At 44.7% G+C, this 144,179-nt stretch overlaps 2 protein-coding genes and 1 long non-coding RNA gene across 3 annotated transcripts in view; 1 reads left to right on the forward strand and 2 right to left on the reverse strand.

Annotated features, from left to right (window-relative positions):
- Positions 1–3,657: 3,657 nt before the first annotated feature.
- LOC138648570 (uro-adherence factor A-like) lies at positions 3,658–95,878 on the reverse strand. The gene is made up of 19 exons (XM_069738349.1): positions 95,151–95,878; positions 53,292–53,349; positions 48,175–48,270; positions 46,443–46,496; positions 40,865–41,043; positions 38,553–38,692; positions 35,950–36,009; positions 35,611–35,743; positions 25,389–30,885; positions 21,936–22,081; positions 20,453–20,501; positions 19,564–20,370; positions 19,407–19,470; positions 17,426–17,508; positions 16,749–16,869; positions 16,419–16,518; positions 15,698–15,771; positions 7,241–7,355; positions 3,658–7,141 (listed from the first exon to the last, which is right to left on the reverse strand). Exons 1-19 carry the CDS (start codon positions 95,252–95,254, stop codon positions 7,054–7,056), a joined length of 7,968 nt encoding a protein of 2,655 aa, XP_069594450.1. The 5' UTR covers positions 95,255–95,878; the 3' UTR covers positions 3,658–7,053.
- A 13,380-nt stretch (positions 95,879–109,258) lies between these two features.
- ZNRD2 (zinc ribbon domain containing 2) lies at positions 109,259–122,963 on the reverse strand. The gene is made up of 5 exons (XM_069740273.1): positions 122,828–122,963; positions 119,684–119,750; positions 118,518–118,663; positions 118,338–118,422; positions 109,259–109,814 (listed from the first exon to the last, which is right to left on the reverse strand). Exons 2-5 carry the CDS (start codon positions 119,694–119,696, stop codon positions 109,507–109,509), a joined length of 552 nt encoding a protein of 183 aa, XP_069596374.1. The 5' UTR covers positions 119,697–119,750; positions 122,828–122,963; the 3' UTR covers positions 109,259–109,506.
- A 14,524-nt stretch (positions 122,964–137,487) lies between these two features.
- Positions 137,488–144,179, forward strand: part of LOC138649832 (uncharacterized) — a 7,397-nt gene continuing 705 nt past the window's right edge. Inside the window, exons 1-2 of the long non-coding RNA XR_011315370.1 lie at positions 137,488–137,995; positions 139,689–139,854. This is a non-coding gene — a long non-coding RNA (uncharacterized lncRNA). The remainder of the gene's footprint in view (positions 137,996–139,688; positions 139,855–144,179) is intronic.

Below are 144,179 nucleotides of genomic sequence, written 5' to 3' on the forward strand. Positions count from 1 at the left end.
TTTTGACCGAAGACAACAGCAGGGTTTTAAATGCTAAAACTCCTTAATATTTGCAGAAAATTTGCAACCTAAATACAACAGCCAATCAGCAATTTCCTTTTACCTTGGAATGAAAAACCTATCATACCAACAGAGAGGCTGATTGGCCGAGCTCTGTTCCAATCCCTTTCCACAGTGAAATCGATGCTAACATGGCACTCCACTGATTTACAGTCATGGCCGAGTGTGTTGGCACCCTTGAAATTGTTCCAGAAAATTATCTACATGTTTTGTTATACACATGTTTACTTCCTTTGTGTGTGTTGGAACAACACAAAAAAAAAAAACAGAGAAAAAAAAGCAAGTTGGACTTCATTTCACACTAAACCCAAAAATGGGCCAGACAAAATTGTTGACACCTTTTCAAAATTGTGGGTAAACAACTTTGTTTCAAGCACGTGGTGCCCGTTCCAACTCACCTGTGGCAAGTAACAGGTGTGGGCAATATGAAAATCACACCTGAAACCAGATAAAAAGATGGAGAAGTCTTTGCATTGTGTGTCTGTGTGTGCCACACCAAATACGGAGAACAGAAAGGAGAAGAGAAATATCTGAGGACTTCAGAACCAAAATTGCTGAACAATATCAATAATCTCAAGGTTACAAGTCCATCTCCAGAGATCTTGATATTCCTAATCAAGAAGTTTACAATCCATGGCACTGTAGCTAATCTCCCTGGACGTGGATGGTAGAGAACAATTGATCAAAGGTTGCAATGCAAGATAGTCTGGATAGTGGATAAGCAGTTAAATCAATTTCCCCAAAAATTCAGGCTATCTTGCAGGCTCAGGGTGCATCAGTGTCAGCACAAACTATCCGTCGACATTTCAATAAAATGAAACGCTATGGCAGGAGACCCAGGCAGACCCTACTGCTGACACAGAGACATAAAAAAGCTAGACTGCAGTTTGCCAAAATGTATGTGAGTAACCCAAAATCCTTCTGGGAATGCGTCTCGTGGACAGATGAGACCAAGACAGAGCTTTTTTTACTAAAACACATCATTCTACTGCTTACTGAAAATGGAATGAGGCCTACAAAGAAAAGAACACAATACCTACAGTCAAATATGGAGAAGGCTCAAAGATGTTTTGGGGCTGTTTTGCTGCCTCTGGCACTGGGTGCCTTGACTGTGTGCAAAATGTCATAAAATCTGAACATTGCTCAAAAGATTTTGGGGCACAATGTAGGGCCCAGTGTCATAAAGCTGGGTTTGCATCCTACGTCATTGGTCTTCCAGCAGGACAATGACCCAAGACATACTTCAAGAAGCCCCCAGAAATGGATGGAAACAAAGTGTTGGGAGAAGGCACTATCAAATATGAGCGACCTGGAGCATTGTGCAAAAGAAGAGCGCTCCAAAATTCCAGTTGAGAAGTGTAAGAAGCTTGTTGATGGTTATAGGAAGCGATTGATTGCAGTTATTTATTCCAAAGGGTGTGCAACCAAATATTAAGTTGAGGATGCCAACAGTTTTGTCTGGCCCATTTTGAGGGTTTGTGTGAAATGATGTCCAATTTTGCCTTTTTTCTCCGCTATTTTGTGTTGTTCTAATACAGTAACCCAACATAGTATGATGAAGCTCAGCCCTTCACACACAGTATGATGCTGTGACAACTCCCCCACACAGTATGATGTCCTCACAGACCTTCCACACAATATGATGTCCTCATAGTGGAACGCCCGCCAGGGCCGTGTGGTACTCGGTACCGGGTCCGGTACTTAAAGGGATGTGTCACGGCGGCAGCGACCCGGTCCTTAGCCTTGGGCGCCCAAGTAAAAGGGGATTTGAAATGAGGATTAAAGTTTGAGTTTGTGACGCCACCTGTGCTATTCGGTCAGGGATGACTGACTTTGCTTAAAGGGGTCTCCTGGGGTGATGTTGTGGCAGCAGGGATGGTATGGCTTCCCACAGGTGAAGCTGGGTCCCCAGGGCTCCCGGTGTATAAAGATGGTAGATGGTGTAGCAAGAAACGGAGGACACAGGATTGCAGTCTCTTTACCTTTTTACTGTCGAATTCAGGCAGCCACAGTCCAGGGTATCAGATCATAGGTGCAGATGTGGACCGGCTGGTTTGGAAGTGAGTTGGAAGTCCCCCTTACCAGGTGGGGTTGGAAGCCTTCCCTCTAGTGCTGTGGTGTAGTCCCTTGCTGCCTTAGGCCTCTCCCAAGATCCTCACGTGTTTTCTCTGTCCTCCTTCCAGGTAGGACACTAACCCGTATGACAGGTGGCTTGAGCCTTTTTACAGGATCTCTATCACGACTCGGGCTCTCTGTGCCACTGTCTTCAGGTGTAAGGGTGGACAGGCAACTTGCAATCCAGCTGTCCTGCCAGTTTCTGCTGTCTGTGAGACGTAGAGTACTTCACAACCTCGGTCTTCCGGCTACCGGTATCTATGCTCAGCAAGGAGGTAGCCCAGTCGCAGCTAACCCCCTAGCTCTCCTATGCTTCTTTTCTCCTTCACTATCTCTACAAACTGTTCTGTTCTTGTACTTTCTAGGAGCTGCAGCACCTTTTGTGGCTGCACAGCCCCCTCCTTCTCTCTCAGACTCTCACCATCTGCTTCCTCTCTGCTCTGTCCCTCTGACAGACTGTCTAACTTTCCCTCCAAGCCAGAATATATATTGGGGAGCCACCCACAAACTAGATAAGAGCTCCCCCTTCTGGCCTGGAGTATGAACATGTTGCATGCCTGTGTATACCTGATAAGAGATCCTTCCTCGCTTCCAAGCGTGACATCACTCTCCCCGTGAGGAAAGCGATGCCACTGTAACAACCAGGACCCTGGGTTGTTAAAATAGCTCCCCACACAAAGTATGATGCCCCAACTGCTCCCCCAACACAGCTTGGAACACTCCCCTCACACATTAAGATACTCCCCACACAGTATGATGCCCCCACAGCTCCTACCACACAGTATGATGTGTCCAAAGTATCATCCCTTCACTTCACAACTCTGCACTTATGCACTGTCCAGGAAAGCGCCTTTGATTTAACTGCCCATACATAGTTATTAATGTCAACTAGAGCAGACAAGATTGGGGGGGATATATTTCTTTTGGCCTCTGTAATGTTACCCTAAGGCCATGGTTATGAATAGATCTGCAACGTTCCATCTTCCCACAATAAAGCAAAAATTCTTGAGCATATCACATCAGCTAAAGTCCTGAAATCCTCTACCTTACGCTCATACACAATAGTCAATGAATCTATCAGTGTGTTTTTGAAGTGTGGAACACCTGGAGGAAATCCACACAAACATGTTTCCCTGCAGAGAGTCCCAGGGAAGCATCTGCCTAGGATCAATCATGACAAATGAAAAATATTGTGCACATTTCTGCAGAATTTGTTGGTGTTATGAAAGCAAAAAGAAATATTAAGCTTTCAACCACCAACAGGAAGGAAGTCCTTTCTATAGTCAAGAAGAACCCATTAAAAATGCACGATCCCAGGCAGCCAACGTCCCTCTCCGTGAGAAAGAGCAATATGCTCTCATTCTAGAACCACATTGTGTCTATTCCACCTGTGCAGCTTTTACCTCCGTGAGTATTCCACGGGAAATTAGGCGACGCCACTTTCTTCAGGGCAGTTCTTACCATCAATTACAAGATGGAATATAAACATTAAAATCTTTTTATTGCATTTATTTAACACATCAAGCAACGCAGCAATCTGAAGAAGACTTTCAGTATTCCATCGTACCGTGACAATACCATTTACCACTGAATGCGGTGCAAAGCTGTGCCGATAAAAGTGAAGAAAATGTGGTAGGAAATGACCCGCCGGCATCATTTGTAATGACCGTTTATACACAGACAACCAGGACGTATCTGTACAATTATAATGTAGCACTGTCGGGTATTAATGATATCCGTCTCATAGGTGATCAGCGATGACTTTTCTTATAATATAAATATAGCTTACTAAATTATCCCTGATTTGATTGACTAATACATTAGCCATGTATTAAAAGGGTATTCTCAAGTTTGGATAACTTTCCAATCGCTGGGGGTCTCAACGCTGTGACCGTCACTGATCTCGAGAACCTGGAGCTCTGGAGAGCCCTATGTGAGTGGAGCAGTCTCGACTCATTCTTATGGGAGTGTAGAAGACCAGATCTATGGTGGTCCCATTAAGAATGAGTAGCCCATCAAGAATGAGTAGCGTGGCGGCGCACATGATTGACCACGGCTTCATTCACATGGCGCTCTTCAGAGTCACACTTCTCGGGATTGGTGGAGATCCTAGAGTTCAGACCATTAGCGGTCAAGAAGATAATAAGGTCGTCCCATTAAGAATAAATGGCGTAGAGGTGCACATGAGAGAACACGGCTTCATTCACATGGCGCTCTTCAGAGCCACACTTCTCGAGAATGGTGGAGGTCCTAGAGGTCAGACCATCAGTGATCAAGAAGATAATACGGTGGTCCCATTAAGAATGAATGGCATGGCGGTGCACATGATCGACCACAGCTTCATTCATATGGCGCTCTTCAAAGTCACACTTCTCGGGATTGGTGGAGGTCCTAGAGGTCAGACTATCAGTGATATAGAAGATAATATGGTCATCCCATTAGGACTGAATGGCGTGGCGGTGCACATGATCGACCATGGCTTCATTCACATGGCGCTCTTTGGAGTCACACTTTTCGAGAATGGTGGAGGTCCTAGAGGTCAGGCCATCAGTGATCAAGAAGATAAAGAACTTGAGAATACCCTTTTAAGTAATGATGCTCTGAAATAACATTTATACTGTATATCTTTGTGTCTACTTCTGACACATCTGCTATTACACCATATTTTCCAACTCTTTGTAAAGTTCTAGAGGCTACCTGAGAAACAAAGGTCTCATGGACTACAAAAGGAGTTGCCAAGTCACATGTGCGTCACAACGCCAAAAATAACGTGGTACCAGGCCAGCTAATCAAAAGAAGAGGCACGGACGTTGGCAGGCATATTCGTAGGACTACTGACAAAACGATTTGCGTCATCTCTAGTTGGTACATATTTTCATGTTGTGTGTAACGAAAGATACACTCGTTATATAATACTGATAAAAAAGGTTCATGTAAAAAATTTCCATCTGTGCTTTTATGCAAGTCATGAAAAAATAAATAATCCGAGGATATAGCCTGTATATTTAATTATTTCGTTTTTTGAAGTGTTTAAGGCGGCAGAATAGATGTGAAGTTATATCAGAAGTAGTAAATGTAATCGATAATTATGGGTCGTTTACAGCTGATTTATAAGCAAGGAATTCAATTTGGAGGTCTCGTGATTCGCATGTGTGTACGCTATTTGTATTAAGTAACTAATTTTATCGGAAAGCACAAATATCAAGAAGAAAGCAGAAGAAGGTTGAAATTATTCAACTGAGAAATAAATATCTTCAATGTAAAAGAGCAAATGTATCTAGGGCGGAACAGAGATACAAAAATAAGAATCGTGGCAATGGGTCAGCTTTCAAAAATACTTTGTACATGTCCACAGGTGAAAAGTTCTTCATTTTTTGGCATAATCACTGAATTATTAATCTCAGAGGCAGTCGTCCACAAGTTTAACGAGCCCTCGAGGAAGTACATACCAGTGAGGCAGAAGATATCGCTATGTTGGAACTTTTAGAGAGAATGGGCATGGCCTTCTTGAACATGTGACTTTTCTACCAGTAGAGAAAGTCCATAAAGGACTATTCTATCCAAACAAGATTAAGTTAGTAAAGATTTATAGAAAACCTTTCTTTGTATATCTTTCATTTAATCTGAGGACTTCCTCCAATTGGCACTGTTTCACTGATTCTAGACAGTGTTTCTTTTTCTTTTGTGCCCATCCATTCCAAAGTTATGCCCCCCACTAATAATAAAGAAATTTTTTTTCATTTCAACCAACTAGGCGTACACCACAGAGCTTCTCTGTTGGCGTGGCCATATTTTGATTGGCCAGTGTCAGAAGAAAATAAGCAAACGCTCTCACAGAAGTTCTGTGGTACCCGCCTAGTTGGCTGAAGGGATAGTTTGCACCATTATTCTCAGGGGGCATAACTTTGGAAAGCAGTGGCACAGAAGAAAAAGAAAAACTGTTCCAGAATCAGTGGAGCATTCCGCAATTGGAGGAGGAAATGAGATTAAATAAAAAAAAAAAAAATCCAATGAAAGGTTCTGGATGAAGGAATTAACCAGATGGCTATTGAAAAACTGTGAATGGTAAAACATAGACCAGGCATTTCTTCCCATTGTGTCAAAAGTCTTCACTATAATCAAGAGGCCATTTTGATGTTTTCTTATAGGCCAAACTCTTCCGGTAAGTCACTGTTACGCAGGCATTATCCTGAGCTTGTAAATTGTAAACCAAACTTTCCATAAGTTACAGTCTCAAAACTCCTTGAGAGGGTGTGTAAAGTCTTCGTTATTCCGTAAGGCACTTCGTAAAAGTCAGTAGAGGAGCCCTTGTGTTGACGAACACCTACCATGAAGATAATTGGGATCTAATCTGCTGAGCGCCATAGAAACCTGGCCAAGTAAGACCATGCGAAAATCTGGATTATGAGTGACAGTCCAAATCCATTGTTAATGTTCCATGGTTCCTTAGCTCTTGAGTGGACTTTCGTCCTCTTGATGGAACTCAACTGTTCTAACAATATGTCCAAGTTGTCCTCCATCATTACCCCAGATAATTTTACACACAAAAACAATAGTCACCTCACAGCTACTCCTATTAATTATTAATGCTAATGTAGGACAGCGAATATAAAATCTTTCCACACAGTTAAATATCATTCTCTATAGATCTCTAGCAGCAAATAGAAATATACAGGAACAAGGAAGGTGGATAGTGCTTGGAAGGGATCTCAGCATCTTGAGCCATGGGTCCTTCTTGAGCCTGTTGACATGCATCGAATATATATACACATATTTATGTTCATATGTGTCCGGTGTGAAGTTTTCTATAACACTGAAGAGTTTGTGATAAGCATTGGAAGAACAGCAGGATGTCCAGATTATCTTGGCCCCATCACTTCAACTGATCTTACACTTCTCCTTTTTGCTCAGCTTCCTCCTTCTCTGCTCTAAACTTCTTTCTATGAGTTCATCTTCCTCTACAGCCCTGGGGAAAAAAAAAATATTACGAAACCCAACGTCACCTGGATTGAAATAGTTGCGTTATGAGATTGGTGAGATAATATTTAAAGGTACTGATACATACTTTCTCTCCTTGATATGGAGATCTCTCACCAGACCATCTCGTTGGTCTACAAGAGATACAAGCTCTTCGAGTAAGAGCTTTTCTCTTCGCTTCTGAGCTTCACTCTTTAGGCATTCTGTAGAAAAAATATAAAAATTTTTTATAAACCATCTACTCATTCATCAACAGTGTAGATTTCCAGCAGGATCCATGTAAGAATAATTCTGCCACATGTGGAGCCATGTTATATATTTTCCTCCGGGGGTAGAAGTGATTGTATAAATCGAGGGTATCCACATTAAAATTGGATGAAGGGTTTAGGAGTTTCAGCTCCATAACATGTGCCACCCTGTTTTTAACCCCTTCATGACCCAGCCTATTTTGACCTTAAAGACCTTGCCGTTTTTTGCAATTCTGACCAGTGTCCCTTTATGAGGTAATAACTCAGGAACGCTTCAACGGATCCTAGCGGTTCTGAGATTGTTTTTTCGTGACATATTGGGCTTCATGTTAGTGGTAAATTTAGGTCAATAAATTCTGCGTTTATTTGTGATAAAAACGGAAATTTGGCGAAAATTTTGAAAATTTCGCAATTTTCACATTTTGAATTTTTATTCTGTTAAACCAGAGAGATATGTGACACAAAATAGTTAATAAATAACATTTCCCACATGTTTACTTTACATCAGCACAATTTTGGAAACAAAGTTTTTTTTTGTTAGGAAGTTATAAGGGTTAAAATTTGACCAGCGATTTGTCATTTTTACAACGAAATTTACAAAACCATTTTTTTTAGGGACCACCTCACATTTGAAGTCAGTTTGAGGGGTCTATATGGCTGAAAATACCCCAAAGTGACACCATTCTAAAAACTGCACCCCTCAAGTTGCTCAAAACCACATTCAAGAAGTTTATTAACCCTTCAGGTGCTTCACAGCAGCAGAAGCAACATGGAAGGAAAAAATTAACATTTAACTTTTTAGTCACAAAAATTATCTTTTAGCAACAATTTTTTTATTTTCCCAATGGTAAAAGGAGAAACTGAACCACGAAAGTTGTTGTCCAATTTGTCCTGAGTACGCTGATACCTCATATGTGGGGGTAAACCACTGTTTGGGCGCACGGCACGGCTTGGAAGGGAAGGAGCGCCATTTGACTTTTTGAATCAAAAATTGGCTGCACTCTTTAGCGGACACCATGTCACGTTTGGAGAGCCCCCGTGTGCCTAAAAATTGGAGCTCCCCCACAAGTGACCCCATTTTGGAAACTAGACGCCCCAAGGAACGTATCTAGATGCATAGTGAGCACTTTGAACCCCCAGGTGCTTCACAAATTGATCCGTAAAAATGAAAAAGTACTTTTTTTTCACAAAAAAATTCTTTTAGCCTCAATTTTTTCATTTTCACATGGGCAACAGGATAAAATGGATCCTAAAATGTGTTGGGCAATTTCTCCTGAGTACGCCGATACCTCATATGTGGGGGTAAACCACTGTTTGGGCACATGGTAAGGCTCGGAAGGGAAGGAGCGCCATTTGACTTTTTGAATGAAAAATTATTTCCATCGTTAGCGGACACCATGTCGCGTTTGGAGAGCTCCTGTGTGCCTAAACATTGGCGCTCCCCCACAAGTGACCCCATTTTGGAAACTAGACCCCCCAAGGAACTTATCTAGATGCATAGTGAGCACTTTAAACCCTCAGGTGCTTCACAAATTGATCTGTAAAAATGAAAAAGTACTTTTTTTTCACAAAAAAATTCTTTTCGCCTCAATTTTTTCATTTTCACATGGGCAGTAGGATAAAATGGATCATAAAATTTGTTGGGCAATTTCTCCCGAGTACGCCGATACCTCATATGTGGGGGTAAACCACTGTTTGGGCACACGGCAGGGCTCGGAAGGGAAGGCGCGCCATTTGACTTTTTGAATGGAAAATTAGCTCCAATTGTTAGCGGACACCATGTCGCGTTTGGAGAGCCCCTGTGTGCCTATGCATTGGAGCTCCCCCACAAGTGACCCCATTTTGGAAACTAGACCCCCCAAGGAACTTATCTAGATGCATATTGAGCACTTTAAACCCCCAGGTGCTTCACAGAAGTTTATAACGCAGAGCCATGAAAATAAAAAATAATTTTTCTTTCCTCAAAAATGATTTTTTAGCCTGGAATTTCCTATTTTGCCAAGGATAATAGGAGAAATTGGACCCCAAATATTGTTGTCCAGTTTGTCCTGAGTACGCTGATACCCCATATGTGGGGGTAAACCACTGTTTGGGCGCACGGCAGGGCTCGGAAGGGATGGCACGCCATTTGGCTTTTTAAATGGAAAATTAGCTCCAATCATTAGCGGACACCATGTCACGTTTGGAGAGCCCCTGTGTGCCTAAACATTGGAGATCCCCCAGAAATGACCCCATTTTGGAAACTAGACCCCCAAAGGAACTAATCTAGATGTGTGGTGAGGACTTTGAACCCCCAAGTGCTTCACAGAAGTTTATAACGCAGAGCCATGAAAATAAAAAAAAATAATTATTTTCTCAAAAATGATCTTTTAGCCTGCAATTTTTTATTTTACAAAGGGTAACAGGAGAAATTTGACCCCAAAAGTTGTTGTCCAGTTTCTCCTGAGTACGCTGATACCCCATATTTGGGGGTAAACCACTGTTTGGGCACATGCCGGGGCTCGGAAGTGAAGTAGTGACATTTTGAAATGCAGACTTTGATGGAATGCTCTGTGGGCGTCACGTTGCGTTTGCAGAGCCCCTGATGTGGCTTAACAGTAGAAACCCCCCACAAGTGACCCCATTTTGGAAACTTGACCCTGAAAGGAACTTATCTAGATGTGTGGTGAGCACTTTGAACCCCCAAGTGCTTCATAGAAGTTTATAATGCAGAGCCGTGAAAATAATAAATACGTTTTCTTTCCTCAAAAATAATTATTTAGCCCAGAATTTTTTATTTTCCCAAGGGTAACAGGAGAAATTGGATCCCAAAAGTTGTTGTCCAGTTTCTCCTGAGTACGCTGATACCCCATATGTGGGGGTAAACCACTGTTTGGGCACATGCCGAGGCTCGGAAGTGAAGTAGTGACGTTTTGAAATGCAGACTTTGATGGAATGCTCTGTGGGCGTCACGTTGCGTTTGCAGAGCCCCTGATGTGGCTTAACAGTAGAAACCCCCCACAAGTGACCCCATTTTGGAAACTAGACCCCGAAAGGAACTTATCTAGATGTGTGGTGAGCACTTTGAACCCCCAAGTGCTTCATAGAAGTTTATAATGCAGAGCCGTGAAAATAATAAATACGTTTTCTTTCCTCAAAAATAATTATTTAGCCCAGAATTTTTTAATTTTCCCAAGGGTAACAGGAGAAATTTGACCCCAATATTTGTTGTCCAGTTTCTCCTGAGTACGCTGATACCCCATGTGTGGGGGTAAACCACTGTTTGGGCACACGTCGGGGCTCAGAAGGGAAGTAGTGACTTTTGAAATGCAGACTTTGATGGAATGGTCTGCGGGCGTCACATTGCGTTTGCAGAGCCCCTGGTGTGCCTAAACAGTAGAAACCCCCCACAAGTGACCCCATTTTAGAAACTAGACCCCCCAAGGAACTTATCTAGATATGTGGTGAGCACTTTGAACCCCCAAGTGCTTCACAGACGTTTACAACGCAGAGCCGTGAAAATAAAAAATCATTTTTCTTTCCTCAAAAATGATGTTTTAGCAAGCAATTTTTTATTTTATCAAGGGTAACAGGAGAAATTGGACCCCAGTAATTGTTGCGCAGTTTGTCCTGAGTATGCTGGTACCCCATATGTGGGGGTAAACCACTGTTTGGGTGCACGTCGGGGCTCGGAAGTGAGGGAGCACCATTTGACTTTTTGAATACAAGATTGGCTGGAATCAATGGTGGCGCCATGTTGCGTTTGGAGACCCCCTGATGTGCCTAAACAGTGGAAACCCCTCAATTCTAACTCCAGCACACCCCTAACCCTTATCCCAACTGTAGCCGTAACCCTAATCACAACCCTAACCCCATCACACCCGTAACCACAACCCTAACCCCAACACACCCCTAACCCTAACCACAACCCTAATTCCAACCCTAACCCTAAGGCTATGTGCCAACGTTGCGGATTCGTATGAGATTTTTCAGCACCATTTTTGAAAAATCCGTGGGTAAAAGGCACTGCGTTTTACCTGCGGATTTACCGCGGATTGCCAGTGTTTTTTGTCCGGATTTCACCTGCGGATTCCTATTGAGGAACAGGTGTAAAACGCTGCGGAATCCGCACAAAGAATTGACATGCTGCGGAAAATACAACGCAGCGTTCCCGCGCGGTATTTTCCGCACCATGGGCACAGCGGATTTGGCTTTCCATATGTTTACATGGTACTGTAAACCTGATGGAACACTGCTGCGGATCCGCAGCCAAATCCGCACCGTGTGCACATAGCCTAATTCTAAAGGTATGTGCACACGCTGCGGAAAACGCTGCGGATCCGCAGCAGTTTCCCATGAGTTTACAGTTCAATGCAAACCTATGGAAAACAAAAATCGCTGTGCCCATGCTGCGGAAAAACTGCACGGAAACGCAGCGGTTTACATTCCGCAGCATGTCACTTCTTTCTGCGGATTCCGCAGCGGTTTTACAACTGCTCAAATAGAAAATCGCTGTTGTAAAACCGCATTGAAATGCGCAGAAAAAACATGGTAAATCCGCCATAAATCCGCAGCGGTTTAGCACTGCGGATTTATCAAATCCGCAGCGGAAAGATCCGCAGAGGACCAGAATACGTGTGCACATACCGAAACCCTAACCCTACCCTAACCTTTATACCAAGGAAGGTGACGGGCACAAGGGGGCATTCTTTGCGTCTGGAGGAGAGAAGGTTTTTCCACCAACATAGAAGAGGATTCTTTACTGTTAGGGCAGTGAGAATCTGGAATTGCTTGCCTGAGGAGGTGGTGATGGCGAACTCAGTCGAGGGGTTCAAGAGAGGCCTGGATGTCTTCCTGGAGGAGAACAATATTGTATCATACAATTATTAGGTTCTGTAGAAGGACGTAGATCTGGGGATTTATTATGATGGAATATAGGCTGAACTGGATGGACAAATGTCTTTTTTCGGCCTTACTAACTATGTTACTATGTTACTATGTTACCCCTAACCCTACCCCTAACCCTACCCCTACCCCTAACCCTACCCCTAACCCTACCCCTAACCCTACCCCTAGTTCTTACCCCAACCTTAGTGGAAAAAAAAAAAATATTTTTTTTATTGTCCCTACCTATGGGGGTGACAAAGGGGGGGGGGGGGGTCATTTACTTTTTTTTTTTATTTTGATCACTGAGATATAACCTATCTCAGTGATCAAAATTCACTCTGGAATGAATCTGCCGGCCGGCAGATTCGGCGGGCGCACTGCATATGCGCCCGCCATTTTGGAAGATGGCGGCGCCCAGGAAAGAAGACGGATGGTCCCCGGGAGGCCAGGTAAGTATAAGGGGGGGAGATCAGGGCATGGGGGGGGGGGGCGTCGGAGCACGGGGGGTGGTTGGAACACGGGGGGGTGGATTGGAGCACGGAGTGGGGGATCGCTGTGCGGGCGGGTGGATCGGAGCACGGGGGGGATCGCTGTGCAGGGGGGGGGATCGCTGTGCGGGGGGATGGATCGGAGTGCGGGGGGTTTGTTTGGAGCACGGGGGTGTGATTGGAGCACGGGGGGAGCGGACAGGAGGACGGGAGAGCGGAGCACAGGACCGAGGGGAGCGGACCACAGATCGGGGGGCTGGGGGGCCATCGGAGGGGTGGGGTGGGTGCACATTAGTGTGTCCAGCCATGGCCGATGATATTGCAGCATCGGCCATGGCTGGATTGTAATATTTCACCATTTTTTTAGGTGAAATATTACAAATCGCTCTGATTGGCAGTTTCACTTTCAACAGCCAATCAGAGCGATCGTAGCCACGAGGGGGTGAAGCCACCCCCCCTGGGCTAAACTACCACTCCCCCTGTCCCTGCAGATCGGGTGAAATGGGAGTTAACCCTTTCACCCGGCCTGCAGGGACGCGATCTTTCCATGACGCATATGCTGCGTCATGGGTCGGAATGGCACCGACTTTCATGACGCAGCGTATGCGTCAAAGGTCGGGAAGGGGTTAAAGGGACCAAAAGTAATTGGACAATTGACTTCAAGGCTATTTCATGGACAGGTGTGGGCAATCCCTTCATTATGTCATTCTCAATTAAGCAGATAAAAGGCCTGGAGTTGATTTGAGGTGTGGTGCTTGCATTTGGAAGGTTTTGCTGTGAAGTAAACATGCGGTCAAAGGAGCTCTCCATGCAGGTGAAACAAGCCATCCTTAAGCAGCGAAAACAGAAAAAACCCATCCGAGAAACTGCTACAATATTAGGAGTGGCAAAATCTACAGTTTGGTACATCCTCAGAAAGAAAGAAAGCACTGGTGAACTCATCAATGCAAAAAGACCTGGGCGCCCACGGAAGACAACAGTGGTGGATGATCGCAGAATAATCTCCATGGTGAAGAGAAACCCCTTCACAACAGCCAACCAAGTGACCAACACTCTCCAGGAGGGAGGCGTATCAATATCCAAATCTACCATAAAGAGAAGACTGCATGAAAGTAAATACAGAGGGTTCACTGCACGGTGCAGCCACTCATAAGCATCAAGAAGAAAAAGGCTAGACTGGACTTTGCTAAAAAACATCTAAAAAAGCCAACACAGTCTGGAAGAACATTCTTTGGACAGATGAAACCAAGATCAACCTCTACCAGAATGATGGAAAGAGAAAAGTATGGCGAAGGCGTGGTACAGCTCATGATCCAAAGCATACCACATCATCTGTAAAACACGGCGGAGGCAGTGTGATGGCCTGGGCATGCATGGCTGCCGGTGGCACTGGGTCACTAGTGTTTATTGATGATGTGACACAGGACAGAAGCAGCCGAATGAATTCTGAGGTATTCAGAGCCATACTGTGTGCTCAGATCCAGCCAAATGCAGCCAAACTGATTGGTCGTCGTTTCATACTACAGATGGACAATGACCCAAAACATAAAGCCAAAACAACCCAGGAGTTTATTAAAGCAAAGAAGTGGAATATTCTTGAATGGCCAAGTCAGTCACCTGATGTCAACCCAATTGAGCAGCATTTCACTTGTTAAAGACTAAACTTCAGACAGAAAGGCCACAAACAAACAGCAACTGAAAACCACCGCAGTGAAGGCCTGGCAGAGCATCAAAAAGGAGGAAACACAGCGTCTGGTGATGTCCATGAGTTCAAGACTTCAGGCAGTCATTGCCAACAAAGGGTTTTCAACCAAGTACTAGAAATGAACATTTTATTTAAAATTATTGAATCTGTCCAATTACTTTTGGTCCCTTTAAAAACAGGGTGGCACATGTTAAGGAGCTGAAACTCCTAAACCCTTCATCCAATTTTAATGTGGATACCCTCAAATGAAAGCTGAAAGTCTGAACTTCAACTGCGTCTGAATTGCTTTGTTTAAAATTCATTGTGGTAATGTCTATAACCAAAATTAGAAAAATGTTGTCTCTGTCCAAATATATATGGACTTAACTGTATATACTTTTTTTTTAATCTGCGCAGAGGTCACTGTGCAGAGAGTGAGAAGGAGATGAGCTGTTATTAACACCCATTGCTATTGGTAAATTTTGGATGTGACCTCTTGTGATTTGTAATGGTCCTAAGTTGCACTCGAGGGTACAATCAGATCCATGTCAATCATTTTGATGGGCCATTAATCTTTAAAAGTACAACGCTTTTAACAATTTATTAAAAATAATCACTGACACATGTAAATGTGTAGCATTACTGAGAATCATCACATCATTTTATTTTTTCTGGGTGTTTTGATAAAAATTGATTCTTAATTTTACTTATAGCCCGTAAAGAGATTTGACCCTTACAATGTACTGGTAGTTTACTTAAAAGGGCTGTGTGGTGAAAACATGCTATTACCTATTCAAATGATAGGTGATAGCTTGTTGATTGGTGGGGGTCTGACTGCTGGGACCACCACTGATCAGCAGAACGGGGCACTTTTATTCCCATTAGAATGGAACAGCAGTGCGCCTATGTGACCCTTGCGTCATTCATTCCTATGGGGTGCCCAGCTTTTTCCCATAGCGAATGAATAGAGGAGCAGTCAGATGATAATTTATTTTCACTCGACAACCCTTTTAAGGCCGGGGTCACACTTGCGAGTGCAATGCGAGAAACTTGCGCGAGTCTCTCGCATCAATACCCGGCACTCGGGACCGGAATGTGCGGCTGCATGTATTTCTATACAGCTGAACGCTCCAGTCCCGAGTGCCGGGTATTGATGCGCGAGTTTCTCGCGTTGCATTTGCAAGTGTGACCCCGGCCTAAAGAGTAAATACAACGTTTGTCATCCAGTTGTATTCCCATACTCTGGTTAGTGGTCTCACCATCTGTGCACAGCAATGCTCGCAGGTCTCTGCTCAAGAGTTCAAAACGCCTTTCCAAGTCTTGCTCCTCGGCCCTAAGAGAAGAACATCAAGCACCTATTTAGTGTACAATTAAATGGGTTATTAAGCAATGTAATGCGGGCCATCTAGCTAGAGAAAAAAAATTCCTCCTCCAAGATGGCACCGCCGGCGCCTGCGCAATAGCAGCTATTGGCGGTCAAAAATAGCTGCCACTGCGCATGCGCGGCGGCGCCATTTTCCGATTGAGTTTTTTTTAATGAATTAAAATATACCAAAAAAAATAAAATAAATACATATTATAAATGCGATAATGGTGCAGGGCAGGCACTGGCGCCTGCCTGCAGAAGATGATTTAAAAAAAATATATATCATAATATTGATTAGGTAAACTAGGGGGCAGGTCAGTGAGGGATCAATGACCCGTCAGCAGTCTGCATTATGAATACCTAATCAGAGCACCACATGAAGACCCCCACAGGTCGCACCGGAGCACGAGCATATCATTAACTCAAAACTGAAAATAAAGGTTAAACAACAACCACAAGACGGATTTCATCACACTAATGCAATAATTATGCAGCATGCACTGGCTGCTACTGAGAACAGGGGCCGCTGACCATAGTTTGATGTTCCAGACATTTTCACACCCAGGATGCAGCATTATAAAGGTGCCATCACCTCTTTATTCTCCATTACTCACATCAACTGTAATTCATCCTGTCTTCGGATTAACGCATTTTTCTTATTCACCAGTATAAACCATTCCTGGATTAAAGCCTCCTCGGCTTCTTTGTCATTACCTGGGAAGTGAATATGGAGAGGTTTATAATTCAATATATGTGTTCACGGAGAAAGAATGAGGTTCTGCTGCCCCCTTATGGAGCAAAAAAATTTACGTCTTTGAGTCTAGTTAAAATGATCTTTGGACAGGTGATTTATGTTGTTTTATATATGACTTGGCTGTATTTTTTTACTAGCACAAAACAAAAGCAGATTATGTAACAAATATAAATATTAGAACAGTTTATACCATTTTCCATCATAAGTCGAAGGTCCTTTTCTACTATGGCGGCCCTAGAGTCAATTTCATCCTGCTGATGTTCCAGGGCTTCAAGCTCAGAGGTGACATACTGGCTAGTGTCTTTAAGAACCTGAGAAAAAAAATAAGGCACAGGACAGGTGGTGACTTGAGAGTATTCATGACAGCAGAATTTTTTGTTTAACTTTTCATAGATAACTATGGAGACATCTGGGGAATTCTAAACATCTGTTGCATAATTGGCAGAAGGGTTAAGGTCAACCCCATAGCGGTCCCTCTCGGTGACGCCTCCAGTCCGACATAAAACACCCACTTTTTGGTGAGGCTTACATAAACCCAGCACCCTTTTGCTGAAACTGCTCCATTGACTGTATAGTGGCCGCATGCTGAACCAACACATCAGGATTTGCATTTCACATCTTGTCTATATAGTATGTCGGCATAATAGAATAATAAGATATAAAATGCAAACAAAAGCAACAAAAATTGCAAAAAGGACTTGATCTAAGCCTGAAATCTGTTTAATTCTGGAAATAATTGGTCTCAGCCATGATACTGGGACCTTCTCACAAAATGATGTGACGGATACATTTAGAAAGAATGATAACATTTATAAAGACATATAAATAAAATATAATACTAATAACTACAACAGTGTTTACAAATACCATCGCTTCTTCCTCTTTTCCTGGTGCTTCTGGTGTTGGAACCACAGTGGAAGAAGACAATGTGGAGGTTGAAGGATAAGGTTCTGTAAAAGAAAAAAAAACACATTTTCAAGATAAAAAAAACATTGCTTTCATCATGCGTATATAGCATATTACTGCATTGGTCCCTTAAAGACCAAGCTAATTTTTCATTTTTACACCTTTTCTTCTTTCCCTTACTTTCTCCCAAGAGCCGTAACTTGGTTATTTTTCCACGTTTGTTGTTCTCTTTGTGGGCCAATTTTAGTAATGACACCATTCGTTTTACCATATAATGTGCTGGAAATGGGGAAAAAAATCCAAGCGAGAAGAAATAGTGAAAAAAAAAAAAAATTTAATTCGCCATTTTGTTATTATTATTTTTTTTTAGGTTTAGGTTTAGTTTTTACACCGTTCACCTGGTAACATGATTCGTTAGGTCAGTACAATTATGGAGATACTAAGCTTGTATAGTTTATTCAAGTTGCGAAAAAAAAAATTCAGAACTTTATTTTTTTTTAAAAATGGTATCATTTTCTGATGCTCGCAACTTTTTTACTTTTCCATCAATGATCTGTGTGATGGATTATATGTTGTATGGAGAGCTGTATTGATACCATTTTGGGTAACAATCTTTTGATAATTTTTAATTGAATTTTTCTCAGTAGGTGCGGTGTCAAAATAAATAGTACTCTATCATAAAAGTTAAATAATTTTATATTTTTCCGACATGGTGATACCAAATATGTTATATTTATGCATTTCATTTTTTTTTTTTAATTTCTTTAATTTGGTATTAGAAATATAGGGAAGATTCAAATTTTTGTAGATATACAGTACAGACCAAAAGTTTGGACACACCTTCTCATTTAAAGATTTTTCTGTATTTTCATGACTATGAAAATTGTACATTCACACTGAAGGCATCAAAACTATGAATTAACAAATGTGGAATTATATACTTAACGAAAAAGTGTGAAACAACTGAAAATATGTCTTATATTCTAGGTTCTTCAAAGTAGCCACCTTTTGCTTTGATGACTGCTTTGCACACACTTGGCATTCTCTTGATGAGCTTCAAGAGGTAGTCACCGGGAATGGTCTGTCTGGCACTTGCCTGGTATGGAGCAGGATCAGCTACCTGAGTCCATTCCAAATACTCGTACCCAATGTGTGGACATGTCGGAACATTACTTCCCCTTTTATAAATTCATAGGTCAAGTCGGGTATAAAACTGATGGGCTCAGTGTAAAACGACCCACAAACTGATGCTTGTCGGGGTCACGTCTTCCATATTAGGCTGGTATTGTGTGTTATAATATTTTAGAATCCCTGCTTAAAGGGCTATGTGGCACTGTATATGGGGATATACAGTATGGAGAGGGGGATTACATACATTTATGTAAAATGGTGCTACACACAAAAAAAATTAAAATGCATGGCTTTAGGAATGTGAACTTGGAAGACAAAAACATAAGCTGCGTTCTTAGGGTGTGTTCACATAATGTTTTTTGTTCTTTGTTGAGTTTCTGGAGCAGAAACACTCCAAAATCCATATGGAGTTCAAAAACTATGAATTTTGATTGGAGAATTTTTTATGTTCACACTAAGTTTTTTCGCTGAGATTTTTTAGCAGAAACTCCACGTTTTTGAGGCGTTTTGAGGTATTTGAAGAGGATTAGGAGAGTTTCCACTGCTACAAAAGCTTCTAAATTACTCAGTGTGAACATACCTTTAGGAGAGTTTCTGCACCAAAAACTCATCAAAGAGATTCAACGTATGCCATACATCTCAAAGGAGACCTTAACGAGACCCAAACTAGACGTTAAGAGGCTAAAAGTGCGTGAGACATCAGATACCGTGAAGGAGTGTGTGAATAAGAGACTCTTGAATAGTAGCGATAGTAATTTTCTCGAATTACAAAGCTCAAGAAATTAATCAGGTCATTTCTTATGCTACTAACCATTGATAATTTGGGAAGAAGGCCTTGAACTTGTTTCATGACTTTTTCCCGTGAGATCTGTCTCCTGTAGAGGGAGATAAGACAACATGATCATAAACCCAACCAAAGAACTAACAAAAAGAATGTATAAAATTACTGTATCCTCTACTGAGCTCACCTCATCTTGAGAAAGTGACTGTGACCGAATAAGAGAACGTCGTTTCTTGACTAGGTCAGCATCACGCAGATGACCTAGACCACCAGCTTTTCGTGGAGGAGCAACTGGAGCCGATGCTGAAGATTCTCCCTCATCCAGGCTCATATCTAATAAACCCCCATTGACACTTAGTCTCTTTTTAACGCGAGGTGGTGGAACTACCCCAGAAATATTCTGCCCTTTCTCAGTATTTGCCATTTCCTGTACTTGAGACCCAATTGTCCTCTTTTCCTCGGTGGGGTATCTTGGTACACTTTCCACCGGAGAATATATTGGCAAATCCTGTTTTCCTGAAGAAGTCTCCGGACTTTGTGCCTCATTTGCGACCTTTTCTTTCTTCTTGTGTTCTTCTCCAGTCGGACATTCAAGAACTGGCTTTTTCTCTGAATGCTCATCAGAGACTATGCTCGAAAATTTTTGTTTCACAGACTCAACATTTAAGAGGAACTTGTCACTAGTAGAAGATTGTGAATCAATATGTTCCTCAGAGGTGGAGCTTTTAGTGCTTTTTTCCAAGGACACAACATTTTGTTGCTTTGACGTAGAGTTCAACTCCTTGGGTAGTTCAGGGACAGTCTCTGGTTTCTCCACTTCCATAACAGTCTTAGAGGAAGTAGGTAGATTATCAGGATCCTTTTTTCTTGTAAAGTGAGACTGTATTTGGCAAATGTACGTAAGAATGATAAGTTTGTCTGGGACAGCACGAAGCAACATGTCTGATGGGGAGAGAAGTGGTGGTATCCCGAGAGCAGCAAAACCATCATAGGCCTATAAGTACAATTACAAATATAAGACTCATGTACCATAAATTATTCCCAAAATATTTAAAGCAAGAATACCAAAAATTTACCTTTTTGTTATTTTCTTTTACATTTAATGGATCCAAAATGTCGTAGTTTCTGAAAGGAAGAGAAATATACATTATTGGGAACATTTACCATGATTACCCTTTAATAGAGATTATAATCATTGCCACTCAGGTGATCTCTGCTAGGGTATGAAGTGGAAAAGTCCTATTCTTTGGCCACCTGACTGCTGTGACTTGTGAGTGGCTGCAGCGGTAGAGTTACCGGAGTGAGATATGATCAGATGTCCCTCAGAAGATAATGTCTTGTACCACTGTAACCAATCAACGACCACACTTGACAGATGACGAAAGAAAAGGACATCATCAGACGTGTTTTGGGTGATGTCGTGTTCCAGTCTCCTGACCACTGCAGCCAATCACAAGCCTCATTGGTCACGTGAACGAAGAACAGGACATCATCAGTCTTGTTTTGGGTGATGTCACGTTCCAGTCTCTTGACCACTGCAGCCAACAGAACATCATCTTTTCCACTCCTGGCGGAGACCACTCAAGAAGCCAGAAAGATGGGAGTGAGAGTAGATGAGTATGCCTCATTTTATTACTTTGTATTTACATCTGGTGATTGAGAATTCTTGGGGAAGTCACACAACTCTTTTAATATTTACTTATTAACAACTAGTCCTACAAATAGTCCTAAAAATAGTTTTCCCAAGCTCTTCTCTTGTATCTACGTGCCACAAGATATAAATATCCTAAAATATTACATTTTATTAATGTATTAAAAATTCATGGATATATGTAAGGGTCTATAATATCTAAGAAAAATAAATCTCCTTAATAATAAACATTTTTATTTCTGAACGAAGCTGTAGCCATTCATTCGGTCGACAGCCATATCATGTGATAGTCGCATACTCCGCCGTGCGCTCCTATGTTCACTTTGTCACTTTGGTGGCTTATGTCAGGGACAACAACGTGATTGGCAGTCCAAAATTGGACAAGTCTAATCGACATCTTCTCTGACCATCAGGCAGCCAGCGCCCCATACACATTAGAACATTGGTCGAATTCCTCGATATCGACGGATATAACCTACATTAGTCCAATGTGTATGGGGGCCTTTACCCTATCTTGTAACAACACGAGTCTAAAATTCTGATTATGTGGAACTGACCAGAAGCTGGGAGATGAAAGAGGAGAGAAGTGAGCAGCTAGCTGCTGTAAAGAAATAATGGGCTAGAGAAATCTGACTGGGATGTTAGGAGTTAACTCTTTATGAAGTGTAACTACTGCATACACTCGACCAGGCTCTACTGGCTGAGCTCTTTGGAAAGAAGCGGTACACTGTGTAAGATAAAAGCTCTTATTGTTGTAGAATCACAAGAGATAGAAAAAGCAAGTCAATTGCAAACTTGCTTTTTTCTTGCTGTCTGTCCTTTTTAAGTTTTTTTTAATATATTTTAGACCCTGATGTTTTACTTTTTTATCCCATAATACTCTTAAGCAAGCATTATTGCCATCTTACATGTTTTCTGGATGGAAGTGATGCAGTATAGCGCAAAAAGCAAGACCATTTCTCCATGATGTTGTGAAATTATTTACACGTACGCCGCGATACCCTGATGTCACCTCCTGACACCAGCGCAGAAGAGAGTCTGTGCTTGGTGCTTCCTGTAAAGACAAAATTCAGTATAAACTGGTAAATATAAGCCAGATAAACGGATATGTGTGAAAGAATGCAAGTAGGCTTCAGATTACAATAGCAGAAACTGCCCAGAGTACATTATTAGTACCAACGAACTAATAAACATTCACGGGTGATAGTTTTATAAACGAAAGGACCCCAACACAAGACCAGCAGCTTAGCAATTGCCAGGACAGCCACAGATAGCTCCATTCCTACATGCAAGTAGTACATTTAGGGTAGTCAGGTTATTATTCAGGTTTGCAGCAGGAGAGAATCATCCTACATTCTTGTCAGTAAGAATCAGTATACTAAGTTTCTTTCTGAACTTGAAGTGTTCTTTTCTATGTCAAACGGCATGATGGAGGAATGACATTTTGCAAACTAAATTACACAGAGAGAGATGATATTCAGACCATTACCATGTGGTGGCAGCAGAAAAGGTTTCACACATACACTAAATTAAAGTGGACCTATAACTTGCCACTATTTTTTTTTATACCTGGTGTAAATGCCGTTGTTCTCCTGAATCCGGCATTGTTTTCATTTTGTTCCTATGACTCTCCGTTCCCAAGATATGGCCCTATTTACATCTAGTCATTTTTCTAAGTGGGTGTGGTTTTGAAAACCACACCCACAGATTAGAGGTGAGGACCACGCCCACTTAGTTAACCAGAGTATAATTACACACAATAAAAAAGGGACCATATCTCAAGAACGGAGAGGCGCAGGAACAAAAGAACAACAACACTGGATTCAGGAGAACAGCGGCAATTAGACGTGGTAAAAAAAATTACATATTTATGGCACGTGATGATCCCCTTTAAGGGCAACAGTACAGGTGACAAATACAGCTCTAAAGTATTTCTTTAGGGTTATGGAAGCATCAAGCTAAAGAATAAGTAGCGGTGGTCATGATAGGAGCAGTTACTATGTGGTATCAAGCTGGAAGTAGGACAGCATCATTAGCACACTGCAAGCATGAAGAAAGAAGACAGCAATTTTCTTCCAACCAAGGAGATGGCAGAAATAACAATGCTGATCGATAACTTTGAAATTTACAGGATTTAATGGTCAACGAACATGTTACTAACAAGTAAAATGCCATTACACCGGGAATATTAGATTGAGGCATGTGTACTACAAAGCAGCCATTTTTGGGAAAGATTAATTGCAGTACATGTACCAGATCCATTAATGACACAGACCAAGAAGGTGAGCCAAAGCGATAAACAATAAATTGTGGCTGTAGAGCAGCTACTAGTTACGTGCACTATGTAACGCAAGCAAGACGCAGAAAACAGAAGGCTCCATGGGGTGGACGAAAGAGAAAATTGTGGGAAGCATGAAAGCTGGACTTGTTATTGGTGTTTCAGCAATGATGGACACTCTGCAGTTATATGATGGATGTGGGCACAATTATGGGAAAATCATCCAAATATTAGAAGCTTTTATATCAAACGTATCAATGATTTCTATTAGAATTCCAATAGATTCTGCAAAAGGGACATCTGTTATGTTTTTTCTCCAGCTTTTTTTTTTATTCAAGAGTTATAAAACCAATTACACTTGTCACCTTACGGATAGGTATAAATGATAGGCATCCTTAGGGCTCATTCACACCTCCGGTTTTTTCGTACGAGTGCTACCCGTGGTTCTCACACATAGCACTCATACCTATGATATTCTATGGGGTTGCGCACACGTCTGATTTTTTTTTTTTTAGCGACTGAGTGGTCTGCAGAAAACATCAGAAACATGTCCGATTTGGATCTGAGCGTTGGATCAAAATCAACAATGCAAGTTTACGAGTCCTTGAAAAAAATCAGAACGCATTCGGATGGCATCCAAGTGCTGTCCAAATTGTAAAGGACTGTCAGGAAGTAGAATGGGGAGAAACTTTTTTTTTTTCTCTCCAGTAACTGGATCCTTCACCAGGTTTTATAATACAAACTGCAAATTAGGTAGACCTGATGAGGCTGGTGAATTTACTTTAAAAATGAATGTCTGTATAATTGTTGTTTTTTTTTTCTTGTTTTTTTAATTTTCCCATGATATTAAAATGAGTCCATTTCTATCAAAATTTTCAACAAGGATTACACAGCGGTTCTGACATGGATTTTTCAACACAAATATTCCAGCCTCATCTGGTCTAAAAGATAAATATATAAAAGGATGTAGTCTGCATTGTGAAATATGGTTACAGATCAGCTTTAAAGGCTTTGTCTCATTTCATTCTTCAGGAGTGCGCCGCTCCCCTGCCTCCAGACTTCCTACTTGCCAAGGGGCGGTGTACTGATTGATTGCCAGTTCAGACTGTGCCCTCTCCGATGCTGGAAGCAGAGCCGTATAGCGGGAGCCCAGTGCCATTGGAATTACATCTTTATGGCTATTATGTCGATTCCTTATTTTAAAGTGTAATACATCTTAGTTTAGATATTTCTGGCACTATTGTAAGACAAGACAACAAAATATAGAGTGAAATGATATTAAAGGGAACCTGTCACCCCCAAAATCGATGGTGAGGTAAGCCCACCAGCATCGGCGGCTTATATACAGCATTCTGTAATGCTGTAGATAAGCCCCCGATGTAACCTGAAAGAGGAGAAAAAGACATCAGATTATACTCACCCAGGGGCGGTCCCGCTGCGGTTTGGTCAAATGGGTGTCTCAGGTCCGCTCCGGGGCCTCCCATCTTCATTCCATGACGTCCTCTTCTGGTCTTCACACCGCGACTCCGGCGCAGGCGTACTTTCTCTGTCCTGTTGAGGGCAGAGCAAAGTACTGCAGTGCGCAGGCGCCGGGCCTCTCTGACCTTTCCAGCGCCTGCGCACTGCAGTACTTTCCTCTGCCCTCAACAGGGCAGACAAAGTACGCCTGCGCCGGAGTCGCCCCTGGGTGAGTATAATCTAACGTCTTTTTCTCCTCTTTCAGGTAACATCGGTGGCTTATCTACAGCATTCCAGAATGCTGTAGATAAGCCCCTGATGATGCTGAGCTTACCTCACCATCGATTTTGGGGGTGACAGGTTCCCTTTATAGTGTTGACCATGAATTTGAGCTACAATGTATTTTGATGACAACTTTTCCACCATTTTTAAGTGTTTTTCTTCTCTTCTCCTGCTCTAGGGGATAACTGCAGAGTGCCATCACAGGTACGTGTATTGCCCAGTGCTTCGTTGAATTTCATCCTCCCCATAGAACATCACTCTCCCTCCTTCTTCGGAGGAGCTCAGAATTAACCACAACCCATGCACTGTCTCCTCCTCTTCTCGGTCACAGACTGTCACCTACCTCCCCTACTTGCCCTGCGCTCTGGCTCAGTCTCTTCTTTTCTTTGCTCCACTGTTGTCCAAGGGTTTGAGGAGGTGATATGGGAAGTGCGCACTCTGACAACAGGTGAGTTTTGCTTTCCTCAGCCCCTGGTGAACTATTATCTATAGAATAGGTCTCACTGGGGGCAAAAGTAGGGTGAAACTCCTGGTTTAAAGATTCTATATCTTTTCTAGAAAGTTCATTATTGTCCTCCACCACATTCTCGATGTCTTGACCTCCCAGGTCTACCTGTTTCTGACCTTTCACTTTTATTTCCTGTGGGAAATCATATTCTTGCAAGGTTTTTGCAAGGTTCTGTATAAAATCTTTAGAAGATGATGAAATTTCTACCACCTTCTCAGTTCTAAAATGTTGGGTCTCTTGTGATACGGGTTCCTTGAAGGCTTCTCGTGATACATCGTCATTGAATGTCCTATCTTCTGATGTAGCTGTACTCCCTTGTACTTTTTCGGTTTTCTCTAAATCCTTAATATCTAATTCGACATTACCTGATCTAAGTGAGGACGTTTGTTCATCAACCTCAAAACCAAACTGTTCCACGGATATTTTATTTTTGGCATTGGTTATTTCCAGTACTTTGTGTTGCATCACGGCTGAAGTGTCTTGAACACTTGTTGATACTTCTTCCTTTTTGCCTTCAGTAGACACTTCCTCTAGGACAGTTCCTTCTTCTCCCTTCATATCTAATGGCAGTTCAGAAGTCTTAATAATGTTCTCTTTGGTCTTCGTTGTCGCTTCCTCATTTACTTTCTTTTCTGCTTCGAGTTCTTTAAAAGATGAGTTCTGCACAGATATTATTCCTTGTTCTACAGTGTTCGCAGTATTTATCCTGCTTTCTATAGTTGTTTTTTTAATCTGTTCTTCTAAGCTATTCTCAGTATCCTGTAGCTTTCCATCATGTGCCACCACAAATACACTGTCATCTATCCCATCTCTTACCTCTATATTTCCATCTTTACTTTCCTGCTGCCCACGTTTCTCGTCATCACTCTTGTTTTTAATTCCTCTGTCATGTTCTCCAGCTTCATGGAGGTTGTGTGTTCCAAGCAAACATTGTTCCATTTCATTTTCTACCGTATAGTTTTCATCCATTGCCAATTCACTATTAGCTGTCTCCTTAGGTAGCTCCTCATTTGCCCAGAACCATGTTTCTTCAGCTTCATCGTCTTGGCTCTGTGGACTTTCAATTATGACTGGCTCCACTTTTAGGCTCCCATCTATGGAAAAGCCAGTTTTTAAATCTTCCTGATCATCTATCTCTTTTGCTTTGTCTTCTAATGTCTTTATTATTTCGATACCTGTATTACGACCCTCGTATTTTTGATTCATGCGATTCACATTAGTTGCTGCTTCCACCACCAGTCTAATATCTGTCCTAAAGCATGGCTCTTTCTCTTGATCTAATTCTTGCATAACTAAACCTGTTTTCTCAATCTTAGTTGTCCCAAGATCCACCACTTCCATATTCAGGCTTCCATCTATCAAAGAGCTAGTATTTAAATCTTCTCGATCAGGTACCTCTATTAATCCATTGGCTTCCTCAATTAATCTTTCTGATGTAAGGATACCTTTATTATAAATCTTATCTTTTATATCCATAGTCTCCTTTTTTGATGGAGCTTCCACTGCCAAACTAGTATTTTCCCAAATACATGAATCATCATTTTTCTTATCCAGTACTTGCTCATCTATGTCTGTTTTCTCAATTATGGTTGCCCCAAGGTAGACCTCTTCTATATTTAAATTCCGATCTACCAAAAGGCAAGTATTTAAATCTTCTTGGCCGAGTACCTCTTTTGATGTATCCATTCCTTCTTCCAATTTCTCTATTCCCCATATGCTTGTGGTAGGAACCTCATCTTTTCTATCCACGGTTTCCTCATTTGTCAATGCTAAAAACTCCAGCCTATCGTTTGGCTGAAGACACGAATATTCCTGCTTCTCTTGAGCTACAACTTCCTCTGAAAAATCTGTTTTTCCAATCTCGGTTGTCCCCAGGTATATTTCCTCTACATTTAGACTCTCATCTATCAAAAGGCAAGTACTCAAATTTTCTTGATCAGGGAGCTCATTTGATGTATCTGTTTCATCTTCTAATTTCTCTATTCCCCAAATACTTGTATTTTGAACATCATCTTTTTGGACCATTCTCTCGTTTGATGCTTTCAAATCTTGGCTATTGTTTGTCCAAAAGAATGAATCCTTCTCTTTCTCACGATCAAATACTTGTTTAACTATGTCTGTTGGCTCATTCTTGGTTGTCCCAAGGTATACCTCCTCCACATTTAGACTTCCATCTATCAAAAGGTAAGTATTTAAATCTTCTTGATATGCAACATCTTTTGATCCACTTGCTTCCTCTTCAGTGTTATAAAACTCATTGCCTTGATTCACAGCCCTCACTTCTGTTGCTTCTTCTACATCTGACCTAATCTTTGTCCAAGACCATGGATCTTTCTTCTTCTTTTCATCCAACACTTTCTCAACGCAGTCCATTTTCTCAATCTTCACTGCCCTGAGATTTAACTCTTCTTCGTTAACTTTTATATCTGTCTCTTTACCAGTTCTATCTCCATGTGTTGGTACACTACTGCTTGTCAAAAGACATTTCTCCAACAAATTATCATGACCTTCTGCCTCCGTATATCCTTCTCCCTCTCTGGGAAGATTAATTATTTCTATATCCAAGCTATCTTCTTGACTTATTGACTTTCTGGCACTGGATGCTTCTTCGTCTAACCATCCACATGACTGAATATACAACTCTTTCCTGCTTATTAGATTTACTACTTCTTCAGATCTACTGATGTTCTCAAGTAGTTGCTGATTTTCCTTTTCATCTTTAAGTGTTTCCTCTTCAAGTCTCTCATTAGTCAACATATGTGTTTCTCTAACTTTATTTTGATCATTTGCTGATCTTACTTCCAAAGTATCATCTGGATACTGATGTTTCTCAGACATCAGAATTTCTTCTGATGGATTTCGAATTTGTTCACATGTAATTCTGTCAACATTAAGTTCTTGGGCTATTTCCATTTCACTAACTTCATTTTCCTCTAAAATAAAGTCCCCTTGAATACCTACTTCTTCCGGATCTAGTTTCTTAGCATTGACTGCCATTTCAGGTGACTCCATTATTATCACATACTGTGATTTAGTGATCAAATCTTGTTCCTTCTCTTGTGGTCCACTTTCTACCACATCTATAGTGAACTTCTCTGCTGTCTTTTTATCAAATGTTTGTATACCCTCAGACTCACCCACAATTTCATATTCAGCCCTATGCATCGTGTCCTCTGTTTTATCTGTGCCGTCCTGATTGTCCCAACCTATTTCCCTTTGTGTACACTGTATTAAGCAATGTGTAATATAACTGCCCGGTCCTATTTCTCCTGTTGTCACTGTCATGTCCTGCAGAGCTTTGTCTTTATCAGTCACTTGATACAGTCTCTCATCTAGTTGTGTTATTTTTTCCTCCACCATTTCAGGTTCACTCACTCTATTTTCAATTCTGTTCGTAGACTCTTTGATCCGTGTCTCCTTCTCAAAGTCCATGATAGTCACAGCCCCATTTTGCCTTTTCTCGTTATTTTCTTGGACTTGGTCCTTATTGTATTTTTGCACTGGCATGTCACGCATTGTTTTCTCTGCTAGAGTAACTGGCTGTTGTGTGCTCAGTTGGTCACCTAAAGTATCTTGCGTATGCTTAGTCTCATCTACTGTACCATGCGTATTCTCTGTCTCACCTAAAGTATCTTGCGTATGCTTAGTCTCATCTACAGTACCTTGTGTATGCTCTGTCTCACCTAAAGTATCTTGCACATGCTCTATCTCACTTAAAGTATCTTGCACATGCTCCATCTCACCTAAAGTATCTTGCACATGCTCTATCTCACTTAAAGTATCTGGCGTATGCTTAGTCTCATCTAGAGTATCTTGTGTATTCTCTGTCTCACCTAGAGTATCTTGCGTATGCTCCATCTCACCTAAAGTATCTGGCGTATGCTTAGTCTCATCTAGAGTATCTTGCGTATTCTCCGTCTCACCTAAAGTATCTTGCGTATGCTTAGTCTCATCTAAAGTATCTTGCGTATGCTCCATCTCACCTAAAGTATCTTGCATATGCTCCGTCTCACTGAAAGTATCTTGCGTATATTTAGTCTCAACTAAAGTATCTTGCTTATGCTTAGTCTCATCTAAAGTAGCTTGCGAATGCTCAGTATCACTTACAGTATCTTGCGTATGCTCAATCTCACCTAAAGTATCTTGCGTATGCTCAATCTCAGAAACTACGAGTGAAACGACTTCTTTTTCAAACTCGCTACCATCTATTCTCTCCTGATCGTCTTGTAAATTTTCTAAAATAGTGTTATTTATATTATTGTCTTTTTGTACATCTGTGTCACCCTCTCTTGTGTCTTGCAGACTTGTATCCACAGTACAGAATGTGTCTTCCGGTACTGAGTCTTTAACGTACATCGTACCCTTCAGTATCTCTCCTACCGACAGCATGCTTTCATGCTCACTGACCATCACTTCTCTTTCTTTGACAGTTTCATGTATTTTTTCCAAAAACTCAGCCTTAGTTTCTTGCCCTCTGTGGACTACGGCCTCTGGGGAGTCACTAATTTTCCTTTCATCCTTTGTTGTCTGTAATACAAACTGGTTTTCGAGATTTCCCTCCCTTTCTTCTCCTTCCTGTATATTTATCTCCTCTACGCCATCCCTCTCCACCAATCTATGTTCCCTTAGATCTCCTAGTCCTTGGTCATCATTACTGCTTCCCTGATCTTTTTTGTATGTCTCATCTTGCACATTTTCTAGCATCTGATTTATGTTACTATCTGAACTTGGAAAGTTCTCAGCTCCAGCAGTTGCTGGTTGTGTTAATGCGCCTCGGTCTACTACTGTCGCAAGATCTTCTCTATAAGCGTTTTGTGCATTTGCTTTCGGGGACTTCTGCCCATCACCTATCGCTTTTGCGCTAACCCCTGACGTCATTCTTACATCCTTTTCTGCAGACCTGACTTTAATCTCTAGAATCTCGGATGTTTTATCTGGGGTCTTTTCTGCATAAAGTATTTTTTCGGGAAATGTTACATCTTGGCTAACAGATGTTCTTTGTGGCAGATAAGAAAACGGAGCAGGTTCTGGAGCTATTTCTACCGGTTTGTTTGCGACTTGTTCTCTCTCCACTTTTGCTCTCTTTGGGATACTTGGCATTGGAGGTATCTTGACCTCTGTGTCATCTCCTGTGACTATTATTGTGTGACCTCTTTTCTTTATTGCTGCGTCCTCAGGATGGACTGAAGGCTCTGACACCATCTCTTCCAAGCTCTCCCTAGCCTCCCTACACCCATCCCTAGGGGCTGACTCTGGCTGTTCCATGGCTCTGGCGCTGAGAAGCGGCTTATTGTCAGGGGTGACTTCTCGGATCTTCCATACCTCGTTGAGCCTAAGGGTATAAAAAAAAGGAAATGTAGGGAATAAGCAGTGAAGTGTTTAAAATGTATAATAGTATGTATTATATATTTGTTTTCCTATATCATTATTAGTTTTTTTGTATTTCTAATAATATTTAACAATATGTCACTTTTTAAGAAATACCCAGATACACAACTGCAATAAAATCCATTGCAATACCTTTTGTTTTATCCAAGAAAAGCAAGTCAAGTTTAAAAGTGTTTTCCAGAACCTCAATGTTGACTTCCGGTCCCTTGAAGGGGCCCAGTGCTCAATGATTAGTAGGTACAGTGCCACTTGTTTCATAGTGGCAGTTGTTGGTATTGCAGCTACTTGCTGCTCATTCCCATTCAAGTGAATGGAATTGAGCTGCAATACCAAGAATGGCCACTGCAAAATGGACAGCGCTATGTCTATACTGCATATATACACTATATATGCATATATACAGTGGGGCAAAAAAGTATTTAATCAGTCAGCAATAGTGCAAGTTCCACCACTTAAAAAGACGAGAGGCGTCTGTAATTTACATCATAGGTAGACCTCAACTATGGGAGACAAACTGAGAAAAAAAAATCCAGAAAATCACATTGTCTGTTTTTTTATCATTTTTTTTTTGCATATTATGGTGGAAAATAAGTATTTGGTCAGAAACAAACAAACAATCAAGATTTCTGGCTCTCACAGACCTGTAACTTCTTTTTTAAGAGTCTCCTCTTTCCTCCACTCATTACCTGTAGTAATGGCACCTGTTTAAACTTGTTATCAGTATAAAAAGACACCTGTGCACACCCTCAAACAGTCTGACTCCAAACTCCACTATGGTGAAGACCAAAGAGCTGTCAAAGGACACCAGAAACAAAATTGTAGCCCCGCACCAGGCTGGGAAGACTGAATCTGCAATAGCTAACCAGCTTGGAGTGAAGAAATCAACAGTGGGAGCAATAATTAGAAAATGGAAGACATACAAGACCACTGATAATCTCCCTCGATCTGGGGCTCCACGCAAAATCCCACCCCGTGGGGTCAGAATGATCACAAGAACGGTGAGCAAAAATCCCAGAACCACGCGGGGGGACCTAGTGAATGAACTGCAGAGAGCTGGGACCAATGTAACAAGGCCTACCATAAGTAACACACTACGCCACCATGGACTCAGATCCTGCAGTGCCAGACGTGTTTCACTGCTTAAGCCAGTACATGTCCAGGCCCGTCTGAAGTTTGCTAGAGATCATTTGGATGATCCAGAGGAGTTTTGGGAGAATGTCCTATGGTCTGATGAAACCAAACTGGAACTGTTTGGTAGAAACACAACTTGTCGTGTTTGGAGGAAAAAGAATACTGAGTTGCATCCATCAAACACCATACCTACTGTAAAGCATGGTGGTGGAAACATCATGCTTTGGGGCTGTTTCTCTGCAAAAGGGCCAGGACGACTGATCCGGGTACATGAAAGAATGAATGGGGCCATGTATCGTGAGATTTTGAGTGCAAACCTCCTTCCATCAGCAAGGGCATTGAAGATGAAACGTGGCTGGGTCTTTCAACATGACAATGATCCAAAGCACACCGCCAGGGCAACGAAGGAGTGGCTTCGTAAGAAGCATTTCAAGGTCCTGGAGTGGCCTAGCCAGTCTCCAGATCTCAACCCTATAGAAAACCTTTGGAGGGAGTTGAAAGTCCGTGTTGCCAAGCGAAAAGCCAAAAACATCACTGCTCTAGAGGAGATCTGCATGGAGGAATGGGCCAACATACCAACAACAGTGTGTGGCAACCTTGTGAAGACTTACAGAAAACGTTTGACCTCTGTCATTGCCAACAAAGGATATATTACAAAGTATTGAGATGAAATTTTGTTTCTGACCAAATACTTATTTTCCACCATAATATGCAAATAAAATGTTTAAAAAACAGACAATGTGATTTTCTGGATTTTTTTTTCTCAGTTTGTCTCCCATAGTTGAGGTCTACCTATGATGTAAATTACAGACGCCTCTCATCTTTTTAAGTGGTGGAACTTGCACTATTGCGGACTGACTAAATACTTTTATGCCCCACTGTATATATATATATATATATATATATATATATATACAATGCCTACAAGTAGTATTCAACCCCCTGCAGATTTAGCAGGTTTAATAAGATGCAAATAAGTTACAGCCTTCAAACTTCAAACAAGAGCAGGATTTATTAACAGATGCATAAATCTTACAAACCAAAAAGTTTTGTTGCTCAGTTAAATTTTTATAAATTTTAAACATAAAAGTGTGGGTCAATTATTATTCAACCCCTAGGTTTAATATTTTGTGGAATAACCTTTGTTTGCAATTACAGCTAATAATCGTCTTTTATAAGACCTGATCAGGCCGGCACAGGTCTCTGGAGTTATCTTGGCCCACTCCTCCATGCAGATCTTCTCCAAGTTATCTAGGTTCTTTGGGTGTCTCATGTGGACTTTAATCTTGAGCTCCTTCCATAAGTTTTCAATTGGGTTAAGGTCAGGAGACTGACTAGGCCACTGCAACACCTTGATTTTTTGCCTCTTGAACTAGGCCTTGGTTTTCTTGGCTGTGTGCTTTGGGTCGTTGTCTTGTTGGAAGATGAAATGACGACCCATCTTAAGATCCTTGATGGAGGAGCGGAGGTTCTTGGTCAAAATCTCCAGGTAGGCCGTGCTATCCATCTTCCCATCGATGCGGACCAGATGGCCAGGCTCCTTGGCTGAGAAACAGCCCCACAGCATGATGCTGCCACCACCATGCTTGACTGTAGGGATGGTAGTCTTGGGGTCGTATGCAGTGCCATCCAGTTTCCAAATGTCACGTGTGTGGTTGGCACCAAAGACCTCGATCTTGGTCTCATCAGACCAGAGAACCTTGAACCAGTCAGTCTCAGAGTCCTCCAAGTGATCATGAGCAAACTGTAGATGAGCCTTGACATGACGCTTTGAAAGTAAAGGTACCTTACGGGCTCGTCTGGAACGGAGACCATTGCGGTGGAGTACGTTACTTATGGTATTGACTGAAACCAATGTCCCCACTGCCATGAGATCTTCCCGGAGCTCCTTCCTTGTTGTCCTTGGGTTAGCCTTGACTCTTCGGACAAGCCTGGCCTCGGCACGGGAGGAAACTTTCAAAGGCTGTCCAGGCCATGGAAGGCTAACAGTAGTTCCATAAGCCTTCCACTTCCGGATGATGCTCCCAACAGTGGAGACAGGTAGGCCCAACTCCTTGGAAAGGGTTTTGTACCCCTTGCCAGCCTTGTGACCCTCCACGATCTTGTCTCTGATGGCCTTGGAATGCTCCTTTGTCTTTCCCATGTTGACCATGTATGAGTGCTGTTCACAAGTTTGGGGAGGATCTTAAATAGTCAGAAAAGGCTGGAAAAAGAGATAATTAATCCAAACATGTGAAGCTCATTGTTCTTTGTGCCTGAACTACTTCTTAATACTTTAGGGGAACCAAACAGAATTCTGGTGGGTTGAGGGGTTGAATAATAAATGACCCTCTGAAAAGACTTTTCACAATTTAAAAAAAAAATAAACAAAGAAATAACATTCTTTTTTGCTGCAGTGCATTTCACACTTCCAGGCTGATCTACAGTCCAAATGTCACAATGCCAAGTTAATTCCAAATGTGTAAACCTGCTAAATCTGCAGGGGGTTGAATACTACTTGTAGGCACTGTATATATATATATATATATATATATATATATATACACTGTATACTGCACTTATGAACATCAAAGTTTGGGGGTAGTGTAGAGTCAACTAAGGTGTATTTGTGCACCAGATTAAAAAGCTAGGGTGTAGACTAATCCATGAAGAGTAAATGCAAAGAGATTCTTCATATGCTTTTTCATGCAACCTCTGAGCTACCTGAAGGTGTAATAGTTCATCCATAGATTTCATATGAGGCAGATAGAGATTGGTAAAAATCAAATTTGTTACAAATTTACCAAAATATTTTGAATTTGCCAGAATACAAAATTTTCAGGATTAAATTCTCACTAACTCAGCAATATAATGGAGAAAAATATCAATGTTGCTGAATTCTTGTAAGGTCCAAGAAGTAGTTAAAATGTAAAGAAAAAAAACACTTGATCCTCGCCTGACTCCCTACATCACCTCTGCCACCACCATATCTCCTCGGTCCTCCACAATGGTCACTTCAGTTCTTCCAATACCGAGGTCTACGCGATCAAATGGGAGCAATACACGTTGCTCCCTACTTGACCATGTTGGCCTCAGGCTCAGCGATGGAAAAACTGAAGAGACCTCTATGCGAAGGACCGGTGGCAGAGGTGACAGCCTAGGACAAGTGAGTATTTTTCTCTGTTTATTACTCTTTGGGACCCGGAGAGACTTCAGAGAACCATAAACACCTTTTCTCGACAATCGGGGCTCTTTCGATTAGGACCAACTCGAATCTGCTGAATTCGAATGAAGCCCAAATCGAATTTTGGGAATTTTTCTTATCTATACAAGCAGAGTTTATTAAGTATTTTGTAAGAAACTTGCAAAAATATTTAAAAAAATGGCTATTGGATGCCATATTCATAAGTTGGTTGGCCACACAACAGCCCCAGTTAGTAAAAACAAGCGGGTATTCCCATCATAGCCATTCATGGTAGAGATGGAACACCTGTCGATATTTGGCATCTCAAGGTGGTAGAGATTACAGAACTGAATGGTTGTTACATCTCTTACTGACCTCTGGTCTTGGCTTGGGACTGCAGTCATCCTTGCCTCGGATTCCAGAGATCTTCTAGACAAGCGCTTGGCCCTTTCATTGCTGTGGTGGCCATGTTTGTCATCAGTTACAAGTTTAGCGCTTTCTTTCTTGGCTGTAGGGAGAGAACTCTTATCAGATTTCACTTTCTTATTTATTCTTGGATAAAATGGTGGCACAGGAGGAGGACTAGTAAGAGAAGGCTTGGAAGTATCACGGAGAGAAGGAGTTTTCTCTGAAAGAAGGAAAAGGCAAAAGATAGAAAGTGAGAGAAAAGTTAGGAATGAGATGTAGAAGTAAACTAGATCCAAGGAGACCTACTTGTAGAAAGAGACGTTTCATCGTCTTCCTCAGCAAGAGTGCTGAGCTCCCGCAACGGCTCTATAAAAAGTCACCGACAATTAGTTGCGTAAAACACGACACATGAGGAGAAGATTGTAGGCTACGAGAAAACAAGGTTTACCTGACAAGTAGTCAGACAAAATGTTTTTAAGGTAACCTGAAGTAAGGAGAGAAAGAGTATAACAAAGAGTGGAGAACAAGAAGGAAAAACACAATGGAGCCATTACGAGTAGAGCTGGTGTGAATTCGGTCCATGGCCAGGTCAGTCATTTGTGACCACCGGACAGGAGCCTTGAGAATTTCCACTATTTTTTTTTTTGATTAACCAGCCCTTGTCTTGTTAGCTAATCAAAAAAGGAGCCATCGATGGCCAAGGGAAAAAATAGTGGTTCTCAGGCCTTCCCATCCGGCGCTCACAGATTACCGAGATGGCCGATGGATGGGATCCTGTGAATCGATTCGCACCAACTCTAATAATAACTAATGTAAAGCCAAATAATGATATAAATAACGACACTGCACACAATGAGAATGTCTGAGATGTATATATAAACCTCACTAAATTTTAGAATATTCTGCGTCATTTATGATGGAGATATCTGAGTGTTGGGGATATCGGGCCGTTGCAGGAAACACATCAGTGTGATAACTGATAACATAAAAAATTCTAACTGCAAATCCATGTTTCTCATGACTTCAACCGTCAGATTTTTATGTTCTCTATTTATAGGGGTTGTCCAGTCTTTATCCTATAATCGGAATAAGTTGTTAATATTAGATTGGGGGGTCCACCAATTGTCACCCCCTCCAATCAGCTGTTTAAAGATTGTTCATAATTTCCTATCTATAATTTTTTTTAGTGTTCCTTCAAGATATTGTACCATTTTTCAAAGGAAGAGATTCGAAAATTTGCAGCAATATGACTGCTAATGAAATATGGCTCTGGCAATTAGCTGTTATCGTGCCCCACTGCCATAACAATGCATACAGCTGAGAATGCAGATGTTTGGACCCCCACCAATCCAATCTTATTGGACTATGCTAAGGATAAGGCCAGCTTCTGTGTAGCACCGCAACTTCCAGACTCGTTGTGGGTCTCTTGACGTGAACGCAACAGCCTCATGGACCAGTCTGGAAACCTTGGTCAATACATGGACAGTAAAATGTGTTAAGCCAGCACTAGCCATCAATCTGAAAAGGCTGCGTAGCCACTGTAATCTGAAATGGTTTTGTAGTGTTGTGTACAGATGAAGGTGTCTAAAGAAGGTTATACACGTGAGATAAAACCTAGAGGAGGTGCAACCTCATCCAAACCCTGGTGTCTGAGGAGCCCAAATCTTGTTGTATGAAAACACCAGCATCAAAAATGGAGCACAGTATGTGGGCTGTACCTTACAGATTGTGCATTGGGGTCCAGGAGCTTTAACGGGACCTAGCACTTGCATGAATATGTTATTTTCTTACCTGGTGTAAGTGAAGCCGTTCTTCTGAATCCGGCGATGTTTTTCTTTTGTTTCTACGTCTTTCCATTCCTGAAATTTGGCCTCGTCTGCCCTGTATGAAAATCTAGTCTTGTAAGCCAACTGGGCATGGTCCTCAAGAAATCGAAGAGTTGATGACCATACCCCACTTGGCTAAATTTACACACAGGGAAGAAGGGGCCATATCTCAGGAATGGAGAGGCGCAGGAACAAAAAAAAACAACAACGCCGGATTCAGGAGAACAGCGGCATTTACGCCGGTAAAAAAAAATTACATATATTTAACGAGTGACAAGTCCATTTTAAGGTAAGCCTCTGAGCTAAAAACACCAATCTCTTCAGGACCAGTAAACTATGGTGTATTATTGGGGCCTACTGGTTCTCCCCCGAGAAAGATGTTAGGGAAAAGATGGATTAAATGTCAAGATGCCCAATGAGTCTGTTGGTGGTAGGTCTCCTCTAACTTCTGATATCAATGTGCATGTCCTACATGTCTATGTTAGAATTGGGAGAAAGGCCATTTAGTGTTCAAAGCCAACTTAATACATCTACTAACATATTAAAGGGATTGTTCATTTTCAGAAAAGTGGACCCCCAAACTCTTTAAATTATCTAAAATAAGAAACATAGAAGGTACTCACCTTCCCTGGATCCAGCGATGGCTCCTTGCTACTGCTCCAGTCTCGGTAGTGACGTCAAGTCAACACTGTCCATCACTGTCCCAAGGTAAAGGAGCTAGCTGCCAAGCTCAATGATTGGCTACAACGGTGATGCGCGCTGATGATGTGTTGTCACCACTGCAGCCAAAACTCTAAAACCAAAGCCGTGGCGGGGAGGTGGCGCTGGTCCTACGTCCCATGTAAGACCACTCATATAGAAACCCAGGAATCATCTACAAAACTGGTTATAATGACAGCCCAAAAAGACGGGACAAAGCTACTGGTTTGGGCTTTAGCGTCCCAAAAGTGGACATCTCTAAATGTAGGGTCGATGTATCACATTATTTTCTAATTAAAAATATTAATGTAATGTCTGGAGAGTAAAATTTGAGGAAAACATGGAAGAGATAGAAAAACAAAGGGATCTGAATCCAAATGTCACCTCGAGGCGCTGAACCCACAGAACTGCGATTCTGTCTCTGCAATTTGTCCTCCTCTTCCTCGTCATTGAAGTCATCAAGGTCTGCGATGTCTGATGGCTTCAGACTCAAGAGACTGGCAATACTCTGCATGTCATCATCCCTGGGGTGCAGCCAAAAAGACAATTACTCCATGACGGAACATTACTTGTTAAATGGTGGCTGAATGTTAAGTAAGGCCACAAGTCGACATTCACTGTCTATAGAACGGCACCTCCTGATTATTCCACGGATTGTTCTACGGGCCTGGTCAGTGCTCGTATAGAGGCTACTGTCGGCACCACATCCTCTGTTACCTTTATTTTCTGCATGCGCTGGTAATAAAATATTCATAAAAGATCATTATATAAAATAAAGCTTTGTGTTCAATGGACCGTGAGGAAATCCCTATTGTATCGTTACTTTCTTATTGTACTGTTTTAACGCAGTTTGCTTCTAGTTCATATATGTATACTGTATTTATTACACTTATTAAAGTATCTCCGATACATACTGTAAGATGTACTGTGAGCAGTAGTATTGTTACGGTACTAGAATAAATCTCCTAAGCAGAAAGAAAAAATGAAAGCAATAATGTATATGTATATATATAATAAAAAAAAAAAAATATATATATATATATATATATATATATACACACACACACACACACATACATACACAGTATCTCATATGTGCTAGATTACATAACATCCTACGCTTTATGGCACGCGCTGCTGATGTATTATTCTCTCTGGGAGATGTAATTTTGGGACACTGAAACTAAAACATACTTTTTCCTACTTTGATTTCACAGTTTTAAGGGAATCTATCAGCAGTTTTTTTCTACCTCATCTGAGGGCAGCATAATGTAGGCAAAGAGACCCTGATTCCAGAAATGTATCACTTATACTGCTGGGTGCAAAAGTTCTGATACAATCAGAGTTTTTAGACTTAGCAATGTAGTAGAGCTTAAAAGCTGACACCACCCGCACATGCCTCTGTATGTACACTGTCTATTTACAATAGCCTCCAAAAAATGATAATGGCCCCCACATAGCCCTCCAAATATTATAATAGCCCCACATAGTCCTCCATATAGTATAGTGCACTTCACATAATCCTCCATATAGTATAATGAACTCTTTGTAGTCCTCCATATAGTATAATGCACACCCATAGTTCTCCTTATAATATAATGTACCCCATAGTCCTCCACACAACATAATGTACTCCCCATAGTCATCCAAATAATATAATGCACATTCCATAGTGCTCCATATACTACAATGAACTCCCTATAGTTCTCCATATAGTATAATGCACCCAATAGTCTTCGATATAGTGTAATGCACCCGATACTCCTCAATATAGTATAATGCACCCTCATAGTCCTCCATGTAGTATAATGCACCTCAATAGTCCTTCATATAGTTTAATGCATTCCCCATAGTCCTCTATATAGCATAATGCACTCCATAGTCCTCAATATAGTGTAATGCACCCCATTGTCCTCCATATAGTATAACACACTCCCCTTAGTCCTCCATATAGTATAATACATTTTACAGTCCCCCATATAGGATAATGCACTCCCCATAGTCCTTCATATAGAATAATGCACTCCCCATAGTCCTACATATAGTATAATCCATCTCATAGTGCTCCATACAGTTTTATTGCCATCACAATGTACTCACTAATTTAAAAAATAAAAATCACAATACTCCCATCTCCTCTTTGTTCCCCTGCTTCTCTGGTCCCTGTAGCGAGGGTTCCAAAGCACCGCACATATCAGCACAGCGGGCACCATATAGTGATGCCATCACGTCCACTGCGCTGAGATGTCAGTTGCTGAGGAAGAATGATGGAGGAGAGAGCGTCAGCTCACGCTCCTTCCTTCATCACTACTTTCAACTGTATCAGCATCCGGGATACCGATACAGTTGAACGTGCAATGATGGGTGGGAGGCCCTGTGCCAGTAGTAGCACTGGGCCCCATAGCAGTTGCGTGGCCTGCTGCCATTGACGGTATGCCACTGCTGATAGATTCCCTTTAACTGGGACAATTTCAATACAAAAAAATCTGAGTTTAGGGCTTCACAGTGTCACACCATTGCGGTAGCTTCTTAGCATTACCATGATTCTCATATTCGCCTTCCTCTCAAGCTGGATTACAACATTATCAGGAAAGGTTATGGTGATTATAGCGATTCTGCAGTGACGCCTTATCCACCATAGTTGAATCAACCCCACAAAAAAGTGCTGGTATGTTAGAAATGTGCATCTGACTCACGTAGCTTTGCCTTCTCGCAACAAAGTGCAGGTAATACTGACGGTGAGGGCGGCAGACACGACCTTTACAGACCGTGGTGTAAGTGGTAATCTCACTTCTCGAGGAGCAGAATTAATGGCTGCAAATTTACGTAGGTCAATCGGAGCCACGGCCAGGAGCTTTTTGTGTCCTCGAGATTCCTGACGGAAATAGAAAAATAGCATAATTAAAAGAAAAATGCCTGGAAAGGTTTCTTACCTCTCCACCTTTGAGATTTGTGTACAATGTCCTCCCTGCTGCTATCTCCCTTACTAGGGAGAAAGGTGGGAGACAGCAGAGAATCAGTAAGAATTAGGATTATAAGATCTGATGGATTTGTAATTAACTTATTTATCAGCACAGCTTCTATCCTGCCTGATTTCATCTTTATGTGCTTTCATCCCTATTCATACATTTTTCTCAGCCCTCCCCGAGACTGAAAATACTTTCTTCCCTCTCCAATTTTGAGATTTGTGTACAATTTTCCACCTGCTGTTATCTCTCTTACTAGGGAAAAAGGTGGAAGACAACAGCAAAGTGATAAGAATTAGAAGTATGAGATCTGATAGATTTATAATTAGCTTATTTGTCAGCACAGCATCTATCCTGCCCTTATTTCCTCTTTATGTGCTTTCTTATAGGAGTGTCTCTCCCAGTAACATAGGCTGCATGCGAAGTCTATTTGAATACAGAGTACTGCTTTTTTTTCATTAGTTTATATTTCAGCACAGCTTCTATACTGTCCGAATGTGCTTTCTTCCTTATTTGTACACTTTTTCTCTGCCCTCCCTGAGACTGAAATTACTTTCTTCCCTCTCCACTTTTGAAATTTGTGTACAATGTCCTCCCTGTTGTTTTCTCTCTTCCTATGGAGGAAGGTTGGAGACAGCAGAGAATCGGTAAGAGATCTGATGGATTTATAACATTTTTTGTCAAAGAATTCATCTAATAAACAATAAAAATAAATAATGTGCGAAGATGTACTTTAAAGTGATCTTTCCTTCTTAGCTATTCATGGGTGAAATGGTAATATCTGTCTTTATTCACTGATTAGAAGGGGCATTTTTTGAAAACACAGCATTTGAAAGCTGTTAATAAAAAAAAAAAAAGCGTGAGAAGGAAACGCTTCAACAGAAACACCTAATTGACAAACACCATTACCGAAATGTTAAGATAGTGACAACACAATGCAAGAACGGAATATCGCACTGAAGAGGTGTGAACATAAACAGAAGAGATATGTCAGCGCACAAGGGCGGCAGTGGCAGGGAATGATAATTATTGGCTTCTGCATCGTGCATCGCACATACAAAGATCACACACTCTTAACTGTCCAAAATCCGCTGGGACTGTCCCATTATAACAGTGGCACATTTTTTTTAAGCCAATCGTGTGAGTCCCAGCTGTCGGACACTCACCGATTTTCCCTGGATAGGTGATAACTTGATTTCACCAGATAACTTTCTTTCAGAATTGTTACATATGATCCCCTGGTGGTCTAGCTGTATGTACAGCAGTGACCGTGTGCAGGTTGTGATCCGAGCCGCAGGGAATCAGTTCACTCTAATTTTAAGTGTTACTCTTTGGCCACTTACAAGCGTCTGATACAAGAGCTGTAATAATAAGAGCTGTAATAATAAGAGCTGTAATAATAAGAGGAGTTCTGCACCTTACGTGTGATTAACCATACAGCGCCTCCATCGGGACTGTGCAGTGAAACGAGTTTACAAGGATCATTTCAGGATATCAATTCCTGGAATTTGATTATTTTATCCAGTAATTATGAGAATCCTCATCTGAATATTACTCTCTATAACATCATCTGAAGTGACTTCGTGATGTGGAAGCTGATGGCCACACACAAAACTCTTAGAGCTCATTCACACCGGATTTTCTCGTACAAGTGCTATCCTTGGTTTTCACGGATAACACTCGTACATACGTATTCTATGGGGCTGTGATTATTTCCTCAGGCTGAGTGGTCGGAGAAAAATATCGTCGACGTATCTGATTTTGATTCCAAGTGTCGGATCAAAATTGGCAATGCAACTCAAAGGGTCACAGAAAAAAAATCAGAGGATGACATCTGAGTGAGGTCCGATTTTTACCGTCTACCATAAAGATGGAGACATTTTTCTTTCTTCGTCACGTACGAGATAAGCTGATGCCACTAGGACCAAACTGTGTTCGGATTTTGATCAAAGTCTGATCAGAATACTCGGTCCGTTTTTCTCGTACATGAGAATACTGACGTCTGAATGAACCCTTGGACCAGGGGTGAGGAACCTTTTTTCTGCCAGGCACAATTTGGATATTTCTACCATCCTTCGGGGCCCATACAAAATTATCAACTTCAAAATCACCCTGATATATTTGCTCAAACATTTAACTAACTAATGTGATGGCCGGAGCTGCTTCTCTTTGCCGTGTATGATTTTAGTGGTATGGATGATGCTGCTACTCACAACGGCTTTTCCAGATTTGCATCAGTCAGGAGTGCAGGCGACTCTTTGCGATTAGAAGTTTTGTAAAAAATTTGTGGAAGTAAGTCATACCAAACATAGATATAAATTACACTGCAGGTCTAGTTATAGTGGGAAATCAATCACTGCTCAGGTTTCATTTATAGACCTTAAGCAGTGGGAGATTTGTCATATACACATCACATAGGAGATGCAGAGACTGCTGTATAGACACCACATAGGAGACACTGAGACTGTTGTATATACATCGTATAAGATACACCTGGTTTGTAGCATATACATCACACCGGAGACATCAGGGCTGGAACATATACACCACACAGATGACACCAGGATTGGAGTATAGACATGACGTAGGAGACTTTGGGGCTGGGGCATAGACATGACAGGAGACAACGGGGCTAACGTATACACATGACAGGAGACACCGGGGCTGGGGCATACACATGAAAGGATACTCAGGAGACGCTGGACTGGCACATATACATTGCTGGAGACACGGTGATGGTTGCAGAGTAATAAGAAATTAAAGGACCAGCAGCCGCCAAAACGCAGCTGTCGGCCAGAACACTTCAGTAGACGGGAATATGCCCAGTGGATGGAGAAAAGGCAAGACAAATCAGAAAAAAAATGGCACACAATGACATAACAAAAGAAAGAAAAAGGTGTTCACAGTGAACAATGAACGGACCTTCAGCCAAGAATTAAAAAGTTCCTCTTCCTAGCTAGAAGACCCGAATCCGAGGCGGGAGGTTAAAATAATGAAAGTGGAGTCAAAATGTGCCATCACGTAAGTGGCGTCCCACTCCCAGTGAGTTCAGGCGCTCCAGAGTCTCCACTCCTGGAGTTTTCGGAACCACGGGTTCTCAAACTGCCCGCCCCATGGCACTGCTCTTGAAGGTCAAGATGGGCTACCGTCAACTCTATGAGCTACCCTTTGTACACCCTGGCGCTTCCTTCACTGTGTTTGCACCTGTCCACCACGCCAGACCATCCAGGCAACCCAGCGTATGAGGATAAATAGGAGAGGTGAGGGCTGGAGCCGAGAGAAGAGGTCCAGGACAATTTTCTATAGATACATTGGATTCAGTTGCTCCAATATGACTACTGTATTTTCCACCTGAAGACTGGTGGTGACCCAATTCACCATTTGCATTTTATTTTGAGTCACTTTTCCTATTTTTTCTTGAGCTAGTTGTTGACATTTTTTCACATCAAGTTCATCAAAATGGCTCATATTCTTCAGGGATTTTGTTTATAATCAAAAATGTTTTTTATTTTATCTTTTACCCTTTTTTTTCACCTTTTAAGAGCAAAAAATTGAATGCGCTGCTAAAATGTCTCAAACTTTGCAAAATGTACGTAGAATCGCTCCAAGAGGGGAAAGTTTTGCAACATTTTAAAGAGTTGCAATTCATGAATCAGACAAAACTCAAAGCCCCATCTACAATGACGGACATAAGAAACAGGCGAACGCATATAAATTAGACTTTAAAGAAAGCAAATAAAAAGAAGAATTAGGTGAAAATGAAAAACAGGTAAAAAAAACACCAAAAACTAGACAAAAAAAAAAAAGCGCAAACGCATTAATGAATCCGGCCCTTAGTGTCTGATTGCATATGCTGTCATTAATTTTTCTCACTATGCTAAACTGTAGAAAAATACAAAGAAAAAAACCTCTAAGCAAAGTGAAAAATAGACTGTCAATTTCACCCTTGACGTCAATGGGAAAAAAAATCAAAATAGTCCATCAAAAAACGCCGTGGACAGATAATTGCTGGGAGTCAATATAAAAAAATAAATAAATTAGAGTCAAACACTGCTCAAATCCATCAGAATTAGAGTCAATGAGACTTCTTTAAAGGGAACCTGTCAACAAATAAAAAACGAACAGTTATTTCTCTGATTTTATTTCCTCTGTTCCCCTGAGTATTGTGAATTTTTCTTTTTTTAAATCCACCATATGGTTCTAGAGATATGGGCCTTTGTATTCAGTGCTAATTTTTAATTGGTCTTTAGCAGGGGGCGTGGCTCACATGATCCTCAGGGGCGTGGCTTTTGGCTCCTCCCTTGTAAAGACCATAAAAAATTATCACTAAATAAAAAAAACCTGTATCTCTGAAACCGTATGGCAGATTTTAAAAAAGAAAAAAGCGAAATATTCAGGGGAGCAATGGGAAACAAAAACTGGCCAATTTTGACCTGGTTACAAGGTTCTTTTTTTTTTTTTTAAAGGAATTGTGTCTGGTTTGCAAATCAGCCCCATTGAAGAGAACTGAGCTGTAACAATAAGCATAACCCATGGTCAGGGGGTGGCGCTGTTTCTGAATGAAAGCTTCCACATTTTTCGAATTCTAGAAAACTCTTTTAAGTAATATAAAAGATGTTTTCTGCCACGGCAGATGCCTCAAGAAAAAGGGCTTACAGACAAATGACTAGCCTGCCGTCCACTTATCCGTACATGGTGGTTTACTGTGAATACAGCCGCATTATATTTCTCAAGCACGCCATGTTAATCTCACGGGCTTCTGTCCTGGCTTTTCTCTCTGCCTCAGGCAGTATAATTATAAAGTCTGCCCCTAGTTGTAATTACATTGCTGAACATCCAAGTTACACAACCTCATGGAATTAGGAGGCATCACTGATAGCGAACACTGACAACAAAGCCATGAGGACTTGATTCCAGCTCACCCAGTTGCTCTATGCTCATCCACCTGGGGCTCAGACACCGGCCTCGCCCTGGCCTCACATCAAAGAGAATAGAAAAAATTGGAGTCCGGCTCAACAGGACTGGATTTCCTTTTCTTTTATTTTTCAAAAGAAAATATAGTGCATACAAAAGAAAAATTTTCATGGTCGACATGACCCAGTCGACGCGTTTCGACTGCGTTAAACAGTCTTACTCATGACTTTTGTATGCACTATATTTTCTTTCGAAAAAGAAAAGAAAAGGAAAATCCAGTCCTGTTGAGCCGGACTCCAATTTTTTCTATTAACAAAGCCACAAGGCTTGTAAAGAAAAATGAACACGGACTGGAACAGGAATGATCAAATTACAACATCTGGCTCACACTTACCCCCTCAACCTGAAATGTCCATTCTTTCTCTTCAAAGTGGTCAGAGTGTGGGTCCTGCAAGAAAAATTAAATGGCAGGTCATCTGTCGGCTCCATTATTTTTCTGTTTTTTTTTCTATCGTCCACCTTTAGGAAAGGTCTCCACAATGATATAAAAATGTATAATATATATCATAGCTTATGGGGTAATGCAGGAGAGGACACATCTGGACATCTAGCACAACGTGTGAGCTCCATTCAGCATCTCCGGAGATGCTCCTTGTGGTGGTTTTCTCCGAAGTAGGATCCCCAGAGTTATGGAAACCCTTCTACGACATGATCCATAAAGCTGTTAGTGATCTAGCTTAGTGATGTGAATGCGTTAATGAGAACTCCTCTGGTGCTTAAGAGCACTGAAGGGACGGATGGGAACATCTCTGGTAATCTATGGCACAGATGGAACGTATAGATACATCCCTGGTGACCTAGAGCCAATAGTAATATCACAGTGGGTTTCTGTAGACCAGGGATAGGCAAACTCTCCATCACAATCAACAGTTGTTGACCTGTCAGTAGTAGATTATGGACTTCTCAATTTTATTCGCATCCCCAAGGCGCAAAAGAAATTGAAAGCTGTGATGAAGCTCAAGGGCCATCAGTCTGTGCCACATTGCATCTCCCGCAGGTTGTCGTGTCCATCAACTCCCATTGCCACCACACCACGTTTACTTCTATGATCCCGTCTCAACTAAGTAGCAAGTAGATTTTCACACCCTCCCAAGTTACAGGGGTTTTTCTTGCTCTTTACTGAGTCATTGACCGGGTTTAGGTCTTTATATAGGAAAATAATGGTTATTTTTAACTACTGTACTTCTCGCACTACTTATTGTTATCAGAAAGGGACATTATTAATACAGAATAAACAGAGAAAAACGCAAATAGCATAAAAAAGCACCTCTAATTTATTAATTTCATTTTTGCCCATATTAATGTCCTGGACCCATCTAACGCTGGATACATATGGACAGTAATAATTGTGCTCCCTTCTAGGGTTCTGACTAGGTTTTCATCCACAATTAGCACTGCATGCTATGGTATTCTTATCAACAAAACTAATAAATACATTTAAAAAAAACCTTTTTCCTTGAGAACGTAATATTACCCAAAACGCGCGTCGGGGAAGTGTGGTGCATCCATCTATACTTCCTCATCATTGGTAAGCACACATTTAACAATAAGTTGTATTTACCACTCTCAGGCTTATTTCAGGATATGGGTACCTTGATCCAATATTGCAATGATTGTTCCATGGCCATGGATTTCCCTGGTATTTAGTCCTTGTATTAATAAAAAAAACGATTTTGATGTGGTTTATGCCAGGCCTGTATATACTATTGGATATTGATGATTTTACACCATTTTCTCCTTTCAAGGCCTTTATTTAAATAGTGTGTTTGGATTTTTAATACTTCCAAATAAATTGAATTTTTTTTTTCATTTTTATTTTATATAAATTGTTATTTTAATATTATTTGACTGGTGGTTTGTGGCTACTCCAACAGTGGTCTTTTTTTGTGATCAGCAAAGCTAACGCAGACCCCATTGTAACAAGCGAACGTAGTTGTATGTGACCGTTCAGTAACAAGTGACCCATGGTCGCGGCATTTCTCCACCTTTTCCTAGCAGCCATGTTGATGCAGATACGAGTTACGAGTTCTTCTCCTGGAGGTTCTTTCATCCTCCTAATCACTTACTCTGTATAGTGTTGCTGTGATGTCCACATTTTCAGGAACAGCCCAGACAGCCGATCCACGGAAGGGGTCCTTGATGCCCGGCTGCCAGCTATGAGCCTGGGCAAAACAGTAGTGAAAACATAATTACAATCAGAAAATGAAGAACATCACGAAGGGGAAAGCGAGGACTGGACGGACATCAGAAGAGACAGAAAATGCATTAAAAAAAAATGGCCGGAAATGAGCACCAGCTTCATACAAAACATAATATTATAGACAAAAAGTGGTAAAAAAATCAATTTTACATAGATATGTAAGTGCTGACATCCTGATGAAGGCTATAAAGCTATATACAATGCAATGATAGAATACAATGGAACCTACTGAAAACAAAACAATCACCGTTTATGGTCTGTAAATACTTTGTTCTTAACAGAAATGTGGAAGCTCAGCTCCTTGTCACGCAAAACCAAACGTCCTTCTGTGGACGGGGAAGAGTTATGGAGCCTTAGGGGGTTTCTCAGGTGCAGACACATAGAGACGTGGCTGTGTTTACATGGAGTTTACACGGATGTCACGTGCAAGAATTCTAGATCTTGGAAGAACTATTTGTCGAAGCTTCTGTGCTTACAGCTCAATATAATATCTAGGTGTTATGGATACGGAGGTCCTGCAATGCCTGCACGTGAGGAAAGAGACATAGCGAATCAGAAGAACTGTACTTCATTTCTAATTGGAGGTATATGCTAATATTATTATTATTATTACTACACCTACTACATATTGGGATAGGGTCTTGGAGATGGGAAAACCCCTTTAGGGTCTGTGCACACGTTGCGGATTCACAGCTGTTTTCCATGCGTTGTACAGTACCATGTAAACCTATGGAAAACAAAATCCGCAGCGCACATGCTGCGGAAAAAAAAACGAGCGGAAACGCTTGTTTATTCTGCAGCATGTCAATTCTTTGTGCGGTTTCCGTTTACACTTGCTCCATTACAGGAATCCGCAGGTAGAATCCGCATAAAATTCGCGGTAAATCGCAGTGCTTTTTACCTGCGAATTTCTAAAAACAGGTGCGGAAAAATCCACAGAGGTTCCATCTACGTGTGCACATACCCTTAAGGTTTCCCTTCAATGGAACTTGTGTTTGCGCTGATGTTAATACCAGAGGATACCTGGACTCTGCAGTTATGGGGTCAGTAACATTACGTGGCCTTCACTTCGTGGCGGAGTTGTTGCAGTTTCTACCATTTCTCAATAATATCACTCACAGGTGATGGAGGCAGATTCAGGAAGAAGAAATGTCGTAAAGGTAGACAGCAGGGCAGGGGGGGCCAGATGCTATACACTGGGGGGGCGAGCGGCTGGATGTTATACATTGGGGCGAGGGGCCGGATGTTATACACCGGGGATGAGGGGTCGGGCGTTATAAACCGGGGGCGAGGGGTCAGATGTTATACACCAGGGGCAAGGGGCCAGATGTTATACACCGGGGGCGAGGGGCCGGATGTTATACACCGGGGGCAAGGGGTCAGATGTTATACACCAGGGGCAAGGGGTCAGATGTTATACACCAGGGGCAAGGGGCCAGATGTTATACCACGGGGGCGAGGGGCAGGATGTTATACACCGGGGGCGAGGGGTTGGATGTTATACACCGGGGGCGAGGGGCCGGATATTATACACTGGGGGCAAGGGGCCGGATATTATACACTGGGGGCAAGGGACCAGATGTTATACACCGAGGGGTATGAGAGGCCGGATGTTATACATCAGGGGCGAGGGGTCGGATGTTATACACCGGGTGCGAGGGGTCGGATGTTATACACCAGGGGCAAGGGGCCGGATATTATACACTGTGGGCAAGGGGCCGGATATTATACACTGGGGGCAAGTGGCTTGATATTACACACGGGACAAGGGGCCGGATATTATACACTGGGGGCATGGGGCTGGATATTATACACTGGGGGCTAGGGGCTGGATATTATACACTGGGGGTAAGGGACCAGATGTTATACACCGAGGGGTGTGAGAGGCCAGATGTTATACATCGGGGGCGAGGGGTCGGATGTTATACACCGGGGACGAGGGGTCAGATGTTATACACCGGGGGCGAGGGGCCGGATATTATACACTGGGGGCAAGGGGCCGGATATTATACACTGGGGGCAAGTGGCTTGATATTACACACTGGGGACAAGGGGCCGGATATTATACACTGGGGGCATGGGGCTGGATATTATACACTGGGGGCAAGGGGCTGGATATTATACACTGGGGGTAAGGGACCAGATGTTATACACCGAGGGGTGTGAGAGGCCAGATGTTATACATCGGGGGCGAGGGGTCGGATGTTATACCCCGGGGACGAGGGGTCAGATGTTATACACCGGGGGCGAGGGGCTGGATATTATACACTGGGGGTAAGGGACCAGATGTTATACACCGAGGGGTGTGAGAGGCCAGATGTTATACATCGGGGGCGAGGGGTCGGATGTTATACCCCGGGGACGAGGGGTCAGATGTTATACACCGGGGGCGAGGGGCCGGATATTATACACTGGGGGCAAGGGGCCGGATATTATACACTGGGGGCAAGTGGCTTGATATTACACACTGGGGACAAGGGGCCGGATATTATACACTGGGGGCATGGGGCTGGATATTATACACTGGGGGCAAGGGGCTGGATATTATACACTGGGGGTAAGGGACCAGATGTTATACACCGAGGGGTGTGAGAGGCCAGATGTTATACATCGGGGGCGAGGGGTCGGATGTTATACCCCGGGGACGAGGGGTCAGATGTTATACACCGGGGGCGAGGGGCTGGATATTATACACTGGGGGTAAGGGACCAGATGTTATACACCGAGGGGTGTGAGAGGCCAGATGTTATACATCGGGGGCGAGGGGTCAGATGTTATACCCCGGGGACGAGGGGTCAGATGTTATACACCGGGGGCGAGGGGCCGGATTTTATACACTGGGGGCAAGGGACCAGATGTTATACACCGAGGGGTGTGAGAGGCCGGATGTTATTCATTAAGGGGCAAGGTGCGGGATGTTACACTAGATGTTATGGAACTAGAGCAGGGGTCCCCAACTCCAGTCCTCAAGGCCCACCAACAGGTCATGTTTTCAGGATTTCCTTTGCATTGCACAGGTGATGCAATTATTACCTGGGCAAGACTAAGGAAATCCTGAAAACATGACATGTTGGTGGGCCTTGAGGACTGGAGTTGGGGACCTCTGAACTAGAGGAACTAGATGTTATGCATGGGGGTGTGTGAGGGTCCGGATGTTATGTACTGGGGGGTGAGGGGCCGGATGTTATACACGGGAGGGGGGGTTTGGCGGATGTTATATATGGGGGTGCTGTGAGGGGCCGTATATTATACACTGGGGGTGAGGGTAAATGACCAGATGCTATACATGGGGGGAGTGAGGGGTCAGATGTTATACACCGGGGGCGAAGGGCTGGATCTTAAACACTATTAGCCATCTATATGACCATGTCATTGCTCAGATGTCCATGTTTTGCAGCTCACAATACAGCATTTTTGGACTGCATCAATGTGTTCACTAGTAAACGTGAAGGAGAGGACATGGGCTGCTAAGTACCAATAATTTAGTTATAAGAATAAAAACGTCTAAACTAACAGAACAAAAGCTTTATTACTACAAACACTGGACCATTTAGGTGTAAGTAGATGCATCAGGCTGTAATTTACAGCGCACATTGGGACATTTATATGGTAACAGTTAAAAAATCTTCTTTTTTCATAAATCTTCTCAGATTGTGACGATAATATTGAGATAATTGACAAAATTGTTATAGGAAATGGAAGCCGTCAGTGCTTTTACATAATACAAGGCAGTGTACGTGACAGATTGTCTAGATCACAGCTATAGAATTCAATAGTCGTCAAGTTCAAGATTGAGAAACCTCCAGCAAGCAAGATCCGAGAAATGGAGTCCCCCTCGGATGATCTGCACCATAAGGAGACGACTCATGGATACAAGTCTGGCGTGCACCTCGATAATCTGTGCTTCATGCATTTTTTGGCAACAATCTGAACCTGACGATTATGAAAGGAACAGATGAAAGTGTAATATGCATGGGAGCGTCCCGACTGTCCCCAATGTCTACTGTCAAGGGAAAGACGGATTGAGGTGTTGGTTTCAAGATGTCGGGGTCAGTGGCGTCTGGCAACCGTATTCTGCCCCTCTTCACTTCCAAATAAACATACACAACTGGCAAATCCGAGTCTACGGGATTATATTTCAATAATCTAAAGTAGCATTACAAATCATAGGAAACATGCCATCAACGAGCATAAGAGGAGGACAAAACATGATGAAATAAGTTGAGTAATTACCCTAATGGAAAGAGTACGGGCAGGGGCGCAAATAAAAATCCTAATGTCCCATAGAAATGGTCCTCATAAATCCTCATCTTCTATGACATCAACTGATCAGATTCCCGCAATTGTGTTGCGGGAACCCAAACGGGGTGATAAAGGGAGCACCACATCTGTCCATGTTCACCACAGAATCTAATGGGTTAAACTGCTGCCCTCATTTGCCAAAGGGGGTGTCTGCTGTGAAAAATAGTGAACACTCGTCAGTTATGGAGTGGGGTCAACACAGGGTCCCGTTCGATACAACTTATACTGGTTTGCTCCAAACACATGACAAGCAGTAGCAGGACAACTCGGCAGCAGGTTCCTCCCAACTCATAATCGGTCATGTAGCTGCCCCCATTGGTGGTACACCACTGAGCACCAGGGATGGCTTTCCAGAAGTATAAGATGTCCATAGGGAAACTTAACAGGAAACTCGGAAGTGGCTTTGTTAAGCTATTGGGGGGAAAAAGCCACATTTTTTTGTCTGTTTCTAAGAAAATGGGCCGGGATGAGCCATGGCTTACCAGATTTCCAATAATTTGCGACCAACATTTTTGAACGTTATAATGGAAATCTACATCAGCTAATAAATAACCCCTTAATAAATTCCGGGCTTCGTCATTCAGCCGCCGGCTTCTGGTACATAAAACAACGGTCTAAATAAATTGTCACCAGGGGACGAAAGGCAGATCAAGAACAGTTACTGCTGGCAAAAATGGCTACCTTGGAGCAGACTCTTCTGTTCCTGCGAGTCCATACGATCACTATTTTGTCCGGTTGCCTAGAAAATAAAATGAAAAAGCCATAAGTAAATACACAGGGCTTAGCATAGGCACAGGTAGGGATTTCATCTGTAGATTAACGAAAAATGTAAACATTGGAAATTAATCTAAATCTGTCATTGTGCACCCCGTAAAATTTGCAACGGTGACGTGGTCCTACTCAACTGATTAATTCACCACATGGAGCAAATTTTCTAGCAGAGATACAGATAGCTACAGTGTAAGATACAAACCATAGACAGATGTGGCGCTGTCTTTTGAGGACAGCCGCCATGTGTTTCCTTTTGCGTTGGGTTTTACCGACGACTTTGGATGCAACACCAGCCAAAGATCATTGTGTGCTGCCACCAGATCGCCCATGAATGGGGACCCTCATGATGAGCAAGTTGCAAAAAAGCCTAACTGGTTCTTACTCTTTGCGACTTGCTTGTCATGGTCCTGGCACCTTACCGGTCGCACTATAACCCCATGCTGTTGCACTATGCTGCAATGTAACACCGATATTTGGCTGCATGGTCTGTGTCGCAGCCAAAGTTTCTGCGTTGCCCAAGCCTTAAACTATTATTTTCCTGCAAAAATAAGGCAATGAGGACTGTACTTGAAGGAAGAAAAACACTGATAAACAGGATATATTTGCATTATTGCCTTTCCATGGTACATTGACCGGTCACGGGGACCCATCTGGCAAACTTGGGGACCATTGTTAAGCCTCTAGCTGCCATGAGAGCCAATCGAAAACCTGCAAATATTGCGAGGGGTCGATGGCTGGACAAATGAAGGCCCTGTCCCTCTGTTAAACACCTTAGATGCCTGGGTTGCTTTTGATCTTGGAGTCTAAGGGGTTATAGCATCCAGATCTCTGCTGTTGGCACTTGCCGAGAGAGTACGTGGTCTTGTGAGTGCATTGGTCAGTACCGAGTAATAGATTTATCTATCATTCATAATTAAGGGTTTAGAAGAAGTCATGCAAGCTCCGAACTCAGAATTTGGAAATAGTGGTTTGCGCGATACATCATTCATTTCCCTTTTTCCTGCTCTGCAAATACATTTCTGCTTTTCTTTAAGGTACTGATACATAAAGCACCAAGGGTGGGGTGTAACTTAGCTGCAGCGAGGAAGCTGCTGCACTCTCGCTTAGTATTGGGCCTTGGACTAGGTTCACACATTCGATTTTTGTAGCCTGAATAAGAGCTAAACAATGGTCAAATATCGAAATGTGTCCCCAAGTCATCATGCAGCAAATTATTTTGAAACTTTTGTGAAACAATGAGGATCTATCTTCAAGGACCCTCGAAAATATGAGAATGAGACTGATGCAACATTCCAGCCAGGGAGAAGCATCGGGATCTGCTCTGAAGATACATCGTGTCCCGTTTCTTCCAAAGGTTGGTGGGGACCTTGTGGTCACTTGCTGTGAAGGGAACTGATCTTTTTAAATTTAAATTAAGATAATTACAAAAGTTGTCTCCTTCCACACAGTGCAGTCCTCACTACTCCATGACCTTTGGATAAAGAGCCTGGTAAGGTCAAGACATCAACCATGTCGCCATGAGGCTAGGGTCATACGACAGTATCAGGCCGATTATGCTAATCACACACTGATCAGACTCTGAGTTTGATCAAAGTGTGATCCGATTTTCTTGGACAAGGAGAAGATGGAAAATAAAATTCCTCCATCTTCTCAGTCCGTGAAAATCGCACAAAAACTGCTTTGGATATGCCAGACATGTCACCCTTTGGATTAAAGGGTTATTCTCATAATTTGTTTTTAGGAGCACACCGCTCCCCTGCCTCCCGGCTTCCTATTTGCCAGGGAGCAATGTGCTCCTGATGAATGACTTTTTGGACCAGTGCTCCTAATGATTGACTTTTTGGACTGGTGCTCCTGATGATTGACTTTTTGGACTGGTGCTCCTGATGATTGACTTTTTGGACCAGTGCTCCTGATGAATGACTTTTTGGACCAGTGCTCCTGATGAATGACTTTTTGGACTGGTGCTCTTGATGAATGACTTTTTTGGACTGGTGCTCTTGATGAATGACTTTTTGGACCAGTGCTCCAGATGATTGACTTTTTGGACCAGTGCTCCTAATGATTGACTTTTTGGACCAGTGTTCCTGATAATTTACTTTTTGGAGCAGTGGTATGGTCACACTGCTGCCCTGAACTGTGCTTTCCCCAACCTCGCCTCTGCCGCATTGTAAGAAGATGGCTAGGCTGCTCGAGCTGGCCAGCTTCAGAACCGCTCTTACAAGCTCTACTAACAAAAATCTTGTAAGCCCTCCTTGCCTGGGAGACTGGCTATTATTGATAGACTGCAGAGGTGGCTGGTAACCTAGGCAACTAGCAGTAAATAATAATTAAAAATCCTTCCATTTCTGGATTTTTATTTGCCAAGTATTTGCTTTTCCAAGGACGTTGCACCTTTATCAATTTAGAATGTAGAGAATGTCGTGATTTAAACTACTTATACAGTCCTATAGGGGTTAAAGTCCCTTTAAAACTTTTATAGGGAGTATATATTTCCCTTCTTTACTTGGGCAGATAAACAGCGTCATTTCATCTATAAATGAAGGCTCCTCGGTGCACCGTTCCACACCATCAATCAAAATATCACGGACCCCTCAGGGACGGACACAGGCAGTAGAGGGTCCCTGTGAAAAACAGTAATAGGGCCCTTTTCAGTTCAATATTGTGTCTGTGACTGAAGCCGCTTTGTAGGTGGACGGCACCCCTTTAACCTTTGGGCCCCTGTCTGGCTGCCCAGCTTGCATCAATGATTGACAGGGCTTGTTGAGCATCTCCGGAATTGAAACTCTGGTGCCGCAGTGTCAGTGCAGACGTATGAGAGCACCTGGTTTCTTAGGTGTCAGTGCGGACATCTTGGACGCAGGACTAGAATTTCTGTTTCCAATGGCCAGCCCGCAGAAGGCAAGCGGAAGGAAGCCGGTACAGCGACTATACATGATAAATGTAAAGTCATCATTTAGTGGCCGAGTGGAGAGTCGTCCATTTATTCTAAAAGAAAACAGTAGTTGTTGCCCATAGCAACCAATCAGAGCGCAGCTTTCCATTTTTAAACTGCTCTTGTAAAATGAAAGCTGTGCTGTGATTGGTTGCTATGGGCAACAAAGTCAAGCCTTCGTATTTAAACAGTTTTGATAGGCGTCCCATTACTGAATATTGTCGTACGCGGGTAACACAGGGTCCCGCCATTAAGGTTATCAGGTGCTGAAGATATCAGAAGCGCGGAAATGTGAAAATGCCGCAGGCAGAGTCCCAGAACGCTCACCTGTAGCTTCAACATAGCAGAAATCAAGACAGGTCCCAACAGGTTTCCATGTTACTAGGCCTGACATAGCGACTGCATCGCCGCACAGCGAATACACTCAGTCCTCGCACATACGGAGAATTGGACTTTCCTCATAGTAGATAGTAAAAAAATATATAATTGGGATTAAGTATATGTGGGAAAATAGTGATCAAGGGAAGAAATACAAAGCACCGAAAGACAGGAAGAAACTCTTTGGACCCAATTTATCATTTATGTTTTTGTTTTGTTATTTATAAATAGAATCTGTCAGCAGCTTATTGTTATTTAATCTGAGAGCAGCATAATATAGGGCAAGAGATCCCAATTCCAGGGATGTGTCACTTACTAGGCTGTGTGCTGTAGCTTCAATACAATCAGTATTTTATAAGCAGCAGATTATTTGTCAGGACTAGGGTCTCACGTGCAAACCAGTCCAGCTAATCTACGTAATCCCGCCCTGACCACTGATTGGCAGCTTGCTCATAGTGTATACAGGAAGCTGCCAGTCAGGGATGTGGGTGGGGTTATATACAGCTCAGCACTGCTACATCTTCAGCAGAGAAAACAGGAATTCTATCAAAACTACAGCAAGCAGCCCGGTAAGTGACACATTGTTGGAATCAGAGTCTCTGCCACTATGCAATGCTGATCTAAGATGACATAGCAAAAACCTTGTGACAGATTCCCTTTAAGTCACTTAGAAGTGCTCCAAGGAAATGTGGGATAAAATGGATTATTTTCTTTTATAATAAAGCAGAAGTTTATAATTTATGACATGTGAAACTCATTGCAGGACATTCTGTTTCACATAAATATATAAATAATACAATACATAGTATATATATATATATATATATATATATATATATATATATATATATATATATCCTACTGTACAGAATTACATCAGAAGACTTTCTAAAGCAGCAAAGATTTTTCTTCCGTCTGATTTTCCAGTGAAGTCTTCTCCTGCCGTCCTCATACCTCAGAGATGACTTTATTAGATTAAAATTAGCTTTTCTAAATTTACCAGTCTCGGCTGATCCCGCGTAACCCTGCCATTGTAAACCAGCCTGGACCTTAAACTATGCCGTTGTGACTGCACATTCCCAAATTCTCCAGCAGAATAATTAGTGTCTATCGGCCGCACAGACACCGCGCAGCATCTACAAGATGTCCTAAAAGAAAGATTTCCTGGGTTCAGCTACAGTCACTGACTTGTTCCCTAAGGGGCTGCAGGATACACAGTAGTCAAATAGATTTATATAGCAAATATTTGCTAAGTGATTAAAGTGTTATTCCCAAGATAGCGAGCTTCCCCTAGTAATACGACTGCCGATAACTTGTTGATCACTGGAGGATCGACTGTACGGACCCCTAACGATCCCGAAAACGGAGTTCTGAACCCGTTCTTGAATTAAATAGAGGGGCACATGCATACCCTCCGCGCCATTCATCGTCTATGGGGCTGCTGAGAATGGCAGAGCACCAGGGTCAGACATATCATTGGCACAACCAGTGGCCAAGAGTAAACGAGGCCTCACAGATATATAAAGGAGTGTAGTATGATGAGACATTGGGCTGCAAAGGGCCCATATACTGTGCCCACTTCTGTCTGTGACTCCGCCCCTGCGGAGCCCTGTTCTTGACTTTCTCCAGAAGTCCCATAGACAATTAATGGAGTAGAGGCCAAACATGTTCATCTTTGCGCCATTCAAAATGGGGCTCTGTTGTCGTTGTTTCAGAACCCCGTTCTTGGGATCCCTGTGGATCAGCATAGTATGGGTACGAGTCCGCTCACCTATTAGTCCAAATAGGACGCCAACAACCTGCAGAGCACGGTCATAAGTGACACCGTGCAGGAGAAACACACTGATCAGGACACGGTACTTTACCAGTGCTGAGGCCCCATCCTTTTAGGATCGGTGGGGGATCCAGAAGTTGGACGTCCACCAATCATAACGTCTCTCCAAACCTAGAAAGACTATCAATACGTGGTCCTTTAGTTATGCAAATTAGTTCTCCTCTAAAAGTGAAGAAAATCTCATATTAGCCAAACCAGATTATTTTACCCCATAGGACATTGCCTGTAGATAGGTCCCCAGACCCCAGATCTTCCCCCATAAGACTCATTATTACAGTAAAAGCCATTGTATTTCTTTCATTCTGTACACTTTTATCAGCAAATAATAACTTGATTGTTCCAAGTATTAGCAACTATCAGTTTCCTTTTTTTTCTTTTGTCTTGCTTGTGTGTATCAGCCAGCAGTGATCTCTCCCCCTGTATTATCACACTGCAGCCTGATCCAGAGAGCGAAAGTGATTACCAATCTCACCCATCGCTCCACTGCACAAACATGAACTTTGAATTAGAATTTTCCATCTCAGTATAATTTTACGATAGGTGAAGTGGAGCAGGCGGGTGTTAGGTATTGTCCGACATTACAGCCAGGTGAACTAATATTGCAGCAATGGACGTCCAAACCGCCATGATATGATCGCATGTAAAATGATCAATAGTAGCAAAAAAGGATGCAGACGTGTCGTAACCAAGCTGCGATCTCCGCCGATATCTGCACATATCTTAAATATTGAATTCAGTTTTTTTCTTAAATCCCCTCGCACCTTCCTGGTATATAACATCCGGCCCCTCTCCTCCTGGTGTATAACATCACCCCTGGTATATAAAATCCAGACAGATTGCCCCCTTGATGTATAACATCCAGCTCCTCTCCTCCCGGTATACAAGATCCGGCCACTCAACCCCCTAAATATATAACATCCGGCCCCTCTCCTTGCGGTATACAAGATCCGGCCATTCAACCCCCTAAATATATAACATCCGGCCCCTCTCCTTGCGGTATACAAGATCCGGCCATTCAACCTCCTAAATATATAACATCCAGCCCCTCTCCTCCCGGTATACAAGATCCGGCCATTCAACCCCCTAAATATATAACATCCAGCTCCTTTCCTCCCGGTATACAAGATCCGGCCACTCAACCCCCTAAACATATAACATCCAGCTCCTCTCCTCCCGGTATATAAGATCCGGCCACTCAACCCCCTAAACATATAACATCCAGCTCCTCTCCTCCCGGTATACAAGATCCGGCCACTCAACCCCCTAAATATATAACATCCAGCCCCTCTCCTCCCGGTATACAAGATCCGGCCACTCAACCCCCTAAACATATAACATCCAGCTCCTCTCCTCCCGGTATACAAGATCCGGCCACTCAACCCCCTAAACATATAACATCCAGCTCCTCTCCTCCCAGTATATAAGATCCGGCCACTCAACCCCCTAAACATATAACATCCAGCTCCTCTCCTCCCGGTATACAACATCCGGCCACTCAACCCCCTAAATATATAACATCCGGCCCCTCTCCTTGCGGTATACAAGATCCGGCCATTCAACCCCCTAAATATATAACATCCAGCTCCTCTCCTCCCGGTATACAAGATCCGGCCATTCAACCCCCTAAATATATAACATCCAGCTCCTCTCCTCCCGGTATACAAGATCCGGCCACTCAACCCCCTAAACATATAACATCCAGCTCCTCTCCTCCCGGTATACAACATCCGGCCACTCAACCCCCTAAACATATAACATCCAGCTCCTCTCCTCCCGGTATACAACATCCGGCCACTCAACCCCCTAAATATATAACATCCGGCCCCTCTCCTTGCGGTATACAAGATCCGGCCATTCAACCCCCTAAACATATAACATCCAGCTCCTCTCCTCCCGGTATACAAGATCCGGCCACTCAACCCCCTAAACATATAACATCCAGCTCCTCTCCTCCCGGTATACAAGATCCGGCCATTCAACCCCCTAAATATATAACATCCAGCTCCTCTCCTCCCGGTATACAAGATCCGGCCACTCAACCCCCTAAACATATAACATCCAGCTCCTCTCCTCCCGGTATACAAGATCCGGCCACTCAACCCCCTAAACATATAACATCCAGCTCCTCTCCTCCCGGTATACAAGATCCGGCCATTCAACCCCCTAAACATATAACATCCAGCTCCTCTCCTCCCGGTATACAAGATCCGGCCACTCAACCCCCTAAACATATAACATCCAGCTCCTCTCCTCCCGGTATACAAGATCCGGCCACTCAACCCCCTAAACATATAACATCCAGCTCCTCTCCTCCCAGTATACAAGATCCGGCCACTCAACCCCCTAAACATATAACATCCAGCTCATCTCCTCCCGGTATACAAGATCCGGCCACTCAACCCCCTAAACATATAACATCCAGCTCCTCTCCTCCCGGTATACAAGATCCGGCCACTCAACCCCCTAAATATATAACATCCAGCTCCTCTCCTCCCGGTATACAAGATCCGGCCACTCAACCCCCTAAACATATAACATCCAGCTCCTCTCCTCCCGGTATACAAGATCCGGCCACTCAACCCCCTAAACATATAACATCCAGCTCCTCTCCTCCCGGTATACAAGATCCGGCCACTCAACCCCCTAAACATATAACATCCAGCTCCTCTCCTCCCGGTATACAAGATCCGACCATTCAACCCCCTAAATATATAACATCCAGCTCCTCTCCTCCCGGTGTATAACATCCGTCCACTCGTCCCTAGTATATAAAATCCAGACAGATTGCTTCCCTGTTGTACAAGTTCCAGCCCCATTGCCCCCTGGTGTATAACATCCGGCTGCTCTCTTCCCAGTATATAACATCTGGCCACTAGACCCCCTAAATATATAACATCCGGCCCCTTTGCCCCCTTGATGTATAACATTCAGCACCTCTCCTACCGGTACATAATGTCCGGCTACTCGACCCCCTAAATATAAAACTTCCGGCCCCATTGCCCCCCTGTTATATAACATCTGGTCCCTCACCCACTTGGTGTATAACATCTGGCTCCTCTCCTTCCAGTATTTAACATCCAGCCCCCCCCCCCTAAATATAAAAGATTCAACCCCATTGCCCCCCTTCTGTATAACATTCATCCCCTCTCCTCCCGATGTATAACATCCGGCCAGATTGCCCCTCTTCTGTGTAACATCTGGCCCCTCTCCTCCCAGTGTATAACATCCGGCCACTCGCTACGGGTATATAACATCCGGACCCTTTGCCCCCCGGTGGATAACATCCAGCCCCCCACCATGCTGTCTGCCTTTACTAACATGATAGAACGAATGGTGGTGCAGAGCTCACTGATACCAGCGCGGTCCTGTAACAGGAGCCACCGGGGTAACTGGTCCGTTCATAACATTTCTTCCTTCTAAATTTTCCCCCTTCACCTGTGAGTGATATTACTGAGAAGTGGAGGGAACCGCAGGAACTCAGACCCCGTAACATTACAGAGCTGGGGGCCGAGTGCTGAAAAGTCACTAACGCTCTGCTGACTCCATAACTGCAGAGTCCTAACTTCTTCTGGTATAACATCAGCACAAACACTGCGCCCCCGGCGGGAGCTTCATGGCCGAGCAGCTCCACGCAGCCGTACATCACCAAGCACAATGCCGAGCGTCGGATGGAGTGGTGTAAAGCCGCCACCACTGGACTCTGGAGGAGACGTGTTCTGTGCAGTGATGGATCACACTTCTATGTCTGATGGAGGAGTCCGAGTTTGGCGATTCCGGAGAACGTTTCCCCCTGACTGCATTGTGCCGCTGTACAGTTTGGTGGTGGAGGGACAATCCTATAGGCTTTGTGGGCGCTTTGCTTGATAGCCCTCCTGACCCCTTATATATTATATTGGATGATTAAATCAGCTGTTGTTGTAGCATATGACAGACTTAGTGTCGTGCCCCTACTTGAACGCACTGTATACTGGGCGTTGTGCCTTTGTCATTCCGTTTATTCTTATTTCCTTTAGAAGATAAAAATATGTAGAAACCCAACTGCGACCACAGAATTCCTTTAATGTCGCCCCGAAGACCCATCGACAGGTGCCCACATCCAGACTACAGGTTGCCATCTGCTGATAGGACAGCACGGCTCTTACCGGAATGTTAAGATTCCCATAAATCTGTATTATTGAAGTTCTCATGTTGCTAGATGTCAAGGTGATATATATAGAAAGCAGCATGGGGGATAAAGCAGAGCGTGAGAACCGGAGAACCAGAGAGAAGAGCGAGAAGATCAAATACACCTCTGCGGCAGAGGCCGCACATCTATCTGCTACTGTAAACTCCTGTGTTATTTCTCAATATCTGCGGCAGAGGTCGCACATCTATCTGCTACTGTAAACTCCTGTGTTATTTCTCAATATCTGCGGCAGAGGTCGCACATCTATCTGCTACTGTAAACTCCTGTGTTATTTCTCAATATCTGCGGCAGAGGCCGCACATCTATCTGCTACTGTAAACTCCTGTGTTATTTCTCAATATCTGCGGCAGAGGCCGCACATCTATCTGCTACTGTAAACTCCTGTATTATTTCTCAATACCTGCGGCAGAGGCCGCACATTTATCTGCTACTGTAAACTCCTGTGTTATTTCTCAATATCTGCGGCAGAGGTCGCACATCTATCTGCTACTGTAAACTCCTGTGTTATTTCTCAATATCTGCGGCAGAGGTCGCACATCTATCTGCTACTGTAAACTCCTGTGTTATTTCTCAATATCTGCGGCAGAGGCCGCACATCTATCTGCTACTGTAAACTCCTGTGTTATTTCTCAATATCTGCGGCAGAGGCCGCACATCTATCTGCTACTGTAAACTCCTGTATTATTTCTCAATACCTGCGGCAGAGGCCGCACATTTATCTGCTACTGTAAACTCCTGTGTTATTTCTCAATATCTGCGGCAGAGGCCGCACATCTATCTGCTACTGTAAACTCCTGTTATTTCTCAATATCTGCGGCAGAGGCCGCACATCTATCTGCTACTGTAAACTCCTGTATTATTTCTCAATATCTGCGGCAGAGGCCGCACATTTATCGGCTACTGTACACTCCTGTGTTATTTCTCAATATCTGCGGCAGAGGCCGCACATTTATCGGCTACTGTACACTCCTGTGTTATTTCTCAATATCTGCGGCAGAGGCCGCACATCTATCTGCTACTGTAAACTCCTGTTATTTCTCAATATCTGCGGCAGAGGCCGCACATCTATCTGCTACTGTAAACTCCTGTATTATTTCTCAATATCTGCGGCAGAGGCCGCACATTTATCGGCTACTGTACACTCCTGTGTTATTTCTCAATATCTGCAGCAGAGGCCGCACATCTATCTGCTACTGTAAACTCCTGTATTATTTCTCAATATCTGCGGCAGAGGCCGCACATCTATCTGCTACTGTAAACTCCTGTGTTATTTCTCAATATCTGTGATGATAGAGAAGAACAATATAATGGAAAAGTAGGCTAAAAAAGCAACGAGGGGTCACAAACCAATGGTGTTTGCAAGAAAAAAAGTCTAATTCGGAGCTCAAGGCGCATTTAAGACCCAACACTTCTCGAATAAAATATTAGTCAATCCCTGGTTGGAAAGGATGAAGAGGAAAGTCAAACGTTAGGTTCCGAGTGATGGGTCTGCCGAGCTTCCATTGGATTTGGCTTGATAAATAGTAAAATATGAGAATGCCTACATACATCGATTTTTGACATTTTTGTAGAATTTGGGGGGGTCAGTGAAAATTTATCAAATTGGCGTCTTCTAGATTTGGAGTTTTTTTTTTCCTTGTGTTTTTCTATAGTGATCGAAAACACCAAGGAAACACATACACAAAATGATATTAGCGCTATAAAAAAAGACTATGAAAAGATAAAAAAAGAAGGCACAATTCGGACAACCCCTTCTCAATCTGTAGGTTCCCCTTTTTATAATAACACTTAGACTCACCTCCAGCGGTGTCGGCACCGGCGATCGTGTTACAGTGTGACGTCGCGTGAACCCTGCGGACAATCGGACAAATCGCTTACATCCGGAGGAGATGAGCGCCGCTGCCCTTGTGATTGGCCCCAGGGCGTGACGTCACACTGTTATGCAATCTCCAGGGTGAGAAGGCGCCGACACCGATGGACCGGCCCCAGCGCCGGAGGGGAGTAAAGTGTCGTTATTTTAAAAAGGGGAAACAAGAGGATTGAGGAAGGGTTGTCTGAGTAGTGGAAACTTCTTTAAGGAAGTAGCTACACTTCACAGTAAAAGTGATAAACTAGACAGATTTCCCAAAGACTACATAGTGCATAAATAAAACGCCAGGAGCCCTCCTATTAATTCTCTCTGGCACCATTCCTCCAATTCTAAGGTCTCTTTTCATCTATTTCAAAAGGTATTTCACGTTGTCACTTTAAAGGGGTATTCCCATCTCCAAGATCCTATCCCAATATATAGTAGGTGTAATAATAATAATATTAGCAAAAATTTATGATTAAAAATGTAGTATACGGTAGTTCCTGTGATTCGCTATGTCACTTACCCCATGTACAGGGCATTGCAGTAGCTTAGATATCCATGGTTACGACCACTCATAGTGACAGTTAGTTTGTTGTTAGTGGTCGTAACCATGGATACCTAAGCTACTGCAATGTCCTACATAAGTAACATAAGGAAAAAGAAGAACTGTACTACATTTCTAATTGGAGGGATTTGCTAATTATATAATTATTATTACACCTACTACATACTGGAATCAGATCTTGGAGATGAGAACACCCATTTAAGGGTGAAGTGCAGATAATTCCTTAAGTTTCCTAAAAACACACCTTTTTGCATTTTAAATCCTATGTATAAAAAGAAAAAAAAAGAAAAATGCCATGATTTTCAAGTTGTTTTTTTATAGCATTAGTGTAATTTTGCATATGTATTTTCTTGGGTGTTTTACATGTTCTAGTCAGGAGAGACTCTGAGGCAATCCCCCCAATGCTGATCTTAGATGGTTCAGTCCACGGAATGGGGGAGTGTCTTAGACTTTCAATGCACAGTGTACAGAGAGGATGCTTACAGCCATTTTACATAGACGGAAATAAGACTGGGAATTAAAGGAACAGCGCCGGAATAAAAATAAAAAGGAGGCACCTGGTGTTTAATGTATGAATGATGTATTTATCATACGTGTTTTATTGTCAGGTGGTTAACCCCTGTAAGTCTTGTAAGAAGCTATGCTCTTCACCCGAGAGAATTCCTAATATGTATTTCCCAGAATAGTTCTCAGATGGTGACAACTGCCCAGAGACATGTGAGATACTGGATGCACATGACAAAGTGCTAAGAGTCAGAGTCATAATCACAAAAGCCACGACGCTGAAGCAGGTAGTGAGTGTCTCTGCAACAGGACTGGAAACATAACCATAAAGTGCAATTTACCAACATGCAGGAACTAACAGAACCATTGTGCTCAGGCATCCAAGCGATCCAGAATAGATCCAGAAACATTTCTCGAATCCCTCGTCAGTGCATTAAGAAATACTACGCATTTGCCCTTTAAATGACAGCAGACAAGTGTGAGAGGTTAATAATAATCTCCACCAGCACTAAAAAGCCTCAAGCCAGCCAATGCCCTAGTATAAGGGGTTTATTAACAATGGATTAGGTCATTGGGGCCATGGCTCTCTGTACTCTTATCATTTTTAGGTGGTTTTTACTTTAGCACATATAGCGCTAAGATAAAAACTCCCCTCCTCCTGCTCCCTCTTTAACAGCTTACATTCTGGCCTCAGACAGCACCACTCCACTGAAGCTGCCCTAACTAAGGTCACCAATGACCCAATAACCACCAAGGTCAAGCGTCACTACTTTGTCCTCCTCCTCCTGGACCTGTCCTCTGCCTTTGACACAGTGGACCATTCCCTATTACTACAGACTCTCTCATCCCTTGGCATCACAGACTTGGCCCTATCCTGGATCTCGTCATACCTAACAGACCGGACATTCAGCGTCTCCCACTCACACACCACCTCCTCACCTCACCCCCTATCTGTCGGAGTCCCGCAAGGTTCAGTCCTTGGGCCCCTGCTCTTCTCCATCTACACCTTTGGCCTGGGACAGCTCATAGAATATCACGGCTTTCAGTATCATCTCTATGCTGACGACACACAGATCTACATCTCTGGACCAGATATCACCTCCCTACTAACCAGAATCCCTCAATATCTGTCCGCTATCTCATCCTTCTTCTCCGCTAGATTTCTGAAACTTAATATGGATAAAACAGAATTCATCATCTTTCCCCCATCTCACGTGACCCTTCCCCCCCCCCCCCCAACGAACCTATCCATTACAGTAAAGAGCAGCACACTCTCCCCAGTCCCACAAGCTCGCTGCCTCGGGGTAATCCTTGACACCGATCTCTCCTTCAAACCACATATCCAGGCCCTTTCCACTTCCTGCCGCCTTCAACTCCAAAATATTTCCCATATCCGTACATTCCTAAACCAAGAATCTGCAAAAACCCTAGTCCATGCCCTCATCATCTCCAGTCTCGACTACAGTAACCTCCTGCTCTGTGGCCTCCCCTCTAACACTCTCGCACCCCTCCAATCTATTCTAAACTCTGCTGCCCGACTAATCCACCTGTCCCCCCGCTATTCCCCGGCCTCTCCCCTCTGTCAATCCCTTCACTGGCTCCCCATTGCCCAGAGACTCCAGTACAAAAGCCTAACCATGACATACAAAACCATCCACAACCTGTTTCCTCCATACATCTGTGCCCTCGTCTCCCGGTACTTACCTGCACGCAACCTCCGATCCTCACAAGATCTCCTACTCTACTCCCCTCTTATCTCCTCTTCCCACAATCGTATACAAGATTTCTCTCGCGTATCACCCCTACTCTGGAACCCTCTACCACAACACATCAGACTCTCGCCTACCATCGAAACCTTCAAAAAGAACCTGAAGACTCACCTCTTCCGACAAGCCTACAACCTGCAGTAACCACCGATCGACCAAACCGCTGCATGACCATCTCTACCCTCACCTACTGTATCCTCACCCATCCCTTGTAGATTGTGAGCCCTCGCGGGCAGGGTCCTCTCTCCTCCTGTACCAGTCAGTGAGTTGTATTGTTCAAGATTATTGTACTTGTTTTTATTATGTATACCCCTCCTCACATGTAAAGCGCCATGGAATAAATGGCGCTATAATAATAAATAATATAGCACTACTACTTGTGTCACTATGATTCTTTTACATAGATGTGAACTTACTGAAACATTCGATTAAAGGGAACCTGTCAGCAGGAAGTATAGCTCCTTGTCCAACAATAAAAATGACACCTTTTTTGTACAGATTCATGAGAAATCTAGTGTTGAAGCCATATGCAAATCAGACTTAGAAGTGCACCGGGGGCGTGTCAGTGCACTTTAGAAGAAACACTCCCAGTGCACTTCCAGTCTGATTTGCTTACTGCTTCTACACTAGATTTCTCATGACTGGCACATCGGATCTTTACAAAAAAGGTGTCATTTTTGTTTAGGGGACAAGCGCCTATGCAACCATTCTACTAACGCCATATGTAAAAATATGCTGGCAGGTTCCCTTTAAATAGACGACTCTCAGAATCTAATTATCATTGGTGCAAAATCATATAGCAAATGACAGTATACTCAACCAATCACAAAGCTTGGAATGGTTACAGTCTGGGCGCAGAATGATTTCTTCTGACAGCAATCAGACATAACAAGCAGGGCTAAAATGAATCTGAACTAGTAGGGGAGTTTGCCAGACGAGCAAATTTGAACCTATACGTATCGCTGTGATTAAGATAAATGGTGCGAGCTTCAAAGTCGAGAGAGCGGGGTGTATTTGCATATAGAGCGACAGGCTTATTTCTGCTGCTTTGTCCACAGTCTAACTATTCTCCTGACAGTTATCTGAAATTGCCCTGACACTTTCTAATCAGTAACCCAGCTACAAATATGGAGCTAAGTGCTGAACAGCGACAATAAATAAGTGCACAAAGTCCTGTTTATTTTATTATGGAATGCAGTTAATGCATCTTATACCCGTCACTTACTATAAATTTGGAAAAAAAAATTGCCTGGTGTAAAAGCCGCTGTTCTCCTGAATCCGGCGTTGTATTACTTTTGTTCCTGCGCCTCTCCGTTCCTGAGATATAGCCCTTTTTACCCTGCATATAAGTCTAGCCTTTATTACCAAGTGGGTGTGGTATTTTTTAAAAAAATGCTCACAGTGAAGACTTGAAGCTCACGCCCATTTGGCTACAGAGACTAGATTTATATAGTGGAAAGAAGGGGTCATATCTCAGGAATGGAGAGGCGCAGGAACAAAAGAAAAAAATATAGTTCTTACCGATAACGGTATTTCTCTGAGCCCATGACGGCACCACGGAGAGAGGGGATCCGCCCACCAAGGACAGGAAACCTACGGATAAAAAGGCGGTACCACTCTCCTGCATCAGTTGTTTACATAGATAATGATGGGAGACTACTAAGACATTTGTAAAAATTTTAACTGTTTAGCATAACAAGATACCGCGTGACTTTAAATTATAATAGACTATGGCACTATTCCATGTGTGCACCCATAAGTGAAGGGAGGGAATGTACGGGTTCCGTCATGGGCTCAGAGAAATACCGTTATCGGTAAGAACTATATTTTTCTCTGATCGCCCATGACGGCACCACGGAGAGAATTACATAGATAGTACATTCAGGGAGGGACCACTGCCTCCAGAACCCTTTTACCAAAAGTAAGGTCTGAAGAGGAGATTAGGTCCAATCTATAGTGCCTATAGAATGTGGATGGTGAGGACCAGGTAGCAGCTCTACATATCTGGTCTATGGAAGCTCCGGCCTTCTCCGCCCAGGAAGTTGCTACTGCCCTTGTTGAGTGAGCTTTAACCTCCCCGGGAACGGGCATCCCACTTGCTGAGTATGCTAGGCTGATGGCGTCCGTGATCCATCTTGCTATGGTGGCTTTAGATGCTTTTTTCCCCTTCCGGGGACCCTGGAAACACACAAACAGAGAGGAATCCTCCCTACTCTCTCTAGTGACTTCTAGGTAATGTAAGAGACATCTCCTTACATCTAGTGTATGTAGATTTTGTTCCTCCTTATTTTTAGGATTGGGACAGAAGGAGGGAAGAGATATCTCTTGAGACCTGTGAAATTTTGAAGCCACTTTCGGGAGATATGCTGGGTCTGTTTTTAGAACGACCCTATCCTCTAGAAATTGTGTGTGAGGAGGCCTGGCTGAAAGGGCCTGCAAGTCGCTGACCCTACGGGCAGAAGTAAGGGCGACTAAAAGAGCTGTCTTGAGGGATAGCGTTTTTATTGTAGATTCATGTAATGGTTCAAATGGAGGACTAGTCAGGGCTTTAAGGACCAAATTTAAGTCCCACTGAGGAACCACTTTTACTGGCAGAGGCCTAGATCTTCCTGCCGCCCTAATGAATCTAGAGACCCACCTATTTGAAGCCAAGTCAAAATTAAATAGAGCACCTAATGCTGCCACATGGACTTTTAGGGTACTGGTGGCTAACCCCATTTCCAACCCGTTTTGCAAGAACTCTAAAATGGCATTAATAGGAATTTCTTTCCCTATTTTAGCGCCTGAAACGGACAGGAACTTTTTCCATATTTTGCCGTACTGTTTTGTTGTAACCGGCTTCCTACTTTTCAACAGAGTTGAAATTAACCCTGAAGAGAACCCTCTGCTTTCTAATATTTTCCTCTCAAGAGCCAGGCTGTCAAGTGTAAGTTCTTGACCCGCGGATGATAGATTGGGCCCTGTGACAACAGATCCTGTAGGTCTGGCAATACCCAAGGGTCGGATATCGACATCTTTCTCATCCATGAGAACCAAGGTCTCTTCGGCCAGAACGGGGCAATTAATATGACCAACGCCCCGTCCTCCCGAATCTTCCTCAGCACTGCTGGAATCAAAATGAGAGGAGGAAAGGCATAGACCAGATGGTGACCCCAAGAAATCAGGAAAGCATCCAGGGCTACTGGGTTCCCCATGGGAGATAGAGAGCAAAAGGCGGCTACTTTTTTGTTTAAATGGCTCGCGAAGAGATCTATTTTGGGAACCCCCCATTTCTGAGTGATCTGGGTAAATATGCCTGGATTTAGTTCCCATTCTCCCTGTTTTAGGCTGGAACGACTGAGGAAGTCTGCCTTGTAATTGTCTATCCCTTTTATGTGTAGACTTGTCAGGGATAGAAGGTTGTTTTCGGCTATCTGAAGGATCGAGTTGGCCACTTCCATTAGACTTTTGGAACGGGTACCCCCCTGATGGTTTATATACGATACTACCACCTGATTGTCCGACATCACCCTCACATGGTGAGATTGAAGGACCCCCAGGAATTCCTGAAGGGCAAATTTTACTGCCAGGAGTTCCTTCATATTGGAGGAATTGTTTGCAAGGGGCGGGGACCAAATGCCCTGAGCTACAAGGTCGCCCAGATGAGCCCCCCACCCTGAGGGGCTTGCGTCCGTTGTTAGGACCTTTGATATCGGGATTACCCATGGAACTCCCTGGGAAAGATTTTCCTCAATGTCCACCAAGTTAGAGAGAGATTGGTGCGAGGAGATAATGTTAACCGCCCGTCTAAATGCTCTCCTAGGCGGATTTGCTCGGACAGTAGCTGCCATTGGAGATCCCTGGAATGTAGTTGGGCCCACTGGACTGCCGGGATGCAAGAGGTCATAGAGCCTAACAGTGACATGCCCTGACGGAGAGTTATAGAGGGGAGAGATTGTACTCTTGATGCTAAGCTTTTTATCTTTTGTAATTTGCCCTCTGGGAGCCGGCATTCCATTTTTCTGGAGTCTAGAGTGAGACCTAGGTACTCCTGAACCTGAGAAGGCACCAGTTTGGATTTCTCTAGGTTTATTAGCCAGCCCAGGTTTTTTAGAGATTGAATCACTAAATCTAGCTGATTCTTGCAATGTTGCTGGGAGGAGCCTATCACCAGGAAATCGTCCAGATATGGTACGATCAGGGTGTTTTCTTCCCTGAGGTGAGCCATTACCTCCGCGACCAGCTTTGTAAAAACCCTCGGGGCTATTGCTAGGCCGAATGGAAGAGCTGTAAACTGGAAGTGTCTTAGGACTCCCTTGATGTGGATTGCCATTCTGAGGAATCTCTGGTGATCCTTGTGTATTGGGACGTGATAATATGCGTCCTTCAAGTCCAGGACCACCATGAAACACTGAGGAAACAGCATTTTGATTGATGACTTTATCGTTTCCATTTTGAATGCTTGAACCTCTAAGTAATTGTTTAGATTCTTCAGATTGATAATGGTCCTGAAGGAACCATCTGGTTTTTTCCTCAGGAATAGAGGGGAATAGTACCCTTGCCCTCTTTCTTGAGGGGGAACTTCTAGGAGTACTCCTTTTTTTACTAACCCCACAATCTCGTTTTCTAGAGTTAACTGTTCTTCTGCTGAGGATCTGGTAGATGTTACCTTGAAGGAGGGACGAGGGTACCTCTTGAATGTTAACCTCAGTCCTGATTCTATGATGTTTAGGATCCAATGACTGGAGGTGATCTTTTTCCAGGCTGGGAGAAAGAGAGATAATCTCCCTCCCACCTGGGGTGAACCTTCATTGTGGAGGTTTCTTGCTGTCATTGAGGTTTTTATTGAAGATAAATCCTTTATTTTTATTTTTCTTATCGTCCCACTTCCCCTGGCCTTTCCCTGGGTTCTTACGGAAAAACCTCTTGTTCCGAAAGGGCTTCCGATAAGAGGGGAGACCCAGAGAGGGGAAGGACTTTTTCTTGTCCCCGGCTTTCTCTAAGATGTCGTCTAGAGTCGACCCAAACAGAAACTCCCCTTCACAGGGGATGGTACAGAGTTTCGTTTTCGTTTGTAGGTCGCCTGGCCAATTCTTAAGCCAGAGGGCGCGCCTGGCCGCATTAGCAAACACTGCTGCTCTGGCGGATAGCCTGATGGAGTCGGCCGAGGCATCGGCTAGGAAGGCCGCAGCCCCCCTCATTACGGGTAATGTATCCAGAATTGAGTCTCGGGAAGTTTTCCCCTTTAACTGACCCTCTAGCTGGTTCAGCCAGATCATCAGGGAGCGCGAAGTGCATGCAGCTGCAACTGCCGGCTTCAGGCCTCCTCCCGCTGCCTCCCAAGAGCCCTTGAGAAATGCATCTGCCTTTTTGTCCATTGGGTCCTTCAGAACCCCCATGTCCTCAAACGGGAGAGCGAATTTCTTTGAGGCTTTAGCAATTGCCACGTCTAATTTCGGGGCCTTCTCCCAAAAGGAGCACGATTCTTCCTCGAAGGGATATTTCCTTTTTGGAGTTAAGAGAGTCTTCCTCATGGGCTTTTTCCATTCCTTCTTAATTAGGGCTGCAATTGCTTCGTTAAGCGGAAAAGCTCTCCTCTTTTTCTGTTCTAGGCCTCCAAACATAATGTCTTGTACTGTTTTTTTAGGATGGGAGTCTACCAACCCCATGGTGCTTCTTACTGCCTTTATGAGGCCATCAGTATCCTCTAGTGGGAAACAGTTATGTCCCCCCGAGGAAGAAGTAGATGATGAGGATGAGTCGGAGGAGACGGAGGACGCTGAACTCTCACTACCACTTTCGGATTTTGAGGCTGGAGATGGAGACCTATGCCTGGCCTTTCTCCTTTTTTTTCCACTTTTTAGTGACCTAAAAGTGTCCTCTACTTGTTCTTTAATTAGGCTCTTAAGATCTGAAGCAAACCCTGGAAGGTTTTCAGACACAGTTTGTTGAATGCAAGTATTGCATAGTCTTTTATCACATGTAGGTGGAAGGTCCTCTCTACAGATGGCGCAACTTTTGTGTTTAGTTTTAGCTACGCTTTTCCTCCCCTAAAAAGAGACAAATAACAATCTTACTGTCTCTGACATTCACGAAGATCCACTTACCACCTCCAGGACCCATAAATACCGATTGGGGGTTCTCTGCCTCTGGCTTTCTCCCCGACGCCGTACTGGACTCCTTACTGTGTTGAGACCTTTGGCGTTCTTTGCTGGTGTCCTGGTGCACTTTCTGCTGCCGCCTTTTTTGCTGCTGCTGCTGCTGTGGCGATACTGCAGGTGGAGGTGATTCGGGTGGAGGTGATGCTGGGTCACTCATACTGCTGCTGGTCTGCGTGCCTTGACTCGGCTGAGTTGTCGCTCCTATTCCCCTTGAAGCTCCTGCCTATTACTGCAGAGCCACCAAGAGGATGAGGGTTCTACTATTTGAACCCTCCCGCCGCTTCCCTGCACCTGCGCAGTAGCGACTGATCATATGAGGAGCGGTCGGCGCCTGCGCAGTAATCCGACTCAAAAAACACGCTCTAGCGGTAATCCGCGCCATCCGCCGGAAGACCCGCCGGCGCCTGCGCAGTGCGCATCAAGCGCCCCGCCGAAACATACCGGCGGCTTCAGAAGCACCCCCGGCGCCTGCGCAATGCACACCAAGCGCCCGGCTGGAGCCACGCCGGCGCCTGCGCAGAGCGCGCCCCGGCCAGAAGCCCCGCCGGCGCCCACGCAGTGTACACCAAGCGCCCGGCTGGAGCCACGCCGGCGCCTGCGCAGAGCGCACCAAGCGCCCGGCCGGAAGCACCGCCGGCGCCTGCGCATACCGGCGCTCTGCAGACCTCGCGAGACCCAGCTGGATACCGGGCCTGCGCAAAGCAGCGCCCGGAAGCAGATATGCGCTGCTGACCGGCACCCCCGGTCCTATGCAGCCCCAGTAGCACAATACCTGCACGCCTGATGGCGATGCAGTGTGCAGACTGACGCTTGATTTAGGGAGGGTCGTGCTGCACCTCCCGCAACCACAGAGGGACCCCCCTGGATGTTGCCGCTGCTGCATCTTACCTGGGGAGGTGACCGCGAACTCCTTGTCACCTCCCCCGCACACCCTGTCGGCCCACTGGCTCCCAGCGGTGGCGCTTCGGGTCACCACCCTAGCCGAGGCAGAGGGACCCCAGCTGCCTGAATCGGACTGGTTGGCCCCGGATCCAACGACGAACTGGTAAGTCCGTAGGTCTCCCATCAAGGACAGGAAACCAACTGATGCAGGAGAGTGGTACCGCCTTTTTATCCGTAGGTTTCCTGTCCTTGGTGGGCGGATCCCCTCTCTCCGTGGTGCCGTCATGGGCGATCAGAGAAATAACGCCGGATTCAGAAGAACAGCGCCATTTACACCAAATAAATAATTATGGCACATGACAGGTCCCTTTAAATCTACAGTTATCACATTACACAAATGATGCTGCTCCAGAGAGAGTTAAATAACCAATACAGCTCTGCTACATCTGCCCAGAGGACAATAACGAATGCTCACAAGATGCATGACTACATCATTAACGTAACCATGGGCGCAGTGTAGGTTAAGAAAGCCATAAAGCCAGGCCATACCACACTTGGATAACATCACAGTCCTCGATGTTAACATAGGAAATTCCATGTATGTAAACACCAAGGTTAAAAGGCCCTTAAAAGGGATAGACAAAAAGGGATAGAAAAAGAAAGAAAAGCAAAGGATGACTGATGGGATAGGAAGAAAAGGGTGTTATTAGGGGTGACATAGGGGACATATAACAGGATCACTCATTCCTTTCCCAAACCCACTCGAATTTGTCCCTTTCTGTGAACATTTCTTGGTCGTAAACTGCAGAAAAGTATACTATTCATTACCGGTAGTTATTTCTCTTCCCATTGCCTATATAGCGCCAACATATTCTGCAGCCCTGTATAGTCACAATCTAGTTTTCCTATCTTGGGCCTCTTTCACACTTCCGTCTTTTGTCTCACGTCGAAATCCGTCGAGTGTTGAAAAAACAATATCCTGCAAATTTTTCTGCAGGGTCCTGTTTTTTTCCCATAGACTTTTTATTAGCGACGGATTGTGACGGATGGCCTCACGTTTCATCCGTCGTGCACTGGATCCGTAGGAAAATAGCGGTCCGTTGTGGAAAGAAAACGTTCAGAGGAACGTTTTTTCTGCACGTCGGAAAATCGGTCAGCGTCGGGTCCTGCGCTGTCCGTCGTCGGTTATAATGGAAGCCTATGGGCGCAGGATCCGTCGCTGACTGTCACACACAGGAATTCAGCGACAGATCACGTTTTTTCCCTCTGACCATGACCGGAAGGATTTTCAAGTCCGGGAAAAAGTCTGTCTCTCTCTCTCTCCCATTTACACGAGGGGATGTGCTGCCAAAAATGATCATTTTTAGGCATTATGAGCATTTATTCTGGGAAATAGTCGGGCGGGAAATAGCTTTCCTACCAACGTTCTCAGCGTATATGACATCTCACAGGCACAAAAGATTAAAACATACACTGCTCAAAAAATAACGGGAACACTTAAACAACAGAATATAACTCCAAGTAAATCAAACTTCTGTGAAAACAAACTCTCGACTTAGGAAGCAACACTGATTGACAATCAATTTCACATGCTGTGCCAATGAAATAGACAACAGATGGAAATTATTGGCAATTATCAAGACACCCTCAATAAAGGAGTGGTTCTGCAGGTGGGGACCACAGACCACATCTCAGGACCAATGCTTTCTGGCTGATGTTTTGGTCACTTTTGATTGTTGGTTGTGCTTTCACACTCGTGGTAGCATGAGACGGACTCTACAACCCACACAAGTGGCTCAGGTAGTGCAGCTCATCCAGGATGGCACATCAATGCGAGCTGTGGCAAGAAGGTTTGCTGTGTCTGTCAGCATAGTATCCAGAGTCTGGAGGCGCTACCAAGAGACAGGTCAGAACACGAGGAGACGTGGAGGGGGCTGTAAGAGGGCAACAACCCAGCAGCAGGACCGCTACCTCAGCCTTTGTGCAAGGAAGAACAGGAGGAGCACTGCCAGAGCCCTGCAAAACGACCTCCAGCAGGCCACAAATGTGCATGTGTCTGCACAAATGGTTAGAAACCGACTCCATGAGGTTGGTCTGAGTGCCCGACGTCCATAGATGGGGGTTGTGCTCACAGCCCAACACCGTGCAGGACGCTTGGCATTTGCCACAGAACACCAGGATTGGCAAATTCGACACTGGCGCCCTGTGCTCTTCACAGATGAAAGCAGGTTCACACTGAGCACATGTGACAGACGTGAGAGTGTGGAGACACCGTGGATCTGTTGCCTGCAACATCCTTCAGCATGACCAGTTTGGCAGTGGGTCAGTAATGGTGTGGGGGGGCATTTCTCTGGAGGGCCACACAGCCCTCCATGTGCTTGCCAGAGGTAGCCTGACTGCCATTAGGTACTGAGATGAAATCCTCAGACCCCTTGTGAGACCATATTCTGGTGCGGTTGGCCCTGGGTTCCTCCTAATGCAGGACAATGCCAGACCTCATGTGGCTGGAGTGTGTCAGCAGTTCCTGCAAGATGAAGGCATGGAGGCTATAGACTGGCCCGCCCGTTCCCCAGACCTGAATCCGATTGAACACATCTGGGACATCATGTTTTGCACCATCCACCAACGTCACGTTGCATCACAGACTGTCCAGGAGTTGGCGGATGCTTTAGTCCAGGTCTGGGAGGAGATCCCTCAGGAGACCATCCGCCGCCTCGTCAGGAGCATGCCCAGGCGTTGTAGGGAGGTCATACAGGCACGTGGAAGCCACACACACTACTGAGCATCATTTCCTTGTCTTGAGGCATTTCCACTGAAGTTGGATCAGCCTGTAACTTCATTTTCCACTTTGATTTTGAGCATCATTCCAACTCCAGAACTCCATGGGATATTAGTTGTGATTTACGTAATGAATAAAGATTTACAACTGGAACATTTAATTCAGTGATATCTAGGATGTGGGATTTCAGTGTTCCCTTTATTTTTTTTGAGCAGTGTATTTTTCAACCCCTCCTTTTAGTAAATTATCTCTGTTTTTTGGAAGGTGAAAGTACGGTAATTTTTGGGCAAAGTCGTGAGCGACATATCTTTACTAATATCCCTATTGACACTTTTATTCCCCTTCTTACCATACACATCTGAAGCTTAGCAAAGTATGGAATTTTCCATGTGTTATTCTTGTCGGGAGGAAGCTGTAAAGAGAGGTCCTTCGCGCTTTCAAAAGGGTTAAATGAATCACAATTGTTAAAAGAGCGGAAGGCGGATGATGAATCATGGAAATTATTATGTTATATGGTAACGAAAAAGAATCAGGAGAATCAGGGGAATTGCTGCAGAGCAGAGGCTGGATGTAGGTCTACACTTTTTTGCCACACATTAAAAAAAAAAGTATTAAAATCACTCATATAACCCTTAATTACTATGGTACGCCTCTTTATTCTTCATGAATATTTTTTTGAATCCTGTAGGCACACCCTACAATTTTTTTCTATCTGCGGTGCAGAGATATCCTGCTACATACTGCTAAATAGTCCACCAACTCTTATTAGAGCTTCCACAACCAGCCACTCTGCTTAGTAAGTTCCAGGGTTTCTCTGGTTTTCGCCCTTCCACCACTATTCAGGGATCTCACATTCATGGCAGGGGCCCCTTGGTTGTGTCCATGGAGTAGCTGCAGGTCAGGACCTGAATGGCAAGGATGTATTATAATGTGATGTGTAATCTGACTAATGTCCTGCATCTTGTGTAGATATTGCGTCATGTAAATTGTAGCATGTTTGCCTATGTAATGTATGTAGTAATGTATGTACAGGGGCGCTGCTATCATGAAGCAAGTTGAATACTTTGCCTCAGGCGGCAGAACATCCTTAAAGACAGGGGGCGGAAGAGTGGCAGTAAGAACACGTGGTGCCGACTCTCCCTGTAATCCCTGCTCTGACACTTGCTGACAGCGCAGTGTCACAACAACCTAATGTGCGGCGTGCCCGGCAGGTGACTGTTACTTACCCGGATTGAGGTGCAGAGGTGCCCAGTCTCCTGACCTGCTGGGACACACACATTGCTGGGAGTCGGACTTGTACTGATTTTACTACGTGGGGGGGCGCCGTTTTGCAGTTCGCCTCAGGCAGCACAGAGGCTAGGTTCACCCCTGTGTATGTAGTAATGTAAGCAATGGCCTAAAATGGGGGGACAGGTTCCCTTTAAACAACAGCACACACCCTAAGTAGTGACACATCACTGGAATCAGGGCCTGTGACACTATATTATCCTGCTCTCAGATTAAGTAGTAAAATAAATGCAACAGTTTCCAATTCGGTTGAAAAAAAAAAGAAACAAGCAGGCGCATAAGATTTCTGAAATCTCAACGCTGTTGCTGGTACAGTAAAAAAACAGCTTTTAATTAGCATAAAAAAAAACGCAAAAACAAAAAGGATTCAAAACCTTCATGTGTGTGTGAACAGTCGTCACGGTGCATCGTTCTGAATAGTTTTGCATGGCAACATCCTTTTTTATTTGCAAGACCGCAAGCGATTGCCTTTACACAGCAATCACATGTATAATTGAACATTTAGCGCTAAAAACGAGTCGTCCGTGAATCTTTACACTGTTAAGACCACGGAAATGAGTCCAAATTGTCAAATCTTATGTCTTATTAAAGCCCATAAAGCCGCTCAATGTCAAATATCAGGTTACATTTGCTTTGAACCATGTAAAAGGCGAGAAAGAACATTCACTGTGTGACCACACAGGAGGCACAATGAGGCGTTATCTGAGGATCTATCACTGCAGGGCCGTTAAAGGCTGAAGCATTAGACCCACAGCACATACAGACAGATCAGGAGGCGGGCGGGGAGGGATTGCTTCTCTCAATTACGTTTCTATGCTAAACATATTACCGTACTTCAGAATTTTTGTTGATTTTTCTTTTCATTTTCCATATCCCTATTTCTGTTAATAAACCACTCTATGCCACTTCTTGCTTTTAAGATTTCACTTTTCAGCAAGCTCATTATCATTACAGGCAAAGTTATAATAACAGCTCACATCTACAGTACACATGTAACAGTAGGTAATACAGGATCCACCATTCACAATGGGTGATGTCACAGCTCACCTCCTCCTCCTGTACAATGACTGATATCACCTCTATATACAGTAGATAACACAGGATCCACCATTCACAATAGATGATGTCACAGCTCACCTCCTCCTCCTGTACAATGACTGATAACACCTCTATATACAGTAGATAACACAGGATCCACTAATCACAATAGGTGATGTCACAGCTCACCTCCTCCTCCTGTACAATGACTGATATCACCTCTATATACAGTAGATAACTCAGGATCCTCCATTCACAATAGGTGATGTCACAGCTCACCTCCTCCTCCTGTACAATGACTGATAACACCTCTATATACTGTAGATAACACAGGATCCACTAATCACAATAGGTGATGTCACAGCTCACCTCCTTCTCCTGTACAATGACTGATATCACCTCTATATACAGTAGATAACACAGGATCCACCAATCACAATAGGTGATGTCACAGCTCACCTCCTCCTCCTGTACAATGACTTATATCACCTCTATATACAGTAGATAACACAGGATCCACTAATCACAATAGGTGATGTCACAGCTCACCTCCTCCTCCTGTACAATGACTGATAACACCTCTATATACAGTAGATAACAGAGGATCCATCTTTCACAATAGTGGATGTCACAGGTCACCTCCTCCTCCTGTACAATGACTGATAACACCTCTATATACAGTAGATAACGCAGGATCCATCATTCACAATAGGTGATGTCACAGCTCACCTCCTCCTCCTGTACAATGACTGATAATGCCTCTATATACAGTAGGTAACACAGGATCCACCATTCACAACACGTGATGTCACAGCTCACCTCCTCCTCCTGTACAATGACTGATAACGCCTACAGTAGATAACACAGGATCCACCATTCACAATAGGTGATATCACAGCTCACCTCCTCCTCCTGTACAATGACTGATAACGCCTCTATATACAGTAGATAACACAGGATCCACCATTCACAATAGGTGATATCACAGCTCACCTATTCCCTCTTACTGCACAAAGACCTAAGTGAAGATGGAGCGCCCCCAAGGGCAGCGGGGTACTCGGTACCGAGTCCTACGGTTCACTGGGGGATGTCACGGTGGCTGACCCGGTCCGTGGCCCTTGGGACGTCCGAGTTAAGGGGAAAGGTCTTTAAAGGAATATGTTCGTGACACCACCTGTGGTATTCAGTCAGAGTGACCGACGCTGCTTTAAGGGGTCCGCTGGGGTGATGTTATGGCAGCTAGATGGTATACCGTCCCACAGGTAAAGTATGTCCCCAGGGCTTCCCAGTGTGTAGATGGTGGATGATGAGAGGCGCAGTGAAGAACAAGGACACAAGGTTGCAGTCTCTTTACATTTACTGAGGGCTTCAGCATCCACAGTCCAGAGCACCAGATCACAGGGCAGACAGAGTCCGGCTGGTTTGGAGGCAAGTCCAGAGTCCCCTTGTCCAGGTAGAAATCAGTAGCCTTCCTCTAGCGCTGTGGTGTTGTAGTAGCTTACTGCTAAGTCTCTCATAAGGTCATCACAGATGTTGTAGATGTTATGTCTCTCGCTCTGTCCCCCAGATGGATAGGACAGACCCGTATGACCGGTGGCTTAAGGCGTTTTACAGGGACTCTATCATGCCCCGACCTCTCGTGGGTGCCACATTGCCTTCTTGGTGTAGGGGACAACATGAAATTAGCTGTCCTGCCGGTCTCTGGAGCAAGGCATAAAGGACTGTTGCTCCCTCGGTGTTCCGGCTACCGGGATCCTGCGCCTCAGAAGGAGGCAGCCTGCGCAGGGCAGAACGCCTCCTGGTATCCACTCCTTTGCTATGACTTCTTCATCCTCTCTACAATACAGTCCTCCTTCCATGTCTCTTTCTAGAAGCTGCCGCTCTTAGGGCAGGCACAGCTCCGTGTCCTTCTGTCTTGATCTCTGCCAGGCTCCCACCCCTGCCAGGGACCAACTACCTGAGCAAAGCTCAGCCAGCAACTAACTAACTTCCTCCCCAGGCAACCAGTTTTACCTAAGTGTGAAGAGTGCCCTAATAAATAGGAGCAGAGCTAGAGCTCCCTCTGGTGGCCTGGAGAGCGAAATGTGTTGCATGTTTGTGATACCTGGATGCAGTTGTCCTTCTTTGCCTCCAAACGTAACATCACTCCCCCCTAGAGGAGAATGATATCACTGCAACGACCAGGACCCTGGGGAGCTGCAAAGACATATTTGTTTTGTATCCCACATAGTAGTACCGACACACACACAGTAATAGTGATTTTCTTAGTACCCCCAAATAATAATAGTGGAGGAGGAGGAGGAGCGCTTCTTTAACAGCATCAACCAAAAGTAAAGGACACAAGCCGCAAATGAGAGCCGCAATAAGATGGTGATGGATCTTGGGATCAGTAAACAGCTGGTATTTGTAGCTGTAGGAGTGAGTGGGGTCTCTCGGCTTTAAAGTTTTTGCCAACTTTTTGCTTTTCTAAAATACATTGCACTTACTGGATTTGTTACATTGTCTAAGCAGATTATTCTCAAACACAATAAATAAAATCATCGTCTGTCTTATTTTTGGAAAAAAAAAATTCATCCGTCTCTTCAGATAGATGTGATTCTCTGATAAAAGGTCTCAGAAGACAACAGATGCCAGAGTTAGCGTCTTCTCATAGTCCAGAAATGCCAACGAATGGAACGCGGCTCCAAATAGCATTCAGCCTGACTGACCTAAAAAATAAAAATAAAAGAACCCACCACAAGCGGGAAAGTGGATCTGATACTTGTGAAAAGAAGAACTCTGCTCCTACTAATAGTTCCTGTAGAAAGTGAGAACGAAAGAAAAAAGTTTTTAAAGGGAATTTGGTGTTTTTCTACGGTAAATGACTTTTTTTTAAATGTATTTTTGATGTTTTTATATTTTTTACATCACTGTAGAAAAAAAAATTCTTCCGTTTTTACACTGGCCGCTAGACTAGGTTATCCTACATTCTGTTGTTCACATGGATTTTAGCAGCAACTGACTGATTCAGAACCTATTTGTTTTATATAGAATCATTATCTGCAATTGTGAACAGAGGAGGAGGAGGTGAGCTGTGACATCACCTATTGTGAATAGTGGATCCTGTGTTATCTACTGTATATAGAGGTGTTATCAGTCATTGTACAGGAGGAGGAGGTGAGCTGTGACATCACCTATTGTGAATGGTGGATCCTGTGTTATCTGCTGTATATAGAGGTGTTATCAGTCATTGTACAGGAGGAGGAGGTGAGCTGTGATATCACCTATTGTGAATGGTGGGTCCTGTGTTATCTACTGTATATAGAGGTGTTATCAGTCATTGTACAGGAGGAGGAGGTGAGCTGTGATATCACCTATTGTGAATGGTGGATCCTGTGTTATCTACTGTATATAGAGGTGTTATCAGTCATTGTACAGGAGGAGGAGGTGAGCTGTGACATCACCTATTGTGAATGGTGGATCCTGTGTTATCTACTGTATATAGAGGTGTTATCAGTCATTGTACAGGAGGAGGAGGTGAGCTGTGACATCACCTATTGTGAATGGTGGATCCTGTGTTATCTACTGTATATAGAGGTGTTATCAGTCATTGTACAGGAGGAGGAGGTGAGCTGTGATATCACCTATAGTGAATGGTGGATCCTGTGTTATCTACTGTATATAGAGGTGTTAGCAGTCATTGTACAGGAGGAGGTGAGCTGTGATATCACCTATGGTGAATGGTGGATCCTGTGTTATCTACTGTATATAGAGGTGTTAGCAGTCATTGTACAGGAGGAGGTGAGCTGTGATATCACCTATGGTGAATGGTGGATCCTGTGTTATCTAGTGTATATAGTGGTGTTATTGTAATCCTGTCTGTGATGATAATGAGACTGCTATAATGCAAGTTGTATAGAACAGTAAATAGTAGTGTAGTATAAGGCCTAGTGGCCAGTTTGAAAACTGCAAGATTTCAGATTTTTTTAAATAAAGTTAGTAATGTGTAAAATTATTTAAAAAAAAAATATTTTGAATGTAAAAATAACATTTAAACATAAATCTGATTTTAACAATTGGTCTTTTTTGATGACACAGTTCCTTTGATCATAAATCTATGAGCACTCTCTGTCACCAACACATAAATAATAATAATAATAATAATCTTTATTTTTATATAGCGCTAACATATTCCGCAGCGCTTTACAGTTTGCACAAATTATCATCGCTGTCCCCGATGGGGCTCACAAGAGTGGAAACCACCTTAGGACCAGTTGTATGCTCCATGATGCCCTCTGTGAGTTCCCAGATTCTTTTATTCTCAGAGAGATAGGTCGCTGGCAGACTTCTCTGGCAGCAGCTTTCTTTTAGATAGAAACTTTTGGATGAGTGAGTTGCTCCTGAATGTGGAGGAGCCAGGAGAGATGACCAAATGATCAGCCAAACCATTGTTCGGCCGACAGCTATCCATGGTGTATGGTGCCCGCTACTTACGGCTCCATACATACAGTATTAGGTCACCGCCAGAAGTGTTTGGCAGCAGCTTTCATGTAGAAAGCTCAAGAGCGCTCAACAAAGCAAGCTTTCCTGTATATGGAGGAGTAAGGAGAGGTAGCGGTCAACCAAACGATCAGCCAATCCATCATTTGTCCAACAGTTATCTATTGTGTATGGTGCCCGCTATTTAAGGCCCCATACACTTTAGGACGCCATCAGAGGAGTCTGGTAGTGGCTTTCTTGTAGAGTGCACAGGAGCTCTCGGTAGAGCGAGCTTTCCTGTATATGGAGGAACCAGAAGAGTTAGCTGTCAACCAATCCATCGTTTGGCCGACAGCTATCTGCTATGTATAGTGCCTTCTAATTATGGATCCAAACACATTAGGTCACCGCCAGAGGAGCTTGGCAGCAGCTTTCTTGTAGAAAAAGGAGGAGCTCTTGGCAGAGTGAGCTATCCTGTATATGGAGGAGCCGGGAGGGATAGATGTCAAACAAACGATCAGCCGATCCATCATTCGTCCGACAGCTATTGTGTATGGCGCCCCCTACTTACAGCTCCATATGCATTAGGTCACTGCCAGAGTAGTTTGGCAGCAGCTTTCTTGTAGAAAAAGGAGGAGCTCTTGGCAGAGTGAGCTATCCTGTATATGGAGGAGTCGGGAGGGATAGATGTCAAACAAACGATCAGGCGATCCATCATTCGTCCGACAGCTATTGTTTATGGCGCCCCCTACTTACAGCTCCATATGCATTAGGTCACTGCCAGAGTAGTTTGGCAGCAGCTTTCTTGTAGAAAAAGGAGGAGCTCTTGGCAGAGTGAGCTATCCTGTATATGGAGGAGTCGGGAGGGATAGATGTCAAACAAACGATCAGGCGATCCATCATTCGTCCGACAGCTATTGTTTATGGCGCCCCCTACTTACAGCTCCATATGCATTAGGTCACTGCCAGAGTAGTTTGGCAGCAGCTTTCTTGTAGAGAGCACAGGAGCTCTCGGTAGAGACAGCCTTCCTGTATATGGAGGAGCCAGGAGAGATAGATGTCAACCAAACGATCAGCCAACCCATCATTCATCCGACAGCTATTTATTGTGTATGGTACCCCCTACTTACAGCTCCATAGGCATCAGGTCAGTGCCAGAGGAGTCTGGCAGCGGCTTTCTTGTGGAGAGCACAGGAGCTCTCGGTAGAGACAGCCTTCCTGTATATGGAGGAGCCAGGAGAGATAGCTGTCAAATAAACGATCAGCTGATCCATCATTCGTCCGGCAGCTATTTATTGTGTATGGCGCCCCCTACTTACAGCTCCATATGCATTAGGTCACTGCCAGAGTAGTTTGGCAGCAGCTTTCTTGTAGAGAGCACAGGAGCTCTCGGTAGAGACAGCCTTCCTGTATATGGAGGAGCCAGGAGAGATAGATGTCAACCAAACGATCAGCCAACCCATCATTCGTCCGACAGCTATTTATTGTGTATGGTGCCCCCTACTTACAGCTCCATAGGCATTAGGTCAGCGCCAGAGGAGTCTGGCAGCGGCTTTCTTGTGGAGAGCACAGGAGCTCTCGGCAGAAAAGTGTATGAGGGTCTTTATGGGCTAAAGTTAATCATAGTGATCAGGAGGACAACTCCGCTTCTCCAGTAATTTTCTGGTGACTGGCTGTACGTATGTACAGTATACTATTACTACAAGCCATATATATGACCTGCACACAACAACAGAGCCTTTGTTACATAGGGGGGGAATCTAATGGGTGAAACAACGAGTCCCAGAAGGACTCCTGTCTTAGCCTTTAAGTCATGGTACACATTGCTTCATTTCTCCCTTTCATCTGTAACAATGACCTAGATCCTGGATCCTAAGAACAAATACATTCACTGCATGTAATGAGACAAGAAGGAGTCACCCAGGGAGATAACAGAGAGCAAAGGTGAAGGCTCCTGGTAATCTTCCTTCACAAGGAGGCATATTAGTCCCAGGGCCAGGCAACTTCTCATCTGCACCCTATATTCCCACTCCACAATGGAAGCCAAAGTGCGGTGCCCACATTGAAAAAGGGTGGTCTACAAAACTAATCTTCATATCCCCTAGCAAGGAACATGTGGGTCTCCTAGTCTAAACCCTCATATATTAGCCCCCGGGGGAGAGTTTTAGAAAGAGAGCGCCTAGTCTAAAGGTACCGTTACACTAAATGACTTACCAACGATCACGACCAGTGATACGACCTGGCCGTGATTGTTGGTAAGTCGTTGTGTGGTCGCTGGGGAGCTGTCACTCAGACAGCTCTCTCCAGCGACCAACGATCAGGGGAACGACTTCGGCATCGTTGAAACCGTCTTCAACGATGCCGAAGTCCCCGGGTAACCAGGGTAAACATTGGGTTACTAAGTGCAGGGCCGCGCTTAGTAACCCGATATTTACCCTGGTTACCATTGTAAATGTAAAAAAAAATAAAAATAAAATCACTACATACTCACATTCCGTGGTCTGTCACGTCCCCCGGCGTCAGCTTCCCGCACTGACTGTGTCAGCGACGGCTGTAAAGCAGAGCACAGCGGTGACGTCACCCATACTGTTCATTCTAGCATCACTGATGATGCCAGTGATTGACAGCAGACATCACACATCATCACTTCGGAGAGATCGGCACTGACCACAGAGCATTAAAGCTAAAGCACCACAAGATTCAGGTGAGTAAAATCACTTGGACATCTCCTTTAACAATAAGAACTAAAACTGAGCAAAAAAGATTTGCACTACCCCAGTCCAACATCCAGTTCTGTGACAGCCAGACCAGGACGTCTTCACTTCTGGAGCCGGTGTAACGGGCCATAGTATACCCCGAGGCCAGACTATACCCAGGGTCAAAGTGGCCTAGGCTTGATTACACCCCGGGTATAGGCCGTTTCATACCCCCTCATGCGAGATTATACCCCCCTTTGAAATCAGCAGCGTTGAGTGATAACCACAAGAATTACTCAATTTTTCAACATCTTAGAGGTGGTTCAAGTTTGTGCAAGTCATCTTTTATCTTTGTGGAATTCTAACTTCGGAGTCATTACAAGAAACATGATATATCTCTGATGTTAGACTTCCCAGTCACATTGTACCGTAAGATCAATCTTCATCATGTGATTAACAACACAAATACCCTCCCGCTACAGGTAAGTCAGTGTTATGTTACTAAAAAATGGCATCCAAAATCTATCATCTCATTTACAAGGGCCCATAATATAGAGGAGGGGTATAGTTAGGCCTAGGCTATTTTACACCCCCGGGTATAGTTTGACCTAGGACAGTTTATCCCCCGGGGGGTATATTGTAGCCTGGAGGGGTATAGTTTGGCCTAGGTTATTTTACCCCTCCGGGTATAGTTTGACCTACAACAGTTGGGATAAACTAGGCCTAGGCCAAACTATGGGGGTATGTTGTAGCGAGGAATGGTATAGTTTGGCTTAGGTTATTTTACATCTCCGGGTATACTTTGTCCTAGGACAGTTTATTCTTCGGGGTATATTGCAGTCTGGAGGGGTATAGTTAGGCCTAGGTTATTTTATAACCCTGGGTACAGTTTGGCCTAGAACAGTTTATCCCCCGGGGGGGTATATTGTAGCCTGGAGGGGTATAGTTTGGCCTAGGCTATTTTACACCCTCTGTTATACTTTGTCCTATGATAGTTTATCCCCCGGGGGGGGGGGGGGGGGGTATATTGTAGCCTGGAGGGGTATAGTTTGGCCTAGGCTATTTTACACCCCTTGGTATAGTTTGACCTGGAACAGTTTATCCCCCTGGGGGGGTATATTGTAGCATGGAGGGGTATAGTTTGGCCTAGGCTATTTTATTCCCCTGGGTATAGTTTGGCCTAGAACAGTTTATCCCCCGGGCCGGATATTGTAGCCTGGAGGGGTATAGTTTGGCCTAGGCTATTTTATTCCCCTGGGTATAGTTTGACCTGGAACAGTTTATCCCCCTGGGGGTATATTGTAGCCTGGAGGGGTATAGTTAGGCCTAGGCTATTTTATTCCCCTGGGTATAGTTTGACCTAGGACAGTTTATCCCCCTGGGGGTATATTGTAGCATGGAGGGGTATAGTTTGGCCTAGGCTATTTTACACCCCCCAGGTATAGTTTTGCTGAGAACAGTTTACAGTTTATCCCCCGGGGTATACTCTGACCTGGGCCAAACTATACCCGGCTTTAATCTGGAAGGGGTTAATTTGGCCAGTTACACCAGCACCCTGGTCGCCTCCTACTAGTCCCCGCTACATGATGGCATTGCATAAGGTCCAATCACTAGGCCTCACTTGAAGTCATGAAGTGTGTTGCACCGTGATGCCATGCTATCGCGGAGCCTAGTAAGAAGCATAAGCTATGGCGGTTGTAAAATAGAAGACAGGACCAGACTGGTTGCCGAATCAGAGAGGTGCAAATCTTTTTGCCTAACTCTAGTAAGAAATATAAGTCGATAAGTCTTTTCTTTTTGAATGTGCAGTATTGGGCCCCGGTTCATCAAGATCGGTGTTAATTATTCTGGGCTTTATGAGGGGGTGAGATGGAGTAACATGCACCTGATTGATTATGAGTCACCGATGAAAAAAAAATGACCGCATCATGTACAATTGGCCTCCGAGCATCGGATGGCACTCGCCCATTCAGGTCTATGGGTCCGTGAAAAAAAAAATAACCGCACTCAGATGACATCCGAGTGAGGTTCGATTTTCACGGACCCACATGATGGAGAAGGTGGAGAACCTTTTTTTTTTTCTCCACCTGTGAGAAAATCGGATCCCACTCTGATCAAAGTCTGTTTAGCATAATTGGACCATTTTTCTCGGATGGAGAGAAAATGCTCATGTGACTCTAACCTAAGATTAAGTTCCCTCGATGAGCATATTTGGTGCGTTTTTTGTTCTGATGCGAGTAAACTGAGCTGCCAGGCATTTTTCAAACCCACAAGTCAGTTTTCCTTGGTGTAAATATGAGTTTTATGAGAGCCCCGGGGAGAGCGAGTGCCGACACGTGAGGTGAGTATAGGTTTTTTATTTTATCGGGGTGAAAAATTTAGTTCAAGAAGGGGTTGTCCAAGTAGTAGACAACCCTTTTAAGACCCTCTGTGTATAGAAGTGTAGAGTACCAACAACGGAGCCCCAGAAGAGCCATTTGCTATAATGAGGCATCATCATTTTGTACACAATCTGGCTTCTGATTCCACAGTGTCTGTCTTTGTAGGGGAACACAAATGCGAACACTACGACGCTTCTGTGCCGGCATTAAAAAAGACGGACACCACCGAAATGGAAGCCACATGGAGAGTAAAGTGACACCATCTACCTCGTTATATAAATTGCTGACGTCTGGTTGGGGCAGAAGTGCACAATAGGACAAGAGACATAAGAGTTTGTTTTTTTACCTTGAAAAAGGCACCGAAACGCGTTGGTGTGAATAAAAACCTTAATTCTATACCATTGAGGATTCTTCATTCCATGCGCCGTGATATCCAGTAAAGTGAATCATTATAGTAAACTAGATTGTGGCCCGATTCTAACGCATCGGGTATTCTAGAATATGCATGTCCCCGTAGTATATGGACAATGATGATTCCAGAATTCGCGGCAGACTGTGCCCGTTGCTGATTGGTCGAGGCAACCATGATGACATCATCGCCGCCATGGCAACCATTATGACATCTACGTCGATACTGTGCCCGTCGCTGAATCAGAAACGTGGGATTTCTACGTCCTTTATGACATCATCGTCGCTGTGCCCGTTGCTGATTGGTCGAGGCCTGGCGGCCTCGACCAATCAGACGCGGGATGTCTATGTCCTTTATTACATCATCGTCACTGTGCCCGTTGCTGATTGGTCGAGGCCTGGCGGCCTCGACCAATCAGAGAGCCGGGATTTCCAGGACAGACAGACAGACAGACAGAAAGACAGATTGTGACAGATTGTGGCCCGATTCTAACGCATCGGGTATTCTAGAATATACATGTCCCCGTAGTATATGGACAATGATGATTCCAGAATTCGCGGCAGACTGTGCCCGTCGCTGATTGGTCGAGGCAACCTTTATGACATCATCGTCGCCATGGCAACCATTATGACATCATCGTCACTGTGCCCGTCACTGATTGGTCGAGGCCTGGCGGCAACCTTTTTCATGTTTTATTACCTCACAGCCCGTAATTCTAATGCATCGGGTATTCTAGAATATGCATGTCCCCGTAGTATATGGACAATGATGATTCCAGAATTTGCCCGTCGCTGATTGGTCGAGGCAACCTTTATGACATCATCGTCGCCATGGCAACCATTATGACATCTACGTCGATACTGTGCCCGTCGCTGAATCAGAAACGTGGGATTTCTACGTCCTTTATGACATCATCGTCGCTGTGCCCGTTGCTGATTACCTTTGGTCGAGGCAACCTTTATGACATCATCGTCGCCATGGCAACCATTATGACATCTACGTTGATACTGTGCCCATCGACCAATCAGACGCGGGATTTCTACGTCCTTTATGACATCATCGTCGCTGTGCCCGTTGCTGATTACCTTTGGTCGAGGCAACCTTTATGACATCATCGTCGCCATGGCAACCATTATGACATCTACGTTGATACTGTGCCCATCGACCAATCAGACGCGGGATTTCTACGTCCTTTATGACATCATCGTCGCTGTGCCCGTTGCTGATTGGTCGAGGCCTGGCGGCCTCGACCAATCAGAGAGCCGGGATTTCCAGGACAGACAGACAGACAGACAGACAGACGGAAAAACCCTTAGGCAATTATATATATAGATGGCTCTGTTGGGGGTTCCGTCCATATCCTAATTTTTGGGGCCCCAGACAGAAGTCCCTGACGGAGTCTCGAATGTTGGGGTAAAACGTGATGTAAAATCAGCCTTACGCAAAAAAAAGACAGCGTTCACACACATATAAGCGCCAATGCGCAGGCCAGCCAATGCATGCACGCAAGTTCAGAATCAGACCAGAGATATCATTTTACTACAGCAGTTTAGAAAGTGAAAGCAGTCGTGCCGTTCGTTGCGATGATCTGCACCACCCTTCGCCTTATCAAAAATATCTGCAAATGTCATTTAAGCTACATGTCGGAGAGGCTATAATGGGTGCAAGGACTTCAGCCCCTCCCTGGCCTTGGCGTGCAACTAGGCCTCGAAGAGAAGAAGTTAGAATAAAGTTTTCAGATGTTTCTGCAGAACCGTAAAAATAAGGAACCACCGATCTTAAGAAATCTCAAGACTGAAACCTGACGTAGAGGAAGCAAAGTTCCCTTCTCCTTAATGATAGCTTTTATTATGTGACCAAGTCTAAAGACCCCCATACATAGTAGATAAAAGTTGACCAAACCTGACAATTTCCGCAGGACTGGACGACCATCTGATGTGTACGGGGACCTCTTGATTCGTCATCTATCAGGGTAAAGATGGAATTTCAATGGCGGATGCGTTTGTGTCCTGGGAAGATAAGCAGCTGCCAGAAGTGTCTGGCAACAGCTTTCTCCTCTCATCTCGTTGGGAGATGCATCAAGGCTTGGCCGAGCAGACCGCTCATTTGTATGGGGCAGTCGAGAGAGATCGCTGTCTGCCAAATGAACGATGGGCTACCAGGTATCTCGTGTATGGCCAGCGTAAGGGCACCAATAAATACTGTGATAGTATATTACTACTGGGAGTTAGAAAACTCCCAAAGCTTTTTTAGCAGTCCCCTTATAGACTAGAGGGACCTTTACACTGATGATTGGCGTGAACATGTCCTCCTCATTTCACAGTAATAGTGCAGTCTAAAGACGCTCATTTGTCGTGAGCCCTTAAGGATCATCATGTTACAGCAGAACTTTTATCGGCTGACTTTCTTATCTTCTAAGTCCCATATTGACTCCCAAGTGCTGGTCATTCTCGGCAGCACAATGGCAGCCTATGTGCACTGAGCGATCTAGTAGAGATCATTCAGTGAGCATCACAAGACGGGTGAGCCTATGTAAACAGGCTAGTTATCGACTGCCGATCAGCAAACAAGTAACTGATTGGTGGTCGTTTAGGGTACCGTCACACAGTGGCATTTTGATCGCTACGACGGCACGATCCGTGACGCTCCAGCATCGTAACAATATCGCTCCAGCGTCGTAGACTGCTGTCACACTTTGCAATGTACGACGCTGGAGCGATAATTTCATGACGTATGTGCGATGTAGAAGCCGTTGGTTACTATGCGCACATCGTATACAATATCGTGCACACCTTTGTTACACCATGCGATCATGCCGCCACAGCGGGACACTAGACGACGAAAGAAAGTTTCAAACGATCTGCTACGACGTAGGATTCTCAGCGGGGTCCCTGATCGCAGGAGCGTGTCAGACACAGCGAGATCGCTGGAACGTCACGGATACATCGCTGCCACTGTGTGACGGTACCCTTAGTGCCATTGGTTAGCTAGTGTAAAGATCAGGTACATAGTTTAATGAAACTCCATAGAGACCATTTTTACGGTGATTTATGAGCTAAGAGGCTCCGAGAAACAACTAGTAATTTTTGCAAATCTGGAAAGTAAAAAATAAATTTGTAAATACTTCGCACAGTTCAAAATCCCCAAAAAAGGACTGCATTTCTGAAGACAGTGTGACTACAGCCGAGACCAAGCCAGAGCTTGTTTATCTCCAGCTTCATCAGCGATTACTCACCAAGGCCCAGCCAGAACGTGTCCACAAGGAAGACACAAAGGTCGCCAAAACCTGTTCTTTTCCAGCACATGGGAGTTAATATAGGACTTAGAAGATAAGAAAGCCAGCCGATAAAAATTCTACTGTAACATGATGATACTTAAGGCCTCAATACACGTTAGACTTGTTTTGGCCGAATTCACCGATATCGACGACTTGGCCGACAGTCTAATGTGTATAGGGGCACTGGACAACTTATTGTTGGGAGAGTTACTGATTGGACATATCCGATTTTAGACTGCTGATTGCTTTGTTCTCCTGGAGATATGCCACTGGCAGACAGGTCAATTATTGGCTGTCAATCAAACGAGTGTCCCTGTGTATGGGAGAGTTGGCTGCCAACCAAACGAGTGCCCCTGTGTATGGGAGAGTTGGCTGCCAACCAAACGAGCGCTCCGGTGTATGGGAGAGTTGGCTGCCAACCAAACGAGTGCCCCTGTGTATGGGAGAGTTGGCTGCCAACCAAACGAGCGCTCCGGTGTATGGGAGAGTTGGCTGCCAACCAAACGAGTGCTCCGGTGTATGGGAGAGTTGGCTGCCAACCAAACGAGCGCTCCGGTATATGGGAGAGTTGGCTGCCAACCAAACGAGAGCTCCGGTGTATGGGAGAGTTGGCTGCCAACCAAACGAGAGCTCCGGTGTATGGGAGAGTTGGCTGCCAACCAAACGAGCGCTCCCATGTATGGGAGAGTTAGCTGTCAATCAAACGAGTGTCCCTGTGTATGGGAGAGTTGGCTGCCAACCAAACGAGTGCTTCAGTGTATGGGAGAGTTGGCTGCTAACCAAACGAGCGCTCCGGTGTATGGGAGAGTTGGCTGTCAACCAAACAAGTGCTACTGTGTATGGGAGAGTTAGCTGTCAACCAAACAAGCACTCCCGTGTATGGGAGAGTTAGCTGTCAACCAAACAAGCGCTCCTGTGCATGGGAGAGTTAGCTGTCAACCAAACGTGCACTCCTGTGCATGGGAGATTTAGCTGTCAACCAAACAAGCACTCCTGTGTATGGGAGAGTTAGCTGTCAACCAAACAAGCACTCCCGTGTATGGGAGAGTTAGCTGTCAACCAAACAAGCACTCCCGTGTATGGGAGAGTTAGCTGTCAACCAAACAAGCACTCCCGTGTATGGGAGATTTAGCTGTCAACCAAACAAGCACTCCTGTGTATGGGAGAGTTAGCTGTCAACCAAACAAGCACTCCTGTGTATGGGAGAGTTAGCTGTCAACCAAACAAGCACTCCCGTGTATGGGAGAGTTAGCTGTCAACCAAACAAGCACTCCCGTGTATGGGAGAGTTAGCTGTCAACCAAACGTGCACTCCTGTGTATGGGAGAGTTGGCTGTCAAATGAACATGAACTCCTGTGCATGGGAGAGTTGGCTGCAAACCAAATGAGCACTCCTGTGTATGGGAGAGATGGCTGTTCACCAAACCAGATGGCCGATATGACGGGCAGCCGAACGATTGGCCAAGCTATAGTTCGGCCAACAGCTATGTAACATGAATGGAGGCCTTTATATTTCCAGTTTTAACAGCATGACATTATCAGTTCATAGACGCTTATTATTTGTGTCTGTTTATACAGTACTCTTATATGGAAGGTCATGTTCAAGGAAGTGTTACAATGCAATATATAAAATGTATACCATGTGGCTGCACAACAAGAGCAAATGGAACAGCGCCCCCAGGGGTGATATAATCACTGGATGACATGAGCCATCACATATTCTCCAGACTATAGGTCCCTTATATTACTATTTCACAGAACTTTACCTGAACGCACGTCATGAGAGATGGCTTCTTTTTACACTTAAGTACATACAAGCGGTGACCTAACCACCATGTTGGGCCTTTATTTTTGGCAAGAATAAAATATTGCAATTTGTTCTAATACCAGACATTGCGCCAGTAATTTACTTTCAGCTTAAGTTTCTGAAAAATATCCCTTCTAAACAAAAATAAAAATCAAACGCATCGAGTCACCGGAATCACGTCCCATAAAAGACATATGACACCAACGGTGTTGTGCAAGTCGCACCGTCAACAAAGGTCACTCGGAGCCGCGACCCTCTGTAAAAAGAGCAGTATGGATAGAACATTAATCTATGAGCCTTTTAGTAATGTTTTATCACGACACCCTGACACTATAAGGTCCCTGTGCTCGTACGCCGGGAACGACGACACGCGTTACTGTACACAAATCTATAGGATCCGGCGTATACTGTAAATATGGCGAAAGATACGTAAAGTGCGGTATCTACGGGTGCAGTGACATCTACCCTACGCCGTAAGCGGAGCAGAGTGCACATTCACTCCACATAATAACGTGTATCACATTCCCAGACACACACACACATATATATATTATATATATATACAGAACGGACTCTCGGAGAATGTGACGTCTCACCATTTCTGGGTACACTCTAATATAAGTTCCTGGTAAGAAGCCACGAACTGGAAGCGGGATGCTCTCTTGCCAGTCCGCTGCAGTCTCTTCCATACCGAAGTCATGGTTGTCTCTCTCTGTCAGTGACGGTCTCGGACAGTCTCCAGCATGGTGATGGGTGAAAGGCTCGTCTCTAGGTCTTCTTCTTTCTGGTGGTGACTCAGTTGACTCTCTTCGTTGCCTCTCCCTTCCTGTGCGCTTTCTCGGTCTGTCTCGTCGTTTACGAGCTCGTTGTCATTTTTCTCAAAAATCCCACATTTGTATGGCTGATCCTTTTCTCGTCTTCTCTTTCCAACGTGGAGGAGCAGATCCTATCGAAACTTTTCCTTACTTTTTGTTTTTGGAGGGGTGCGTCTGCCTGGTCAGGGACAAGGACAGTCTCTGTGCTTCTTACCCTCGCCTGTCAGTGACAGCTCACTCTCGAAAAGTGTCTTTCAATCTACCTCTGTCTTTCCTGTTTGCGAATGACAGTTTCCCTCTCCTGGACGGTCTCTTTCACGTTGACCCCCTGGGTCTCTGTGGTCTAGGTTCTTCTCAGTCTCTTTGGCTCTCTGGTCCAGGTTCTTCTCAGTCTCTTTGGCTCTCTATGTCTTTATGTGGCTTTTTTTTTTTAATGCTGCCTCATTCCCCGTGAGTAAGAGACAGCCTGTTCCCCTCAGCTAAGCAGAAGTAAAACTTGAAGGAGGAGTGAGGGCGGAGGGTGTGACTGTATATATGTATGTGTATATACAAGGCAGTCTGGGTATGTGTCCCCCACAGGCCTAGAATAAATCACTATATCATTTCCTACGCTTTGTTTAATTTACTTCTCCGGATGGAAAATCATTAGATGAAGTTCAGAAACATTTAGAAGTCGCTTTACGTCAAGAAAACAGCAGCATTAACTCCTCTAAAAAAAAAAATAAAAAATTTCCAGGACACCTAATTTCAAACATTAGGCATCCATTTTTAGTACGTGCGCGAGACTTTATTTTTTACAGATAGATCACAGAGCCATTACAATCAATATCATTTTTAGGTTGTTGTTGGTGCGTTGTTGACGAAAAAAAAAAAAGCTACGTTCCCACGATGAGCTTTTGATTTATTATTTAAATGAAATTACTTGAGGTTTTTTTATTGCGTATTTGGGTATTTTTTAATATGCGTTTTTATTGCGTGTTTTTGTCTCTTTTTGTTATGTTATGTCATATTTTAAATAAAGCTGCTTTGTTTTTGATACTTCCTGGTATTTGGCTTTGACAAAACTTTATTGATATATTTAGGTGCAGATTACATGCGTTTTTTTATGTGTTTCTGCTGCGAAAATGCCCTAAAACCGCATGCGTATTTTTTTTTTTACCTGCGGATATTCCGCATCTAATGAAAGTCTATAGGGAAAATCTGCACTCAAGAAAAATTAACATGTTGCGGATGTGAAACTCGCACATCAGCTCAGTTTATGCGGAGTAAAAAAAATAAAATAAAATCACAGTGGTGATGAGATTTCTATAAATCCCATCCACTTCACTGGAACTCTGCGATTTTCCCCACAGACTTGCATTACATGCGGAAAATCCACAGGTAAAAAAAAATGCACGTGTGGTTTTAGGGCATTTCCGAAGCGGAAACGCATCAAAATGTGCAAAATTTCCTCATTAACTGCAGAAAATACACAGCCAAAAAAAAAAAACAGCAACACACATCACTTTATCAATAAAGTTTTGTCAAAGCCAAATACCAGGAAGTAACAAAAACAAAGCAGCTTTATTCAAAACATGACACGCCAACAAGAGACAAAAACAGCAGCGTGAAAAAAACGTGATAAAAAAACATGCAAAAAAAACAATATACACTTAATCTGATAGGTGCAGACATGCCCCCCAAAATCTGCGACATCAAAAAGTCATGAAATACTCATCATGGGAACGTAGCCTTAGGCCCCATTCAGACATCTGTGAATCTGTGCCCATTACAGTCTGTGGGACTGTTCACGTGTCTGTTTTTTATCGGTCTCATGGATCAAAATTAGCCATAAAAGCACTCAGATGGCGTCAATGTACCACCCGTGCACCGTCCTCTGTTAAAGGGCTAGTACCCTTTAAGTTAATGTTCATCCCCAGGTACAGTTCGATATATATATCCCGGAACTATTTAGCTGTGTTCCGGGACATAGTGCGCCGGCGCATGCGCACTAATGCTTTTCGGCTTTGCCCGCAGTTGGGCAAAGCATACTGCGCATGCGCAAGGCAAGATTGCCTTGCGCAGGCGTGTACTACGGAGGACAGAGAATGAACTTCAATCCAATATTGCGGCCAGCATGCAGCCAGCGGGTAAAGAAAGGGTGAATCAAACACCCAAAAACTCCGTCCATATGACCGAAAACCAGTTCCGCCAAATTCAAGTGACAGGTTCCCTTTAACACCGCAATCAATAGGAGAAGCTTTGTAAAAAAATTTTTTGCATACTTGAAAAACACTGATGAATAACACTCCGTGTTTTTAACGCACGTGAAAAATCACAGACGTCTGACTGAGGCCTTACGCAAAGATGGAGACGCGTCCTTCTTCGATCTGTGTGGTGGATCAAACTCGCCAATGCAAATTAATGCAGAGCAGATTTTTTTTTTTTCAGACTTGAAAAACAGATACAACAAGGATTGTAAAAACTGGAAAAACGGACCAAAAACGGATCCAGTGCGCTGATGAAACCGGCCTTATGTTGCAGGTTTTGGCAATGTTTTTTTGCGCCACACTTTGGTTTCAATACATGGAAACCTCTCCAAAGCCCAACATATCCCGTGACCGATTTTGAGCCCCACCATGTATGATGCATACTTGATTTTTTTTTTTTTAGAAGATTTTTCGGTGCAATTTTGGGTTGCCATCTCCAAGAGGCTTCAGGCTATATTGAAAAATATGTAATTCCGGATGAAAGACAAAATTTTTGCGACACAGGGCGTACAGCCAAAGATCGCTGTAGATCACCACTTGAAAAGTTGCCTCAAAAAAACCTAAATTTGTATATACCCTTAGGCTATATTCACACTGAGGGTTTTTTTTCCAAGGATTTATTGGATACTCTTCAAATTCCTTCTCAAAAACCACTACAAAATTCTCGGGAAACTCTTCCTCTTCATTTCTTTGCTGACAGAAACAGAGAACACCAGGTTGAAACAAAGAAAGTGCACGTCACTTTGAAGCAAATCTTGAAGGAAAGCTCGTGGCATTGTCCAATCAAAAGGCTGCAAAAAAAAAAAAAACTTTTCTAAAACCTCTCCAGGAAAAGAAGGAGACTTTCCTGAAGTGATTTCTGCTTAAAAAAAAAACCCAACTAAAGGAAAGCCTCGTAGATTTTGATTTGCTTCATACTCAACTTGACTCTTTCAGGGGAGCCAGGACTTCTCTCCATGTTGCCTCAAGGGCATTGCGCGCTACGCTGATGAGGGGCAAACACCCTGAAACAGGACACCTCGAGATGAATTTCTGACATAGCATTTATCTCTGATCATGCTATGAGGCTTATTAAGAAGTTAGACATTTAATTAAAGGGTAACCACCTCCCTTAGATGGTACTTGTCAGATAAATACTTTGAGTACTTTTATCTCACGGAGCATTACCTTTAAGATTCCATACTCAGCTGGTGTCCCTTAAGGAGAACCAGTACTTCTCTTATGTGCCTCACAAACATTGCAATCTGCCAGACATGGCACTGATGAGGAGCAAACACCCAGAAACTGGTCGTCTTGAAATGATTTGGCATTGATGCCTGGTCATGTTGCACGGCTCGTTAAAGAGTTGGACATTGACTTAGAGGGCGGCTACTACTCCGAGGTGGCCCTTGTGGGATCAGGCTTATTAGGATAATGAGGCGGAGGTCAGCTATTACTTTCCTAAGGCCGGAATTCCACATTCAGCTTTTGCGGCTATTTTTGAGCAGGCTTGGTCCAAAATTAAGTAAAAACATAGAGGTGCAGGGGAATAAGAATCACGGTCACAGCGGGAGGAGAACCCGCTGATGCCAGTGACTATTTCACCTGGATGCGCATTTAGCTGAAATGTATTGTGGAACAGAGACCTGAGAAATGTTTTTGTTTTTTTTATTATGTCCTAATGGTCACTGTGCTAGCATATGTCAGGAGTTTTCCCAGGGATATACAAATGTAAATGGAATTGTCCACAATCTTTTTGCTACTCAATATGACAGCAGCATGTTGTAGGGGCAGAGACCCTGATTCCAACGATGTATCACTTACTGGGCTGAGTCCTGTAGTTTTGATAAATTCTCTGTTTTATCTGCTGTAGATCTAGCAGTGCTGAGCTCTGTATAACCCCGCCCACACCACTGATTGGCACAAAGGGCACAGAAAGCTGCCAATCAGGTGGTAGGGGGGGTGGTTGGACTACATGGCAGCAGGTTTAGTAGTCCTCTTGTGATAATCTCCTGCTGAGAAAACAGTGATAGTATCAAACCTACAGCAAGTGACAAATCGCTGGAATCAGGGTCTCTGCTCTAAGATTAGGCAGTAAAACAATGTAATTTGGCATCAAACAATTGGGGCACAATGTTTGGATCAATTTTCGATCAATTCCAATTCTCTCGCCGTGTAAGGACTTGTGTGGGAATGCAACGCATGGTCAATAAAAATACATAGGGGCGATGCTAAATCTCGGGAATAGAATATCAAACATAAAAATCTGACCCGGAAACAATAATAAAAGAAAAAAAAACAAAAAACTTTTCAACATAGCTTGTACCATTTTAATCTCATTTGTCCAGATGATTATTAGGAGCGGACACGTGTTTGGCGTGGTTTACAGAGCACAAGGGGTTAAACGCTCTTATATTCCCCACCCCGTGCCATCTCCTCTCAGCTGTTCACACGGTCATTGTCATGATGTAGGGAAGGAGAACTGACAGGCAATGACAGCTGCAAGATATTCCTAGAGGTGACACTAATTCTGTCGCCGTCACTCACCGCCGCCGCCCCGGCTCTACACCGCACTCACGCGGCTCACAGTGTCAGCAATATGGTGCAAATATTAATATAATTATTCTGCAGCATTGAGGTCTAAGCAGCTGGCAGAAGACGAGTTACCTCTGTAACTGACCTCCCCGCACTCTTCAAATTCACACCATGGTTCTTTCCTGCTAAACTTTTTGGAGACACTTTCACTGATTGTCCTATGGATCCGACACCATCGATCTGCACCACAAAGAGGTAAATTATCAGGATTCTTCAGTGCAGTCATGTGACCTTAATTTGCATACTTCCGGCCACATTCCGACTAGACGTGTCCAGCCTTGCTCAATTCACATGCATTGAGTGAAGCCGCGCACGTCTAGTCGGCAGGTGACCGCATATATGCAAATCGCATACGCGCAGCGCCGGCACTGGAGAATCTTGACAGCACACACACTGCACCATAAAGCGACTGCAGACTTGACCCCCAAGCCTGGACAACCCCTTAAAGGGCATAATGTATTATGTTCGAGCAGTGGTGGACACACGAGAACAAAATATGAGCTCTCATGGGCCCCTTGCCACTTAGGGCCCAGTTGCAACAATGATTTCTCCGCCCCCTGTGTTCGATTTTTCACGCCATATACCATGATAAAAATATGATAATATTTGATACTTTTCCTAAAAGGTTCCATTTTCCAGAGGTACAAATTACATTAACTTTCAAAAACTTTTTAGAAAGTTAGAGAACTTTTTTTTTTCCCAGGTGGAATTCTACGGGATGTCACAGGCCCTCTGGGTGGGGACATTTATCAGCTCCGGCAAAACCACAGGTTTTCCTGTCTGAACTTGAAAGAAGCATTACAAACTTGTCGGGCGGGCCACTTTAAGAAAAGGTGGGGTCCAAACCGCTGGAAAAAGGTGATGTCATCGGAGAAGCGAAGAAAGTTTAAAGTGGCAATATAGGTCATTAACTCCAAAACCACACAAGACCCCCCTACTTCTACTATAGCCGGCCTACAGAGAACTGCAACCGCCAAGTTCTGTGCCTCCTATGAGAATTGGAACCTTTTGTTGTCACAGCTGCACTTGAAGTAAATGTTATCCAGTATAGTAATAACCTAGACGATCAGTTTTACATGTGTGGGGTGCTCCAGAGAATAACTTCCCATTTTTGAGAATACCTCTTTAAGTTAAAGGGGAATTCTCAAACTTGGAAGTTACTCCCTATCCACTGGTTAGAGGCTAACTTCCCAATCACTGGGGGTCCGACTAATAGTGGAGCAGTAGCTGATGACATGTGCACCTCTGCTCCATTCATTCTTAAAAGGGACCGCCGGAGAAAACTGTGCGCTGCTCTTCAGCACTCCTTTAAGAAGGAATGGAGGGCAGTGCGCACGATCGACCGCCGCTTCATTCACACGTTTACGGTACTTTTTTATTTGCTAAAATTGCAGTGGCACAACAAACCTCCGATGGCTACAATTCTCATATGAAGCACAGAACTTGCCGGTTGCAGTCCAATGAAGGCGGTGGACTTGCACGTGCATTTCAGGACACCCTAAAGGCATAATTCGGGGGCTACGTTTTATTTTTCCAATAACACGAAGGTAGCTGCTCAGGGGCTTCGGCCGACATCGTACCAACAGAGCAGCAGCTTCTCTTTCACTCTTCTCAGTTGATGGAGCCTGACGGCTGAAATCAGGCTGAATGACGGTTGGCTCCCCACTACCTAATTGCAGGGAGCCAATGGTCAAACAGCATCACGTCCCGTCAACGGAGCAGCCTGGAAGAAGAAGAGCTGCTCTGCTGACGTGGAACAGCTGAATTGCCTGTTTTTTTGTTTTAGCTATGTAACTAAAAATTAAGTTCTGGACAACTCCTTTAAATAGTCTTTAGAAGGTAAAACTAAACCTCTCTCTGTTGACTTCTCAGGGGTCTTCAGGCAAAGTAACCCACAGACGGTGCCATCTTTCCACTTTCAGAGCCTCAGTTCATGGGATCACTGTTGATCCCAGTGGTCGGAGCCCCTGTATTTGGGAAGTTATTCCTTATCCAATGAACAGTAATGCCCCTTTAAGGGGAAAGCACTGGAGCACCCCAGAGTTAAGCGACATGTAAATCTTACCGCATAAGTCATTACTATATCATAGCGATGAAAACGTGTATTTAGAATACAGAAATGAAGCAAACACACCACACCCATCAGACACATCACCTAAGGCTACACGGGCAACGCACATACAATGCGCTGCAATGTGAAACGAGCTGTCCGCAGAGTCACGTGGAGGCTCAGAACAAAAGAGAAAAATGTCCCAGCGCTGATTATAGCGATATACTACAGTTCACACTTTTTTTTTTTTTTTAAAGTGGTAACGTTTCTCCTTGCCAAGGTGAGGAGACTTTTAAGCCGCAACGCTCCTTTGGGAAATATACAAATTGTCTCTTCAGAGAGGAAGAGGGCTAGAACTCTAGCGCCACCTATAGGAAGTGACAAGCTTAGAAGTCCATATCAACTCTCCAACGAGCCTTCTCACGTGACTTGGGATAAAAGACAAAACCGGAATCTCAATTTGCAGACACTGTTTCGGGGTCCTGCCCCTCGTCAGTGCAAAGCGTGATATCCGGTTTGGCTGATTGAGAAGCGTCTGATCGGGATTCAAGGGCTCGTTGGAGAGTCAATATTGACTTGTAGGATCTCTGCTTCCAATAGGTGGCGCTAGAGTTCTAGTCCTGTTCCTCTCTGAAGAGACAATCTGCATATTTCCCCAGAGGAGCATTGTAGTTTAAAAGTCTCCTCACCTCAGCATGTTCTTCTCCGCAAGGAGAAACGTGGCTCCTGGGATCCCATTCAGACGCCTCTCACCTAGCCAAACCAGATCTCACACTTTGCACTGATGAGGGGCAATACGCCGAAACATGTTTCTGAAAATTGAGATTTTGGCTTTTATCCCAAGTCATGTGACAAGTCTCGTTAGAGAGTCGATATTGACTTTTAGGATCGCTGCTTACTATCAATGATACTAGAGTTCTAGTCCTCTTCCTCTCTAAAGAGACAATTTACACATTTTTACTAGCACTATCATCTGCAAAAAAAAACAGAAAGAAAACTCTGTAAGTGTCGAATACGAGGCCGGGACAAATGCAGCAAGCCATAGGGTTATATGATACAGGGCATGGCGGTAAGAAGAGTTAGTGGGCGGCACTACGGCCCTGAGAATGACATCCTATCTGCTCTCTCCGGGGCTCTGCGTTTCCTCGTACACTCCCAAAACATTGATAAATTTGCTTCCTATGAAATTGTCCCTTGTGTGTCTCTGAGATAAGGGTTAGGGTCAGAGTGTGAGTCCCATCAGGGACAGGGGCTCTAATGGTGACAGCGCTGCACGGTGGGACCAAGGATAAGGAACCTTCAGGGTGTTTTTTTTTTTTTTTTTAGTTTAAAAGGAGTATTCCCATCTCGAAGTGTAGTCCTCCTGATAAGCCACGTCACTTACCCCATATGCAGGGCATTGCAGTAGCTTAGATCTCCATGGTTACGACCACTAACAACTGTCACTATGAGTGGTCGTAACCGTAAATACCTAAGCTACTGCAATGCCCTGGACATGAGTTAAGTGACATAGCGAATTAGAAGAACTACACTACATTCATAAAAATATTAGCAAATACCTCTAATTCGAAATGTATGGTAGTCCTTCTAATAAGCTATGTCACTTACCCCATGTGCAGGGCGTTGCAGTAGCTTAGATCTCCATGGTTACGACCACTAACAACTGTCACTATATGAATGGTTATAACCATGGATACCTAAGCTACTGCAATGCCTGCACATGAGGTAAGTGACATAGTGAATTAGAAGAACTGCACTACATTTATAATATTAGCAAATGTCTCCAATTAGAAATGTAGTGCAGTTCTTCTAATTCACCATGTGACTGACGTCATGTACAGGGAATTGCAGTAGCTTAGGTATCCATGGTTACGACCACGCATATAGTAACTATTAGTTGTCAGTGGTCGTAACCATGGAGATCTAAGCTACTGCAATGCCCTACACATGGGGTAAGTGACATAGCTTATCAGAAGGACTACACTACATTGCTAATTGGAGGTATTTGCTAATATTATCAGTATTGCACCAACTACATATTGGGATTGTATCCTGGAGATGGGAATACCCCTTTTAAATTCATGTATTTTTTGGCTAAAAAAAAAAATTTTGCGATCTGGATTTATTAAAAATTTGCAAGGTTTGCATTCTTTTATGTTACATTGTCCATTGCTGAATGAGTTAAGTGAGAACCTGTCAGTGAGCTCCTTGCGATAAGAGTTCATTTCCTTCTTCTGAGCTCCTCGGAACAAGATTCACGAGAGATATGAAAGTTGAGCCAAACTTTGTGCTTAGAAACCAGAAAAAAAAGTCCCGAACATCAGGACAAACTTACTGACAGAATATCGCTCTTTCGGCAGGCGGCAATAGACAGTGGTCCTTGATTTCCCAAGGCTGCTTAGCAGAAAGGGAGCGGGGTTTATGTAAACGCCAACCTAAAGTGGGGAGATGACAATTGGTGCTCATAAGGTTCTATGTAGAGGGGAGGAGCTAGAGGAAGAGCTCCTCCCTCCTACATAGAACCTTATGAGCACCAACTGCCATCTCCTATCTCAGTAATGTAATGTCTTCACTGAATACACATTTTACCCGTCCAGGAGGAGGAGAAGGAAGCAGATTTCTCCGATAAGATATATTACAAAGTCGCTTATCTTCACGAGTACTATTGATTTCTGAAATAAAAATTAGAACGACGGCTACACTTTAAATATGTCATATTCCAGGAAGGGAAAATTATATCTTTTTTCATAGCTATTAATTTCAGTTGCAATGTAAATTACATATATATATATTTTTTTTCAAATGAGAAGAATTCAGAAAAAAAATATGGGATAACCTCACCTGGGTTGATCTCTGCTGCAGGCCTCCAGGAGCACACGTGGATGGATTCACCTGGATCTACAACACTCGGTGCATACCTGTTTTTTTACATTAAATCCACTTAAACTGCTGAGGCGCTCATGATGTATTCTCTCCACACTCCATAAGATTGAAGGATAAAAAGGGAAAGCGAATGACATCATTCTCTAATGGTTAAAAAAAAACAAAAAAAAACGCCGGGTTTCCATAGGAACAGCTGCTGAAAGTACGTACACTGCATGAAATGGAAAGCTCGGGCTTAAAAATATTGATTTACTATACAGGAAACAATAAGTATCATGCTGTGCAAAACACCGAGAAAATAAATCAAACCGACAGGAATAAAATTAAATCCTTCTAAGAAAAAAACAAACAAAGCAGCTGCCACAGTTAAAAAAAATAAATAAAAAAATCGCTTTCACTTAGGTTGTATTTATAGGTTCCACAAATGCTATATAATCGGAGAGCAATATATCGTAGGTGCGGAGACCCTGATTCCAACGATGTATCACTTACTGGGCTACTTGCTGTCATTTTGATACAATCCCCATTTTCTCTGTTGCAGATCTCAAATGCTGAGCGGTGTATAACCCCGCCCACATCACTGATTGGTGGCTTTCTGTGTACACTGTGAGCAAGCTGCCAATCAGATGTGAGGCGGGGTTGGACTAGGAGGCAGGAGACGCCTAGTCCTGTAGTGATAATCTCCTGCTGATAAAACACTGATTTTTATTGAAACAGTAACACACAGCCCAGTTAAGTGACACATCGCTGGAATCAGGGTCTCTGCCCTATGGGGGCCCATAAGTCTTTCATCAATGCTCACTCTGGATGGGGCCATTTGATATTTTGGTTGGGATTTTACCCAAACTTAACAACTTTCCCCTGACTGCCCTATAGGCTTCCAGACAGAAAGGGGAGAATTCGTGAACTCCAGAGACAGAATGTCTCTCTGGCCACAGCAATATCTCTGGGAACCTAACAATTCTGGAAGGTTTGGCCTGGTAGAGGAGGACCAAGCAAGAGAACGGGCATGGGGATGGCGCCATCCTAACATTCTCAGCAGTGCGCTCAGCTATGGAGCTTATGATTGTCAATTATGAAAAGTTTGGAAAGTTATTGGTAAAACGTTAAACCAATCGTAGGTCCAAACGTGGAAGTATTGTAAATCTTTTGTCTTACAGGTTCTACTGCCGGTTTTGACTTGCAAATACTGATGCAAAATACTGACCAGAAAACTGCCGTGTGTAGCAGGAGCCAAAACAAGACACTTTGGATCTTCATGACGTGTGGATCTGCTGTGCTACAGAGCCGGGCTGACCTAGGAGGGGTGTTGTGAAGTGGCTATCTTGTCTTCGAGCTCCTGATGGTGGAGTTAGACTTGAACTGCAGGTAGCCGCCAGGTACCACTCCTGGGCAGTCCCTGGTACGGCAGCTACAGAACCAAAGGGTCAGGATCATAGACACAGGCACGGAGTCACTGGCAAGACAGGATTTGGACTCTGTTCAGACAACACGAGTTCTGGCTCATTAGGCAGAACAGACACTGACATGGAGTCACAGGCAGGGCTAGGTTCGGATATTAGAACAGGCTCAGACATTAAGGACTGTGCAAAGCTAACCAGAGGAGACACCGATACTGGATCAAGTTCTGTCGGAACAGAGTCAGGTTCAGGTACTGCCGATGCGGTTACAGGTTGAGGTACCGACGGCGTGGTTTCAGACAACGGTACCGCAGGGAATGGTGTCACGGTTCAGGTGCAGCCCTGGCCACACGAGGACCAGGGGGTTCAGGGTTTGGGACCCAGCCACACGAGGACCCGGGTGGTACAGGCCCTGGCCACACGAGGACCTGGGGGTTCAGGCCCTGGCCACACGAGGACCCGGGGGGGGGGGGGGGGGGTTCAGTCCCTGGCCACATGAGGACCAAAGGGATTTAGTCCCTGGCCACACGAGGACCAAAGGGATTCAGTGACTGGCCACACAAGGACCAGGGGGTTCAGGCCTTGGCCACACAAGGGCCAGGGGGTTCAGGCCTTGGCCACACAAGGACCAGGGGGTTCAGGTTCTAGCAGAATAACTTCAGGATCAAGGGACCTGAAAACTAGCTGGCAATGGCTACTCAACTGACACTAAGGAGGACGTTGTACAGGCACCTCCCTATAGGAAAGTGTGCCTTAAATACTAGACGCCTACACGTTATTGAGCGCACTGCCTCTTTAAGTGACTGGAAGTGGGCACATGCACTAGGCATGCCGTCGGAAGACCCGTGCGCAGAGAGCAGGACCGCGCCGCACACCGCAACATTAACCTGATGACACCGGCTCCATTGAGGCGACCAGGCAACCCACTACCACCAATGTACTAAATGCGTTTATTTCTTTACTTGGAGCCGTTTTGGCAATTTACAGGATACCAAGCCATCGTTATCTCTACTTATACTTGTGAATATTGAGAAAGACCCGGGCTTGGGCTGAAACGTTAAGGAAATCGCTTGAAGGAATTTTTTTGCCTTTCCTTCACTGTATTGTTATTTACCACTGTAGTGAAGCGTTGTGCAGAAGAAGAACACGGTCTACCTTACAATATCTCATGAGTGCGGCTGTGAACCATATACTCTAGAGATAACGGGTCCTGATCCCATCCAGGCAGCACCATCATTTACCGTTGAGTGTGCATCTTATAGGATTTGTTATTGTGAACAGGACCTGTCAGCCGGGGACCGCGGCCGGACAGGGAGACGCTGGCACGCAACTGTGCCAGTATGTTGGTGTTCCTGCTGAAACAGAAAGAGGGGAACATGCAGGGACGCCGCCGGCATTAGTGTTACACTATGCAATTCATTAAAGACGCATCACCAGGGCAAAAGCGGGCAGTTTGGGTTTTTACTTTTCTTCCCCACTGCTTCCTGAGTTTTCCATTCATTTTTTAATAAATCCGTCATACGGCTCCAGAGATACTGTCCTTTTTACGGTCTGTACCACTATGTGCCTCTAATTTAGGCTGCGGCTTCAGTTGCTGCTGCCTATGGGCCTACCGCACTAAATAAAAAGTGGCCATATCTCTAGAACCATATGGCGAATTAAAAAAAATAAATGAATCACTTCAATAATGAGTGGCGTGGTGGAAATAAATGAACTGCAAAAGCTGGACGCTGTCCCTGACGGGTCCCTATTAGAAAACATTTATTGTCAAACGCAATAAATTTCCTAAAGTGCATGCTGCTTTGGATATCACACGCTAAAAACCCCGTGGTCGTAGCCTTTTACCTTCCTGGTAGCCCATGGATGCCTCCTGCTTCTATGATAGGTCACACATGCTCACTAGGTATCTGCCATCTTGCTATAGTAAAAGGAAATACGGAAACAAATGGGTTAACCCGCGCGGCTGTCGAAAGATGGTGAGAAGACAGGAATCCAAGCAATGCGGTTTTTGCCAACGCGTTTCAAAGTCTGACACGTCTTCATCATGATCGGTGGAGGGTCTCGCTGCTCTCTGGCCGTGAATAATTCCTTATTAGTGATGAGCGAATATACTCGTTACTCGAGATTTCTCGAGCACGCTCGGGTGTCCTTCGAGTATTTTTTTAGTGCTCGGAGATTTAGTTTTCTTCTCCGCAGCTGAATGACTTACATAAGTACATGTGGGGGTTCCCTAGCAACCAGGCAACCCCCACATGTACTTATGCTGGCTAACAGATGTAAATCATTCAGCTGCGGCAAGAAAAACTAAATCTCCAAGCACTAAAAAAATAGTCGGAGGTCACCAGAGCGTGCTCGAAAAATCTCGAGTAACGAGTATATTCGCTCATCACTAGTCCTTATCCTCAGGGATTCCGGGCTCGACTTACCATTAGTCAGGCTGGCGAGACGTCACCAGCACCACGCCGTGCCGCGGACCCGCCAGGAGAAATTTGTGCAACTCCTGTCCATAGCCAATGTGCCCTGACCTGGACCGGATTGCAAGAAGAGATCATCTCATCTCTAGTTGTCAGTATCATAACCCATTTAAGTACAAAAAAAAAAATGCAATAAAATAAAAAAAATAGAAAACTCATTACTATACACCCTAATTAAAACAAACAAACAAACAAACAAAAAAAGGACTCTCACAGTATCTATGATTTCCCAAAAGTAAATAAGTAGCAACGACGGCCAGACGGTGAGCAGAGCGTCTGTTTATTCAGCCAACGTGATCTAATAAATAAGCTTCTTGGTGAAGATGGAGGAGCAGCTAAGACTTCCATAGGATAACAGGAGCAAAAAATACAAAACCAAACAACACTAAAAAGAATAATAGACACCGTCTATATATGGTGCAAACCCGACACAGAAACCATTGACTGATTCTGTGAAACAATCGGGAAGAACGCGGGCAAGAAGTCTGAAATAGCCCGCCCAGGTCTTCAATGTCGGAGGTCTCGGAGTGACTTCAGACTCTGGGCGCACGTGCCGATCAGGGCGCAGAGTTGGGAGCTGTGCTCCACGGAACTGGTTGCTTTCAGCTGGCGGGTGGCCCAGTTCATCTTCTCTAGAAGTGCGCTCTCTGCCGAAGCTATGGGGTCGGGAACGTGACCGGCGCCGACATCATCTGCAGGAGCGGAATCCGGGAGGGTCACAGGCGGGACGGCCGACGGGGCATCGAGAATAGGGTTGTCCTGCAGAGAAATCCGATGTTCTCGCACCTGAGACAGGGCAGCTTGAGGATTGAGGACTTAAGAAACAAAATATATAGTCAATATTAGGCAAAGAGCGCGAAACGGAGCACGTTCGCTCATCACTACACCTCATGTAACAAGCCACACCGTGTTCCAAATTATTATGCAAATTATATTTCTCTTGGATTTTCCTAAATGGTCGCTGCAAATGACAGTCAGTCTAATAAGTCATCACCCGTTAGATTATACATCAAATTTTATTGAAGAAACCTCCCAATGATAACAGTATAAACTCCAAAATGAATAAAAACTCACAATGCACTGCTCCAAGTTATTAGGCACAGTAGAATTTCTAAACATTTGATATGTTTTAAAGTACTGTAAATGCTCATTTGTGGAATTTGCAGTATTAGGCGGTCACATTCACTGAACAAAAAAGCTATTTAACTCCAAAACATCCAAACAGGCCAAGTTACATGTTAACATAGGAACCCGTCTTTGATATCACCTTCACAATTCTTGCATTCTTGAGTTTTTGGAGAGTTTCTGCTTGTATTTCTTTGCATGAAGTCAGAATAGGCTCCCAGAGCTGCTGTTTTGATGTGAACGGCCTCCCACCCTCCATAGGTTCTCTATAGGGTTGAGGTCAGGGGAAGATGGTGGCCACACCAAGAGTTTATCTCATTTTATGCCCATAGCAGCCAATGACTCAGAGGGATTCTTTGTAGCATGAGATGGGGCATTGTCAGCATAAAGATGATTTTGCTCCTGAAGGCACATCTCTGCTTTTTAGACCATGGAAGAAAGTTGTCAGTCAGAAACTCTACTTACTTTGCAGAGGTCATTTTCACACCTTCAGGAACCTTAAAGGGCCCCACCAGCTGTTTCCCCATGATTCCGGCCCAAAACATGATTTCTCCACCTCCTTGTTGATGTCGCAGCCTTGTTGAGACATGGTGGCCATCCACCAACCATCCACTACTCCATCCATCTGGACCAGGGGTCCCCAACTCCAGGCCTCGAGGGCCGCCAACAGTGCAGGTTTTCAGGATTTCTTTAGTATTGCATTGGTGGTAATGTGATCATCTGCACAGGTGATGATTCCAACCCCTGTGCAATACTAAGGAAATCCTGAAAACCTGCACTGTTGGCGGCCCTCGAGGCCTGGAGTTGGGGACCACTGATCTGGACCATCCAGTTTTGATCGACACTCATCAGTAAACAAGATTGTTTGGAAATTAGTCTTCATGTATGTCTGGGCCCACTGCAACCGTTTCTGCTTGTGAACACTGTTTAGGGGTGGCCGAATAGTAGGTTTATGCACCACAGCAAGCCTTTGAAGGATCCTACACCGTGAGGTTCGAGAGACTGCAGAGGCACCAGCAGCTTCAAATAACTGTTTGCTGCTTTGTAATGGTATTTTGGCAGCTGCTCTCTTAATCCAATTAATTTGTCTGGCAGAAACCTTCCTGATTATGCCTTTATCTGCATGAACTCTGTCTGTGCTCTGGTTCAGTCACAAATCTCTTCACAGTATGATGATCTCTCTTAAGTTTTCATGAAATATGTAATGTTTTCATCCCTTGTCCAAGGCATTGCACTATTTAACGCTTTTCAGCAGCAGAGACATCCTTTTTATTTCCCATATTGCTTGAAAACTGTGACCTGCTTAATAACGTGGAACATCATTTTTAAGTAGTTTTCCTTTAATTAGAATCACCCGGAAAACTAATTACCACGTGCGTTTAAGATTGATTTCAGTTATCTATTGAGCCCTGAGACACAATACCATCCACGAGTTTATTTGAAAAACAAAACAAATAAATCTTTATGACACTTAAATCCAAATTGCTTAATAATTTGGAACACGGTGTAAACGCGAGCTTGTATGCATGAGCTACATATTTGCTCATGAGACTACCGAAATAACTAAACATGAAGTCAAAGCAAAACTACAAAAAACAACAAAACAAAACTGGGATTTAAGGGAATGTCAGCACAAAATGTTCAAACCAAGCAGTTACTTGATGCCCCCTTGGCTGAGTGGTCCCACGCCCCTTCCCGGGTACTTTTTGTCCATCTACCTCTGCTCTACTCTGCCTCCAGAGCTAAAGTAGGTGGAGGGTACACCGAACTGCTCAGACACACATCGGGTGTGCTTGTGCATGGTTTGAACAGTCATTTGGTGATGAAAGACTACCATTAAAAGGAATTTGTTAGCAAGATTTCACACTCCAGATTATTTATGTAGCTCTTTCAAAGAGAAATCCAGCAATATCTTCGCATGGGCGGTCCGTTACTCCGAAAGCATTAAGCTACTTACTGGTAGCGGCATTTTTCGGAGGCCCATGACAGCACACGAGAGAGGGGATCCGCCCTTAAGGAACAGGAAACCTACAGATACAAAAGGGCGGCACCTCTCCCCATGCATCAGTTGTATTTCAGAGCCTGAGAGGACTGCCGCGGTTAGTGGTACACAAATATACATTATATACATTTTGAAACAAAATAACCCATTATTGTAACAAGACACCATACGTGAGATTTACATATTACGCTATATACATATCAGGAAGTGCTACCCCCACGTGATTAGGGAGGGAACTAAGGGTGCTGTCATGGGCCTCCGAAAAATGCCGCTACCAGTAAGTAGCTTAATGCTTTATTCGGACTCCCATGACAGCACACGAGAGATTTACAGAGATGTAAGCTACCTTAGGGAGGGACTATAGATTGTAGCACCCTTAACCCAAAGGAAAGATCAGAGGAGGACCCCAAATCCAACCGATAGTGTTTAAAGAAAGTGGAAGGGGATGACCATGTGGCCGCCTTACATATCTGCTCCACTGACACTCCAGATCTTTCCGCCCAGGATGACGCCATGGCCTGGGTGGAATGTGCCTTTAGATTCTGCGGAGCTGGCCCCCCACCTGCTGTATAAGCTAGAGAGATAGTTTCCCTAATCCATTTAGCCAGTAAATATTTTGATACTCTAAACCCTTTCCTTGGACCTTGGAAGGAAAGAAGCAGTGCCCCATCTTTCTTCCAATTATCAGTAGCTGAAATATACTGAAGGAGAGATCTCCTAACGTCTAACGTATGAAGCTCCTGCTCTTTAGGATTAGAGGGATTAGGAATAAAGGATGGCAAAACTATCTCCTGTGATCTATGGAAACGTGTCGCTACCTTTGGTAGATATGCTGGGTCTGGTCTAAGGACTACTCTGTCTGACAAGATTTCAGTGTATGGAGGAGCTCTGGAAAGCGCCTGTATATCCCCTATCCTGCGAGCTGAGGTTATGGCGATCAGGAAGGCTGTCTTAAGTGTCAACATTTTGATCGAGGCCTCCTGCAGAGGTTCAAAGGGGGGTTTAGTGAGAGAGGACAGAACTAAATTTAAATCCCATGGAACTGTTCTGTCTTTATGCAGTGGTGTAGATCTACTAACTGCCTTCATAAACCTCGCTATCCAGTAGTTATTCGCTATATTACAGGAAAACAGGGCACCCAAAGCTGAGACCTGTACTCTAAGGGTACTAGGAGAGAGTTTTAACTCGAACCCCTTTTGTAGGAACTCTAAGATTTGTTGTATTGGCACCCCGTCTTGGATATTAAATTTTGAACAAGTCAAGAACTTTCTCCAAGTCCTAGAGTAGATTCTCGTAATTATTTGCTTTCTACTCTTTAGGAGTGTCTCTACTAAGTTTGGAGAGAAGCCTTTCCCCACTAATAGTGACCGTTCAAACTCCATGCCGTTAAATGGAGCGCCGCCACTTGTGGATGGGAGATCGGTCCCTGAGAAAGCAAGTTCGGGATCTCTGGCAGTACCCAGGGGACCGCTACGGACATTGTCTTGAGCCAGGCAAACCAGGTTCTTCTGGGCCAAAAGGGGGCGATAAGGATGACTTTCGCTCGATCCTCCCTGATTTTCCTCACCACCAGAGGTATCAGGTTCAGTGGTGGGAAAGCATAGGCCAGTGGAAAATCCCATTTTATCAGAAACGCGTCCACCGCCAGGGGATTCTCCCTGGGATTTAGGGAGCAAAAGAGTTTTACTTTTCTGTTGTTTCTGGTGGCGAATAGATCCACCACTGGTTGACCCCATCTGCGGACGATAAGTTTGAAAATGTCCTCGTTGAGAGACCATTCTCCCTGTTTTAACACATTTCGGCTGAGGAAATCTGCTGCCACATTTTCTTTTCCTTTGATGTGAAGAGCTGTCAAAGATAGAAAATTGAGCTCTGCCACCTGGAACAACCGACCCGTGATCTGCATTAAAGTTTCGGAACGAGTTCCCCCTTGCCGGTTTATGTAAGCGACCGCCACTCTGTTGTCCGACAGAATTCTGACGTGCTGGCCCTGCAGATATACGAGGAATTTTTTAACAGCCAATTCAACCGCCAACAACTCCCTTTGGTTTGATGAGAATGTTGTGAAGGGTTCCCACTGTCCCTGGACCACCATGTCCCCCATATAGGCTCCCCACCCTGAAGAGCTGGCATCTGTGGTTATCACGTGGGTGACATCTACCATCCAGGGAACCCCTGCTGATAGATTCCGTTTATCTAGCCACCACCTAAGGGAATTCAATGTTATCGGCCCCAACGTCAATTTTCCATTCAATGCGCCTCCTAAGGCTCTGTCATGGAACAGGACTTCTTTTTGTAGGGACCTGGTGTGGAACTGAGCCCACTTAACTGCTGGAATGCAAGATGTGAGTGACCCAAGTAGAGACATTGCTTGCCTAAGTGTCATGGAAGGTGTATTGATTGCTCTTAATACAAAACTCTGAATTTGGTCTATTTTCTCTATAGGGAGGAGACACTGCTGTGTCACTGAATTCAACATTAACCCTAGGAATTTTTGAACATTTAGGGGCTGTAATTTCGATTTTTCAAAGTTTATGATCCAACCCAACCGTTCTAGTTTGGTTCTAGCAATCTCCCATTGTGACAGACAATGATCTACCGAGTTACCTACAATGAGGAAATCGTCTAAGTAGGGGACTATAAGGATATTTGACTCTCTTAAATGCGCCATGACTTCCGCAATTATTTTAGTAAACACCCTAGGTGCCGAGGTGATCCCAAAGGGGAGCGCTCTGAATTGAAAATGTTGAATCCTACCCCCCATTAGTATCGCTACCCTCAGGTATCGTTGGAAATCAGCATGAATGGGTACATGATAGTAGGCATCTTTCAAATCCACTACTACCATGAAACAGTTGTTGAAAAGCATCTTTATTGCCGAATTAATGGACTCCATTTTGAAAGTATGTTTCACCAAAAACTTATTGAGACCCTTAAGATTTATAATGGTCCTGTAAGATTTATCAGGCTTCTGGATTAGGAACAGGGGAGAGTAAAACCCTTTCCCTGCCTGAGAATACGGCACTTCTACCAAAACATTTTTGGAGCAAAGAGTCCTCACTTCTTCTTCTAGGGCGAATTGTTCAGTGGGAGATGAGCGCCAGGGTGTTAACCTAAATTTGTCCTGTGGAATATGAACAAATTCCAGCTTGAGACCATGGGAAACAGTGTCTTTTATCCAAACGCTGTTTGTAATTTTCGACCACTCTGCCGAGAATTGCAATAGTCTCCCTCCCACTGGAATTGCCAGTCATTGGTCTTGTTTTTTGTTTTCCGTTTGGTTACGGCGAAACATGAGACCTGTACCTCGTTTTCGCCTATCCTCCCATCTGGGACGATCTCTCCCTGGTGAAAAGGTTCGCTTTCCTCCCCGGTTGAACCTTCTTTTGTTAAAGGGACGATGGTATGGATTGAACAGGTTGGGAAACTTTTTCTTATCATCTCCTGCTTTCTCCAGGAGTTCATCCAGGGTAGGCCCAAACAAATACTCGCCTTTACAAGGGATAGCGCAGAGCTTTGTTTTTGCCTGCATATCCCCCGGCCAGCATTTCAGCCATAGGGCTCTCCTTGCAGCATTAGAAAGTCCTGCTGCTCTAGCTGCCAACTTTACGGAGTCAATTGAGGCATCCGATAAAAAAGCCGCCCCCTCCTGGATTACAGGTAATGCTGCGAGTATGGACTCTCTAGAGGCCCCTTGTTTTAATTGGGTCTCTAACTGGTCTAGCTAGACCATCATTGACCTTGCCGTGCAGGTTGAAGCTACCGCAGGTCTTAAGGAGCCAGCTGCCATTTCCCAGGTCCCCTTTAGGAAGGTATCTACTTTCCTATCCAGGGGGTCTTTAAGCGTTCCCATATCCTCAAATGGGAGAGAAGATCATTTCGCAACCTTGGCAATTGCTGCATCCAGCTTTGGTGCTTTCTCCCAGTTACCTACTGCTGGGTCATCAAAAGGGTACCGACGTTTTTGCGCAGGTGGTAAGGAGCCTTTTCTCTCCGGTTTTCTCCACTCCCTATTAATAAGATCCTGTATTTTCTCATTTAAAGGAAACACTCTGCGCTTTTTCTGCTCCAATCCACTGAACATCATTTGTTCTTTGGATAGTTGAGGCTTGGGTTCCGATATACCCATTGTGCCTCTGACCGCCTTTACCAATTTGTCTATTCTTTCTATGGGTAGGCAAAACCGAGCAGCGTCTTCTTCCGAAGAGGAGGATGATGCTGCTGAATTGTCTGATTCTTCGGACTTGTCCTTTTCCATAGACAAATCCGATTCAGTTCTCTGCCTAGAACCTCCTGACTGTGAAAGGTTTTTAAAGGACTCCTTAACCTCCATTCTAATCATCTCTTTGAGACTGGCCGTAATAGAGGAGGATTCTTCGGCTACCTACGGGGATAAGTAAGGTAGACTAGAGTGTAAATCTACATGCTATACCCCCTCCCCTCCTTCCAGAACCTCACCGTCTGCTGGATACAGGGGTCACATAGTTTTTAAGGGTGTGAGTCAGGCAAGGGAACCCCGCAGATGGCACATTCCCTATGCTTCGCCTTACTGACGTTTTTCCTTCCCTGCATAAGACATATGAGGGGAGACTAGTCACTAAGTGAACTTTCTCGAAGATCACTTACCAGTGGCTGTTCACACCCAGAAATACCGAAGCACGAGGGGGATCCTTTTTGGCTGATCCTCCAGACCCCTGTCTGGAGGAGCTTCTGCGGCCCGAACCATCGCTCCTCTTTTCATGTTCCTTCTCCTTGGGTTTCTGGGATGCTTGTTCCAGCAGCACCACTTGCTGATCCTGATCTGAATCCATTTTTAGTAAATTGGAGCCAAAACCCGGGAACATGCCGCTGGAGCCGCCTTATAAAGCCCCTCCTTCGGTCAGCGCACCTTGCCCAGCTTGCTCGTTTAATTTTCCCGCCCTACCGCAGCTGTGGGGGATCAATCGTCGCTCAGGAGGGATTGCGGCATGATCTCCGGTGGGCGCCGCCATCTTGGAGCCCCTGCGCATGCGCAGGAGCTCACCGACCCGGAAGTCGTCGCCGGCTCCGCCCCCCGACGTCACCACAGCTTACAGCGCTCCTGTCAGCGCTGCAGCCATCGTGGAACGCCGAGGCCGGCCAGCTACGTTCCGATCGGCGCCCCCTAGACGCTGCCGCGCCCCCCCTGCACAGAGAGACCCACAGCACACGGGAAGAGCGACTTACCATATGCTGACCCCGGAGACCGGACACCCCCTGGCGACCGCTCCACGCTGTCTAGTCACCGCCGTGCCGCCCTGCCAGGGCCACCGTGACTACTTCAGGTACCCGCACCGGCCGAAGTGGGAGACCCCCTCGCCACTAGAATCGGTCCGGCCGGCCTGGACTCCTGTAGATTCTATAGGCATCCAGTCCCTTCAGGAACAGGAAACCAACTGATGCATGGGGAGAGGTGCCGCCCTTTTGTATCTGTAGGTTTCCTGTTCCTTAAGGGCGGATCCCCTCTCTCGTGTGCTGTCATGGGAGTCCGAATAAATTAAGAGTTTAAATTGGCATGCAAATGAGGCCGAAGAGCTATTTGTAGATCTGAAGCCTCTGTCACTCCAGCTCTATTCCCCGCCCAGCGCCGCCTGTTCCTGCTTGACTGAAGTCACACAGCACAGAGGAGGTCAGTCAAGCAGGAGGCGGCGAATAGAGCTGGTGTGACGGAGGCTACAGATTTACACATAGCTCTTTAGCCTCATTTGCATATCAATTCAAACGCGGATTTCTCAGTAATGGAAGAACGGGCCGGCCATGTAAAGGTATTGCTGGACTTGTCGTTGAAAGAGCTACCTGCACTGCGCCACTCCATCCATTCTGATACTACAACTTCCAACGCGTCCTGGTAGTTGACTGACTTTAGCAGAGTTTTACAAGAGCCGGAGTGTCGAGGGCTGCCGATTCCTGACCCATTGTGCTGGATAGACTGCTTTTTTGTCTTTTTTTTAAGGATTTTTTCCAAGTCTGGAAGTGCATGGGGAACACACATCTGGAGCTTTTTCTGGTGGATACGTTGAGTGAAGGACTTAAACCGCAGTGTGAACGGAGCCTTAGACATTGCGCTTTATAAATAACTCTAATTTCGCATTTTACTCAGCCGCTGCAGTTATGAAATTCACTCTTGCCAGGGAAGTATACGACCAGGACTCTGCAAACAATGGCCGACTATATACTTCTACATTGGGAATACCTGGGTTGTCTTTTTCGGTATCCGAGTCAAGTTCCTGACATGAGATGCAGAGTAATTTTTTCTGACGGTCCTGTAATAATATCGTCTATAGAGAAGGGAAAAAAAAAAAAAAAAAAATCAATCAAAGTAATTGGGCAAGAGAAGGGGACGATGGTTGCCCCCTTCCCGGTGCGGACTCACCCCGCATGTATCGCAGCTCTCCCCGAGCATTCGGTATCCCTTCAGTAAGTAATCGCCCATCATCCTGCTAATCTTATCCTGGCGATCGCGGCGCGCTCTTAAGATTTTCATATCGGACTCGGATGGGGGAGACCACGTGTCATCATCTGCTCCCCAAATTGGGTAAAGGAGAGAAAAAAAAATTGCATTGGATTTAAAAAAAAAAAAAAAAAAAAAAAAAAAGCAAAATAATAGTATAAAAGTATACAAAAAATAATAATAAATAATAGTATAAAAAAAAATAAACAATTAAATGCCATCGCCAGAGATGGAACAGTGGCAGTGGATTATTCCCCTCTCTCCAATTGACAACACATGCACACTCAACTAAACCAAGCATACACGGTGTGGGCATCTTTGGGGATGTTATTTTTCACTTACATTCATGCTTTTTGGTCCAATAATAATTTTTGAAATTGGGTTCCATTAAAAAGGTTGTACCGTATGATTTCTATAACCGATGTGCTGCACTGTCTATTGCTGGCTGCGGAATGAGTCAGGCGAGAATCTGTCAGTGAGCTCGCTCTGACGGCAAGTTTGTCGCTTTTTAATTAAAAAAAAAAAAAATCTGATCTCTCATCTCAAAGTTACGCTCTCCTTTTTAAGTGGTCAGCAGTCATTAACCAGCTAAAAGGAGACAGGTAAAAATGGTTAGGAAATCAGAACGAGCTCACTGATAGATCCTCAGTGAGCTCGTTCTGCAGCCAGCGATGTGAAACGAAACCGAAGAGGCTGTAAAAGCCAAACCGTGCAAAATTTTTAATGACACTCAATTGCAAACTTGATCTTTAGCCCAAAATAAGTTCTTTTAAAAAGGTAATCCAATGACACGCAGCGGTGCCGATTATATCGGTCATTATTATGATCCGTACACTTAAAGAAACACGTCCACAATCAGCAGGTGTTGTGCACATGCACCATTCTAACAAACGGGACAACCTGCCGACCGTGCCAGTGTGTGGGGTCGTAACGTCATCCCTTCAATTTCGATGCAGAAGGGAGCAACTCTGGCGGTCAATAAATAACCCCTTAAAGTAAATGACCCCCAAAAAAGGTGTCCTTATTCATTCATAGAATCCAACTTCACCCAGGCTGGAGGTAACAATGCAACACATGGCACCGCTCACCCTGTAACGCCATGCTGAGAGCGACGAGCCAATGCCGGTAATCTGGAACGTCACCAGAGCTTTAGATCTAAAAGGGAACAAAACCAAAAAGTTACTTCGCAAAAAAATGACTGCATCCGAAAAACTCCCCACCGGCAGAGAAACGTAGCAAGTGGTGATAATACCTGCATGGCCGGACATGTACAGCGGATGGGCTCACTTGTGAGATGCTGCGGGCTCAGGAGCTGAACCTGCTACATACGGAGCAGGTGACACCTGTTGTACACAGCAGACACCCAGGAGTATCGGCTGTAACAGTGTAACCTCTTAGATGACACTGTCAATCATGACTCAGGCCTTTAAAAGGTTAGAAACAGGGGAAGAGTAATTTCCCAGACCCATCAGGCCCCTGCAACAAGATGCAGGCTGCGGAAGGGTTGTTCTCATTGAAGAGGGGGCCCACAGGAGATTTTGGTGTCTGCCATGTTAGTGCACAGATAATTATGGCTCAGTGGTTAGCACTGCAGCCTCGCATTACTGGGTTCCTGGATAGAAATCCCACCAAGGACAATATCTGCATAGAGTTTGTATGTTCTCCCTGTGATTGCGTGGGTTTCCTCCGGGTTCTCCGGTTTCAACCCACACTACAAAGACATACTGATAGGGAATGTAAACTGTGAGCCCCAATGGGGGCAGAGATGATAATGTCTGTAAAGCGCTGCGGAATTAATGGCGCTATATAAGTGAGTACAAGTGATCACAAGTTCAAGTCCAGTAAAAAAAAAAAACAACTTATTTTCTCCCCCCCAAAAATAACTACTAAGGGGGAAAAAAAAAAAAGTAATTCAGGCCTTCCTGTCTCATAGAGGGATGGGTGACATGCTGACAGAGGGAGAGATCTCCATCTGTCAGGGAGGAGGGGTGATGTACTGACAGAGGGAGAGATATTCATCTGTCAGGGAGGAGGGGTGATGTACTGACAGAGGGAGAGATCTCCATCTGTCAGGGAGGAGGGGTGATGTGCTGACAGGGAGGGATCATGTGTCTACCCCCCTCCAATGATGCGGTTACTATTGATAGCGACATATAAGAGGTTACACTTCTAGGGTCTGCGGGAACGCTGCTCCTGGCTGTTTGTCAGTCGGACCCCTGCAGCTGATTGCACCAGTACAGAAGTGCGATCAGCATGATGTACTTATCCGTCATGGTGCGCTAATCGACCTGTGCGTCTTATGGTGCCAAGTGGCTAAATCTGCTCCTTTCTCCGGTAATGAAAAATATATATCTATTTGGTAGGTAACTGTCCACACTGAGAATATCCACATATGTATCCCCCATGGTGAAAGTCACATAGAAAAGCTATGGTTCCTAGAACAGGAGAAAAAAAGAATGGCAGAGTCAGGAAGGGGTTAACGGGGGCCACCCTGTGCCCCTCAGTAACGGCATGTGCCCCTCAGTGACGCCATGTGCCCACCCTGCGCCCCTCAGTGACGCCATGTGCCCGCCCTGCGCCCCTCAGTGACGCCATGTGCCCGCCCTGCGCCCCTCAGTGACGCCATGTGCCCGCCCTGCGCCCCTCAGTGACGCCATGTGCCCGCCCTGTGCCCCTCAGTAACGGCATGTGCCCGCCCTGCGCCCCTCAGTGACGCCATGTGCCCGCCCTGCGCCCCTCAGTAACGGCATGTGCCCCTCAGTGACGCCATGTGCCCGCCCTGCGCCCCTCAGTGACGCCATGTGCCCGCCCTGCGCCCCTCAGTGACGCCATGTGCCCGCCCTGTGCCCCTCAGTAACGGCATGTGCCCCTCAGTGACGCCATGTGCCCGCCCTGTGCCCCTCAGTGACGTCATGTGCCCGCCCTGCGCCCCTCAGTGACGCCATGTGCCCGCCCTGCGCCCCTCAGTGACGCCATGTGCCCGCCCTGTGCCCCTCAGTAACGGCATGTGCCCCTCAGTGACGCCATGTGCCCGCCCTGCGCCCCTCAGTGACGCCATGTGCCCGCCCTGCGCCCCTCAGTGACGCCATGTGCCCGCCCTGTGCCCCTCAGTAACGGCATGTGCCCCTCAGTGACGCCATGTGCCCGCCCTGCGCCCCTCAGTGACGTCATGTGCCCGCCCTGCGCCCCTCAGTGACGCCATGTGCCCGCCCTGCGCCCCTCAGTGACGCCATGTGCCCGCCCTGTGCCCCTCAGTAACGGCATGTGCCCCTCAGTGACGCCATGTGCCCGCCCTGTGCCCCTCAGTGACGTCATGTGCCCGCCCTGCGCCCCTCAGTGACGCCATGTGCCCGCCCTGCGCCCCTCAGTGACGCCATGTGCCCGCCCTGTGCCCCTCAGTGATGCCATGTGCCCGCCCTGCGCCCCTCAGTGACGCCATGTGCCCGCCCTGCGCCCCTCAGTAACGGCATGTGCCCCTCAGTGACGCCATGTGCCCGCCCTGCGCCCCTCAGTGACGCCATGTGCCCGCCCTGCGCCCCTCAGTGACGCCATGTGCCCGCCCTGCGCCCCTCAGTGACGCCATGTGCCCGCCCTGCGCCCCTCAGTGACGCCATGTGCCCGCCCTGCGCCCCTCAGTGACGCCATGTGCCCGCCCTGCGCCCCTCAGTGACGCCATGTGCCCCTCAGTGACGCCATGTGCCCGCCCTGCGCCCCTCAGTGACGCCATGTGCCCGCCCTGCGCCCCTCAGTGACGCCATGTGCCCGCCCTGTGCCCCTCAGTGATGCCATGTGCCCGCCCTGCGCCCCTCAGTGACGCCATGTGCCCGCCCTGCGCCCCTCAGTAACGGCATGTGCCCCTCAGTGACGCCATGTGCCCGCCCTGCGCCCCTCAGTGACGCCATGTGCCCGCCCTGCGCCCCTCAGTGACGCCATGTGCCCGCCCTGCGCCCCTCAGTGACGCCATGTGCCCGCCCTGCGCCCCTCAGTGACGCCATGTGCCCGCCCTGCGCCCCTCAGTGACGCCATGTGCCCCTCAGTGACGCCATGTGCCCGCCCTGCGCCCCTCAGTGACGCCATGTGCCCCTCAGTGACGCCATGTGCCCTTACTGACACTGTGCCCTGGACCCGCCACTACACTGACATGTGCTGGATTATTTCCCATAAACCCCGTCATGTCGTGTCCTGCGGAAACGTCAGCGAGCACAGCCGCCATCCCGGCCCCGAGCCCTCACCTCGTCACCAGCCACACACGAGGTAACGTGCGCGGAAACACAAGCTCCTGACGATACAGGACCTGTAATGACGTCATGATCATGTGACAAATAATATGCGTATGTCCTCAGGAACTAAAGGACCTTTCATGATGTCATGACCATCACCATGTGATCAGTCACGTGTGTGGGAGGAGCCAGACTCCAGGCTTTCGCTGCAGGACCTGTAGGTTTTTGGTCGTTGTGTCTGGCCCCGCCCTCACACAGCTGCTTGCTTTAACCCCATCATGACTGGGACTATTTTTTATTCTTCCCCTTCTAAAATCCATGGCTTTTTCTCATGATTTTTTTGGCCTGACGAGCTGAGGTTTTTATTTATTAACCGCTTCGTCCCCAGGTGATTTTCTATTTTTTTCTGTTTTTTTCTCCTTGTTCTCAGAGACATCACTTTTTTGTCCCTTTTCTGCCCCCGTAGCTGATGAGAGCTGCTATTTGCCATATGTGCCGCGCATTCTCTACCTGACCATTGTGCTTTACTAGAGTAGAGGGGTTTCCCAATTGTTACCTGAATCCCTATTTATTTGATGCCATATTCTAAACTAGTCTGTAATGTCCTTGCTGTAACCTTTCCTCTTCTTCCCTGACTGCAGCATCTCACTACTGTCTACTTTGTTTAAAGGGAACCTGTCACCCCGTTTTTTGAGATTGAGATATAAATACTGTTAAATAGGGCCTGCGCTGTGCGTTACTATAGTGTATGTAGTGTACCCCGATTCCCCATGTATGCTGAGAAATAACTTACCAAAGTCGGCGTTTTCGCCTGTCAATCAGGCTGGTCTGGTCAGGTGGGCGTGTTCACAGCGCCATCTTCCTGGGGCCGCGCGTGCGCAGATGTAGTGCTCTGCTGCACGGGGCTTCAGGAAAATGCCCCAGGAAGATGGCCGCCCGCACCGATGAAAGGAATGACAGCGCAGATCGCGCGCTGTGTCTTCACGTGGGCACAGGGAATCCGGACCTTGGACATGCGCACACCACTACGCCACCAACGGAAACCTGGGGAAGAAAAGAGCGCTGTGAACACGCCCACCTGACCAGACCAGCCTGATTGACAGGCGAAAACGGCGACTTTGGTAATGTATTTCTCGGCATACATGGGGAATCAGGGTACACTACATACACTATAGGAACACACAGCGCAGGCCCTATTTAACAGTATTTATAGCTCAATCTCAAAAAACGGGGGTGACAGGTTCCCTTTAACTTCCTGACAATTTGTGTGAGAACCCCAGTGCATTCTGGGATACAGAAAGGAAACCTAAGCAGAGCAGGGGGCAGAGGCTGCGGTCACAGCGCCATCATCTGTGCGGGTCTTTGGGGCACTGTCACTGTGCATTGTCCTCGAATCCCACAATCCACCACGCTGCACCAAAAGTGTGCCGACCGCCATATTGGAATACCCAAGTGATGGGTATTCCAATATGGCACCCGCTGATGGTACCAGGCCCTTGCACAGTACCACCAGAGGTTCATTGCCGGACCCCCCACTGCTGGGATTCATAGCAAGAACCCCACGCCGCAAGAACCCCTCCCCACTGCTGGGATCCAAGCCGCCGCTGGAATCCCGACCGCCGCTGGGATCCAGACCACCGCTGGGATCCAGACCACCGCTGGGATCCTGACCGCCGCTGGGATCCAGACCACCGCTGGGATCCTGACCGCCGCTGGGATCCAGACCACCGCTGGGATCCTTCCAGACCACCGCTGGGATCCTGACCGCCGCTGGGATCCAGACCGCCGCTGGGATCCAGACCACCACTGGGATTCATAGCAAGAACCCCACGCCACAAGAACCCCTCCCCACCGCTGGGATCCAGGCCGCCGCTGGAATCCCGACCGCCGCTGGGATCCAGACCACCGCTGGGATCCAGACCGCCGCTGGGATCCAGACCACCGCTGGGATCCTGACCGCCGCTGGGATCCAGACCACCGCTGGGATCCTTCCAGACCACCGCTGGGATCCTGACCGCCGCTGGGATCCAGACCGCCGCTGGGATCCAGACCACCACTGGGATTCATAGCAAGAACCCCACGCCACAAGAACCCCTCCCCACTGCTGGGATCCAGGCCGCCGCTGGAATCCCGACCGCCGCTGGGATCCAGACCACCGCTGGGATCCAGACCGCCGCTGGGATCCAGACCACCGCTGGGATCCTGACCGCCGCTGGGATCCTTCCAGACCACCGCTGGGATCCTTCCAGACCACCGCTGGGATCCTGACCGCCGCTGGGATCCAGACCACCGCTGGGATCCAGACCACCACTGGGATTCATAGCAAGAACCCCACGCCGCAAGAACCCCTCCCCACCGCTGGGATCCAGGCCGCCGCTGGAATCCCGACCGCCGCTGGGATCCAGACCACCGCTGGGATCCAGACCGCCGCTGGGATCCAGACCACCGCTGGGATCCTGACCGCCGCTGGGATCCAGATCACCACTGGGATCCCGACCGCCGCTGGGATCGAGACCGCCTCTGGGATCCTGACCGCCGCTGGGATCCAGATAACCGCTGGGATCCCGACCGCCGCTGGGATCCAGACCACTGCTGGGATCCAGACCGCCGCTGGGATCCAGACCGCCGCTGGGATCCTGACCGCCGCTGGGATCCAGACCACCGCTGGGATCCTTCCAGACCACCGCTGGGATCCTGACCGCCGCTGGGATCCAGACCACCGCTGGGATCCAGACCACCACTGGGATTCATAGCAAGAACCCCACGCCGCAAGAACCCCTCCCCACCGCTGGGATCCAGGCCGCCGCTGGGATCCAGACCGCCGCTGGGATCCAGACCACCGCTGGGATCCTGACCGCCGCTGGGATCCAGATCACCACTGGGATCCCGACCGCCGCTGGGATCGAGACCGCCTCTGGGATCCTGACCGCCGCTGGGATCCAGATAACCGCTGGGATCCCGGCCGCCGCTGGGATCCAGACCACCGCTGGGATCCAGACTGCCGCTGGGATCCTGACCGCCGCTGGGATCCAGACCACCGCTGGGATCCTTCCAGACCACCGCTGGGATCCTGACCGCCGCTGGGATCCAGACCGCCGCTGGGATCCAGACCACCACTGGGATTCATAGCAAGAACCCCACGCCACAAGAACCCCTCCCCACCCCTGGGATCCAGGCCGCCGCTGGAATCCCGACCGCCGCTGGGATCCAGACCACCGCTGGGATCCTGACCGCCGCTGGGATCCAGACCACCGCTGGGATCCTTCCAGACCACCGCTGGGATCCTGACCGCCGCTGGGATCCAGACCGCCGCTGGGATCCAGACCACCACTGGGATTCATAGCAAGAACCCCACGCCACAAGAACCCCTCCCCACCGCTGGGATCCAGGCCGCCGCTGGAATCCCGACCGCCGCTGGGATCCAGACCACCGCTGGGATCCAGACCGCCGCTGGGATCCAGACCACCGCTGGGATCCTGACCGCCGCTGGGATCCAGATAACCGCTGGGATCCCGGCCGCCGCTGGGATCCAGACCACCGCTGGGATCCAGACTGCTGCTGGGATCCTGACCGCCGCTGGGATCCAGACCGCCGCTGGGATCCTTCCAGACCACTGCTGGGATCCTGACCGCCGCTGGGATCCAGACCGCCGCTGGGATCCAGACCACCACTGGGATCCCGACCGCCGCTGGGATCGAGACCGCCTCTGGGATCCTGACTGCCGCTGGGATCCAGATAACCGCTGGGATCCAGACAACCGCTGGGATCCAGACCACCACTGGGATCCAGACCACCGCTGGGATCCAGACCGCCGCTGGGATCCTTCCAGACCACTGCTGGGATCCTGACCGCCGCTGGGATCCAGACCGCCGCTGGGATCCAGACCACCACTGGGATCCCGACCGCCGCTGGGATCGAGACCGCCTCTGGGATCCTGACTGCCGCTGGGATCCAGACAACCGCTGGGATCCAGACCACCGCTGGGATCCAGACCACCGCTGGGATCCTGGCCGCCGCTGGGATCCAGACCACCGCTGGGATCCAGACCGCCGCTGGGATCCAGACAACCGCTGGGATCCCGGCCGCCGCTGGGATCCAGACCACCGCTGGGATCCAGACCACCGCTGGGATCCCGGCAGCCGGTGGTGGATAGGTGGGTGACCACTTGGGGATGAGAGATTCTCAGTGCTGTCAAGCCTGCCCCATCGGGACGTCACCACCCTCCTGATGCGATAGCATTGAGCCTCCATCTAGTATTATAAAATAGCTTAGATTATGGCATCAAATAGATAGGGATTAAGATAACATTTTGTTTCACCTTCAGACCAACCCTTTAATGGCATCGTCCCCCTCTGCACCTGAAGTGTCAGCACTTTGGAAATGATCAATGGATTTGTAGTTAAGGGCACTTGTAGATTGTCAGCCCTCGCGGGCAGGGTCCTCTCCCCTCCTGCACCAGTCGTGACTTGTATAAAGATTATTGTACCTGTTTTTATTATGTATACCTCTCCTCACATGTAAAGCGCCATGGAATAAATGGCGCTATAATAATAATAATCATTTGCGGGACGAGTTGTACTTTTGAACGACACCATTGATTTTATCATGTGATTTGCGGGAAAAATAAATCCAAATGTGTTGAAACGCAAAACAAGTTGCTTTTTCACAATTTTTTATTTTTTTAATTTACCATGTTCTCTATATGGTAAAACTGACCTGCTATTATGATCCCCCAGGTCAGTACGAGTCCACAGATACCAAACATGTCTAGTTTTTTTTTTAAAGGGACACTGTCACCTGAATTTGGAGGGAACAATCTTCAGCCATGGAGGCGGGGTTTTGGGGTTTTTGATTCACCCTTTCCTTACCCGCTGGCTGCATGCTGGCTGCAATATTGGATTGAAGTTCATTCTCTGTCCTCCGTAGTACATGCCTGCACAAGGCAATCTTGCCTTGCACAGGCGTGTATTATGGAGGACAGAGAATGAACTTCAATCCAATATTGCAGCCAGCATGCAGCCAGCGGGTAAGGAAAGGGTGAATCAAAAACCCCAAAACCCCGCCTCCATGGCTGAAGATTGTTCCCTCCAAATTCAGGTGACAGTGTCCCTTTAAGTAGTGAAAAAAAAATTCAGAAATGAAAAAAAAAAAAAGAAATGTTATTTTGTTGCCATTTTCTGAGACCCGTAGTATTTTCATTTTTCGGGATCTGGGGCTTATTTTTTGCGCCCTGAGCCGATGGTTTTATCGATACCATTTTTGGGTAGATACCATGTTTTGATCGCCTCTTATTGCAATGTTGCAGCAGCCAAAGATGGGACTTTTATGAACTCGGCGACACCAAATATGTTTATTTACTTTTTGATTATAGTGGGGCAAAAGGAAGGTGATTTAAACGTTTGCTTTTTTTTATTGTATTTATTTTCATATTTTCAAATACATTTATTTTTACTGTATTTAATATAAGTCCCCTTAGGGGATTTGAAGCTGCAATCGCCTGATCTCTGAGCAAAAAGTTTGGACACACCTTCTCATTTAAAGATTTTTCTGTATTTTCATGACTATGAGAATTGTACATTCACACTGAAGGTATCAAAACTATGAATTAACACATGTGGAATTATATACTTAACAAAAAAGTGTGAAACAACTGAAATTATGTCTTATATTCTAGGTTCTTCACATTAGCCACTTTTTGCTTTGATGACTGCTTTGCACACTCTTGGCATTCTCTTGTTTAGTTTTGATGCCTTCAGTGTGAATGTACAATTTTCAAAGTCATGAAAATACAGAAAAATCTTTAAATGAGAAGGTGTGTCCAAACTTTTGCTCTGTACTGTACATAGCAGTGCTGATGTATTGCTGTGTATAGTGAAAATCCCATTGTCCTCTGAACGCCAGCTGCAGGCTGGGTATCACGGGATGATTGTCTTGATAAGCACGGAGATCTGCAGCGGACCTCCGGCTGTCATGTCAACTTATCAGTGCCCCCAGATCATGTTACGGGCATGACGTGGCCCCCTCGCGGTAGGTGTTTAATCCCTCTGTTAGATTGACAGCGAGATTTACTAGGTTAACAGCTGTTGCAGACACATGATGGCTGATTAAGTCAGCCATCATCTGCTGGGAATGACGTGAGCTCGGCTTGTGAGCCCGCATCAAAGGCAGCGTCATTACAAATGATGTAACTACACGGTGTCGGACTGGGGTGGTAAGGGCCCACGAGTAACATTGACTTGGGGGGCCCAATGTTCAGCTTCATACAAATATTAAATTACCCTCTTTCACAAATTTACTTCTATATAAAAATGAGCTAGTTAGTTTGTTGAATGAGTGATAAGATCCTGCCTTCATCTGTACATAGTGATTGGTCATGTTATACATAAATGTCTTACTTTTACATAAGGGCCCACCGGATGATTTTCCTGTTCTCCGGTGGGCCAGTCCGAGCCTGTCGTGAAGGGGTTAATACTCGCTACTGAATAAACAGTTGTTTTAAACTCCTCGTTTTCATATCATTAACATGTCTGTCCATCCTGTGATTTCCAGAATTCCACACCTTTTCTTTCCTGGTGTTACAATTTCAATTTACAACCCCCTTAATGATGTAATTAAAATTACAACTTTTCCACCTAAAATGAAAAAAAAAAAACAAGACAAGCCCTCATGCTAGCTCAGACCTTAACAATTCCGATTGGAAACATAAATGCTTCCGAAGTGAAAAGCTAAAGTCGCACAGTCTCAGTTCGTGGAGGTCGAGGTCTCATCTTAGACCAATTCTCTCTCGTAACAATGACGAATTTTGTGCATTGACGTATGGTAGAGGGGTCTGTGGAAGGTACACATCTGCGTATGAGCACTATGGCATCGAAAAGCAGCAGAATTCTGTTGTCTACAGCCAGGCGGACAGACATGACTGATCAACCGAAAACTAGATTGGCGCCGTTCCGACAGCAGAGAGAACAGAAGCTTGGCAGTCGGCTTTCGAGTATTAACTTCTACAGTTCTGCTTTATTTCCATGGGCTAAATCCCAGTTTACAGAATTTGTGCTTCCAGTTCCAGTCTCATAGGAATCTCACACCTGTCGCTTCCACGTCTGGAATCCTCTGCTGCAGTTGAGATACTATTCCTCGTAGATTACTTGGTCTTCTAGATCCGCTCATTCCTCCAGATTGTGCTTATAAACCCCACTGACCTGTGTATCCAGAATTCCCACCGTCTGCTGGTTGGGATTGCATCCGCCTTGGGGAAATCAATTTCTCATTTATTCTGGGATCATTATCTTGCTTTGTGTGCTTATAATTTGATTTCTTTTATTGCTTTTCACCGGTCTTTAATCATTCCCTACGCAGTAATTCGATTTTGCAAGTGTTATCTTACTCATCATACTTAGATTATTTCGTTATTAGCAGTTTGTTTCCTTCTTTATTCACCGGGCTGGGATCTTTTCTTTTATCTGCAATTTTTTTTATTTTTTATTTTAATAAGGATTTTTTGTCTTAGTATTGATTTTTCTATCGTCCTTATTAAATGTTAATCAAGTCTGTTAATTATTTATAGGTTTTCTTGTTACGTTTTACGGAGCGCGTGGCTTCCCAAGCCCCTTTTTATTGGCCGCTACTTTCTTCTTCTTGGTGATGGTGTTTTTTCGCAGTTGGTTTGCCTTTTACCTTTTGCAGCTCCTATTTTACATTTCGTAATGGTTTTTGGGACATGCATAAAACATATCTATTGTAAGAAAGCTGGAGGTAAGGTCCTATGGCAGATGTGTGTTACTGGGATGGTTTTTATCTTGGCTTGGATTTTGGGTCCTGGATTTAGGGGTGAGCAAAAGAGCCTGGGTGGGGAAGGTCGCTCCCATACTCCAGTCTGAATCTTTCAGACCTAATAACCGGCAGTATGTTGTGTTGTAGCTGTAGGAAGACAGCTCATGATGAGTAGTGTATAGTAGAGACTGAGAAGTGCCTGTAATACCAAGCTGGTGAGACCATTTCATTTGTCTTACCCAGAGAAAGGACTTTTTTTGATATTCATTTGTGCTGAAGAAAGGCTTTTCATTATTGTCCTTCATAAACTTTACAGCTCCAAGAAACGTAACTTTTATATAAAATATATAAAAACCCTGTGACTGTGCGGATCCAAGCAGCTACCAGACAGCTGAAACCCCCACACCATCAAACTTAACCCTGCTGTTGTCTTCGGTCTGGGGAGACCGATTTTGAACTTTGGTATTTTTGGGGGTGTTCAAGATGCGGTTCTGAAACTTGTGGTTGATTGACTTAAATGAGGATGGGTCGGTCGGCCACGGGTTTCAGAGCCGCATCTTGAATATTTTAAAGAATATTGAAGTTCAAGGTCGGTCGTTTTTGACCGAAGACAACAGCACCCTTCACCCATCCTGTGGCCACAAGTCTTTCCTTTTCCTGGTCCTCCGCTGGCTCCCACCCTCTGGCTCTAGTCTGCTTCAGTCTTCTCTCTTCGGGGCCATCAGTTCTGACTTGGACTCCCATGATATTATGATGTGCGCGAAGGCACTAAAGAATGAAGACTTCACAAAAGAAGACCGGAGCCATAGTGATGGAACCAGCGTAGGATCGGACGGGGAGCTACATGTGAGCGGAGAGTTGACTATAATGTTTTTTTTTAATCTCTTTATTATTGTACCAATGTACCTTCGATCATAATTAACATCTTTTACCGGCAATCTGGACACATTCAATTGGCATAGAATTTCACATTTTAATTCAAGCGAATCTGTCGAATTTACATTTTTAGCGGATTCGCTCATCTCTAGTTGCTTGGCAGTGATGAAAGATGACTACTTATAATCTGTTGATTTTGATCAAGAGATGTCCACCTGGAAATGCTCTTCAAAAGGCAGAAGGTCGGTGAAAATGTGAGTCGCTTTTTCGAAGGACAAGGCTTAAATAAAAGACACTCAGCTTATGTCAGACCCAAATCCAGGCGTATCTTCCAGCGGCATCCATCACGTCACACAATGTATGCACCCTGATAGAAAGGCTTTTTTGAAGGAAGAGAGGAGATCTAAGTCTACTGATGGTTCACTATTGGCCAAATAGGAAACTAACAAGCTTGATTTGTTAATCAAAGTGTTGAAATGTGGGGCTGTGATTGGACAGTGCATTAATGACTGTTACACAACTATCTCTGCTTCCTTCACCCTGGTCCACTAAACTTTCCTGCGCTCCACGTCAGGCTTTGCAAGTGGCCCGGTGTGATCTCATGTCGCCATCTACCTAGATATAAGGCCCACACCTGTGTCTTGGTATTATGGCTCTTAGTTTGTCGGTGCACCGCGATTAGTTTGCGGTTTCCAGTGCCTCTGCAATCCCTGCTGTTTGTAGGTATGACGCCGGTGGGCGGTCCTACAAGTGATTGACAGCTATCTCTGCATGCACAGTAATGCAGGGAAGACTGTATATCACCAGTGTGACTGCGCACTGGACTCCTACTTTCAAACACCAGACATTTCAATTAATAAAATTCAAGTTTTGCTGATATTTTATCTACAAAGAGATGAGATGAGATTAGACAAAATGTTCAGCATGACGGGTTCCCATTAGCATGAGCAACCCAGGCCTCGTAGGTGTCTTTACTTTACTCTTGATCATCATTGTAGGAGAGTCAGTTGAATTTGATGCATTTCTTTAGTTTTATGCCTTCATTTTTTATATTATTGTTTTTTTTTTTTCATTATGGTTTGATGATTTCCACCTTTCCATGATGGTTTGTCAGAAAATGCCGATTAGAACCTAGTGGGCATTAATTTTTTTAGTAATATATGTTGGAAACCCTCCAATTCCTCTTTTTGTGTAATTATGCCTTAGTGGCCCGCCTGGTAAGGTGGATCCTTGTAATTTTTGGTCCCGATGAGCAGTTCTAAAACAGCACGGACAGTGGCCGCTGGTGCGGCAGGATCGAGGATTGGCTATAGCGGAGATGCTGAACCGATGTATCACAACTGCGGCAGTGAGGACTGATATAGCAGAGGGGGATAAGCGAAGAAGCAGAAGCATTTTGACTTTATAGCAGCGCCTGAACCACAGAATATTAGAATTCAAAAGCACAGAGGGATGCAGCAGTGCAATAACCGCAGAATAGCAGAGATATATAGCAGTGCTGGAAGTACGGAATAGCAGAGATGTGCAGCAGGGATTGATGTAGCAGTACTACAACTGCGGGGTAGTAAAGTTGAGCTTGTCATGGTGAATAAATAACAGAAACTAAGACACAATCCACAATACCTAATGAAAACCAACCAGTACAATACTCAGGCAGCATTCTACCGCCAGAGCTGGCTTACATGACTCCAGAGAGTGACATCAGAGGAGCGCGTCAGGATGCCATGGCAGTCGATGGAGTTGCAGATTTTGCCCCCAAAACTGGTTAAAGCTTCTTGCATCACTATTTTGCTGTGTGAAATGCTGAACCCCAGAATAGAAATTTGACTAGCCAATCAGAGGGCTTGTCCGAGACTGAGATATTTCACACCGGTATAATGAGGGGGAGCTGAGCTGAAGCGCTGGAGAAAAGCAGCTCCATACACTTCTGGCTCCCAGTGTCACTGTCGTCCACCATCAATCTGACTTTGATGACCCATCAATACCCAAGTCCTAGACAACCCATTAAATGTTCCTGGGTTCTGTGAGACCTTTATCTGTTATTTCAAGGGTAAATCACTTCCATATTTTCATTCTTCTGCTCCTGAAGATGGACCAGAACAATGGAACTTACCAATGGAGTGGTGACGAGAGCCTTGTAATTGGGACACATATGACAGTCTCCATCTGTCTTTGGTGCCCCATTCTCTTGGGCACTAAAGCGGCCACTCTACATTGTAACGTCTGCTGAGTCAACCCTCAGTCCACGGCTTGGTCTCGGGCCATGGTGACTTGATGGGTGAACGATCTGCAGGAAGATCGATCTTGTGTAAGCCTAGATAGGTCCACCAGGGTGTTCTTCTCCTTGCTTCTGTGATGGTTCTTTTCATTCATCGTAGCCTCCCGTGACTCATGAGAGAAAATGCTGCTTCAGAGGATTCTTCAATTATCTAGACACAACCGTGGCTGTTCCTGGTTTTGCTGGTGAACCAGAACCAGGCATGTCTCTGAACCAGGGTGAGCAATTTGCAATTTGGGTGCCCCCTTCTGCTGACCTGTGAAATTCAGACTGAGTCTAACGAGGCTTATAGACGGTGACGACCTGATGGGACAACCTCATCGTTTACAGCTGAGGACAAAGAGGAGAGTCTGCTGATTTATAAAGTTTGACTTCTGCAAAGGTTTTTTCTTTTAAGTCATTGTAAGAATAGGAACAAAAACTTGAAGATACATTGACAAAAAATAGTTCTTCAGATTCTGTTCCCTCTGTGTGGTCATCTTCTGTACGGACGCGATGTCCTTCTCTCCGTCATTAAGCTCTTATTGCATTATAACATTAATTCAGATTATTAATACCATGAGCTGCTTTAGTGCCCACGCCTCTCTCCATAAGGGGGGATAGAAACAACAGATTATGCCACCCGGTCCTCTGATCAAATCAACAGTTATCCCGATTAGCCATAAGTAAGAGATTTATCTCTTAACAGGATCTCTCTAATAGATTTATGACAAAATTAATCAGGCATCCAGTGTCCTTTAACTGATAGTCCGTGACCATAATAACTAGATCACCCTGTCATGCCTGACACTGTAACTCATACAATCTGTCCAGCACACCCATCCTGCATAATGCTGTTACTAGAGCAGACGGGAAAGCAGCCACATGCCAGATATATGTATATATATTTCAACAGCCTTCGGCTTGGTCTCGAGCCATGGCGACTTGATGGCTGAACGATCTGCAGGAATCGATCTTTGTACAAGCCTAGATAGGTCCACCAGGGTCTTCACCACTATCTTGATAGCATCAAGCCATTGGGTTGCCGATCTTCCTCTTGCCTTGTTCCTTCTATTCTTACGACCATGATGTCCTTCTCCGGTGATCACTTTCTTCATATGCTGTGTCCAACGTAGACAAGTCGTAGCTTGTGATCCTCGGTTTGGTCTCGAGCCATGGCGACTTGATGGCTGAACGATCTGCAGGAATCAATCTTGTACAAGCCTAGATAAGTCCACCAGGGTCTTCGCCATTATCTTGATAGTATCAAGCCATTGGGTTGCCGGTCTTCCTCTTGCCTTGTTCCTTCTATTCTTACGACCATGATGTCCTTCTCCGGGTATCACTTTCTTCATATGCTGTGTCCAAAGTAGACAAGTCGTAGCTTGGTGATCCTTGCTTCGAGTGACATGTCTGGCTTGATTTGTTCTTCTTGCTTTCCATGGTTGTCGATAAGGTCCTTCTCCACATTTCGACGGCGTTGATTCTTCTTTTGTCTGGGTTCTTTATCATGTAGGTTCTGTAGTGACATTCATATGTTACTACAGAAAAGAACAAGCTATGTACGAACTGTGTCTTCGTCGGCAATGATATGTTCCTCGATTTGAAGATCTTGTCCAGTGGCTTTATTGTTGATTTGCCCATAACTGTTCTTCTGTGTACTTCCCTGGTCGTCAATGCATCTTGGGTGATCGTTGAAGTCCTATTCTTTCCAGATAACTTACAGCCATGACTCGCAGTATTAATAATGTTGTAGTTGTTATCTCCAGCCCACATATCATCCTTTGTAGACCAACCACAGAATACAGGGATGGGGCTTCCTACTAGAGCTGATAACATATGAGAACCTACAAAAAAAAAAGGGTAATGGCATAAATTATGGACTAGTGACCAAGTCAGCTGGAAATATAAAAAACCATAATAACACCTAAAAATCTAGCACAAGAACAATAATTACATTTTTTAAATATCTTTATTGAGATCAAAATGGACAAGACACATTAACTAAAACAATATACGACAAGACAGACAAGATAAAATAAATGAGGCTGGAGGAGTATAGTGCAAAAGTTATGAGGTCAATATATAGTAAGGAGTGACCCAGAAACCAGGACAAATAATTAATCAAGAAGAAAATCGTATAGACCTTGTAAATGATCAAAAAACGCGCTTGGTTCGTGATATCCCGATGTGTGAATTTAATTGACAAAAAAAAATGCAGAGTGCAAAAATATAAATGTATAAATAAAACAAATAAAGCGCCAGTGCACGATACAAAATGCAGCGCTCCATTCATAATAGAATAAATAATATAGAGTTAAATTCACAATGAATGATGGAATATTGAGAATAAATTACCTAAAAGTATAAGAAGTTGATACATAAATAGTCACATTGATGTAAGAATAATAAAATGACTACAAACCCATAGTATCAAAGTGCACGGCTCATTTTCCACTTCACCCTCCACGCGCGTTTCGCAATGCTTCCTCAGGGAGTGGTGAACATCCTGTGCAGGTACAAGGATTATTGAGCGGCAGCATCACACATCACCAGCCCACTGCTTATACTGACTTACTGCGCTGTGATATGTAAGACAGAAGAGGTCGGGGCACTATACTCATGATCAAGGCACAAGCCTTGGATCTAACATCCTGGCGATGCCTTCGGGGCTGTTTATCAGGACTTGGGCTTGGCCTCCTAAGTTCCCAATACACATTAAACTAAAACCATCTGAACTTATTTCGGCAGGACTGATTGACCACCTGATTGGGGGGGTCATCTTTTCTGACAGATAATGTTGGGGAAGAGAATGATTGCCTATAGTTTGATTAAATTTGTGTTGAGAAAGTTCCAGAGTAGGGGGATGCATGGGAGCAATCCTGTATACGATTGTGGGAAGAGGAGATAAGAGGGGAGTAGAGAAGGAGATCTTGTGAGGATCGGAGGTTGCGGGTAGGTAAGTACCGGGAGACGAGGTCACAGATGTATGGAGGACACAGGTTGTGGATGGCTTTGTATGTCATGGTTAGGGTTTAGAACTCGACTCTCTGTTCTAACAACCCTTTAAGTCTGGTATTAAGCCTTACTGTGACAGTATTTTAAAGAGCATTTCTGGGCCAGACATGATTTTCGTCAGGGGGCTGTATGATGCCAAATAATAAGAGTGTGTAATATGCACACTGATAGGATTCTCCTTGGTTTGAGCAGTCATCGCTTGACTTCTCATATGGGATTTGCATACTTGTAGACACAGAAGCTAGTCTGAACGTGATCACAAGTATTCAAATCGCAAAAAAAAAAAGCTGCCACGAGACAACCATTAAAAATGACAAACGGGGTGGAATCCTAATAGTGTGCACGTTACACACACTGTTAGAATTCCTAAGGACTCAGTAGAGGATGAATATCCCTTTTTACATCTGCTTTGCGATACAAAGTATTTCCTGGGTTCTAGATCAATGTAGGTTTTAACGGACGGTGCAGAATATCAGAGAATATCCTTATTTTGCACCATCTTTATGATTCTGTACATGGTCAAGGGCAGGTAAAATGTTTCTGCATATTAGAGATTTCTTAGGACGTTGCATTTGGTTGTATCTTCGCATTCCTTATCTCTTCATAGGTATTGCACATAATGTACAGTTCTTCTGTTTAGGTTCCTAAAATGATATTTTATTCTATAAATGGATTATCTGATGACACAGAATCCTATTGTATTGTAAAAACTCACGCAATACATCAAACAACATACAATTCTTCATAAACTTAGACTCCGCATCATCTGACGAACCTCGCCATATTCCACCCTCTCCTGATTTGTGCTAATCCAATAAGTTGCTCTTTGGTTTTCATCTTCGTTACCTCTTTCCTTTATGAGATTTCACCGCAGACTGGGACGAGTCCTTCAATTACCGGTGTCAGTCTCTAATCTTCCCCTTGTAGCCCTGGTGCTAACACAATCTCTGCTCTCATTCTGATATTTTTCCTATATTTCTATTGATCGTAGTATTTCCCTTGCATTTTGCTATATGGCTCTGCCCTTTCCCCATGTGTCTCTGTTCTCTCCGGGGCAAATCTCTCAAATCTGCTCTACATTGCAAGCTGTGGGAGAAATGGATCACCTCGCTCTCTTTCTGTGGTCTCTCCCACCACATTTATCAAATATACATTCTATAAAGGAGACAAAGTTCAACTTTACTCTTCCACCCGTTGAGGAAAGGTCCACGATCAAAGCGGCTAAGAGCGAAGAAACGAACAGGACCGCACACTGCTTGAAGGTAAGGTAAAGAAAATAGGACAAATGTATTATGTGGGCTAGCAGTAAAGGCTAAAACCAGGGGTCAGGAAAATTGAGCAGTGGAGGCTAAATCAAGGGGTCAGGAAAACTGAGCAGTGGAGGCTAAATCCAGGGGTCAGGAAAATTGAAATGTGGGGGCTAAAACCAGGGATCAGGAAAATTGAGCAGTGGAGGCTAAATCAAGGGGTCAGGAAAATTGAGCAGTGGAGGCTAAATCCAGGGGTCAGGAAAATTGAAATGTGAAGGCTAAAACCAAGGGATAGGAACATTGAGCAGTGGAGGCTAAATCAAGGGGTCAGGAAAATTGAAATGTGAAGGCTAAAACCAAGGGTTAGGAACATTGAGCAGTGGAGGCTAAAACCAGGGGTCAGGAACACTGAAATGTGGAGGCTAAAACCAGGGGTCAGGAACGTTGAGTTGAGAATGAAACCAGGGGTCAGGAACACTGAAATGGGGCTGAAACCGGGGGTCAGGAACACTGAAATGTGGAGGCTAAAACCAGGGGTCAGGAACACTGAAATGAGGAGGCTAAAACCAGGGGTCAGGAACACTGAAATGTGGAGGCTGAAACCAGGGGTCAGGAACACTGAAATGTGGAGGCTGAAACCAGGAGTCAGGAACACTGAAATGCGGAGGCTAAAACCAGGGGTCAGGAACACTGAAATGTGGAGGCTGAAACCAGGGGTCAGGAACACTGAAATGTGGATGCTAAAATCAGGGGTCAGGAACACTGAAATGTGGAGGCTGAAACCAGGGGTCAGGAACACTGAAATGTGGAGGCTAAAACCAGGGGTCAGGAACACTGAAATGTGGAGGCTAAAACCAGGGGTCAGGAACACTGAAATGTGGAGGCTAAAACCAGGGGTTCAGGAACACTGAAATGTGGAGGCTGAAACCAGGGGTCAGGAACACTGAAATGTGGAGGCTGAAACCAGGGGTCAGGAACACTGAAATGTGGAGGCTGAAACCAGGGGTCAGGAACACTGAAATGTGGAGGCTGAAACCAGGGGTCAGGAACATTGAAATGTGAAGGCTAAAACCAGGAGTCAGGAACACTGAAATGCGGAGGCTAAAACCAGGGGTCAGGAACACTGAAATGTGGAGGCTGAAGCCAGGGGTCAGGAACACTGAAATGCGGAGGCTAAAACTAGGGGTCAGGAACACTGAAATGTGAAGGCTAAAACCAGGGGTCAGGAACACTGAAATGTGGAGGCTAAAATCAGGGGTCAGGAACACTGAAATGTGGAGGCTAAAACCAGGGGTCAGGAACACTGAAATGTGGAGGCTAAAACCAGGGGTCAGGAACACTGAAATGTGGAGGCTGAAACCAGGGGTCAGGAACACTGAAATGTGGAGGCTAAAATCAGGGGTCAGGAACACTGAAATGTGGAGGCTAAAACCAGGGGTCAGGAACACTGAAATGTGGAGGCTAAAACCAGGGGTCAGGAACACTGAAATGCGGAGGCTAAAACCAGGGGTCAGGAACACTGAAATGTGGAGGCTGAAACCAGGGGTCAGGAAGGTTGAGTTGAGGAAAATGAAACCAGGGGTCAGGAACATTGAGCTGTGGAGGCAGAAACCAGGGGTCAGGAACATTGAGCTGTGGAGGCAGAAACCAGGTATCAGGCAAATTGAGAGGTTTTACCTTCCTATTTGCCTTTTTTTTTTGCTAGGAAAACACCCGAAAACTGCTAAGAGAATGCTATCTCCGAAATCCATATCCCAGCCCTGCACAAAAGAGGCATCTTTCCTTCATGACTGGATTGCGTCCTACCCAAGTTACTAACTGGTATAAAAACAGAAGGCAGAGGGACCGGGCGGTCAGCTCAAGGACAAAAAGTAAAATCTTATTTGAATGTTAAATATTTTGCTTTTTTTATGTGGAAAAAACAGCGTGTGCTTTACTTTATTAACTGGTAAAGTGAGACGATAGCATTTATCATCTCCTATGTATTAATCTACTGCCCGTTTTGGTAATTCGGAACTTGCCTGACAATTTATTATTATTATCGTACACGCTGTGTCTCATCTTTATAGTGGCTGGTGCTACATTTTTCTATTTTTTTTTTTAGTTGTAAAACATAGATATATAGAACATGTAATAAATGTGTATGGACACAGGAACTCTAGTCCCCATTGTGTAACCCCTTAGAGGACTAGGTCAATAGCAAAATGCAGTGTCTAAGTGGTTAAACCAAAGAAGTGGGTTTTATCGGTCAGCCAATGCATAGTCATGACAGCTGGGCCCCCTTATTTTTTCCGGATTTTTTTCCCTTACCCTTTGCTTTATTATCTACACGAAAACACATATAATTGATATTGGCTTGTCCATAATGAGCCAAACCAACTGTTAATTGACCTACAAAATTCAGTAAATGCTGGTAAAATAAGCAGTGGCAGAATTGCTGTTTTTTGTTCATACCATCTTTCCCCCAAAAAAATGAATGCACAGTAATCTATTAATATTTTTATCTATCAGGTAGGCATTAGGCAGTGTTCACACAGGCAATGCGGTTTGGTCCATTAATGTGTAGTTTTAATGCTTTCACGGAGTCGCTTTCAAAACTCCAAGAGACTCAAAACAAAAACCTGCCTGGCACAAAGATGTCACAACAAATTAACAGTTCATTCAGAAGGCACATAAATGTCAGTGCAGGATCACCTGAACAGATGACAGGACTTTCTCCTGGAAAAAAAACTTGATGCGCAGAAGAAGTAGGGTCCTACCACTCTTGGTATCACTTTCAGCCCGAGCTCCAGCAGCTACCATCACCAAACAGAAGTGTTCACAGTTCACATTGAACAGTCTGCAGCTTTCACACCTTATTCTGCGGCTCCAACACACAGACTGCTCAGCTTCCCGAGCTCGACCCATGCAGTCATTCAGCGAGAGACCCTGCTATGTCTATCTCCCAGATACAGCTCACATTTTGGCTGGTCACTCACCAGCAGCACATTCCTCCCTCCTCAAAGTCCAGAAGACTGACCCACCTAGTGAACACAGGCCCTGGTAATATTAAAAAGCTAGAGAGGTGCATCAAATCATATCCTGCAGAGCTAGGACTTAATCCTGTCCTGACTGGCTCTGCTACGTAATATATGTCTCAAGACCACACACCTTAAGAGTCGTCAGAAAAATAAAAGTTATGGCTCTCAGAATTGTGCAAAAACAGTGAAACTTAAAAAAAATTATATAAGCTTAATTATACAAGTTCAAAGGATAAATTGTACTTTTCTTATACCACATAGTGAGAAAAAAAATGAAAAAAAATACAAAATTGCTGTTTTTGTTTCTAATCCACTCCCCCCGAACAAAAAGGGAAGTTTTTCAAATATATTGACTTAAAAATTAAACACGAGAATGAGAAAAGGAGGGCAGAGGGGAAACTCTGTGTCCTCAAACCCTTAAATCGCGGTGTCGTTCAGAGGTTAGCATACCGCATCACTTCTTCTCTACCGTACACTTGCTTATTAGCTATACAGTATATTAATCGCTCCAACAACCAATTGCCGTCACTGCATAAAAAAATAAGAACAGACTAATTCCTAGGAAAGACGGGGACAATAGATAAGAACGGAGCAGAGAAAGAGTCTCAGGTGTTGGCCTTGATAAGGACTGTGCTCACAAGGTCGGAATTTATTTTTATACAGTTTTTATATAAGAGTTGATTTTAAAATAGAAGTCTCAGTCCTTCCATTAGACGAGGTCACCTTTTATAATCTGTTCCTTTCTTTGGCATCAAAAACGGCATAAAAACAACTTGAAAACATGGAAATGTGCCTTTAAGAAACTGTAGTCCTCATAGAGTTTGCTGAGTTTAATGTAACTCTCTAGGTACTGTATATCCAGGCTCTCCCGAAGCTTGAATATAATTTATTATAGAAATCAGTAATCATTATCCAGTCTCCATACATTTTTATTTTTAATACTCTTAATATATAGCAGTCATCATATTATATAGCGCTGTGTACTTACAATTGCTCATTTTACCTTTCTACCCAGCTAATTCGTCTCTTTCCCATTAGGTCTATGACATTACATGATTAAAAACTGACTACCTGAATCTTTCTAAGCTCTGTGTAGAAACAGGAGGTACATTTCCCCTGTATGAGTCATGAGTCACTGCTAAAGTCACTGGCAGGAGGGATGAGGGTCAGCTCGGTCAGGAGTTGAAGACGGGAATGATAAATGCAGGGACCAGAGACTTCCCGTTTCTACATAGAGGAAAGAAAAGAGAAGAATGATCCGGGTAGAAAGGCAAAATGAGCAATTGTAAGTACACAGTGCTGTATAATATGAGGATTGCAATATATTAAGAAGATGCAAACTTTGATGGAGGGCTTCTTTAATGTGTTGGGACATGATTTTTATGGCACCTAATGGTGTGGATGCCCCTAAGAATGATGTCCTGGGTTCAAACCCCACCAAGGACAACATCTGCAAAGAGTTTGTATGTTCTCTCTGTGTTTGCGTGGGTTTCCTCCGGGTTCTCCGGTTTCCTCCCACATTCCAAAGACATACTGATAGAGAATTTAGATTGTGACAGCGATGATAATGTCTGTAAACTGTAAAGTGCTGCGGAATATGTTAGCGCTATATAAAAAGATTATTATTATTATTATGTGATAGGCCCCTTTTAATAAAAAAGGGTTACAAAGGTCATTGTTCTGAAAAGTGTCAGATTAACATTAAAAATAATTCAATTAGACTATTTTCACTGGGAGGCAATGAGCTTGATGGTTATAAAGTCTCTTTAATTATAGTATATTCCATTGCATTGTATATAATAGCATATATTAAAAAAAAAATTAGGCTTAGTATATTGTTGACATATCCGACGGATAGGTCCTTAATATGAGTTCGGCCAACTATTTTCTAATGTGTATAGGCGCCTTTAGTCTGGCTATGGATTCAATTCCAGCCCAGATTATAACCTCAAGCTCTAAAGATGGCCCATGAGATGACTGTTGGCTGAACAGCTGTCATTCAGCAGAGATCGATCTCTCCTCAATCCCTCATAAATGAGAGCACTCGGCCAAGTGTTGATGTGTTTTCAAAGGGGAGAGACGAGAAAGACACTGCCAGACGAGTCTGGCAGTGACTTACCTAACCTGAAAACAAAATGATCAACTGTTCAAATTCCGGTGTTCCCCTTATGGATTAGATGGGCGGACAATTCTGACAAAATTGAAGGGTTCATCTAACATGTATGGGGGCCTTAAAGGAGATCAGTCAGTAGGATCAACCCTCCTAAGCATTATGGCATTAAGGCCATAAAAAGTGGAGCTAAATGATACCTTGATATCTCCGACCCGGTCTTTTATTCCAGAGAAATCCTCTTTTTTTTAATATTTAAATGAGCTGCTAAGATCTATGGGCCGGACATAGATATGCCCAAGAATCTGCCCTCCAAGAGCTTATGAAAGGACATGGTGAGTGTGAGATCTTTTGGAACACCTGGAGTGGACCCGCAGATCCACGACAACGAACCTCCCAAGGGTGAGCTGATCAGGTAGACCACGCCTATACAGGGAGCGTTAGGGGCAGACCCAAGGGAGACTATTGCCGCAGAAGCTGAAACCCGGATACAGGTAGTAGGAGGTACAAAATAGAGAAGCTGGGCGCAGGACGGACAGAGCGGGGTAAGATGAAGTACAGCTTGGTAAGAGCTGGGTACAGGCGAGACCAAAGGAGCACTGGGAAGGGGAAGACACAAAGGAAGCAGGACAGGACAGAGACACCAGACTAACAGAGTACGGAGCGGACACTGGGAGGGCTGGACTGGACGAGGAGACAAGGAAGCCTGGGAAAGGCAGAGAAGCTGAACTGGCTGGACAGAGCGGAGACTCACAACAGGCAGTGCAAAGACAAAGGTGGACCTGAGTCACAGAAGCTCAAATGACAGACAGGCAAGGAGCAGAGGAAGGAATCGCCTTAAATGCATGGAGTACTGAAGGTCTTCCGGGTCACGGTCCTCCAGGATCACAGAGAGGAGATACAGAGCGCCTGGAAATCAGAAAGAGGAAGTGCTGGAGTGGGCGGTGCGCACGCGCACCCGACGAGCACCAGGGAGCGGAGAAGAATGAAGGAGAGGACGCGCGCCTGCAGGAGGGGCGTGCCGAAGCGGGTAAGTATGAGCGGGGGGAGCGGCGGTGGTCCCGCC

The sequence above is a fragment of the Ranitomeya imitator genome, chromosome 9 (assembly GCF_032444005.1).
Source record: "Ranitomeya imitator isolate aRanImi1 chromosome 9, aRanImi1.pri, whole genome shotgun sequence".
Lineage (NCBI taxonomy): Eukaryota > Metazoa > Chordata > Amphibia > Anura > Dendrobatidae > Ranitomeya > Ranitomeya imitator.

What these genes read in the sequence shown, in the direction of transcription:
- LOC138648570 (XM_069738349.1), bottom strand. Translation starts at nt 95,254, where the DNA reads ATGACTTCGGTATGGAAGAGACTGCAGCGGACTGGCAAGAGAGCATCC. An exon ending in TAAAAGAAAATAACAAAAAG is followed by an intron (nt 20,371 to 20,452) that starts GTAAATTTTTGG and finishes TTGTACTTATAG; the next exon opens with GCCTATGATGGTTTTGCTGC. An exon ending in CTCCATATCAAGGAGAGAAA is followed by an intron (nt 7,142 to 7,240) that starts GTATGTATCAGT and finishes TTTTTTCCCCAG; the next exon opens with GGCTGTAGAGGAAGATGAAC.
- ZNRD2 (XM_069740273.1), bottom strand. An exon ending in AGAGCTGCGATACATGCGGG is followed by an intron (nt 118,423 to 118,517) that starts GTGAGTCCGCAC and finishes CCTTCTCTATAG; the next exon opens with ACGATATTATTACAGGACCG. An exon ending in TACCGAAAAAGACAACCCAG is followed by an intron (nt 109,815 to 118,337) that starts GTATTCCCAATG and finishes TTGTTTCTTAAG; the next exon opens with TCCTCAATCCTCAAGCTGCC.